The sequence below is a fragment of the Lytechinus variegatus genome, chromosome 1, assembly GCF_018143015.1.
Source record: "Lytechinus variegatus isolate NC3 chromosome 1, Lvar_3.0, whole genome shotgun sequence".
NCBI classification, from domain to species: Eukaryota; Metazoa; Echinodermata; class Echinoidea; order Temnopleuroida; family Toxopneustidae; genus Lytechinus; species Lytechinus variegatus.
This window is the reverse complement of record NC_054740.1, coordinates 87067809-87211987: the sequence shown is the minus strand read 5'-3', so window position 1 is coordinate 87211987 and position 144179 is coordinate 87067809. Positions and strand designations below refer to the sequence as shown.

The following is a 144179-nucleotide window of genomic DNA, read 5'->3' as shown; positions in this document are numbered from 1 at the left end:
TCTGATAAATGCTCGTCTGTTCAATGACATTTTGGCGTTTTGCTATTTAGATCTTCTCAGGTGGGAGTAGTAAGTATGTCTCTGATCAGAATATGGTGTCTGGTGTCTCTTACCGAATGATTGTCTAACAAGATTTAGAATTGATGGCTGAGATGGACATGTTGTCTGAGTGGGTGACGCAAAGCTGAGATGGAAGAAGTCAAGTTTTGATGTACTCAAGGTTAGATGTCTGCTTCAAGGTAGATAACATTGTAGGTCATGGTCACGGATTTCAGGACAATTTACATTTCCGCAGTGTATCAAAACAATGAGATCGACCATGACAAGAGAAAATATGAAAAGATAGAGAGATTCAAGAGAGATTCAGAAAGAAAAATAGGCATGGTCTTATTTTGGAGAGGTGGGCTCTAGTAGATAGAAACGGAGAAAGAGACAGATGAGGAAAGAAGTGGAAGATAATTGGGGACATATGAAAGCCTTGGAAGAACATATGATTGGGTGTATTTGTGCTGCTGAAACGAAAAGGAAAGACAAAGTTGTACTAAGAGAAGAAAGTGTGGGAGACTAGAAGTTGAAGGGAGAGAGCTGATAAGAAATAGAACAAAATGCAGAGATGGGGGAGGTAAGGGATTTGATGATGCTCTAGACAGTAAAGAAGCGATAAACAGATAAGAATTGAGCTAGGTGCATGTTAGAAAAACAAGGTAAGGAAGTGTCAAATCAAATAATTGTGTCATTATAACCTGAGCAAACCTTCAGCCTCCAATCCCCACCCCTCTCTTTAAGAAACCCACAAAGCTCACTGACAACCAATCACTACAATCTCTTAAATCTTGTTCCAGAAAGCCATTATATGTTTCAGAGTAGCATTATGAGCACATTATCTGAGCTGACAGGAAATAGAAGAATTAGTCTTTTATCTTGTTACCGGCTCATATCTCACCTTCCTGTCTTCATTAGATTGTGACCTACTTCTTCCTTCTTCTTATCTCCCCGTCCCCTTCTTTTTTTCTATTCCCTAGGCCTATCTATCTGTTCCATCTCCATGTACAGTTAAAAAGTTGTCACATCTGGGCCCTGTACACAAAGATTTGTGATCGACTGCCATTTGTAATGGTTTGTATTCAGTTGATGATCGCATAGTAACCTATGTGATAGCCTTCGGCATTAGACAATCGCCTTTTACTCATGTTCACTCGTACTGAATATGAATTTTTTTCTTTCAATGTAGAAATAATTAACTACAATTTCTCAGATGTGCCAATTGCGTGTGATATAAGTTATCAGATCAAGCCATCAATGCCTCTGAAAAGCCATCCCCACTCTTCAAATTTGATTTTTTAATACAGACTGCAGTTTTCTCCCTCAAAAAGGCATGATCAATTTATTATTTGGCTAAAGTTTTCCCCAATTGTGTATGTAAAACAAAGGGGGGGGGGGCTTGATATGGAATTCCCTCCCTCCCTAGAGGGATCCAAGATAGCTAGTCTGTCAACATTTGAGATTGGAATAAATACCTATAATTCTTTTCATCAATGATTTGAGTATAAATATTTCGATGTTCCTTTGTTATTGTGTTTGCTCCCCTTTCACTCATGCGCCTCGAGTCTCCAACAAGATGGATATGGCACCTTATAAATTGCATTTATTGTTATTAATATCATATTTCTATAATTTATTAGAAAGTACCATTTTGAAGTGGTTACAATAAAAATGATAAGAATAAAAGGGATCCACTTTGAATTGACAATCATTGATATGATCATGGATATAGAAGAAATTCACTTTTTAAGAGAAGGTTAAAACTACTCAACCTAGAAAAAACTGTTTGAATGACATTTTAAAGGAGTATAGTATGCATCACCAGCACAATTGAAATTTTATGATTTTCTTAGAAAGGGCTTCACTTTTGTGTGACTAAATATTAGGGAATTTACTATTGGATATCAAATGTAACAAATATCCTCAAAAGGGGGAAATAGTGACAGATTATTTGTTGTTTTTGTTTTATAAGAGCAACATAGAGATAAGTTAACATTAAACAAATTCATATTTCTCACCCCATCACTGTATGTTCCCTTGTAGACAAGAAATGTATATATTGTATATTTACATTTTTATATAGTTTTCATTGTATGCAATTCCATAGATTTTCAGTTTCTCAATTAAATCTTGTTGCTTGGTATAGCTGCATTCCATTGCATGAAAAAATATCAATATTTGGGAATTAGCTTACTCTTCATTTTGCAGATCAAGTTTTATGATTTTTAGTGTTTTATCTTTTCCCTATTTGTTTTAGAAGGCAGGAATGGTTACATCATGCTATTTATACTTGCACAAGATCATCAAGTAATATTGACAGCATCTTAAAACAAAGAATATCTAAATTTCTCAAGCTTTGCATGAAGCCCCCCCCCTTAAGCAGTGTTTTTTGGTGTATTTTGTGTCATGGCTTATATTTGATCTAATGTTTTCCTGATGAAATAGTGAATGACATATTTTGACTTTCATTTATCTTAATTTTGTTAAAATGCATGTTTCGAGATCATCTTTGATAATCTCATTCAGCTGACATTTCAGATGTAAGTATTATGAAAATTGTCTATGGAAAAATAACCTCTCAGATGACATTCATCACTATACTACATGTAGCTGGATTTCAACTTCATATAATGCCTAGGGTCTACTATCGTGAATGGTTGCAACTTTCTTAGATATATCTTCTTGATATTTTTCATATTGAAAAATTCTTGGATGAACAACCCCTTGTAGCAGACATAACAAGTTTCCTGAAAATATTTGACGAGAAATGATAGGTAAACTCTCAAATGATGCACAAGTTCCAACTTCACATGATGCCTAAGGTTTCCTATTGTGAATGATCACGCACCTGTTCCTCAAACCTTGTCACAGGACACTCATACCGGAAAGTCATATAATATCGCATTTTTTTTCAAAACTGCTTACGAAAACTTCACGATTGCTGCAAGCATTTTTGGTATGATAGATTTCCAGCTATGTTATTTCCTTGGAGATATGTGATAAGTGACTGTACAAAAATATCCGGAAGGATAATGGAACCAAAGATTTCTGCCATCTTTGTCATTTTGAAAGTGACACCGTTCAGTAGCGTTCATCAAGATGTGCACTACATTTGAGACACTTGAAGACATAGACAACATACAAGAGTATAAGATGAGACAAAAAGAAAAAGAAAATAAAAGGATGAATTATAAAAAAAATGTATCCAGTTAAACTAATTTTCTTCATGAAATGATGATTTTGATATCATTAACACACCAAAAGAATGATGGCATCTTACAAGATATTCACCGATTGTCACTGGGTATATTTAAATATTGATCAATAATATAAATAAACATATATGCTTGATGATATCATACAGTACTTTTGCATTGATTATGAAAAATGATTTTCGTCAAACAATCGAGAGTATTCAGAAGAAAGAATTTGGTGGCTGAACAGATAAATTCCTCAGAGCAAGTGACATGCTCATTCATTCCATGTGATCAGAATGTGCAAGTTATGGTGGTAGTACTGTCCATGTCTTCCTATTTCATACAACAAGGCCCTGTTTGTGGATTTCTTTATCCTCCTGAGGAAATGATATGATATGAACAGTGCCATTGTGGTCATGTTACGGTGACGATACAGTTCATGCTTTTTCAACTGCACACAACTATGCACTGTTTCTTCCAACGGAAGTCTAGATTGAATTAGAGATGGATCATTTTGATTTTGGGTCAACCTGATTTTCCATAATTGTTCAAATGAATCATTTTAGATTAGTAATTATGATGAGGTTTTAGTTTTCATGAATCAGATGGGGGGGGGGGGAGTCATAGAAATACATTCATTTATAGCTGGTCATATTCATGCTCAGTGCTCAAGAGATTTGAGAATAATGGGGCACAGGATTACACGATTACATCCACAATGCACCCTTTTCATTTTGTCTGCATTCGACATCTATGTTCATAAGTCTTAATATATTTTGTCTGGTGTATTCTACTATCACATTCCCCATATCTAATTGAACAGGAAACACAAGATAATTTCTTGTCTGTGAGAATAGATTCGGCATTGTTTTAATTGTTCTTATACCATTTCCTTCTATCTTTTTCTCTCACTGGCAGTGAACATAATTACCTGTGTATTGTACTCTTTTATTTCTTTTTATCTACTTTTCATTTCTTTTTGCTACCTTTATCCTGTTTGATGAAGTCATTCCCCCTGTCTCTCTTTGTTTATGACATGAAAGTTTCATTGTTGTTTATTATCTGCCCGACTTTATTTTGCACCCTGCATCTTCAGAGTTGCTGATCAGGTGACATGTCATCAACGTCACATGACTCAGTGACCCTCAATGCCACCTGACTTGATGTCCCTGTACTGTCATATGATCATTGTTTTGATTGATAAATGGATAGATGGATCTTAGTTTGAGAGTCAGAAGGATCTTAGCATGGTTATCAACAAGTATCAATAACACCCATTTGGGTACTATTGCAGTTTATTCTCAGGGTCACTGTTAATATTGTATCTTATCTTGTGATGTAAACAAATAAAATAGCAACATATTGTTAACTGAAAAATTCAAGAAGAAATAGTAGTGTGTTTGCCTATATTTATGATTTCATGCTAGATATGTTTTTTCATGCAATGAGTTTGATTGGTTTACTAGTTTGATTGTGTAAGATTTGTTTTTCCGGGGCCAGCTAATTCTGTGAGTTTTTGTTGTTATTTGTTGTTGTTTTATTTTCAGGACAAGCAAAGATGAGTGAAGCAGAGCAAGAGATAGGTTGAAATAGAGGCACATTGAGAAGAAAATAGATCAGAAAGTAGAAATGTCTTCTAACACAATTACAATGGATTCTATTTCAATCTCCAACAAAAAGGAATCAATCAAGGTAAGTAATGAAAAGAGGGTGGAATGTGATTAATTGCATTGTTATTGTCAGTGGATAATGACCAATTTTGACATTTTGAATCTCTGGAAAGAAACTGGTTTTATTTTTAATGGAAAGAATGCTTTTAGATGGATTTGAGAAGATACCCAATGATATGAAATCTTTTGCTACCAGGATTCACCTATATCTTAAACAAAAAAAATCATTTTATTGCTTGCATTAATATTTATACATGGGGGAGGGGAACACGGGGAGAGATTTGGCTCTTGAAGACTAATTTAAACTATTATCAGTTTCTTTAAAACCTTAAAAAGGAAATTGATGATAATCCAACGCATAATGAAATCCATGTTAAAAAAAATCGCAATGAAATTGATACAGTAAATAAAATTAGGAAGCAAAGCAAAGAAACTAATCAACTCTTTAATGTATGTAATGTATGTAAAAACTGAAAAGAAGTTAGTTAGATAGAGAGAAGGATAGAGAAAGAGAAATAAAGAGCAATAAATGGGGGAGAGAATGTATTATCAAGGTATTGTTTAACTTTGTGAGCAGCCAATTTAAAAAATTCTCAAACCAAGATGAAACATTTGTACAAGTGCATGTATTAATTAGGACTAATGAACCCAGAAAACAACCATTATTAAGAATGAAAAGCTAAAACTACAACGCAAACCCCAATTTTGTAAATAGGTGTCTTCTAGATGCCTAAATAGTACACATAAGTGTATGGGATGAAATTAAGATGGTGTTTCCAGTAAACTTTATATTTCAATTTTTGAAGCACTAAATAATTATTTTCAAATGCAATTTTTTCTGGGCTTTATTTTTGTAACATATCACAGACACAAGTGACAAGTGTGACCTTCTAGCTCAGATTTTTTAAAAGTCAAACCATTACGAAAATTTCCCGTTTGATTGTCGACCTCACTTCGGACTGCAAACTGCGGTCGGATACCCCGTTTTTCGTTTGGAAACTCTCAAACAACTTGTTCAAACCCCGATAAACCCATCTTGGCCAGGTAATCCCCTTGTCTCAATTTCGCCACCACGGGCCAGCCAAACGAGCGTTGAGCCAAGGACGAAATGATAAACAACAGCTGTGCTATTACGTAAGACTTGTCTGCCTGTAGAAGGATCTTCGGAATGAAATTATTGTATTCGATATTAATCACGTTTTCAAAGGCACATTACATTCAGACATCCAATACTAGTCCATTTTTAATTTCGAACGAGGAAAATCGACCTCGAAATAAGGAAAGTAAGAGAATAAAAATGACGGCATGTTTTGCAGAAACCGAGCTCAGCGCTGCGCATGCATCCCGTCGTGTGTGGCCCCCTACTGTGACTGTATATGCCGGGCTCTTGTGTTATCTTCGGACCGACGTCAAGAAACAGGTGTTTTGAAACTTAAATTGCTTGCTTGGGGCATGTTAGGGTTTGTCGTATTTGGAGAAGAGAATTGATGAGAAGGGAAACCAGGGTATAGTGATCTCAAATGGAAGTTTTTCGTCATGCCAATGTTAACCAATCACTTTGAAGGGGTACAGGAGTTTGGTAGGTGAATCAGAGACCCATATTGAAGTGGATTCCTTGGGAGGACTTTTCCGAATGGAGTCATTACAATTTCTACCAGTATGGCTTTTTTCTATGTCATGAAATTCCTTAGTCTATTTTACTCTTCTATCACCAGAAGTGAGTTAAGGGGATCTCTTATCCTGTAATTGCTGCAATCAAGTACCCTAATCCATTTAATAGAACTCAATGCTCTTTTCATGATCTATCCCAAGGGTTATCAACTTTACAGGCTGTAATGACTGTTGATTTATCAAACATTTGAAGGAGATTGCTTACTTGGTTTGAGAAATGTTACATTTCACTTTTACTTTTCTTTTTCTCTTTTTTTTAGAGAGAGAGGGTGAGAGAGAAGAGAGAGAGAGAGAGAGAGAAGAAAGAGAAAAGGAGCATACAAGAATTTGGGGATTATGTATTTTTTTGCAGTCTTTAAGTCTGTAATTTTTCCTGCAAACATTAACCCTTCTGTTGTTTTTTAAAAACTTATTTTTTTAATTTATTATAGAATAAATTTAGGTTTAAAGCTGAAATCTAATCGTGTATACATATCACTATTAATCATCATTCATTGTCAAGCTATCTAACTTTTTTTCTGTGTTCATCTTTCAATCATAATCTTTTGAAGGAAATCAAGAAATTGAGGATGAGTGTCTAGATATTACCATCAAACTGCTTGGTCTTGCCAAACAAAATCCACCCAATCATACATGAAAACTAGAATGACTTTATTGGAGAGTGAATTCTTCCACTGCAAAGGTAGACTGTACTTTGAAATACAGAAGCATTGTGCTCTAAATTACCACCAAATTTACTGATAAATGACAGCCGCGGATGCAATTGTCTGGTAATTGTACCATTAGCATTGTATTCAAAACCAGGCTTTATTATGTGAATCAATGCATTGTGTAATGGTTGATCTTTATGTAGTATTTTTATTGGATTTAAAGGTAATTTGAAGTTGCAAATTATCTGAAGAGTAAAGTATCACCTATCTTCTACGTTCTGTATTTTCCAACTTTGCATTACATGTATGATATGAAAACTGTAACAGTTACCATGCATTTTATTCAAATCCTTTAGCTTTATAAGCTATCCTAAGATTATATTAAATGAAATATGCTCATGTAAGCATCGGAAAAACTTTTTTGTAATCTCAAGTAGATAGCAAAATGCTACCATCTATAATGATCATGTAAGAAAGAATAGTATATCAAAACACTAGTTTCGTAAAGGTAATACTCTTGCCTAAAATCAATAAAAAGAATTAAAACAAGCAAAATGATGGAATCAGATGTATATCCAATGAAAAAGGACAAAGTCAATCTCTAATATGTTTTGCTTTTTAAAAAAAATGAAAAAGCAATCAGTGAGTGAGCTTATTGTGTCATGTCCCATTTTCTATTTTATATGTCATTTTATGACAATCAGTTTGCCTCAGATAAATGAAATTTTAACCGAATTGTATTTTCAAGTATACCCAGAATCAATTGACTGTATTTCTCGAAGTACTGCACAATATCAACAAAAAACATACAAGTAGAGTGACCTACATGTACTAACTAACAAGGGGTTTTAACACCTACTTGATCAAAAAATATCTGAAAATAATAAAATACCTTATTATGTGCATTCGTATCTACTTGAACCAGATAAAGCCATGAGCCTGCAACAAGAATCATGTATTCCTTTATATTCTATAGTAAGTGATGTTCATTCTTCCTGCCTTGCATCAAAAGTTCTCATAATTTTGCCTTCTATATCCCAGTGAGAAGTGACCTGCAAAAGTTCTCATTATATTGAAAATTCAACCAAAATATACAATTTTTATCTTTTTTTTTTGGAGATATTAGTACTACTTGGCAAAAAAACCCTATTTTTTGATTGGGTAGATACTAGATATGATTATGAAGACAACTATCCTTATTATGTTGCCCAACCTTAACCTACATTTACAAGTAGAGTGCACTACTTTTACTCTTAACCAGCTGCAGGGAGAGGCAGCATTGTTGCATTTTGAAGTCTTGAGTTTGTTTTACTAGATTAAATACTTGAGGTACCTTTAGTCGATTATTTGCAAGAAGGATGTTGTAGCAACCAATCTGTGAAGCCCTTTCAATCCATTAAGAGTAGACTCACACTGATCATTTGCAGAGTAAATTGGAATGTTTGCATATAGAGGAGGATGACTTTCTTTGAGGGAAAAGGGGGAAGTGTGTTTTGAGTTGAAACGGAATATCAAATCAGGCTCTGGTTTCATGAATGCACAGTGAGGTTGCATGAAGGGGGGAGAACATCGAACCTGATTTCTGGCGGTAGCCCAGTACGTAAGATGTAGATTAATTTTCTTATAAATATTTTAGATAAACTATAAACAGTATTTGAAATAATTAAATTGCATGTAGAGGAAGAAGTTGAAGCAAAACATTAAAAATTACTTTACTCTGCAAGATTCCATTCTAAAAGAAAAAAATATACGGTGATGGGAAATTATTTTGTAAATTTGGAAATGTCCAGTTTAAGGCTTAAGTCATGCTTAGTTTGGTCGTTAATTAACAATTTTAATTTTCAATGTAAATTTAAATTCATATTCTAGCATGAAATTTCTAAAACATGAAAACTGTCCAAAGTATTACGTGAACCATTGGTTTAATCTAGTTCATTGGATTATTTTCTTATTAAAGTTCAGGAAATGTAGATGAAAACTCATTACATTGTACCTGTGTGGCACAATCTATAGCTGGGAGTAAAATTCCGAAATTTTTAATGTCATTCCTGGAGGAGAGATAAAGAGAGAGAGTGAGAGGGGAGGTGTCTTTTTGAAGTTCTAATAATTTAAAAGAAAAATTGCCATTTTGTTATTACATGCTCGATCTCAGGTGACAGGAAAAGTGCATTATCATTACCAAGCGATCTGGAATGTCAAAATGCTTCAAATATAGTCATCAAACACATTTGACATCACAATCCAATCTCACCATGACCATGTAAAATTGCAGCTGGGTGATCTTGATTGGTTTAGACATCAGGGACAGGGGTTGTATCCCGACAGGACAGAATTAATAGTCGGAAACCGTTAGCAGTCCCAACTTCTTTTTAAACAATATTTTCACACCGAGACACAGAATTGTGTTCCGCTGGGTCATTTATCCTGAGTTATGAAGAGGTTTGCCATATATGGACAGTCTACACGTAAAAATAGCAGTTGTCTGTCTTTGGTTCAATCTTTGATGTTACACAATTTTTGTCTCAACTGCGAAGAAGAGTGAAACTATAGGCGCCGCTTTCTAACGATGGCACAGCGTCAACACCAGATCTTAACCCAGGGTTAAGTTTTTGAAATGACATCATAACTTAGAAAGTATATGGACCTAGTTCATAAAAATTGAACATAAGGTCAATCAAGTATTACTGAACAGTTTGCCTGAGTTTTAGGTCACATGACCAAGGTCAAAGCTCATTTTAATAGGGTCAATGAACTTAGACCATGTTGGGGGAAGCAACATAAAAATCTTAACCTACATGTAAGGTTAAGTTTTTGAAATGTCATCATAACTTAAAAAAATATATGGACCTGGTCCATGAAACTTGGACATAAGGTTAATCAAGTATTACTGAAATCTTGCCAGTGTTTCAAGTCATATGACCAAGGTCAAAGTTCATTTAGGGTCAATGAACTTTTGCCAAGTTGGAGGAATCTGTTGAATTACCATCATAACTTTGAAAGTTTATGGATCTGATTCATGAAACTTAGACATAAGAGTAATCAAGCATCACTTAACGTCCTGTTTGAGTTTCAAGTCACATGTTCAAGGTCAAAGTTCATTTAGGGTCAATGAACTTTGGCCAAGTTGGGGGAATGTATTGAATTACCATCATAACTTCGAAATTTTATTGGTCTAGTTCATAAAACTTGGACATAAGAGTAATCAAGTATCACTGAATATCCTGTGCAAATATCAGGTCACATGACCAAGGTCAATGAACTTTGGCCACATTGGGGGTATCGATCTGTTGAATTACCATTATAACTTTGAAAGTTTATTGGTCTAGTTCATAACACTTGGACATAAGCGTAATCAAGTATCACTGAACATCCTGTGTGAATTTCAGGTCACATGACCTGGTCACATGACCACTGTCAAAGGTTAATGAACTTTGGCCATGTTGGGGGTATCTGTTCAATTACCATCATAACTTTGATAGTTTATGGATCTGATTCATGAAACTGTGTCATAAGAGTGATCAAGTATCACTAAACATCCTGTGCGAGTTTCAGGTCACATGAACAAGGTCAAAGGTGACACACAATTTCCATTATGAAAAATACAAGACATTTGGCTTCCTCCTGCTCGTACGCACGGGCGTCCGTCGATATAACACATGATATTTTTATGAAAATATGCACCCTTTTTCTTAAAAGTTGATGGAGAGGGGGAAAAATTAATCGTATCAAGTCGGGGTATTCAGTAATGAGTACAGGAGAAACTATATTTCACTGATTTTCAGGATTCATTCCATTTGATTAACTCATCTATTCGTGTTTTGGGGCTAATCTTTCCCTTACGCATTGCTTTTTGGCAGAAGTTCTATGGAAAATGCACCTTTTTTCACACAAACTTTGAGACACTCTGTATTCATTCCCCATTGCTCGAGAATGAATGGGCAGTTAACGACGGGGTTAAAGATTTATTGAGGAACGGAATGTATATTTCATGAAAATGAAAGCCATTTTCCCATTGGATATCTTCAATACGTGTTTTTTACTAGATGAAGTTAGTTGTCGAATAGGCTGTCCTGGCATTTGAGGTCTCTATCGGTGACGTCACTCAGGATCGTCATGCCTGAACCATCGGCCGGGCAGGGGTCGCAATGGTAGTATGATTTATGGATAATGCACTCGATATATACAATAATCTTGTCCTCCCGTTCAAATGAATGTGAAACTCATATAATTTTCATCAGAGCATTCAACAGGAGTACTCAGTACACATTTCTTTGTTATAAGTGAATTAAAGTCCCTCCAGTGAGTTTGATCACACCTATTGCGAAAATGTATCACCCCTACGTTGTAACACAGCTGTTTGCACTCAGGGTCACTCCGTGACCTGTGTGTGCGTTCAAGAGTTGTACACGATTTTCTGTCTCATTTAGGCAGAAATCTTTCATAATGGGTAAATGAACTTGGCCATGTTAATAATAATAATAATAGGCATTTATATAGCGCCATCTATCTAGAAATATTCTATTCCGAGGAATATTCTATTCCGTTGGGGGTATTTGTTGAATTACCATCATACATGTAACTCTGTAAGTGTATTGGTCTAGTTCATAGAACTTGGACACAAGAGTAATCAAGTATCACTGAACATCCTGTGCGAGTTTCAGGTCACATGACCAAGGTCAAAGGTCAATGGACTTTGGCTATGTTGGGGATATTTGTTGAATAACCATCATAACTCTGAAAGTGTGTTGATCTAGGTCATAAAACTTGGACATAAGAATTATCAAGTATCACTATACATCTCATGCGAGTTTCAGGTCACATGACCGAAGTCAGAGGTCATGACTTCGGTCATGTGACCTGAAACTTGCATGAAATGTATAGTGATACTTGATTATTCTTATGTTGAACCTTGGCCATTTTGGAGGTAATTATTAGATTGCTGTCATTACTTTCAATATTTAAAGATACCATTTATAAAATGTGCATATAGGGGTAATCAAGTATCCCTGACAAGTCTATAGGTGCCGCTTTTCAAACAGCGGCGGCAGCATCGTCAACACTGAAATCTTGACCAAGGTTAATAGTTTTTTTTAATATCACCATAACTTAGAAAGTATATGGACCTAATTTCATGAAACTTTGACATACTGGTAACCAAGTATCACTGTTCAGGTCACATTTCCAAGGTCAAATGTCATTCAGGGTCCATGAACTGAGACCATGTTTTGGGGATAAACATCAAAATTTTGACCAAGGTTACGTTTATATTGAAATATCATAACTTCGAAAGTATATGGATCGCTTTATGAAAGATTTCTGCCTAAATGAGACAGAAAATCGTGTACAACTCTTGAACGCACACACAGGTCACGGAGTGACCCTGAGTGCAAACAGCTGTGTTACAACGTAGGGGTGATACATTTTCGCAATAGGTGTGATCAAACTCACTTGAGGGACTTTAATTCACTTATAACAAAGAAATGTGTACTACAGTACTCCTGTTGAATGCTCTGATGAAAATTATATGAGTTTCACATTCATTTGAACGGGAGGACAAGATTATTGTATATATCGAGTGCATTATCCATAAATCATACTACCATTGCGACCCCTGCCCGGCCGATGGTTCAGGCATGACGATCCTGAGTGACGTCACCGATAGAGACCTCAAATGCCAGGACAGCCTATTCGACAACTAACTTCATCTAGTAAAAAACACGTATTGAAGATATCCAATGGGAAAATGGCTTTCATTTTCATGAAATATACATTCCGTTCCTCAATAAATCTTTAACCCCGTCGTTAACTGCCCATTCATTCTCGAGCAATGGGGGAATGAATACAGAGTGTCTCAAAGTTTGTGTGAAAAAAGGTGCATTTTCCATAGAACTTCTGCCAAAAAGCAATGCGTAAGGGAAAGATTAGCCCCAAAACACGAATAGATGAGTTAATCAAATGGAATGAATCCTGAAAATCAGTGAAATATAGTTTCTCCTGTACTCATTACTGAATACCCCGACTTGATACGATTAATTTTTCCCCCTCTCCATCAACTTTTAAGAAAAAGGGTGCATATTTTCATAAAAATATCATGTGTTATATCGACGGACGCCCGTGCGTACGAGCAGGAGGAAGCCAAATGTCTCGTATTTTTCATAATGGTTTATGAAACTTGGACATAAGTGTAATCAAATATCATTGATCACCTTGCCTGAGTTTCAACCCGTCTATGGATCCTTCATGCCTTCATAAATTTCAAAGTTTATAGAAGTCGTTCATGAAACTTGGACATAAGGGTAATTGAATATAAAGTTGATTTTTCTTTCAGTTGTGTGGGTTTTCATGTGAAGTATCTTTAACTGAGGTAAAAGACAGATTTGAAGTCAGAAATAGCTCCTGTGCAATGTGACTTATTGGAGTAGCAAGTCTCTTCCTTTCTTTCTCCCTCCCTCTCTTTATTACCTCGATCAGTTACTGAGACTTGCTTTGCTAACATGAAGGTTCAGGAAAAAATTAAGCAGATGGAATGGGCATGTAGTATTGTGAATTACGAGTGTATATTTTGAGTCTGAGAGTGAAGTGGATTTCAATTCATTAAAATATGTTTACCTTTAATCGGTTACAGATTCTCAAGTTTGCTTTGCAAACATCAAGGCTCAGAAAAGAAACAATTGAATGGAAGTAAATTGTTTCCTGAATTCCAAACATTTTAAATGTATTTTAGTCTGCAAGTGAAATGGATTTTGTGAAGTATCTTTAACTGAGGTAAAAGACTGACTTTAAAGTCAGCAATAGCTCCTATGCAATGTGATTTATTGGAGTGGCCAGTCTCTTTTCTTATCCCTTCCCTGTCTTTTTCTCTCTATATCTCTTTACTACCCCGATCAGTTACAGATGCTGAGAATAGCTTTGCTAACTCAAAGGTTCAGGAAAGCAATAAGTACATGGAAATGATTTGTTTTGTGAATTCCGAACATATATTTTTGGTCTGAGAGTGAAGTGGGTTTTAACTCATAAAATTATGTATTTCATATTTGTGAAGTATCTTTGACTGAGGTAAAATTAGACTGACTTTGAAATCAGCAATAGCTCCTGTGCAATGTGACTTATTGGAGTGGCACGTCTCTTCCCTTCTTTCTCCTTCCCTCTCTTTTTCTCTCTATTTCTTTCTCTCTATTACCTCGTTCAGTTACAGATACTGAGAAAAGCTTTGCTAACTCAAAGGTTCAGGAAAGAAATAAACATGGAAATAATTTTGTTTTGTGAATGCCGAACATGTACTTTTGTTCTGAGAGTGAAGTGGGTTTTAACTCAAAATTATGTATTTCATATTTGTGAAGTATCTTTAACTGAGGTGAAAGACTGACTTTGAAGTCAGCAATAGCTCCTATGCAGTATGACTTTAATTGGAATAGCCATTCTCGTCCTTTCTTTCTCTCTTTTTCTCTTTCTTTAATTACCTCGATCGGTTTACAGATACTGAGAAAACCTTTGCTACATGTAACTCAAAGGTTCAGGAAAAAAGTACATGGAATCGGAATATTGTTGTGTGAATTCTGAAAGCATATTTTTAGACTGAGAGTAAATTTGATTTTAAATCATGTGAAGTGTCTTTAACTGAGGTAAAAGACTGACTTGAAGTCAGCAATAGCTCCTATGCAATATGACTTATTGGAGTGGCCAGTCTCTTCCCTTCTTTCTCCTTCCCTCTCTTTTTCTCTCTATTTCTTTCACTCTATTACCTCGTTCAATTACAGATACTGAGAAAAGCTTCGCTAACTCAAAGGTTCAGGAAAGAAATAAACATGGAAATGATTTTGTTTTGTGAATTCCGAACATGTATTTTTGTTCTGAAAGTGAAGTAGGTTTTAACTCATAAAATTATGTATTTCATATTTGTGAAGTATCTTTAACTGATACCCTTTTCATAAACCTATCCTCCAATTAGCCGCCTTAGAGTAATGCGGATAATTCAATAAAAATTGCGTTCACAAACTCCGAAAATAAGCCGCATTAATTTTACGAGCGCCCGTCCTGAAAAAGGTGGATAATCATCATGACAACTGGACACGCCCCCTCTGATGCGGTTGTGTTGGAAAAGGGTGACCTTGTGACCGCACCATGGCAATTATCCGCATTATTTGGAAATGAGTTCATAACCTCAAAATCTTGTCCCGATGCTGCTATTATGCGGATAATAGCAGCATCAAAATAATGCGGATAACTCTTGTCCTCCTCCAATTTTACGACCAAATTATGCTGCTATTAGCCGCATAATTGGGTTTATGAAAGGGGTATGAGGTAAAAGACTGACTTTGAAGTCAGCAATAACTCCTATGCAATGTGAATTACTGGAGTGGCCAGTCTCTTCACTTCTTTCTATTTCTCACTCTTTATTACCTTGATTGGTTACAGATACTGAGAAAAGCTTCGCTAACTCAAAGGTTCAGGAAAGAAATAAACATGGAAATTATTTTGTTTTGTGAATTCCGAACATATTTTTAGTCTGAGAATGAAGTGTATTTTACCTCATTAAATCATGTTTTTATGTGAAGTTCTTTAGCTTAGATAAACGATTGACTTGAAGTGGGCATTGAGCACCTTCGCAACTTGACTTTGTGGGAGTAGCCAGTCTCTTCTTTTCTCTCTTTCTATTTCTTCTCTCTTTCTCTCTATTACCTTTAATCAGTTACAGATTCTCAAGTTTGCTTTGCAAACATCAAGACTCAGAAAAGAAACAATTGAATGGAAGTGAATTGTTTCCTGAAGTGGAGTGGATTTTAACTCATAAAATTATGTATTTCATATTTGTGAAGTATCTTTAACTGAGGTAAAAGACTGACTTTGAAGTCAGCAATAGCTCCTATGCAATATGACTTTAATTGGAGTAGCCAATCTCTTCATTTCTTTCTATTTCTCACTCTTTATTACCTCGATCGGTTACAGATACAGAGAAAAGCTTCGCTAACTCAAAGGTTCAGGAAAGAAATAAACATGGAAATGATTTTTTTTTGTGAATTCCGAACATGTATTTTTGTTCTGAGAGTGAAGTGGGTTTTAATTCATAAAATTATGTATTTCATATTTGTGAACTGTGAAGTATCTTTAACTGAGGTAAAAGACTGACTTTGAAGTCAGCAATAGCTCCTATGCAATGTGACTTATTGGAGTGGCCAGTGTCTTCCCTTCGTTCTCCTTCCCTCTCTTTTTCTCTCTATTACCTCGTTCAGTTACAGATACTGAGAAAAGTTTTGCTGACTCAAAGGTTCAGGAAAGAAATAAACATGGAAATGATTTTGTTTTGTGAATTCCGAACATGTATTTCTGTTCTGAGAGTGAAGTAGGTTTTAACTCATAAAATTATGTATTTCATATTTGTGAAGTATCTTTAATTGAGGTAAAAGACTGACTTTGAAGTCAGCAACAGCTCCTATGCAATGTGACTTACTGGAGTGGCCAGTCTTTTCATTTCTTTCTATTTCTCACTCTTTATTACCTCGATCGGTTACAGATACTGAGAAAAGCTTCGCTAACTCAAAGGTTCAGAAAAGAAATAAACATGGAAATTATTTTGTTTTGTGAATTCCGAACATATTTTTAGTCTGAGAATGAAGTGTATTTTATCTCATTAAATCATGTTTTTATGTGAAGTTTCTTTAGCTGAGATAAACGATTGACTTGAAGTGGGCATTGAGCTCCTTTGCAACTTGACTTTGTGGGAGTAGCCAGTCTCTTCTTTTCTCTCTTTCTATTTCTTCGCTATTTCTCTCTATTACCTTCAATCAGTTACAGATTCTCAAGTTTGCTTTGCAAACATCAAGACTCAGAAAAGAAACAATTGAATGGAAGTGAATTGTTTCCTTAAGTGAAGTGGATTTTAACTCATAAAATTATGTATTTCATATTTGTGAAGTATCTTTAATTGAGGTAAAAGACTGACTTTGAAGTCAGCAACAGCTCCTATGCAATGTGACTTACTGGAGTGGCCAGTCTTTTCATTTCTTTCTATTTCTCACTCTTTATTACCTCGATCGGTTACAGATACTGAGAAAAGCTTCGCTAACTCAAAGGTTCAGGAAAGAAATAAACATGGAAATGATTTTGTTTTGTGAATTCCGAACATGTATTTTTGTTCTGAGAGTGAAGTAGGTTTTAACTCATAAAATTATGTATTTCATATTTGTGAAGTATCTTTAATTGAGGTAAAAGACTGACTTTGAAGTCAGCAACAGCTCCTATGCAATGTGACTTACTGGAGTGGCCAGTCTTTTCATTTCTTTCTATTTCTCACTCTTTATTACCTCGATCGGTTACAGATACTGAGAAAAGCTTCGCTAACTCAAAGGTTCAGAAAAGAAATAAACATGGAAATTATTTTGTTTTGTGAATTCCGAACATATTTTTAGTCTGAGAATGAAGTGTATTTTACCTCATTAAATCATGTTTTTATGTGAAGTTCTTTAGCTGAGATAAACGATTGACTTGAAGTGGGCATTGAGCACCTTCGCAACTTGACTTTGTGGGAGTAGCCAGTCTCTTCTTTTCTCTCTTTCTATTTCTTCTCTATTTCTCTCTATTACCTTTAATCAGTTACAGATTCTCAAGTTTGCTTTGCAAACATGAAGACTCAGAAAAGAAACAATTGAATGGAAGTGAATTGTTTCCTGAAGTGGAGTGGATTTTAACTCATAAAATTATGTATTTCATATTTGTGAAGTATCTTTAACTGAGGTAAAAGACTGACTTTGAAGTCAGCAATAGCTCCTATGCAATATGACTTTAATTGGAGTAGCCAATCTCTTCATTTCTTTCTATTTCTCACTCTTTATTACCTCGATCGGTTACAGATACAGAGAAAAGCTTCGCTAACTCAAAGGTTCAGGAAAGAAATAAACATGGAAATGATTTTGTTTTGTGAATTCCGAACATGTATTTTTGTTCTGAGAGTGTAGTGGGTTTTAATTCATAAAATTATGTATTTCATATTTGTGAACTGTGAAGTATCTTTAACTGAGGTAAAAGACTGACTTTGAAGTCAGCAATAGCTCCTATGCAATGTGACTTATTGGAGTGGCCAGTGTCTTCCCTTCGTTCTCCTTCCCTCTCTTTTTCTCTCTATTACCTCGTTCAGTTACAGATACTGAGAAAAGTTTTGCTGACTCAAAGGTTCAGGAAAGAAATAAACATGGAAATGATTTTGTTTTGTGAATTCCGAACATGTATTTCTGTTCTGAGAGTGAAGTAGGTTTTAACTCATAAAATTATGTATTTCATATTTGTGAAGTATCTTTAATTGAGGTAAAAGACTGACTTTGAAGTCAGCAACAGCTCCTATGCAATGTGACTTACTGGAGTGGCCAGTCTTTTCATTTCTTTCTATTTCTCACTCTTTATTACCTCGATCGGTTACAGATACTGAGAAAAGCTTCGCTAACTCAAAGGTTCAGAAAAGAAATAAATATGGAAATTATTTTGTTTTGTGAATTCTGAACATATTTTTAGTCCGAGAATGAAGTGTATTTTATCTCATTAAATCATGTTTTTATGTGAAGTTTCTTTAGCTGAGATAAACGATTGACTTGAAGTGGGCATTGAGCTCCTTTGCAACTTGACTTTGTGGGAGTAGCCAGTCTCTTCTTTTCTCTCTTTCTATTTCTTCGCTATTTCTCTCTATTACCTTCAATCAGTTACAGATTCTCAAGTTTGCTTTGCAAACATCAAGACTCAGAAAAGAAACAATTGAATGGAAGTGAATTGTTTCCTTAAGTGAAGTGGATTTTAACTCATAAAATTAAGTATTTCATATTTGTGAAGTATCTTTAATTGAGGTAAAAGACTGACTTTGAAGTCAGCAACAGCTCCTATGCAATGTGACTTACTGGAGTGGCCAGTCTTTTCATTTCTTTCTATTTCTCACTCTTTATTACCTCGATCGGTTACAGATACTGAGAAAAGCTTCGCTAACTCAAAGGTTCAGGAAAGAAATAAACATGGAAATGATTTTGTTTTGTGAATTCCGAACATGTATTTCTGTTCTGAGAGTGAAGTAGGTTTTAACTCATAAAATTATGTATTTCATATTTGTGAAGTATCTTTAATTGAGGTAAAAGACTGACTTTGAAGTCAGCAACAGCTCCTATGCAATGTGACTTACTGGAGTGGCCAGTCTTTTCATTTCTTTCTATTTCTCACTCTTTATTACCTCGATCGGTTACAGATACTGAGAAAAGCTTCGCTAACTCAAAGGTTCAGAAAAGAAATAAACATGGAAATTATTTTGTTTTGTGAATTCCGAACATATTTTTAGTCTGAGAATGAAGTGTATTTTATCTCATTAAATCATGTTTTTATGTGAAGTTTCTTTAGCTGAGATAAACGATTGACTTGAAGTGGGCATTGAGCTCCTTTGCAACTTGACTTTGTGGGAGTAGCCAGTCTCTTCTTTTCTCTCTTTCTATTTCTTCTCTATTTCTCTCTATTACCTTTAATCAGTTACAGATTCTCAAGTTTGCTTTGCAAACATGAAGACTCAGAAAAGAAACAATTGAATGGAAGTGAATTGTTTCCTGAAGTGGAGTGGATTTTAACTCATAAAATTATGTATTTCATATTTGTGAAGTATCTTTAACTAAGGTAAAAGACTGACTTTGAAGTCAGCAATAGCTCCTATGCAATATGACTTTAATTGGAGTAGCCAGTCTCTTCATTTCTTTCTATTTCTCACTCTTTATTACCTCGATCGGTTACAGATACAGAGAAAAGCTTCGCTAACTCAAAGGTTCAGGAAAGAAATAAACATGGAAATGATTTTGTTTTGTGAATTCCGAACATGTATTTTTGTTCTGAGAGTGAAGTGGGTTTTAATTCATAAAATTATGTATTTCATATTTGTGAACTGTGAAGTATCTTTAACTGAGGTAAAAGACTGACTTTGAAGTCAGCAATAGCTCCTATGCAATGTGACTTATTGGAGTGGCCAGTGTCTTCCCTTCGTTCTCCTTCCCTCTCTTTTTCTCTCTATTACCTCGTTCAGTTACAGATACTGAGAAAAGTTTCGCTGACTCAAAGGTTCAGGAAAGAAATAAACATGGAAATGATTTTGTTTTGTGAATTCCGAACATGTATTTCTGTTCTGAGAGTGAAGTAGGTTTTAACTCATAAAATTATGTATTTCATATTTGTGAAGTATCTTTAATTGAGGTAAAAGACTGACTTTGAAGTCAGCAACAGCTCCTATGCAATGTGACTTACTGGAGTGGCCAGTCTTTTCATTTCTTTCTATTTCTCACTCTTTATTACCTCGATCGGTTACAGATACTGAGAAAAGCTTCGCTAACTCAAAGGTTCAGAAAAGAAATAAACATGGAAATTATTTTGTTTTGTGAATTCCGAACATATTTTTAGTCTGAGAATGAAGTGTATTTTATCTCATTAAATCATGTTTTTATGTGAAGTTTCTTTAGCTGAGATAAACGATTGACTTGAAGTGGGCATTGAGCTCCTTTGCAACTTGACTTTGTGGGAGTAGCCAGTCTCTTCTTTTCTCTCTTTCTATTTCTTCTCTATTTCTCTCTATTACCTTCAATCAGTTACAGATTCTCAAGTTTGCTTTGCAAACATCAAGACTCAGAAAAGAAACAATTGAATGGAAGTGAATTGTTTCCTTAAGTGAAGTGGATTTTAACTCATAAAATTATGTATTTCATATTTGTGAAGTATCTTTAATTGAGGTAAAAGACTGACTTTGAAGTCAGCAACAGCTCCTATGCAATGTGACTTACTGGAGTGGCCAGTCTTTTCATTTCTTTCTATTTCTCACTCTTTATTACCTCGAACGGTTACAGATACTGAGAAAAGCTTCGCTAACTCAAAGGTTCAGGAAAGAAATAAACATGGAAATGATTTTGTTTTGTGAATTCCGAACATGTATTTTTGTTCTGAGAGTGAAGTAGGTTTTAACTCATAAAATTATGTATTTCATATTTGTGAAGTATCTTTAATTGAGGTAAAAGACTGACTTTGAAGTCAGCAACAGCTCCTATGCAATGTGACTTACTGGAGTGGCCAGTCTTTTCATTTCTTTCTATTTCTCACTCTTTATTACCTCGATCGGTTACAGATACTGAGAAAAGCTTCGCTAACTCAAAGGTTCAGAAAAGAAATAAACATGGAAATTATTTTGTTTTGTGAATTCCGAACATATTTTTAGTCTGAGAATGAAGTGTATTTTATCTCATTAAATCATGTTTTTATGTGAAGTTTCTTTAGCTGAGATAAACGATTGACTTGAAGTGGGCATTGAGCTCCCCTCGCAACTTGACTTTGTGGGAGTAGCCAGTCTCTTCTTTTCTCTCTTTCTATTTCTTCGCTATTTCTCTCTATTACCTTCAATCAGTTACAGATTCTCAAGTTTGCTTTGCAAACATCAAGACTCAGAAAAGAAACAATTGAATGGAAGTGAATTGTTTCCTTAAGTGAAGTGGATTTTAACTCATAAAATTATGTATTTCATATTTGTGAAGTATCTTTAATTGAGGTAAAAGACTGACTTTGAAGTCAGCAACAGCTCCTATGCAATGTGACTTACTGGAGTGGCCAGTCTTTTCATTTCTTTCTATTTCTCACTCTTTATTACCTCGATCGGTTACAGATACTGAGAAAAGCTTCGCTAACTCAAAGGTTCAGGAAAGAAATAAACATGGAAATGATTTTGTTTTGTGAATTCCGAACATGTATTTTTGTTCTGAGAGTGAAGTAGGTTTTAACTCATAAAATTATGTATTTCATATTTGTGAAGTATCTTTAATTGAGGTAAAAGACTGACTTTGAAGTCAGCAACAGCTCCTATGCAATGTGACTTACTGGAGTGGCCAGTCTTTTCATTTCTTTCTATTTCTCACTCTTTATTACCTCGATCGGTTACAGATACTGAGAAAAGCTTCGCTAACTCAAAGGTTCAGAAAAGAAATAAACATGGAAATTATTTTGTTTTGTGAATTCCGAACATATTTTTAGTCTGAGAATGAAGTGTATTTTATCTCATTAAATCATGTTTTTATGTGAAGTTTCTTTAGCTGAGATAAACGATTGACTTGAAGTGGGCATTGAGCTCCCTTCGCAACTTGACTTTGTGGGAGTAGCCAGTCTCTTCTTTTCTCTCTTTCTATTTCTTCTCTATTTCTCTCTATTACCTTTAATCAGTTACAGATTCTCAAGTTTGCTTTGCAAACATCAAGACTCAGAAAAGAAACAATTGAATGGAAGTGAATTGTTTCCTTAAGTGAAGTGGATTTTAACTCATAAAATTATGTATTTCATATTTGTGAAGTATCTTTAACTGAGGTAAAAGACTGACTTTGAAGTCAGCAATAGCTCCTATGCAATATGACTTTAATTGGAGTAGCCAGTCTCTTCATTTCTTTCTATTTCTCACTCTTTATTACCTCGATCGGTTACAGATACTGAGAAAAGCTTTGCTAACTCAAAGGTTCAGGAAAGAAATAAACATGGAAACGATTTTGTTTTGTGAATTCCAAACATGTATTTTTGTTCTGAGAGTGAAATGGGTTTTAACTCATAAAATTATGTATTTCATATTTGTTAACTGTAAAGTATCTTTAACTCAGGTAAAAGACTGACTTTGAAGTCAGCAATAGCTCCTATGCCATGTGACTTATTGGAGTAGCCATTTTCGTCCTTTCTTTCTCTCTTTTTCTCTCTGTTTCTCTTTCTTTAATTACCTCGATCGGTTTACAGATACTGAGAAAACCTTTGCTACATGTAACTCAAAGGTTCAGGAAGGAAGTACATGGAATCTGAATATTGTTGTGTGAATTCTGGACGCATATTTTTAGACTGAGAGTGAATTTGATTTTAAATCATGTGAAGTGTCTTTAACTGAGGTAAAAGACTGACTTGAAGTCAACAATAGCTTCTATGCAATATGACTTATTGGATTGGCCAGTCTCTTCAATTCTTTCTCCTTCCCTCTCCTTTTCTCTCTATTTCTTTCTCTCTATTACCTCGTTCAGTTCCAGATACTGAGAAAAGCTTTGCTAACTCAAAGGTTCAGGAAAGAAATAAACATGGAAATGATTTTGTTTTGTGAGTTCCCAACATGTATTTTCGGTCTGAGAGTGAAGTGGGTTTTAACTCATAAAATAATGTATTTCATATTTGTAAAGTATCTTTAACTGTGGTAAAAGACTGACTTTGAAGTCAGCAATAGCTCCTATGCAATGTGATTTATTGGAGTAGCCAGTCTCTTTCTTTTTTTTCACTCTTTCTATTTTATCTCAATCAGTTAGGGATATGAGAAGGTTCAGGAAAGAAATAAGTTTGTGGAAATGGAATGTTATTTGAATTGCAAATTATTTATATTTTTAGTCTAAGAATGAAGTGGATCTTAAATCGTAAATTATGTTTTCATGTGAAGTATCTTTAACTGAGGTAAAAGACTGACTTTGAAGTCAGCAATAGCTCCGATTCAATGTGACTTAGACCCCTGTTACATCTGAGAGATTCCCTACCTCGGGCCGGCCCGGGGCCTACCTCGGGTCGGAAAGAAATCAGATGTAAACATCCCAAACCTACCTCGGGCCACCTTTTAGCGAACCTACCCGAGACCACATCCAGAGGTAGTCTCGGGTAGGTATCGGGCCGGCCCCGGTCCACCGATTGGTAGATGTAAACGCACACAAGCTTTCGAACCTATCTCGGTCCGTTCGCCAGCTGTCAAATTACGTCATATAGTGCGTGCTATCCCCTCCCCAGCCCCGTCGTTCTTCGAATGTTTTTGCGGCATGCGACATGTGAATTGTGATTAATAAAGTCTTTGATTTGAGTGAAAAGAAGCATTTCAAACGTATCCTTTTCAAGTCGACCATATCTTCCACGACTGCTGGCATCATCAGCATTCTTTCAGAATCTCGGGTAACTTCAATTAGCGCGCGCGAATTATTCGGAGATAGATCGAGAGCGCCTTTTAAAGGTGTCAGCAATCGGATGCCGCTCGAAACAGTACAGATAGGGTGATAGGGGAGGGAATGAACACTGTGATGTAAACAGACCACATTTCGGACTCGGTCCGTTCGCGAAGCTAATCCACCAATAATCCAGTCAAGGTTGCAAGTGGACTCGGTCGGGTCTCGGGTAGGATACTTTCAGATGTAACAGGGGTCTTACTGGGTAGCCATTCTCTTCTTTTCTTTCTCTCCTTTTATCTCTCTCTCTGTCTATTACCTCAAACAGCTATACTGAAAAGAGCATTGATAACATAAAGGTTCAGGAAAGAAATAAGTACATGGAAAAGGAATGTTGTTTTGTGAATTGCAAATGTATATTTTTAGTCTAATAGTGAAGTTGATCTTAACATATAAAACTGTTTTTTGTGAAGTATCTTTAACTGAGGTAAGAGACTGACTTTGAGATCAGCGATACCTCAAAGGTATAACAAGACATATAGCCAGGTTCTTCCTTTCTTTTATCTCCCTTTATTACCTTGATCGGTTACAGATACTGAAGTCTGCTTTGCTAGCTTAAATGTTCAGGAAAGAAATAAGTTAATGGAATTGAATGTTGTAACAAGACTGTATATGCCTGTTTTCCAACGGTGGCGGCGACAAGTGAGGTGGAGTCATCAACATTGAAATCTTAACCAAAATTAAGTTCTTGAAATATCATAACTTAGAAAGAACATGGAGTTATTTAGGCCTAATGAAACTTGTGCTCTTTTTACACAGGATTTTCTTCACCCCGGACTATCGCTAACCCCGTACTATCCTTAACCCCGTACTATTTTTTTTCCTTTTCACACATGCCAAATTGTTATTGCTAACCCCGGATAAGGAATGCTTGCTTTTTACACACGAAACTCGCTAACCCCGGACTAGTGGTTTTTGTCGATCATTCGTAGTACAAGTGCTTCACTCGTACACTTTTTACACACGCTACAATTTCCTTAACCCCGTACTATAGGTAGGGCCAAATTGCCATTTAGCCCCACCTATAGTACGGGGTTAAGCTTAGCCCACTTTCGTTTTACACATGCGATCTTAACCCCGTACTATTGCTCTTAGCACCGCAATTGGTGGGATAACCCTGCTTTTTTGCAGGGCCAAATAATCCCGTACTATAGGTGGGGTTAGCCCACTTTGCAAAAACGCTGTGTAAAACGAAAGTGGGCTAAGCTTAACCCCGTACTATAGGTGGGGCTAAATTGCCATTTAGCCCCACCAATAGTACGGGGTTAAGGAAATTTTAGCCTGTCTAAAAAGGGTATTGGACATAAGGGTATTCGAGTATCACTGACCATCCTGCCTGAGTTTTAGGCCAATGACCAAGGCCATAGGTCATAGGGTCAATGAATTTGATAGTACGATGTTGGAGGAATCAAAATTGAAATCTTACCCAAGGTTAAGTATTTGAAATGTTATCATATTATATGGGTCTAGTTCATGAACTTTGACATTAAAGTAATTATCAGTGAATATCCTGCGTGAGTTTCAGGTTACATGAGCAAGGTTTTTTGGGACAATCATGTTTGGAAATATTTATTCAATTGTTATAATAACTTTAACTTTATGGATATCATCTACAGTGTAGTTCATGAAACATTGACTTGTGGGTAATTAATACCGTGTTTACACAGTGACACGGCTCGGGGGTTCGACACGCGAGCCGTGCTCAACACGGCAATTTTATGCTGTGTAAACGCGATCAGTGTGATCCGCGAGCCGTGTCGAACACGGCTTTTTGATCCGCCAAAATCGTAGGTTTCAACCCGCGAGCCGAGTCAGACTCGGCAATTTTTTCGTGTGTAAACAGAAAGCCGTGTCGAACTCTCTTGACCAGGTCACTGCGCGCGCTTTCACTTTTGGCATTGTTGTTGTTCGCACGGACAAGATTCGATTCCGGCGGTGAATTTCCCGCGTTTAATTTACGACGTCATAATTCTTCTTCCGTTTGAGATCCGCGAGCCGTGTTGAACTCGCCTTTTTATATGTACGTATAAACGCGATCTCTGATCCCTTCTTCGCAGTGTTCAACCCGGCTCGCGGAGTCAATGTGTAAACACGGTATCAGTATCACTGATCATCTTACACAGTCTTAGGTCAAATGATCAAGGTTATAGGTTATTTAGGGTCAATGGACAGTATTTTATTATCATACAACTGGTGTTGTTTAAACATAATTTTAGTTGTTTTCATAGTCAGCACTGCTGCAATATTGAATCATGTACATGTATTGCAGGTTAAGTTTTAAGGTTAAGTTTTTGAAATGTCATCGTAACTTAAAAAATATATATGGACCTAGTTCATGAAACTTGGACATAAGGTTAATCGAGTATTTCTGAACATCTTGCCTGAGTTTCAAGTCACATGACAAAGGTCAAAGGTCATTTAGGGTCAATGAATTTTGGCCAAGTTGGGGTATCTGTTGAATTGCCATCATAACTTTGAAAGTTTATGGATCTGATTCATGAAACATGGACTTAAGATTAATCAAGTATCACTGAACATTCTGTGCAAGTTTTAGGTCACATGATCAAGGTCAAAAGTCATTTAAGGTCAGTGAACTTTGACCAAGTTGGGGGTATTTGTTGAATTACCATCATAACTTTAAAAGTTTATGGACCTGATATATGAAACTTGGACATAAGAGTAATCAAGTATCACTGCATGAACATCTCATGCGAGTTTCAGGTCACATGACTAAAGTCAAAGGTCATTTAAGGTCATTGAACTTTGGTCATTTTGGAGATAGTTATTAGATTGCTGTCATAACTTTCAAAGTTTATAGATATAGTTAAAATGTGGATAAAGGGGTAATCAAGTACATGTATCACTGACAAGTCTTGGTCGCATGATCAAGGTCAAATGTCGATTTATTGTCAATGAACGTAGTATGGTATCATTATTTGAATGGTGTTTTTTGTGAATAATTATTTGATAGTAGTTTTCAAAGTATATTGAATCGCGCGATGCAGGTGAGACTGCCATAGGTTCTCCACTTGTTGTTTTGCAAACTTATCAGAAAAAATAGAACTGTGAAGATGGCACATTTCCTAAGTTAAAAATGAAATTAACGATTGAAATACTAGAAAAAAGTAACTGTGGAGTGTGTTGATTGCAATAGAACAGTCTGAATTTCATTTTAATGAATGTTATTTTCATCATCTTATTAGATTTTAGAAAAGAAGTTTGTTGATTTTTTTATGCTCCTCCATGTATTCCTTTGGCTTCTTCATATTTTTTTAGTTGTAAGATTTGAAAGGATTTGGGGAATGATTAAGATTAAATATTGATTTGTTGAACAATAATAGGAGTGGGCTATACATGGGTCAAAAATACTTTTTTTGTAATTTCAATATGGGAACAGTTTTTTTTTATTCCTTGTAATGTATCTCAACATGAAATGACAATATTTTTTGTCTCGGGTCCGAGAAAAAAGTGTGCCGGGCCAAAATCCAAAATGGCCGCCAAAACCACCCAAAATCACAGTTTTATCCACAACTTCTTTATTTGGTGGTCTTTTTCTTTGGTTTTGGTGTCTATTCATATGTATTTGGGGGCAGGCAATTTGTTTTTCCTATAATTAGTACTTTTAAACCATTATTTGTAGAGTTAAAAGGTAATTATACCTAAATTTTTCAATTTTTATAGCCTTTTTTCAGCCAAAAAGTAGATTTTATCGTCATGGGGTTCTTGGATATTAGATGGTACGAGGTCAACAATAGCAAGCAGCTTCATAGAGCTATATCGCTTTTATTCCTCTACTATGGGTTTTACGGATATTTGTGAAATATATCTTAAATTTTAAAAAATGTTAATTATCCATAGGGGCTATACAGTATACAATGTACTGTACATACTGCACTGCATACATGCATTGGCCACCATGACAAGGCATGTATAAACTATAGTGTTAAACATGTAGAAATGAGCTCTTAGGTTTAGAATTAGATGCCTCAGGAATTGAAGATATGTTTTGTCTCAGAAACTGAGGACATGTTTTGTCAAATATGCTAATTCAGGGGGCGGAGAAAGCTAATTAACCCCACATCATGGCATTTAAACTGTAGATATTCTGGGCCCTGTTGCATAAATTTACCATTATGTTAACTTAATGGTAACTTGGTTCTGATTGGCTGTTGATCAACGTTATCATGATTATATAGTTGCCTGACCCCATAAACATAGGCCAGTTAGACACAACCAGGTAAAAAAAAGCCTCCAAATGAAGAAGATATAGCTACATGTAGATATGTGATGTACGTATATGATACATGTATGTGATATTTTATGTGCAATTTACGTTGTTAGTTTCATCATGTACATCAGCTGACAAGCAATCAAATTCACAATTCACAATCTAATTTTAAACCTTACGAGCTTATTTCTATGACACTATAGTTTATATACAGGCCTTGTCATATGTCATGGTGGTCAATGCATGGAAATATGCAGTGTAGTGTGTACAGTAACAGTACATTGTATACTGTATTGCCCCTATGGATAATTAACATTTTTATTTAATAAGATATATTTCACAATTATATCCGTGAAACCCATAGTAGAGGAATAAAAGCAATATAGCTCTATAAAGCTGCTTCTTATTGTTGACCTCGTACCATCTAATATCCAAGAACTCTGGGACGATAAAACCTACATTTGGCTGAAAAAAGGCTATAAAAATTGGAAAATTTAGGTATAATTACCTTTTAACTCTACAAATAATGGTTTAAAAGTGCTAATTATAGGAAAAACAAATTGCCTGCCCCCTAAAACATATGAATAGACACCAAAACCACAGAAAAAGACCACCAAATAAAGAAGTTGTGGCCAAAACTGTGATTTTGGGGGGTTTTGGCGGCCATTTTGGATTTTGGCCCGGCACACTTTTTTCTCGGATCCGAGACAAAAAATATTGTCATTTCATGTTGAGATAAGGTAAAAGGAACACAAAAAAACTGTTCCCACGGTAAAACAAAAAATCACCCATTTATAGCCCACTCCTAACAATAATGAATGAAAAAATGACAAAAAAGTTTCACTTGTTTCAAATTTGGCTCAGGGTATAGGGGTGTTAATCTTCAGGCAGTTTAAAATGACTAATCCCATGAGAACTATTAAAAAGGGGGAATTGTGTAAATTTGTTTTTTTTTTAAAGCATCGTATCAATTTTAAAGTAAGTTTTTAAAAGATTTATGTAAATGTGGCTTACATCTATTGAGATAATGCTATTATTTCAATAAGTGAATGTAAACATGTAAACAATGATTTAAACAATGCCTTGATATTCGTAAATCCAATCCATTGTACATCATCACAATTATCTCTCTATTGTTAGGATTTTTTGTAATCAAACTATATCATAGTGTGAATGAAATTCTTCATGTGAATGCAGTTTAGGGAAACTCATTCTCTTGAATATAGAAGAAAAGAAAATACATAGGAGAAATTCTGGAAATTTCGACAACAAATGATTTAAATTCTAAATTTGACATTTCCTTTTCCAAATGATCCTACACTTTTTTTTTACAATTCAATATTTTGCAACAGACTATCTACACTGCATTTAAGCACCTTTTAAATATATTTTTTCTTTTGCGTCACAATATTTTCACAAATTAATGTGTAGGCGTGACTAGATGTAAATATTGGCTGCAAAATCTCTCTTGGGTCCAAGTTTGAGAGACCAGGATAAACTAATATTCCATGAAATGCCATCATAAAATCATCGAATGTCATATCAATTTTGATCTGAGGAGTGGAATGGCACGTCACAGCATAATAAGTGTGGTCGGACAAAAGTGTATGTGAACCTCAGAAATTGGTTTCTGCAGTATGATTTATGGATGCTTTAGTGGTTAGTTAAGGCTTTGGTCAGCAATTGAAATGTGTCATAGGTCAAATTGATACAAACATCCTGTGGTCATCTGATACATTGATCCTACTGTATTATTTTAATGCACCGTTAAAGAAATGAAGATTTATGGCATAATACCTTTTAGAAAAACAAGCTACTATTTTTATATTTCCAGTGTTTTCAAGTCTCAGTAATTTGCGTTGCATAACGGTTGCTTAATATTTGTAAATTATTCATCAATAATGTTTATCTTGATGTAGAATGTAAAGTCCAAAAATCAACTCAATGTTGTCATAAATTTTCACCACATGTGACATATTTGTTAAAAATTATTGGATCTAGATTTGAATTATAGCAGCATATTCATATTCAATTTTACATTTTATATTAACATATTCACCCTGAAATATTTATATTAGCATTTACATAACTGTACAAATTAAGCAAAATGATTGTCATACTCAGATCTTTATCAATCTTTTATCTGCTGAAATCGATTGGTCCCTGTCCAAATTGTGACCAACAGGTAAAAGATGTATTACAGTCAGCTATTCTCATTGAACCTAGAAAATCTTGCTCTGTTCCAAGACTACTCTCTATCCTGTCCATTCAAGATTTACCAAAATATATCTTTCCTCCAAGAAATGAACTTTTCTTTAATAATCTTCTGCATGTTCTTTGGCCAAATATACAACCTTAAATGGACACTTCCTCGGGGTAAATCACCAACATCAGTCCCACGTATTAAGAATCTTGGCAGGGAAATTGCGGCTTCCGAGTTTATGTACTTGCTATACCCCCAATCAGATTCCTAGGTGATTTTGCCAATTAGGGATTGGAGAATCAAGACATCATCAGAGATCAAAGTCACGTCTTGCATCCTGTGACTTTCACGTCTGTCCACCTTGGAGGTCATTGCTATAGCAAAGGACTATATTTAACTTAGATTGTTTACTTCTGCCTTCAAAACAATTTACTGGTCTTAATTTGGACAGTGACTTCTCATTTGTAGGGAGTTATATGTCCATGGTGGTTGTTAGGTGATATGATAGGTCTGACTATATGGTATAGTTTAGCAAGGGGTGAGTTTCAAAAATAGTTCCTGAAACTAAATTTAGGATATAATTCAAGTATTTGATAGATAGATGATCAACAGAGATTTTCATTAATGTATTTAGGAAAGATAGATGTAGGATGATAGATACATGAAGATTCAGATGATTGATTTGGTTGTATGAAATGATAAATGATAAAGAAATGATGACATCCTTAATTCTGATTGGTTGAAATTGAGCATTAGTAATGAAGCTGGACTCTGGACTTTTTTGGTGCTGTAAACCTGGAACCATGGATGTACCTCCACCGTACATGCCCCCTTCACTGTACATTTCCCTGCTGAAATATATTATTAACTCTGCATAGGACTGCAACCAGTTTTAATTTTACAAAATTTTTAATTTTTATGACAAACCACAAACTTCGCCTGTGGTACAAGACAAGAACACCTCGAGGCATTGATACATTCTTATTTTTCTGACCCAGTTGTTGGTTGGTGCCTTCATAACAAGTCAGCAACTTGTCTAATAAAATGTTCATTTTCATGTGTCAGGTTTCAGTCATTCCCTCTTGTTAGCCAATCTCTCAACAATGGCCTCCAGCTATTTCAATGCCAACCAATGTCTTTTTAAAGTGGCTTAACTTTGAACATTTCCCTTGCCCTTCTCTCTGGGGGATGTCTCTGTTTAACCTCAGATCAGATAGAATCAAAATCAAATTATCCAAAGTACCCGCGAGTTTTCGATGCATTCAGCTTGATAACTCTCTCCCATCCCAGTGGGAGTCTACTTCAAGAAATTATACCCAAGAGGTGTTTCGGGAGAGAAAATTAGCAATTTTGACTGAAAGTGCATATTGTAGTGCCTTCTATCCATCAGTTTAACTTTTTTTTTCTTTAGAGAGTGAGAAGATTGCCTGCTGAGATGCCCATTTTGGTTTGTGTCTCATCTGTGCCCCTGAAGACTTCCTACTTTTATCCTTGAGGCCATGGCTAACTTAAAGGATATCTTGTTTTGAGAAGTGTCTTTAGTCTGATTGTTGATTAATACTGCACTTTGATTCAGTTCAGCTCACCTTGTTAGTAGTTATCAAATATATGCCTAGTTATATGTTAATCTCAAATCAATTTATCTTCTAGTAAATATGAAAGGAGTATATCTGTGGATTGCACTGACCTTGCATATGTATCACTACATTTGAAGGCTTGTGTACATTCTGTAGTTACAACGTTGGTTCATTAATTTCAATGATTTTAGAATAGAGTGAGAAGATAGATAAATATATACTGTAATCTTTATGTCATCATATTTAAAACATTATAATGAGAAGTAAAAACAAACAAAACAAAATACTTTGTAGGCTTCTATAACTGGTACATTTTTTTCTTTCCTTCTGCAAGTTCTGGTCTTGAGCAAAAAGTTTGTTTTTTCCATTTTAGTGTGACTGTTATTTTCACAATTTAAGATGAGCTTGCACAAGTTCAGTGGTGGTTGTAGAATCATCTTTGAATGCAATTTGTCATACTATTTGTTATTAAGAATATGTATGCATAGTGATTACTGAAATACCCACTAACCAAAATATATCAGGTCGGACCAAGTCTCCTCAAGAATGGCTGAGTGCAAAACAATTATTTCCGAATCTACATCTCCAGCAAAGTCATGGAGCCTTGAATTTGATGGTGATCTCCAAGAACTTCACTAGCAGGCCTTGCCATTGATGGAGGGTCTATCTGATGGACGTCTGGTTTATCAGATCATGACTGTCAAAGTGAAGAGAAACCCTAAGCTATTGGATTGATGTATAGAGATCGGCAGTCTTGCTCCTCAATTTCCTGTCATAGTAGAGTTTCTATAATGTTATGTGATTTCCGTCACATCTCATTTCTGCGGTGATGTCCCTTTCATGGGTGTCCCTATGAAGCCTATTGGTTTATGTTTGCCCTATTTCTTCAGCTTCTTTGATGTATGTATCATAATGGACATGCCCAACAGGCGCGTAGCCGGGGGGGGGGGGGTGGTGGGGGCGGTCGCCCCCCCAAAAAAAAAAACGTCCCAAAAAAAGAAAAAAAAAGAAGGGAAAAGGAGAGGAGAAAAGGAAAAGGGAAGGGAGAAAAGGGAAGAAAGGTAGCTTTGTGTTTTTTTTTTCTTTTTATTCCTTTTTTTTCTCAAAAGAGAAACTCCTTCATTCTCGCTCTGTATTTTTATATGAATTTTGCTTCCGCGCTGCGCGCGGTTAAATGACAATATTGAATTTCTCCATTGTTTCCCCCACCCTTTCTCTAACCCTACTTTCCACCTCAGCTATATGTGTTTCTTGCCAGTTAAAGTTCAAATGTATATAGGGCATGGATTTAAAGTAAGGTTAGGCCGAAGTATATGAAGTTATCCTTTTTTTATTGATCACGCAAATTCTGGTCGGGTCGGCTCCGGGCGGGTAAAATCTTTATATCAGTTTCTGCCGTCACCTCCATAAAGTCAACTTCTCCTGCTTTTCAGCTCATTACTAAACAACCATAATTTTGTGGCAAACAGGTTCCTAATTTAAAAAAGAGGAAGGTATAAAATTCGTGTCGTTTGAATAAAAAAAGTATACAATATTTTTTTATCAAATTCTATTAAATTTCATGTCATTTCCCTGCACATTCATTTCCTGTCCTGTTTTGCGACCTCAGTTTTAAATTTTGAATGACACGTTTCTTTGATTCAAAATGAAGCGCTTCAGGATAAGTCAAAGAAATTAGGCATCCTTTTTTATATAATTTCAATAAATCACAGAAGTTTCAACTTTTTGCGCACTATTTTCCTTGTAATGAAGTTCAATAATCGTAGAAAATCAATTGAAATAGAGCCGATGGGGTACAAGATACCTGCATTTGATGAAACGTCCGCCCTTTGAAATTTCAGAGTTTCATTGCTCTGCGCGGGAAGGAATATCTTCCTCCCGACAAATACATTTCTTTTCTTCTGTTTTGCGAGTTAAAGATATGCGCTGTCGCTAAATTGTTTGTAATCAATTCTGATCTTTCCAAGAGAAGTATTCAATATATCTTTGAGAATACCATTTTCTCGGGACACTTTCCATGGAAAAATGATAAAACGCTTTAGCTTCCGCGCTTCACGCGGAGTTATTAGTATTTTAATTTCCTCCATTGTATTCCTTTTTTGTGCGTTCATAATCACTTTGAAAACAAGGTTCAAAATCGTCAACTGAATTGGAACTGATATAGGTACTAGAGACAAGAGAGATGGCTCCTTTTCATTTTAATTTATGAATCACCAAAAGCTTCGCGCTACGCGCGGGAGGGGGAGATTCCCCCTCCCTGCACCCACCCCCTAGGGAGCGCGCTTCGCGCGCTCTGTAAGTGTTGGCACGCTTCGCGTGCATTTACCGCCCCCTCCAAAAAGAAATCCTGGCTACGCGGTTGATGCCCAAGGAGTTAGTAGTTGTAGGAAAGGGGGAGGCAGACAAGATAAAATGAGGGTGGATATTCTACACAGCAAAAAAAAAAATAGCACATTGTTTAAGACTGTCATTCTAACAAAAAGTTGTTTGAATTTTATGTAATTTTTAAAACTTTTTAAACAACTTGTTTAAAAAGTTTTAACATTTTGTTGAAATTTTAATTCATGTTTGTTAGAGTGACAGACTTAGGCAACGTGCTTAAAATTTAAACAGTGTTTATACAGTGTAATGTTTTATTATAGTGCTCTTTTTATGCTGCTTTAATGTAGTTTGTCTTCATGATACTTCAAAACTAAGACAAAGGCAATTGTAAGGTGATAAAAACAAAATAATAACAAAAGTTTCTGTCTACCTACCTCAGAATTAGATGTAGAATGTATAAATCTATTTGTTTAATTTTGAACTTTTTCACTTCTTGATAGCCTAAATCTTATTGTTGTTCTTTTTTTTATCCTTGAGGACCATGACTTTAGTTATAAATTACCTATGAACTATCGTGATTTTAATGTACTTTTTCCAAAGCTTTAGACAGTCTTTAATGGACAATTTTGATCCGACAATTTGCGAGATGCCACTATCTATTTTTATGACCTTGTTTCGTGCTGGTTGAATATTAATTGACCATTTTGATATGTCTGTTTTGGAGGAAGGATGGTAGTTTAATCTATTTTATGAGATGGGTTTGATAAAATATCAGATCGTATATTTCCTGTGTGGTAAGCAAAATAGAATAATAAAAATCAATGCCTCCTGTACGTGTCATAAATTCCAATTCAATTTACGGTGTTGTGGTTAGTTTGGTTTTCAACTTGACTTAAGCTTCCAAAGGTTCAATTAATGCAATTCATTTTTGTGTTTGTACTCAGGTTTTTGCTTATTAAGAAAATGTATGAAGTTCTGTCTTTGATATAGAAGCATATGCTTCTATTTTGTGTATATCTAATGATCAATAATTTTCAAAGTTTTGATTCATTGACAGACAAATAAATGATTATTTTATGAAAATGTCAACTAAAATATTTTTCTTATGGTTAAATTTACAATTTCAATGTCTGATATGAGTATAATAAATGCATTTGTAATGAATTTAATAGGGCAAAAGTTCTTTTTGGCTTTCTAAATTTGTAAGAAAATTGTTTGAAAGGCCTTTATTTAGAAAAAAATATAAACATTATGAGAAAGGGGGCCAACTTTATTCATCTGTAAAATTCAATTTTCATAAAGAAACGAATTGGTATATTTATTTGATACTCAAACATGATTCACATTATTGAATCTTTACCAAGGAATAAGACAGGCTTTAGTGTCTACTTAAAATCTATAGAGTTCCTTGGAGTTAAATGGAGTGGGAGTGGTGTTATGGAATACATAACACAAATGAACAAAATAGTAATAAATCATCTTTCAACATTGGTATCTTTTATTTGAATTCATCTTGAAAATACCACATTTTCTTCAAATGTATTTTTTTGCTAGGATTGAAAGATAGTGATTACAGATGTTTGTATGTGTAAAGGGTGATGGGGAGAATAAGAATTGAGATCTAATTGATTTGGAATGAATAGCAATGTGTGGCATGATTGTATATGTTTGCCAAGTGATATATGTCAATCTCTTGAGGTTTGTCAAAGAAATTTTGATCCTGATTGAACAGACACTGTCTTGATGGCAGAAAGAGACAAAGACAAGAAAAATAAAGGAAAGGTCTGATAAATAATACACAATCGGAGAATGAGGAATGTAAATGTCAGAGAAATAACTTCCCTGATTACCTGTAGATGTTAAATAGGAAATAAACATTGGGTCCACAACATAACAGTTTAGCTAATTGTTTTCAATTTTCCGTTTGTTAAATTCTACTGAAATTTAATTACCATAATGTTTCTGGTTAAACATGATAATGGGGCTAGTTAAACCGTATAGTACAACGATTCTATGGATTGTTTGTTATGGTCCAATTGGCTAACAGTACTGACAGATGTTTGTCTAAAAGTTTCCATTTGACGGCGCCAGGACTAAGCCCTACTTCAAAGACCGGATGAGTGTGGAGTGAGTATGGATTATGAAGAAGAGGTTTGGATTTATTTATCTGTGGTCCTTAATGGACAACTCCAAGTGTAAATATGGGGACCATTGTTTCTATTGTGGAGTTTGAGTGGTAGGTCTTTAAAAAAAAATCAGAGACATGGGGAAAGGGGAGTGAATGAAAGAGAAAAGCTAACAAATAGTAAGGCATAAATGGCATGTCTACAGCACAGTTGCAACAGGTTAACTGATACAACTTTTTACAACCATGAGACACTGGCCTCACTCTCGGAAATGTGAACATCTTAAATGTCGCAAAGATTTTGGCAGGATAAAACAACCTATTGGCAGGACAAAATTTTAGCTACCGTAGAAAAGGGACAATATTTATCATATTTTCTTCCTCTGGACAGACATGAAATAATGAAACTACAAATAAAATTTGAATCAGGAATGGGAAAGTACAAAATGAAGTTTTGATTTAATTAACTTGTGTATTTTGTTATAATTTGTGAGGCTACCACTGTCCCTATACTTCACAGTGTATAATCAGCATAAATAGTGATAAAGCAGTGCATGGCCTTCAAAATGACCGAATCCTGGTTCAAAATTATGTCGTCACCAAACAATTGCCCCTGTGTTAGAATTGCTTCATCATTGTTGTGTATTAAAGAATTGATTCCCCATTACTGCAAAAACTTAAGAAAATGTGTTCCTTGGTTACTCACTAAACAAACACTCATGCTTTAGCACTCACATGAGCAAACAAGCTAGAAAATAATGTGCTTGAAATATGATGGATGTAAAAATACATTACTATCTATTTGGGGAAAATCATGAAAGTAATGCCAACTCAAAAGTGCATATATGGTCCATATGAGGCAAATAATAGCTTGTTTTCTTTCTACTTGTATAACTGCTCTGACTAAAATGAAACACATTGAGTAGTGATTCACATTTGATGATTGTGAAGTGAAACGCTTGTTGATCTAAAAGAAAAGATAAATGAACAGGAAGTGGACATTGAGGAATATGAATGGGTCCGTACATCTATCATGCCACCTTCCCCCCAAAAGTGAAACAAAACAAAAATGAAACAAATAAAACATAAAAGAAGAGTAGTGGACACCTTTACATAATGAATATGAAAAAAAACATATCTTTCTCTGAAACAAACAAAAAATGATGTAAGAGTGAACCTCGTTATTAAGTTAATATTTTTGTCCTTTTATTGAAAAAAATATAAAAAGAAAAGAAATAGAGAAGGAATGAACACCTCTCCATGATAATGTGAACAGGACCCATAATACATTATTTTTTTCTCGATGAATGTGAACAGGACCTTAGTACATCAGCCATCTATCCAGGACCCTTTCTAAAGGTGGTGTCACACCTTGGCGTTTTAGACAGCGTATGCCCGACGTATCAAAATTTCTCTAAAACGTCGGCATACGCTGAACTTTGATTTTTTTTCAACTCTGGGCGTATACTTAGCGTATTCATAACGAGTTCGACGTATACATAACGTATTAGTAACTTATATCGAACGCTTCGTTAATTTATAAGTAACGTATTCCAACGAATGCTTAGCGTATTGCTGGTGTACACAACTTATGCCCTACGATAGCCTAACTTACGCATAGCGCGCGGCAGCGTATTGCTGACGAACACGTGTCGTAGCCTATAAAAAGGCTGCCGCTCGACTATTCAAATCATAACCGCACGATACATCACCGTATCAACACCACCGCCATGCCGAAGAAAACTCCTGTGAACCCCACCTTTATATACCAATTCCTATAAACATGATAAACGTTGTCAATACGCCATTATACGGTAGCTGTAAGTTATAAACAGTAAGTTTTGTGGTCGTCCGGAGCACGTCTTCATACGTCAATATACATTGGAGTTAAGTTACACATACGTTCAAAGCATGTTACTCATAGGTTAAAAGTAAGTTTTAGGGTACGCTGGACATTATCTCGACGTACATCGACTTATGAGTAACTTACGAGTAACGTGTGTCAACGTGTATCAACGATCGCGTAACTTGCCTATAACTTATGGCCCGCGTATGCGGGACGTATGAGCCATACGCTGGCATACGTCGAAAAATTTTGTGCTTGCACAAAGTTTTCGATGACCTCGCCGTATGACGACGTATACCAGCGTGTTTTAGCGTACTCTTAACGTAAGCAAAACTTACCCGTAACGTATTCGACGTACGCCAGCGTATTCGCCAAATTCCTCATACGTCGGGCATACGCTGTCTAAAACGCCAAGGTGTGACAGCGCCTTTACCTGGGTCCTTCTCCTCATAACAACATGACACATCGGTTCCTGGCCTAGATACTAGAATCCTCATCACTCTTCACCTTATTAACATCACCCCCTACACACCAAAACATGACTCTATCTTCAAAATCGCACTATTTTTGAAAAACACATTGCCGGTTTGTGTGATTTACTAATTTGCAGGAACACTGCGACTTGCGTGCGAACATTTAGTGACTTGAGATGCCTTGTGATATGGTTAAGGAAATTATATCCCTGGATAGGCTACTATTTAGGGCTAAAAGGTGTGTATTTTTAGATTTTTTTTAGCATATCATGTCATGAAACTATGTTATTGGTGATTTCATAAACTTATAAGCTTATTAGCAAGGTGAATGTATAGACAGGCTCTTTTTTTAGACCTTAACCAGTCAGAGAAAGAAATGCAATGAAGTGCAACTCCATAAATCTAACGCAACTTTGACTTTCAACCATTTAAAAGTGTGCATTTAGGACTTGCGCTTGATTTTTTGAGTTGTGTTCTCAATGCAATCCATTCTGCAACATTCTGTTTGCAGTAAAGCAACAGCCCCAGTCAAATATATTGCTGTACACATGCATGACCAAATTATTTCCAAACACCCCCTAAACAAGATTTTCTCTGTGTGCAAAATAATCCCCTCAGTTTTTCTTGGGCTTCATTTACACATTTTGACCCCTAAAAAAGTTGTCACGGGGAATATGACCCCTAAAAAAAGCTTTGGAAAAAAATACCCTTAATACGTCTGACCTCCAATTGACCATTGACCAGTCTTTCAAAACCCCCCTTTTTAAAAAAAAATCTGTATTTTTGATACCCATAACGAGTGCACGTGTGGCCTGCGTCCAAAACTGAAAAAAAAACACCCCTTTAAACATGTTTTTGGGTCAGTGTATTTGATGGCCCCCTTGGGCAGCAGCCCCTGTCAATTTGTTCTTGTCTCAAAAATGATTGGAAAATGAACCATGCCATATTATAGTTGGGTAACAATCACAATGATATTGAATCATCAAAATAATGAGAAAAGATAATTTCCATTTAATGCTACTTCATACCAGCATTTTTTTTTATTGGTATAGGAGTCTATTCACTGCACATATTCATCAATGAGTGTGGATGGAAATATAAAGAATATGAAAAAAATATTTTATTGTTTTGAGCAGTGTAGGCAATATTACATGAGGGCAACAGGTGATTTTGCCCGTATCACAGCCTATCTCACCCCTTCCATCTTTTCTAGAGTCTCCTTAAGATCTGTCACAAACAATATTCAAGAAATTTTGAAAATCAATGTTCTACATATGACAGAATAATGATATCTTGCATTAAGTGCATTATTATGCATTTTGCAATAAATTGTCCTTGAAATGAAATATATAACCAAAAAAATTCAGTAATGGCCCTAAATTGACAGGAAAGATAGTCCCTAAAAGTAAGAATGATTTCTTACCCTGGTTTTAAGTAACAATTTAAATCAAAATTTGACATTCAGACAAGCTTTTGTAACCTGACATATCTACTCCAGAAATTGAATTAAAATGAATTGTTTATTTACTTTTATTGAAAGGGTTTTGATTATAAAAAATGTCTTATGCAAATCCATTTATCTGCTGTAGAGCCAAACAGGTTTTATACTGACAGCATCATGCAGAACTTACACCATTTTATTCTACTCCTTGAACATCCATGAGTTTTATCAAATTGGTTCTGAAATTTGCACTTTCGTGTTTCCTAAAATACTAATTCTAAATTTGTTGACTTGTATATTTCCTTATTACATATACTCTCATGACATTTTTATATGATACGGAAGACCTTGTATGTTCTTGACAGATAGACTAATTACATTAAAACTATTTTGAATGTCAAGAATAATCATGGATATTGTCAGTTATTTTCAAAATCTTTCACATAGTTAATCCATTTCTTCTTTCTTCATGAATTTTTCACAAAAATACACTGACCCATGTTCAGAAAAATAGAGAAATGGAATACAAATTTATATACTATTTTATGTTAAATGTTTTCAGATCTTTGGCCTTTTACAAGTATCCCAGATTATTTAGTAAAGATATCACATGCCATTATTTTTTAAAATACATTTCACATTTTTATCATGATAAATACTTACTGCTCTTTGCCATGCATATAAAGTAGTATCTTTTCAGCAAAAATATTGGTGTTAAAAGTTAACATACACCAAGTCAGTTGATATAGGACAACAACAAGCATTTTACAATGGTGTTAAAATTATGGTGTTCAACTGCCTTTGGTGTTATTTTGTATGTTATATTGACACTATTTGGTGTAATTATATTTCAAATTCCATTTCCTCTTTGTATTTTTAATGCAGTCCTCTCATAACACCATGGTAGGTCCATGATATCACCAACTGGTTCTGATCCAAACACCTTTATCAGTTTTAACAGTGTTGATTTTTGACATTTTCTCAGTGTCACTTTTTTGGGGGGGGAAGGGGGGGGGGGGGTGATGGTCAGTAGCAAGACAATTGCAATACTAAATTGTTATGAAGTTTATTTCTATATCAATATATCTGATAGATATTGATCAAGCAAGAGGCAAAATACAAGGTCTGTGATTATTTTTCTTTATGACAATGAGACAGAGTCCGTGATAAAGATTCACACAGTTTGAAAACCTTCACATATCCAAAACCCAGAATTGAATCAATGCTTTAAAATGACCGATTTGTATGAAAATTGAAGTCACTGAAACCATTGTTTAGTAATATTATTGCATGATTGGATTTTATAACAAGTCATTGTTATAGTAAGGATTTGATTCTGGAAAAAGCCAGAAGTATAAATATTTTTGCAAAATTGCCTGAGTGAGTGATTTGATTCTGGAAAAGGCCAAAAGTAGAAATATTTTCTCCAAATCATCCTACTTCACAATGATATCACTCATGGTTTAGATTGCATTTACGCATAAACACAATTATCACATTTACGTTGGAAATGAAAGAGGAAATCATTTTAAATGGATACTTCTGCATTAATAGATTACCATCTTTATTAGATCAATGCAAAAAATGTTGATAATGCAGAAAAGCCCATAACTTGCAAGTTCACTGGTTTAATATAAAACATCACCCCAAAACAAATAAAGATATGAGATGCCACTTTCCCTTTATGGCATTGTATTTGGACTGTGTTGTTTTAAGGAAATTGAGATATGAAGAAATATCTGTTAAATAGAATGATAAAGTTTATACTTTCGTAAAGACATTTACATCTCTTTCATAGAGAAATTAGACCTGCCTTGGTCATGTCAGTGGGCCTGAAGAAGCTCTTGCCCAGTTTTTTTTTTTTTTTTTTTTTGGGGGGGGGTGAGAGGACTGTACCAAACATTTTCACCATGCAGTATTCAGTTCAAGGTGTTGGTTTAAACACTAAATGGTGCTAATTTGTTTGTTCAACTCTGTTTGGTGTTATATTCAAACTCCATATTGCATGTTTAACCTGCAGGTGAAGTCCTACAACACTGATTGGTGTACATTATTTAATTTAACACCATAGTGTTAAATTTAGTGCTTTCACATCAAGGCTGAGACAGGCCCAGGTCAGACATGGATATATAATGTATATTGTTGAAAATAATAACAAATGGGTAGATCACTGTAATAAATGCTTCAGTAATTCTCACTTCAGTGCGTGAAACAGGATTTGGAATGAAATATGTTTTTTTGCGATAAAGATCTTATTTTTTTCTGTTTATTCATCCTCTTGATGCCTCATCTGTGCTGAAATGTACCTTGGGAATAAATGTGACAAAAACATATTGACATACAAAATTGTGTTACTATAATCAGGAAGGACTCTGCTTTAATGGAAATGTACATTCATGTGCAACAAACACTGTCATGTGAGATGAGGTCATTCATGTGGAATATTAATGGGGTGGGGTGGTGGTTGGAGCAGCTGATAGAGGAAAGGGAGAAAATGCGCTGTAATAAGAATGGTGAGAAGTAAGTATAAAATATCTTGTTGAAATATACATTTTAAAACTTACAAACAAAATGCATGATTTATATAAAAGTTGCATTCCATATAATTTGCTCATGTCTTCATTTTGGTATATAAAAACATGTCTTGATTATGGAATGGGACAAAAATTCCAAGATATGCTCTTTGTCAATAACTTTTTTGACAGAGTTATTGAGAGACGAATGTCCAAAGGGCTTTTTAAAAATGAAATTATGATAACAGAATCTTTTCAGTTGTAAATTTCACATTTTCACAATGAATCAGGAGATGAAAATAATTTATTGGTCAAAGTAGTTTGTAAGACTGGAATGTTAGAACATTTATTTATTTCATATGTAAATTATTGAATCAGAATTGATCATTATTAGTAAAAAAAAGTATATTTAGAATTGAAAATATAATTAAGATAAATGAGAAGTTTAACTCTTTTATATTTCTATCACTTTAAAACATCTCCCAATTTTGCAGGTATGATAAATGTTTACAGTAATTATAAAGTTATAGTGAAATTAAAAGAAAATATTTGTTTCACTACTTGTTTACCAATATCTGCCCCATGCGGCAATGATCCCCTAAATGCCTACCTGACAGGAACTTTGAGTAAAATGGCATGAAGGCATTGCATATCCATGATCAATTGAGGTTTAAAAGTTAATCCAGTTTTTCCTAGTAGAAGATCATAATCTTGATCCACGTATAAATACGCTATCCCAGATTACTTTAATCCACATCATTCTTTACTGTCTTCTCCCATACCTGTTCCACAGGATAGTCTGATCATAAGCTATCTGAGATTGTTTTTCATGAGGAAAATATGTTATGATGATGTGAATGAAGGGGATGTTCACTTTTTTTTATCAAGTTCGTTTTGTTAAAAGAAGAAAAATGATAGAAACATGTCAATACAAAATCCATCAAAGCATTTAAATATTGTAACAATATCAGGTGAGCCACAGCTCTGTCATACATATTATGTCATAAAATATTATTCATTAATATATCTGTTTATGATAATAAAGCTTTTTTTTTCTTTGAAGGTATGGAACAATGTGCAAAATGAGCAAACAGGTCAAATCATTTTTATATTTCTGAGAAAATGGTACTGAATGTAACTTTTACATGACACATTTTGCGGAAGCTATTTGAAGGTGATGTGATGCAACAGAAGTGTAACTTTAAAAAGCTGGAACTCTATTATTTATGGATTTTATCAAACCTTCATCAATATGTACTCTGCATTCGCTGCAACTTTAAAAAACCAACTTGACTGAAAAAGCAAAACACTTGATTTCCATAATAGACATCCTTTTAATATAGTTTTGACTAACATAGCATATTATTGAGATATTTAAAAAGATGGTTTTAAGAAATTAACATTCATTATAACATATTTGTAACTATATAAACGTACTGTAACTCATCCAGAGTACAGTATCACAAAGTTATAGGGTGAAGAAATGCCCTTTTTACACAGGATTTTCTTAACCCCGGACTATCGCTAACCCCGTACTATCCTTAACCCCATACTATTTTTTTTCCTTTTCACACATGCCAAATTGTTATTGCTAACCCCGGATAAGGAATGCTTGCTTTTTACACACGAAACTCGCTAACCCCGGACTAATGGTTTTTGTCGATCATTCGTAGTACAAGTGCTTCACTATAACACTTTTTACACACGCTACAATTTCCTTAACCCCGTACTATAGGTTGGGCCAAATTGCCATTTAGCCCCACCTATAGTACGGGGTTAAGCTTAGCCCACTTTCGTTTTACACATGCGATCTTAACCCCGTACTATTGCTCTTAGCACCGCAATTGGTGGGATAACCCTGCTTTTTTGCAGGGCCAAATAATCCCGTACTATAGGTGGGGTTATTAGCCCACTTTGCAAAAATGCTGTGTAAAACGAAAGTGGGCTAAGCTTAACCCCGTACTATAGGTGGGGCTAAATGGCAATTTGGCCCCACCTATAGTACGGGCTTAAGGAAATTGTAGCGTGTGTAAAAAGTGTAAAAGTTACTATTACCGTGTTTACACAGTGACACGGCTCGGGGGTTTGACACGCGAGCCGTGCTCAACACGGCAATTTTATGCTGTGTAAACGCGATCAGTGTGATCCGCGAGCCGTGTCGAACACGGCTTTTTTGATCCGCCAAAATCGTAGGTTTCAACCCACGAGCCGAGTCAGACTCGGCAATTTTTTCGTGTGTAAACAGAAAGCCGTGTCGAACTCTCTTGAACAGGTCACTGCGCGCGCTTTCACTTTTGGCATTGTTGTTGTTCGCACGGACAAGATTCGATTCCGGCGGTGAATTTCCCGCGTTTAATTTGCGACGTCATAATTCTTCTTCCGTTCGAGATCCGCGAGCCGTGTTGAACTCGCCTTTTTATATGTACGTATAAACGCGATCTCTGATCCCTTCTTCGCAGTGTTCAACCCGGCTCGCGGATTCAACACCCGAGCCGAGTCAATGTGTAAACTCGGTATATATGATCTTGAAGTAAGTCTATCACTAACCAGGTCCCTGGGAAGACCTGTTTTGAGGGGGAAGAGTTCACCTTTAGCCAGCGGGTGTCTAGGATCATGACTCTTCCTCACTGACAGACGTTTGTAAAAAGAATGTGAGTGACTATACCCTATCAAAACAAAACTTCTCATTTATGCCAAAAGATGTGTTTCTAAAATCCACAGGTTCAAATGTCAATTTACTGGTGAGAGAGATTTTCCTCTGATTTTATAATAAACAAGCATAGAGATCTTGTATGGAGAGTAAACAAGAGATGGGGAAGATAACATTCCTTGTTGGATCATGAACTTGAGTAAACTGTCACTCAAAACATGTCTTGGTCACTTTTGGAACAGCAGTTCTGTATAGATCAAAACAATAGTTTTGACTTTCGGCCATGGAGTTTAAGCTTTGAAACCTGTCTATAAGTTTTGTACTTAAATTCATTGATGCAAATGTTAATAGATTATTATTCTAGAATCTTAAGAATAGAAAATCTTCACTTGAAGAAATACGAAAAAAAATCAAATTTGAAAGTGGTAGATACACATGATCATAATAATGGAGGAAGATCCATAGTGTTGGGAAGGGAATAAAACGATGAAGACAGTTGGAAATATGGATTGAGGTTATAAAACGAACGATCGGTAAAAAGTGGGATAAAATTAACATGCGATAATGGCGGGATAAAGATGGAAAGAAAAGTTTGAAACTACATGATTTTGAACAAAAACAATCTGCCTGACAATGACTCAACAGATCTTCGCAGAATATTGCATTACACCTCTGGCTTCAGAAGCTGGGTTCACAGTCATACAAACAAAGCACTGAACTCAAATTAGATTTGAGTTGGGGAAGAGAAGGGGGAAATATGATCACGTAATCTTCAACAAGCTTTGACTAGATAGAAATTTAGGGGGAGGGGAAGATCATATCATTTAGAAAAAGTCCGCCCCAAACGAGCGTTTCCTGTGATGCGACGCAAGGAGATAATGCTTGATTGAGAATCTGTAGCAGGGAAAATGGACAGATGCATCTTCTCTTTCTTCATTTAAGGTTAGGAAATGGACAATTACTATCTCCTTGATGAAATATTTGTTATCTGTCTTAGAAATTCTGTTTGTCTATACTGAGCATAATTTGTAAAGCAGATTGAAAAACATTGAGCATTATGTATTACTTACTCTCCTAACCATAATGCTTATAATTCTCAGCTTAATTGTCTCTGCTCAGTATTTCATGTATCAACTTTTCTTCATATTTTTTTTCATTTCTGTATATTATATTTTTGTGTTTTGCCTTACATTGTAACTTGTTGAATTTTGGAATGAAAAAGAATAAATGCCATCAATCAATTAATATTTGTTAAATTGTTTTTCTTAAGCATTAACAGGTTTTTATTATCTGATAATTCAAGAGGAGGTTTATAGACTTTCTACATAGGTTTTAAAATTCCAATACCCTTTATCAAATGTGCACCTTTTTTTGTTGTACTATTCAATCAGGAATTTCAAATGCAAGTATTCCAATTCAAACAAAAAACAGTAATCATGTAATCTGATTGTGATAGAATGCAAATGTAATAATAATTGAAGGGCATAGTAATCAATCTGATGATTATAGCCCTTGCATACCATTACATATACTTAGCTACATGTTTGAGACACAAACACCTGTAAGTGCTTTCTTGTAGTACTGTAAGCTACAGATGAAATAATTTGATTAATACAAATACAGAATTTTTTATTAAATGTGGAATACTTTCATTTGGTAAAAACATTTTTTTTGCATTTTGGAAATAGGAAAATCATAACATATCACTTTTTGGTAGTTAATTCTTTAAAAATGGAATCCCTGTTATAGAGATGACGAAAAAGTGCTTGAGGGATGCTGAAAATTGTAACTAACCATGTTTGTTACTACTCTAGGGAGAATGAACCAAATAGCCAGGAAATAGGAGCTAACACCAAGTCTAACCATGAAGCGTCAGAAAAAATTAAACACATGCAGAGAGTCAAACCGCAAGATTGGACGAGATGGGGGGAAAAGGGTGAGGAAAGGGGCAAAAAGGGCATCTGGAAGTCTCAAACCATCCCTCGCAACTCAACTAGCAGTAATTGCATGAACTGATGAATATTAAGAAGGTCGTATGCAGAATTTTTTCTGGGGGGGGGCAGGACGTGTGAAAAATTTTGAAGAAAATTGAAAGCAAGGGAGCGATTCAACTGAGCTTGTCATTGGAGTGCTTTTGCAGTTTTCAAAGTTAAATCGAAGGATTTGGGTGAATTTTGTGACAATTTTAAGTAAAAAGATGTAGTTTTTCCAGATTTTCTAGGAGGGGCAACTGCCACACCTGCCCCTCCCCCTTGCTGCACAGGTTTATTTCGAATTCATCTATTACATATTCATCCAATTGCCATCTTGTCTACTATCATGTGGTCTACCAACACTTCGACCACTATCCACATGGTCTAATTGCCAATCCGTGCACTCGCCATTTCATCTATATGTAATAACCAGTTGGTCCAATAACCATATACCATTTGGTCTATTGTTAATTGTGCAAAATGAATGAAAATGAATTGGATATGAGACCAACTGATTATGAGACAAAATGGTCATAGACAAAATAGTGATTAGAAGAAGTGATTGATTGGACCAAATGGTTGTTCGATGATATGTAAATGGGCGGAATGGCATTAGACTAACTGAAATTAGACCATGTGGTGAGTGGACGAGTTGGCAGTAGACAAATTGGCAATTTACCGCTGCATACAGCCATGAATATGAGTGGATAGAACTGACTTCTGAATAGAGTCCCAGCATGGTAAATCTCAGACATTTCTCTGCAGATATTGGGAGAACTGTTGATTTCGCTGTCAATATTATTAATCTTTCCTCTAATTTATAGTTAGGTATTTATAACTTTGACCCTAATCCACACAAAATGAAAAATAAGGCCAACATGTATAATCTTGACCAGAGGTGTGTTAGTGGATAAGTCTCTGGATGTCTGATCATCAAGTCCAGGGTTTGGCTCCAATACCTCAGCACTAACATCCTTTGACAAAGTCTATTGGAGTGATGCAAGAAACTTGCGATCAATTGCAAGTCTATTTTCGTTCCGGAAATCAAGCATATGCCATGCAATTAATTTGCAAATTTGCGATTGATTGCTAATCTGCTCCATAAAACAATCTGATTTGCTGTAGCTAAAAGTGATCAATCAATTGTAAAATTGCAAAAGAATATTTGCGATTGATTGCAAATATTTTCTTGCAACACCCCCTTAATCTGAATTTGCTACTTTCCAATGGGTGCCTTATCACTGGCTCATGCTAGTCCCCGAGTATTAATATTGCCATCATTTATAAACATTTGTAGGCCTATTATGTTGCAGCATATACAAGGTATAGTCATAATTTTATGTATCTTTAACCCCTGTATCCTGAAAGGTGCATTGTGTTACTACTGGTTAATTAATACCCCAAAAGAATACAGTATTATTCAGATCAAACCTTGTCTGTCATTTCCATTTTCTGTTTCAAAATCAGAATCAACTTGTGCAGGGATTATGATAAAATCTTGCATTTTCATCATGAGACGAGATATTATTCCTAACTTTGACCATGGAGTTGTAGCTCTATGGTTGACAACAGTAATATCAAATCAAATATCCTGATGATTTGTTAGCCCATGAGAAGGGCATTAAAGGGAATACCTTAAACCTTTCTGAAATTCCCTGCCCTAATATGCCCATTAGCTGGGATTACTTGCTGGTCTGATCACAGATACAAGATCAAAGGATTGCAAAGAGTCCAAAGCCAGGTGTAAAAGAAGATCTACATATCCAACCATGTTTCATTCTGAATACCCTTGTTCTACATTTATCCCAAAATACTTATAATGATAAAAACTCATATTGCAAGTGGCTTTAAAAGTTGCATTTAATGTAAAATCTGCCTTCAAGGTCATTATTTCAATTAAGTTGCACAAAGAACTTAGAGCACAGTTTCATTACATGCTAAAAAGGAATGATATTTTGTGTAAATTGATCTCATTAAAATTTTGATTAGCATTGGAATTTTGTAACCTTGGGTTGAACCCCTGGGAGTGGATGACTTTTTTTTCTTCAAAAGTCTGGAATTAGGCCTAGTTATATGGACACTAAGAAATGCGATATAGATTTTGGTTTGCCATTAAATGTTGATATCAATTTCAAAGAGCAGGGAGTTTATGAATATGATGGGTTTATAGGGTGATGATGTGCCTCAGTGTCATTGTCCTTTGACTTTGAAAATAAATAATCTACTCCCATTTTTTGTATGTAATGGCTAATTAGATGAGTAATAATCGTGTTGATGCTGATGATACCTCAATTGACACTATGTGGAAAGTTTTCTTGACTTTTATACATCCATTCTTTTCATAATTCTATATAAGATGATGCAAAACACCCTTTATAGTATTAGAAGATAATTCAAAAGATATATATGAGGAAAAAACTAAAATAAGAAGAGTAAACAGAGTATTAACCCATGGGAAATAAATAGAAATTAACATACAGAATTAAGGACAAGAAAAGGGAAGGAGCAGTTGGTCTATATGGTGAGAAGAGTGAGTTTATAGTGGGGGGGATAGATAGGGAGAAAGAGAGAAAGATGGAGAATGAGAGGGACAGAATGAAATGGAACTGTAGGGGAAATGGGCAGGGTGGAGCGAGGAGAGATAGAGGGTGGGGGAAGGGCAAAGAAGTAGGCCCAAAATATAAAAAGAAAAAATACAGAAAATGAAGATGAGGGGGGAGGAAAGAGAGAAAATAAAACATAAGAGATTGACAGAGAGAGAGAGAGAGAGAATGGGAGAAATTTGAAAAGAAAAGCTAAGAAAAAAAAAGAATTGAAGGGTTTGCTGGTATTTGTTAAGCTTAGGTTAGTAAGCCATGGGGTCAATGTTGGGTTGACACTGTATTATCAGTAAATCTTATCTTATTGTATTTGTGGGTCTATCTAAATATTTACTTGAATAGAATTGTTTGTCAGAAAAGGTTAACAGTTTGATCCAGTTTGAAAAAAAAGAGATCCCTATATTCCCTCCCATTTTTGCATTGTCCCTTAATTTGTCATTCATTCAAGAAAAGCCATTTTTGAAAATACCAAGGAAATAGCATTCATGAATGGCTGTTTTGATTGTTTTTCCAACAAGGACTTATTATTTTGACTTATCCTGATTAAAAGAAAATAAAATGAAGAAAATGCCCATCACTGAGATAGAGATGAGGGTGTGTATGTGGGGTGGGCAATAAAGATAATAAGAGAAGTGGTATGAGAGCTACTTCTACTTAAGTGTTTACTTGTAAAGATGAATAAGAAAGAAAAAAATAGAAAATGTTCATTTGTTTGGGGATGATGCAATTGAATAAGAAAAGAGGGGAATGTTTAGCCAAGCATGTATCTTAAAAAATAAACAATACCTACCACTTTACTTTCTGATGTTTGTGATGTAATCACTTCAACAACAATGAAAGCAAGGTCATGTGGTTGGTTGGTAGTTTTCTAGGATCAGCCAATCAAATGCTGTGTTTCCAAGGCCACACCCCCATCCTCCCTTCAACCACACACAATCAGTTGTATTGAGAGTACACATTGATTTGGGGGAATGTGCTGTGTGTGTGTTCGTAGTTTGCACTCAGCTACACAAACACAGTTTGCAAGTGGACACCAAACCATGCGCCTGTATTTTGTCTTTGCAGAAATAATCATTTAAATTTTACATTTTTATCCATAGTGTGCTGTGTTTTTGTTTTTTATCTCTTATAATCTGATTGTTGAAGAGAATAGTACAAGATTCAGATCAGGAGTTGGACCACAGGCATTCTATTCCATCTTGGATCAAATATCATTACACTAAGTTGGACTATTATTTTGGATCCTAGAAGCTGGAGCTGTCATCAATGACACTTTATCTGGTGAGCATATCTTCATCTAATATTAGTATCAGCCTAAACTCAACATTTGTAGTTTGTTACATTGCATGTCTATCAACAGTTCATTCAACATGGGATACTAAAGATATTTTGTTTAATTATGTACACTTATTTCAAGAATATCTGAGTGGAAATTGATGATCTATTACTAGATTTGATGATGCATTACTAGTCTGTAAATAGTAATTATTCATATTTTGTATTAAAAGCAAATCGATTTTAATGTTGATGATCTGTGAATGATAGTTTAATTTAAGAATGAAATGGTTTGTAGCATCCAATAGGATTTGAGATCTGTCATTTTGTTTTGTGTGACCATAGAATAATTTTTTTAGAAAGGGACTGTGACTTTTTTAGATTTGATATTAATAATATATAAAGAATATATCCAAACTACCGCTTCTGAATAAGCTTCCTGCCATATATCTGCAGACCTGTTCTAAAATCTTTGATCAAATGAAAAGCAGACCCCAAACTAAAGGGAAATTTATCATTTATGAAAAATGATTATATAGACAAGTAGGGCAATGATTTATTTTGAGCTTGAGGGGCAGATTTATATGAAAAAATGTGGTTATGTATCTTTATTTGTATAGATCCTTTATTCTGCAGTTCAAGAAATGTTAGGTCTAAATAATGCATCTCTGTTGTATCAGACAGATGTAGATTAATGAGCATTCATTTGATTTGTGATTAGTTCCTCATTGCAGAAGAATGCTCTCAGTATAAATGAATAGTGCATAGATCATTCACAATAATGATAAAAAGTAACAAACTATCCAGTGTCTGAGATAACGGGTGCAGACATGTCCCCCTTTGAGCCCATTTTTGACAGGTGAACACTGAAGCCGGAAACCTTGGAATAATCGCTTGGTATTTAGAGATCATCTTTTATTGTTGTTAGTGTGGTATAGGTTGAAGTTTGAATAGGAATCCTGTTGGCTGTGGAATATATATCATCAGAGAGAAAACTAGTTTATGAATGCAGATTGATTTGTATGATGCTCAATTACAGGAGGTAGTTAATGAAATGAAGTTCAATATGGATTTCTGAAATTTTATGTATTTTTAACTGGAAGGAAAAAAATAGTGGTAAAGGCTGAAAACAAATTATATCATATTTATAAAGGACATTAGAGTTTCACATTTTATTTGATTTAGTGGAGTACTTACCTTTACCAATGAGAAAATTTAATATGAATTTCTGCAATGTAGAAGAAAGAACTGGAAGAAAAATGTGAAGTACAGATAAAGTATCAAAATGACTAGATTTTAATTTCTCTTTGGTTTAATGCAAGCTCTACCTGGATGGATTCTTATAAGTTCATTGACCCTCATCTCCTTACTGAATCCCACATCTCTTTTTGTTGTAATGTACCACAGGTCAATACAACATGATTCACACCCCTTTGATACAAGACTGTGATAAAAATCAATATTATCTTGTCTGAACAGTAATTGCCTTGGTTGAACAAATCCACCATTGTGAAGGAGTGAAGGAGAAGAAGTAATTTCCAAAGACTTGACAACCTCTAGGTTGACAATTGTACACACATAATTTGCATCATTATAAATATGTGCCTAAAACACTTGAGATGATTTGGCAAAAGGCCTACATGTACATCATTGAATTATTCTACATTAGTATTTTTTTTGGGGGGAGGATATCAGATCATAATTTGCTATGTAAGAAAGTTCTGAAGTTTGTTGAAAATTAAAAAAAAAGAAAATCTTTCCCAGAACACTAACGGTAAACCAGCATGCCTGAATGTTGTTTATTTAAGCTTTTTAAGAATTTCTAAAATTCACTTTTTTCCTTCATTATTTTTTCTACTTGTAAAAAATTGTTGGTAAGATTTCAGCCTCCAAACATGGTATGGATGGTCAGTCACACGTCCATCTAAAGATTACCTTCTAATGAGAATATAATCCCTATCTTAATACCATTTATTGGTAAATTCCTAGTAGCTCATCAGCCTTCAACAAAGCATATCCTTCCATACTCTAGCATTATCCCATTTTTAGCAGATTTCATGGTCTTTTGAACACTTTGTTGCGTCTTCAATCAACCCTGTCATCCACTAGGCTTCTTGGGGGATTCCTGTTACCACATCTTTAAAGTTGTATGGTCTTGGTAAGCACACAGAGATTGGATAGGTTCAATATTTTGTGTCAGTGACTCTACTTCAGAATACTTTCAGCAGAAGTGAAAATACTAGCCATTTCCTATCTTGATGCACGCTAAAGCCTAAGCCCTGTAATTGTTTTGTAAATAAGGTTTAATTTGCAGTCTACAGTGTAGGCACTGCCGGCATAGAGTTATGTTGTTAACCCACTGAAAACTGAAGGATATTGCTACAGCACATATTTCCCATAGACTAAACCCCATGTGTATTCAGGCTCTGTCTCCAAAGGGGTTTAAAGTATGAAAAGAATCACATTTCGGGATTATTAAGAAAAGAACACAATCTTAATGAAGATTTAAAAAATTGCAGACTCAGCCAATATGATTAAGTTGCTGGCGACATATTTGATGTACCCCTCAAGGCCAGTCAATATTATATAAATATTATCCACCCAATATGACTATTGTACATTTGTTATGACTGCTTGTACATTTGTTATGATTTGTTAGGACAGCAATACAAACTCAAGTCCTGTATTGCTGTGGTTTGTTGCCCATTTGTTATGAAGACAGAGAAACTCCTTAAATACCTGTTCCTTTCAGAAGGGCATGCCATTTATCACAACTCCTCATACTTCATAGCCATATGGTAAAATAGTGTACACATGCAGGTTGATGACTTTATTATGTGAAGAGATATGACTGTGAGCTGTTACCTATGTGTTATGATGGTTTGTGTTTATAGTAAGAACATTAGATGGTAAAAAAAAAAACAGACAGGCGGTCCCTACATGTCACCATGGAGCTAGCACATGATGTCACTGTATCAAATATTTAGGATCGAGTAAAATCAGAGTGTAATGATATAAAGCAATACTTAACTTGAACCAAGACTTACAGTAGTATCATGAATGAAAAAAAAACAAAGACAATTGCTTTTAACCTAACACATCTAGCTCCATCTTTCATATTTTTTATTATGATCTCAACAGCAGATGGAAATTAGGAGTATGCCTGATTTTGTAGCACAATTTTGTTACAAAAATGTTGAATGACAAAAGAATTGGAGTGAATGTCTTTTTTTATAGTGAATATGAGACTACATTTATGTTCTTAACTTCTTATAATAAAAACTTCTCTATTTCTTTAAATGCTGTATGTAGCAAGTCGCTTACTTTTGAGACTTACTTTATTATCTGTCAATTTTGATTGATTTCATCATAAAAAAGCAAATTTATATTAAATACATCGTCAATTCATATTCAATTCATGTTGAAAACTTCAAGCACATTTCAGCAAGTTTTCTATGTAATATGTACCTTACTAATTTCCCTAAATTATTTTGCAAAGGTCAAGTGCTCATCTGCGGGAATTTATTTCATCAGCGTCATTTGCAGTTACCTGGTATTTGCATTCTGCACTCGCAATTTTTTATTCCCGATAATTTGCTAAGTAGGGCAAAATTGGAGAAGAGGTCAACAAAGTGTAGCCCATGTGCTTTACTAATCTTTCCAAACCAGTCTGATAATTCAATATTCACTCGGAGTCAAAGCTGTGTACTTTTAAAAAAATTATGGAGTAATAAGTAAAGAGCTTTGGAATTAGTAGTAATAGCATGGATGGTACTATCTAGATTATGTTATTTTTTTAGATCATATGTTTAAAGCGCAGTGTATAGAATCAAGAAGTTTATCAGGTGTAATTTTACTTCTCTTGAAATTCCCCAAATTTCTGTATGAGCCTTATTATAGTGTAAACAAAAATAAAATGAATGAGCGAAGTAATTTTAGCTATAATTAAAAGGTCTGGGATATCATTGTATATAAATAAAAACCCAAGAGATGGGGTCTTTGTCAGCCCAAGTTTGCTCAATCTTGAGATTCTCTGCTGACCAGCCCTCAAAGGGAGGTGGGGTTAAACACTACCTTTCTGATTACGAGATTGCAAGCCACTGAGGCAAGGGGCGCTCCCTCTACTTTAAGAAGAGTGTGATCCTGGGCAATAGATGATAGTATAGAGAAGGATGCCTCTGGCTTGAAGACTCATGTTACAAGAAATACAAGAGAAGCCAAGATCAGTTACAGTGTCTTTTGATGTCGGTTCATGATGTCATCATGTTCATCTTTCAGCATAACAAACTTCAAGTTCTTTGCAGTGAAGATGGCAAATCTCATGTGTACAAAGAATAGCCACCTTAAAAACATTACTGCTCAAGTAAGATTAATTTTGGTCCAGGATTTAGGTTAACCATATATGTCATCTGATTGAAATTTGGTCTCATTTATTGACCAAGTTAGTATATATCAAAGTGTTTTGTTTTACAAAGTAATGCATGATGGACATGTGAAACAGCTAGGGGATAAAACATATTTGTGTAAGATGTGATATGCTTACATTAAAAAAAGGTATTGTTGAGTATTGAGTTCCCTACCTTCAGATGTTTTACACATTCTTGTTTTCCCTCATGTTTGTAAAGTTTGGTCATGCCCTGGTTTTTGGAGTGCGATGAACTCCAGCATTTTTTTTGACATCTGGAAGAGTGTGAATGACATTGGGTTATTATAGAGATGTAAAGAGGAAGGAATATCATGTTCACACTTTGATTTATATTCCCTTCCCTAAGTTCTAAAACCTTTCTACCTACTTTGTTAGAAGGCCCATAGCCAACTAGGTCTCAGGAAAATGGTCTGCAAAAACTCCTATGCTGAGACCATTACCAGCATGTTTTAAGAGCTTGAAATAAGATGTCAAGGTGGTACTAACAATTCAGATTTTTTTTCATTAGAGTTCTGCTTTTTGTCAACAAAGTACAAAATGTTTTCATTTTCCAAATATGATGATGATATACTTTAGATGGTCAGAATGCTACTCAGAAAATACTCTATGCCCTAATCTTCATTCTACTTTCTTCAATTAAGAAAAGTCAGTATTTATAGAAAAGAAATTTTGTTTAGAAAAGATCACCGATTATATTTTCAATATCTAAATAATTTTGCAGTCTTCCTGTTTCTTGTTTACTTTTAAGCTTTTTCTTTGTCGTTATTTCAAATGCATTGTTTCTAGCAGCCCTCAGTACTTAGCGTGGCTCTTGTTTACATAAGTGCAGTTAATGGTGCAGCCAGACGAACAAAAGGTATTACGTTATTTCCAATCACATACCATGGTCCAGCGTAGAGTTAGTTCTTAGTAGGGTCCATGATCTGACTGTGGCATTATACTTGATATGAATTATGAGATTGGAGACAGATGCCAAGCTTGAACAGGGTATCATGTTGTTTCTTGAAGACTGGAGAATCACTTGAGCACCCAAGACATCTGGTTCCTTTCTCATGCACCTTTACCTGTATGTAATCCCGTTTTACACAGTCACACTGGCAAAAACCAACCCCAGACCATTCTAAACTACTGCATTCTTTCCAATGACATTCCATTGGTCAGTTTGGAGTGCGTTTCATTGGTGTGACTGAGGCAAAAGAAAGAAGCGTAACAGTCAACAAACTTTGCTCACTCAAAACATCTTCTAATATATTCACACAAGGACTTTGGTAAAGGTCAATTCTACTATTAAATGTTGTTAGCCTGTCTAGGATGGATGCGATCAAGTCTTGATGGTTCGAGGTTGGGGGCGGTTTCAAGATAATTTTGGTTAGAATACATTGAAACCATAATCCAGAAAAAATAGGCCTACATATGAAAATATTTGTCTTTATTTCATTGTTATACTTTCAAAATATAGTGTGAATTTGCGAAATGGGTTTAAAATGCTTGTATTTTTATCATCTCTTGACTACAAAAATTTTTCATTTAAATAGTATATTTTGCAGCTTGACCATCTCTCCTTCAATGCAGTACTGACGTTGTGATTGTGAATAGAATGTAGAGACAATCCGCAATGATAATGAGCACTGTAGAATTCCATATTGCTCATGAACATGATGGTGACGATTGGTTAACATATAGTCATTGATTTCATCAAGTTGATATACTGCATGACAACCATTTACAATGATGCAAATGACTCGTGTGAAATGTGCTCTTTGCTCACCAGTCAGTTTCTTTGTATTGGAAGAGTTTTATGATAATAATAATAATAATATGAACATTTGTAATGCGCCGGTATCCATCATAAAAAGATGCTCATGGCGCAATAAAGAAAAGAAAAGTAAAGAAAAGGAAAGGAAGGAAGAAAGAAAGAAAACCTACTAAAAAGAGGGGTAGAGTAACAATTACCTTAAAGCTTGCGTGAATAACCAGGTTTTAAGAGAACTTTTGAAAGTGATGATAAAAGAAATAATAATAAAATCATAGGAATTCCATATTTCTTTTTGTTGCACTCTTGTGACTGATTGGTCTTTGACCCATTATAACATTGTTTTCTGTGCATGATCCAGCTGTTGAAGATTGCCTAGAAATGAATAAAATAAATCTTACAGACTTTCAGGGAAGGCATACACCAAAGGAATCCAGTTAGTTGTTGATTGAATATACAGACATATATCTTTAGGTATAGACAGTCAACATTTTTCATAATAATAATAATAATAATAATAATAATATAGAGCATTTCTAAAGCGCCAAATCCACATTGATTATGTGCTCAAGGCGCTGAAATATACTTGGTATATATCATTATTACCCCGGCTGTAGCTGAGCGGCCATATAGGCGCTAAAGCATTCAAGGAATAAATCCTACCGGGTTCCCATTCACCTCACCTGGGTCGAGTGCAGCACAATGTGGATTAATTTCTTGCCGAAGGAAATTACGCCATGGCTGGGATTTGAACCCACGACCCTCTGTTTCAAAGTCCGAAGACTAATCCACTGGGCCACAACGCTCCACTCATACTGTAGGATAATCATACTGACTTGTATGGTTTTCCATAGAGAGGAACTATCACTATTCTTATTTAGGCCTATTCTTGTTAATACTTGATATAAGATAAAAATAAATGATGGATATATCCATTGTAGGGCTAAATGTAGGTCTGTCTGCAGGGCCACACAGCTTTAGTAATTTTCGTAAGTTGTCAAATAATCTCCCAACACTTGCAAAAGTTTTGGCAACTACTGCCTTGTCAGTTGTCAAAATTCAATTTTGAATTCCAACTTGTCCAAATAATCACTAATGGCAGCTATATATTTGCTCAGGTGCTCTTTAGCTGTTTGTAGAAATCACTAGAAAGCCAATCGACAAGAGAACAAACCTTCACATTCTGTCTCCATTCTGACTGTTGCCCCCAGGTAAATGGGATTCTTTTGAAGTCAGGTACTAAAGTGTCTGGTATTTGGTGACGCTTGTCAATAAAGTGGCACTTAATCTATGTAATTTGCACTTCTTATGACAGTGTGACATACTTATGTGTCCCATGATGGTGTAAAATCAATTGAAAGCAGTGATTATAGCAGCATAATGGGCTCAGTAGAGGATGGAAAGCCTCTTTTTCTTCCTTGGCTGAGGAATCTGTGGAGGAAACATTGCTTCAAGAATCCAATCTAGTTTGCTGGCAGTGTTGGCTGGCACAAACCTAAACTAAATACTGTTTATGGAAGATGGTCCGACTTTGTATCCTGAAGTCCCAGGCTAGGCCTTGTGCACTGAAGGAAAGAACAAGTTGCATTTCGGCTTTACTTCTCTCTAGACCCTCTTGTAATACAGTTTCATTCAATGAATCTGCTGGGGTCTGCTACCAGTAGACTAAATTCAATCTAAGGCCAATACCAAGTTCAACCACATTTTGTAAACTGAAACCCTGCACATGGGAGATCGCATGTGTAGCAATGACTGCAGGTATAAACGTCATACTGCAACAGTTTCCAAGAAATGTATTATCCATTTTAAGTAGTCTGGAAATCAATCTCATTATGTGAAGGCACAGGAAGTTAGATGAGGTGCTGGTAACAAGATTTGCTTCAAGAATTGTTTATGGGTCAAAAAAACGGTCATAGTAATTATGTAAAGATCATCAACACTTTACCTCAAACTTTGGATCATTACTACAAGAACTTAGGTACAAATGAAACATGTAGGCCTTACCTCATACCAATTCTAAGGTCTTGGCTTGCATCATCATTAGAAAACAATTATCTATTTCAAAACTTATCCTCAGTTTATTGTCTTTCCCATTAAAAATGCAAAACATATTTTGGCATGTATACTGCATTTGATAGATATTGCGTGATATAAAGTATTCTTCAATTAAAAAGAATTTTAATGAAAGCTTAAAGATTGATGTATTGAACAAGTACCATTTTTAAAATGTTTTTGTCTCACCTGCGAAGCAAAGTGAGACTATACTCTATAGGCGCCGCTTTTCCGACGGCGGCGGCGGCGGCGGCGTCAACATCAAATCTTAACCTGAGGTTAAGTTTTTGAAATGACGTCATAACTTAGAAAGTATATGGACCTAGTTAATAAAACTTGGCCATAAGGTTAATCAAGTATTACTGAACATCCTTTTAGAGTTTCATGTCACATGACCAAGGTCAAAGGTCATTTAGGGTCAATGAACTTAGACCATGTTGGAGGAATCAACATCGAAATCTTAACCTGAGGTTAAGTTTTTGAAATGTCATCATAACTTAGAAAATATATGGACCTAGTTCATGAAACTTGGACATAAGGTTAATAAAGTATCACTGAACATCCTGCATGAGTTTCACATCACATGACCAAGGTCAAAGGTCATTTAGGGTCAATGAACTTTGGCCGAATTGGGGATATCTGTTGAATTCCCATCATAACTTTGAAAGTTTATGGATCTGATTCATGAAACTTGGACATAATAGTAATCAAGCATCGCTGAACATTTTGTGCAAGTTTCAGGTCTCATGATTAAGGTCAAAGGTCATTTAGGGTCAATGAACTTTGGCCGAATCGGGGGTATCTGTTGAATTACCATCATAACTTTGAAAGTTTATTGGTCTAGTTCATTAAACTTGGACATTAGAGTAATTATCACTGAACATCCTGTGCGCGTTTCAGGTCACATGACCAAGGTCAAAGGTCAATGAACTTTGGCCGAATTGGGTGTATCTGTTGAATTACCATCATAACTTTGAAAGTTTATGGATCTGATTCATGAAACTTGTACATAAGAGTAATCAAGTATCACTGAACATCCTGTGCGAGTTTCAGGTCACATGATCAAGGTCAAAGGTCATGTAAGGTCAATGAACTTTGGCCATGTTGGTTTTTTTGTTGAATAACCATCATATCTCTGTAAGTTTATTGGTCTAGTTCATAAAAAGTGGACATAAGAGTAACCATGTATCACTGAACATCTTGTGCGAGTTAGAGTAGTATTCAAAGTCAGCACTGCTGCTATATTGAACCGCGTGATGCAGGTGAGACGGCCAGAGGCATTCCACTTGTTGTTTCGTTAGATTAGCTTTTGATTATTAGAATGAGTAGAAGTACCAGTGATTTATGAGTATTGCTGGTAATACATCTCTGTCAGATTTCCTTGTACATATTACCTGTTGGTATTTTCTGGACCATTTAACCTGCAAATCACAACTGTTGCCCATTTTGGTGGAGTAAAAAACAGTAACAATTCTTCTCAAAATCTCTTTCCGCATAGTTGGTTTGTCTTTCTGCGATGGCAAAAGGTTCATCGGAGTATATGAAGGGAAGTTCATTGGTCATGAATGAATGAATTTCATTGGGAGTTATTCACCTGTGCTCTTTAAAATTGTGAACTTGAAAAACAAAATGAAGTGATTTTGCCCTAAGTACGAGTATGGAATAGAGCTAATTTGTCATTGCTTTTTTCCTTTATGTAGGAATTCATTATCATAAGGAACCACTGATGATTTATTGTAAGAATAGTGCCATAGTTGGTGTTAACCTCTCGTTAGCAATGGGTTAATAAAATACATTTTTTAGGCAGTTTGTACTAATTTCCTTGGCATTTGTAACTGTTGTTATGATGTGGATTGCTAAAATTGATATTGTATCATTAATTTTAAACTTCACAGAATTTCTTTTTTTAGCCTTTGGTATATTTCTAGTGTATTGAGTACATGCAGTTTTATAATTAATGTGACAATATACACCCACGTGAATGTGTAGGATTAGATCTGTTTACTGGGAATGAACAAATCTATCGTCTGAAGTTCATTGAGTCTGGCATGCTGGTAGGCGAGAACAAAGACAAAAGTTATTTCCGGACTTTTTAAAGTTGTTTTTTTCAGTTATAGAGTCTTTGTTGTCCTTCTGTTCTTTAGAAGATTTTCTCTTTAGTTCTATTTTTACTTGAACTTTGTTATTGTGAGGAAAAAATTCTTTGATGATGATACGATATTTGTATTGTTTTGACGGAAGTTGCAAAGAAAATTGTTTAGTACTGCAGCTTTTTGACATGCGGATTCATGTATTGATTTCTAATCCATTCAATTTGGGAATGTCTGCATATGATATGTTTGAGGATTACCAATAGTTTGGAAAACAAAATGATTTAATGATGATTATCAACTAGTTCTTGTAATGAAAGAAGAATGAAACAAACCAATTTAATTAAATTATGTGGCAGAAAGGTTATGATTAATCAAGCTTTCATCATCTGATTAAGTAGCAATTGATTGTAGCAATTTTGTATTGGAACATTTTAAGTACCAATTTGTTGTATTCCTTCCTGATTAGTGACAGATAATCATCTTGTATTTAGGATAGGGCAGTCATTAGACCAATTAACATCAATGTTTATGACAAGATTAAAGATGCTACATGTTCGCACCAAGATGGTTTTAAGTGATCATGAGTGATTCGTTTAAACAGAGTAAAAATGGTAGAAACAAAACATTTCAGTATCAAAGGGAACATTTTACTTCAGTGTGCCATGCCCTCTGATATAGGATAAATCCGGGGATCAATCCACTGATTTCGTAGCTACAACAGGGTTCAGTAGAATAGTTCATGTTGCAATAGGAACACCATTGCATTTGAAGAACGGGGAAGATTTGTGCATGAATTTGAAATTGTCGGTTCAACAAATTAATCTCAAATATGCAGTTTTTGTTTAGCACTCCGAGTAAATATCAATATTCTTTAAGATATTATAGATCAGAGGATCGCTTTTGATCGCTTCCTAGATCTTTTAGATCAAATTAACCATGCCGATATTGATAGGAAAAAATCTTTCCTAACATGTCTTATGAGGGTGCGGATCCTTTAGGGGAAATTAGAAAGTATGTTTAGTCTTATACCCCTTTTATCAACCCAATTATGCGGATAATATCCACATGATTTGGTCGTAAAATCGGAGCGGGACCAGAGTTATCCGCATTATTTTGATGCTGCAATTATCCGCATAATAGCAGCATCGGGACCAGATTTTGACTTTATGAACGCATTTCCAAAGTAATGTGGATAATTGCCATGGTGCGGTCACAAGGTCACCCTTTTCCAACACAACCCCATCGGAGGGGGTGTGTGCAGTTGCCATGACAATTATCCGCCTTTTTCAGGTCGGGCGCTCGTAAAAAATAGTGCGGATTATTTTCGGAGTTTGTGAATGCAATTTTTATTGAATTATCCGCATTAATCTTAGGCGGATAATTGGAGGATGGGTTTGTGAAAGGGGTATTATTTGTATCCCCCTATGAAAAGCCACCATGATTTAAATTTGATACTTCGATGATAGCAAGGAACCATGGGAACTCAGTACTCAAACTTTGTTAAACTTGATATGACTTTTAGGCTATGCAGTCATGGGATTTTTATATCATATACAGTATATCAGGTTTTTATGTGAGATGTGTATTGCTTACATATCCTACCCCTGACATCAATAATTCCTTGTCACACTCTGTCACACTATTGCAGTTTCATATCACTTTAAAGCTGTCATCACCATTCTAACTTTATGTCCTTGTATAATGAGAATATTAACCTATACACTGACAGAAATGGCATATAGAACTTTATATATGCCAGTACAAACATTTTATCCCCCTTGGTATCATAACAAACAGTAAGGATTGTTTTTTATGTAGTACTACAATAATATCACAGATCACAGAGACATTAAACTTGACCCACCTTTTAAAGTTTACACACAAGTGCAGAAGTTTACAATAAAAGTTCACTGTAATATCTAGGGAATAGGCTTTCTTTCATAGTGATACAACACCAAATATTTTGATGGGATATGCAGTCTTTGAGAATCCAATGAACCACATTTATAGCACAACTTGTGCTGCGGTTCTTCATTGCAATATCTTGCTGATGACCAAGTTTGCTGATTTTTTTTCCTTAGCTGAACAGGGCAATACATATCCCTATAGAGACCGGTCCATGCAGTCCATGAGAGTGATCACAAGAGTCAGTATCAAAGCTATCAATTGTGTAATTCTAACAACTTAGAGACAGATTTGTCCATTTATTTACAAACCCACGTCCCCTGATAGTTTCCCAGGAATTTAAACATCTGAAAAATCCATTTCATCGATTGGACTTTGAGAAAAGTCAAGCATCACCTCGATCTAATGCAGTTTTGCTCTTATGAGAATGGGGTCATCCAACAGCGCAGTATGGTCAGTATCTCAGGTGTAGTGCCAAGTTCAGACCAATATTGGATTACCTCTCCCCAGCAACTCCAGAGCTGAAAATCACACACAGAGTCCCCGGAGGGCGAGATACCAATGGGTCATCGGATCCCGTTCTTAAACTTGGAATCATGACCCAATTTGTTGCTGAGAGATGGACTGTCCGCAGAGCCCTGAAATGGGGGCCGAAAATTGATCGTGGGGTGGAGTTGAACAATTTTCGCCCTTCTTCTTGAATTAGGGTTGATGAGGGAGTGGATTAGTAATGGAGAAACTGGTCAAAGGGACTTTTAAAGATCTCTTGAACTTCTTCCAGTCGGTGGATAAAGGGCGGGCAGGGTTCATGCCTCTGGCCAAGTGCGGTCGGTCGGCTTGATGAACTTTTAACCTGTTTAACCAGAATGAAATTAATAGAAATCTGAAGTATTTTGTTGAAATCAATTGAGAACAATATCTGGCTAAAATTATTGGAGGAGGGCCTTCAACACCAGTATCATTTTGATCAATTTACTTCTGTAGTTGGATTTGATAATTTTTATTTAGCTAGGTGTGAGATTTTGAATCCCCCAGTCATTTGCCATTGAGAGTAGAATCTCTCAACACTAAATCACGGTTTCCATAGATATTGAAATTGCTTTGATTGGTTTTACAGCATCTGCAGCCCTTACAAGATTGACCATAGAGGTGTTTTTTTCTCCATGGGTTGACCATCAGGTTTTATTTTCCAATTTGAGGAATAATCAGGTATTGCCACAACTGTGTCATCACAGAAATCTTCTATTTCTATCCACTTGGAAAATCAATGTCAGCAGTTTGGAAGAAATATATGTTGTAAAAAAATCCCCCAAGTAATTCTTACTTTTGAATGTGCTGCACGTGCCTGACGTGCTTTACAGCTGCAAACAAATACCACAACAATTTATTTTCTAAGAATTTGGAAACTTCTTTGAGTCTGAAACCAGGTGAGCTGTTTTCTTATTTGACCTCTCTGTAGCTGTGGACGTGAGATGAAAAGCATTTTCGGTTGTGAGATACCGAAATGTTGTGGATTTGAATCCTTGTATCCTGTTGTTCAGACTCTAATGCCTCTTCAGGGAAATACACATTCTGTCTGCTGCAGACTTTCAGTTCTGAAGAGTTCTTTTGAAGAGAAAAAATCTTTTAAGGTAAAAAGGTAAATTGGAGTCTTAATCATTGGGTCATTGACTGTTTGACATTATATAAAGTCAAGATTCCATCTACACGTAGTCATCCAATTTCCTCTTATAGTGCATGATGCTTTGTTTTTCAGTTCATACTGATTCACTTCTGCTACCAGGACACTACATTCTGATCTGCATTGTCATGATGGCTGATTTTAAAGTTATTCGGTCTTTCTTTGTGATTTTTAATTTATATTTTTCTCAAATGCAGTTGAACAAATTTAAATAATGGGTTGCAGTTGAACAAATTTAATAATGAGTTTCTTTTGAAATAATTTCTTGTTCTGAATCTGACCTATTTCAACTTGCTTGTCAAGTCGGATGTAATAATTTGTATTGGTAATGCTTCTCTGAAATGCATTTTTGCTATGCTAAATTTGAAATGTTTTGCATCCACAGGTCTCCAAAACGAAAAGTAGGAATTTAGGTTTGAAGAAGAAAATTATGGTTTATATGTGAAGTGTGTGCTAGTTTGTAAAAAGAGCATGAATGTACCTTTTATTTACATTTGATAAAAAGTAATTGTTATTGCCGATTCAGAGCTACACACCTTTACATGTATCAACCTTTATATTTTTTCTTGATTTCATTGTTTTGCTCATAACACAACACAAAACTGTATGTATAAAAAGATTTGTAGGCCTATTTGTACACTTTTGTAAGCTTGGATGATATTCCAATATTCCACTTTATAGATTCTTAAGAAAAAAAAGTAAGATGAATGCACTAGCAGGGTTTTAGGTTCAGTTTTGTGTGTCTGGATTTGAGCCAGCTTTAATAATCAATGAATATGAAAGGGACTTTGGGTTCTGTTTTGACAAGATCCCTATTAGGGAGAGAATTGAGAAGGCTTTATCATTGTCACTTCATGACAAAATGCTCTTAGGAGGTAGGAAATAACAAGGCAGCGAAACGAAAACATTTCATTACCACCGAAGTTTGCCTTCAGAAGCCCTCCCAACACAAAATACCAATTTAGACTGTACAGTATTTTGAATCTACCTGTTTGTAAAAACAACATTAAGCAGTTGGGAAAAGCAATATTTGAATAGGAATAAAATGGAAGCTACACAGACATCAATGTTTATGATAAGCCACACCTTGTTTCGTGATAATAATTTGGGGGCTTTAATGACCATAGAAATGATGGGATCTCAAGTCTAAATTATTCATATTATTTACCACTCCTAGTTAGAGCTATACATAATATTTTAGTAAGCTAAATGGGGACAAGATGCACTTTTAGTCCTCTTTTCCAAAGAGCAGAAAAAAGATCTCTAACAATAATCCTCACAGCGGGCCTTCCTTATCCTGCCATTCCGGATTTGATTCCTGCAGGCGACAGCCCCATTTCTCACACCGAAATCGCTGTATTTTCATTTCTATTCAATCCCTTTTCATTCCAGAAATCGCTTTTTTCCTTTGCCGCCCTCAAACAATCTAAATTCTCTATGAAGAAAAGAGAACACTTGCTCAGATTTGTAGTTGGTCCGATTGTTGTTTGTCAATCCATTCCTGCAGCTGACAATGTCCTTTTGAAAATTGAATTTTGCCAAGTGAAAGGAGCTAGAAGTCAACTAGTGAGGAGTAAATTGGCTTACAGCAACCAACACCTTGGTGAATTAACTTTGTTATTCCACTGTTGGCGTTTTAACACTTGATTATGCCTTTTCTACTCTATAACACAAATGTGAAGTGACAAAATATGTTTCACAGTAAACTTTAAGGCAATCAAATAGCAACTTTTTGTTGCTTTCTTCCATACAGATGGAATTATCAATATAGGCCTGTTTGTTCTAAAAAAAATATAACAGTAATAGCCATAAAATGTTGTGATAATACATTTGGAAAAATGTAGATCCATTGACCCAAGTGCATAAGCCTACAAGTTATGAAATTCATCTCAATTTTTTTTTTTAACCTAAAAAAAGACTAATTTAGCTCAAAACAATTCAAATTTAAAAAGCATATTGTATCCTAGGTATTATGTCTCTGAAATATAAAAATTCCTAAATTTACTTTCAGATGTGCACAAGACTAGTCTACAAATGTAGACCCACATCTGCAGTGTGTGTACCTCAGCTGATTCAACGAGTCTGCATAGCAGACTAGGTCTACTGAGGCTGCAGAAATGGCTCGCTTCGCTCGCCCTTTCAGGCTGGTTTGCTTCGCAAACCAGCAGATCCCACCTCACGAGCCATTCAGAGTATGCATAGCAGACTAGCACGAGACTATGTAGGCCCACTGCTTGGTCGTTCAGTGGGTCTAAGGAGTGAAAAAGTGATAAAATCAAATCAGTTTCTAACCAATCAAAACCATGTGAACTAGCAACCTGTGGAACTTTTGAGGATGTTATGATTATGTGACGTGACATTCACGTAGGTAACAACACCAATGTACTCTCTCTTTCAGGATATGCGATATGTCACTTGAAAATGGCACAAATCTAGATAAATCCTCCTTTTGACGTGAAGAAATTTTCTGGATATACTCTCCATCATTCCCCATAGATAAACTCTAAAATTTACCCATTTTGCATTTTGAAACATGATGCATAATTCTTAAACCACTGCAGCTCACTGTAATACAGTAAAATCTTCTAGACTTTATACAACCTTGAACTTGATAGGGGAAACTAAAAAGGATATTTGTTTGAACACTTGATCTCATGTTATGTTTTTATTGTTTGAAAATAAGTTTAAAGGTTTTGGTGAATACCTATATTTTCATAGGTTTGTGGAAATATCAGCGTAGCATAATGATTGTTTTAAGAAATTAATTCCTGTTTTCTTCAATCGCTGGCAAAAGTATAGCAGTATACGGACGCTTGCTCTTCATTATAGATAGTCCTGTGTGATAACTTACAATTCCATTCAAGGTTTTGGAAGATGATTTGGTGGTATTCAAAAGTTATACTGGTATGCAAAGATTTCCATATGTGTGCTGTATAATAAATCAGGTATGGGTGAATATGAAATGAAGTTTTTTCTCCGACCTTGTATATTGCATTCACAGATATTTTCAGTATATATCCGTGTGTGTGCGTGAAAACATGATGGAATGTAGTTTTTAATATTATACAAATCTCCTGAGGCCTTGCATGGAATACGATATTCAGAGAGAATTGAACATTGTGTGTATTGGTGATGGATGTCCTCTTTTGTATTTGAGTATCCCCTGTGGGAAAAGTGCAAAGATCTAATACTTCGTATTGCAGTTGAAAATAAGGGGCTCTAACTGGTATAATTGATATTTTTCTTGGTATTTTGAACCAGGTGTAGTTTGGTAAAAGATATTATCCATAAACTTGCTGCAAGAAAGTTATAGGAAATTTGCTCTTAACCAATCAAATAACACCATTTGGATAACTTATAACAAGGAGAGATTGTAACTTGGCATTGTACAGGGTCTGTATGTGAGGAGCCATCCAAATAGCTCATGAAATGAGATACTCTTATACCCCTTTCATAGTGAGAGCCGAAGTGGAGTTAGTCCGGAGTCCAGGAGGAGTTACTCCACTTTGGAGGGCAATATGAAAATTCTGAGATTAGTTCGATCCGGATTCAAAGCGGAGTACTCAACCCACATCGAGAAGAGGGTTACAAACGGAGTTACTCCGCACCGGAAATGCGGTATGCGCTTATCGCTGTGATCTCGCCACACGTATGGCGCAAACTCGCTTGGAAACCATGGCAACGACTGCGGATACACCGCTGCAGTGCTTGCCAATATGAAAGGGGGTTTAAAGTTGGTCCGCAGTACAAGCGGATCAACTCAACCCGGAGTTACTCCGGAGTAACTCCACTTCGCCTTCACTATGAAAGCGGTATTGGTTGACGAGATTAAATGTATTTGCTCCTCTCATTCCATGTTTTTCTATGCTATTGATGCGGATGGAATGTGAAGCGTAGATACAGATAACGTTGATCATTCAACATGGAGTCAATGACCTTATTGATGTCTGTGTAGTTGATACTTAACTGGATACTGGTCTTGACAATGATACATACATTTGTAACATTTTTTATTTGATTGTGAATGTTCAGACTGAACAGACTGCATTCTGTGAGCAGGATGTAATATATAGGCCTGAGGAATGTAAATTGGATTTAACTCGAAAGGAATGAGAAGGCAAGGAGAAATATATGAAGGAATATAACTCATATGGATTTTAAAAAAATGAAAATGATGAAAAGTACTCAAAATTTTTCAAGAGCAACTGCAACACTTTTTGTCTAATTCTAGCATTTTTTAATTAGTGGATCACAGTAACGGAAGGGTGTATGAAGAAAAATAATAACACTTTCAATAAATTAAGCAATGTGCAAGGTGTGTTGCTATGTCAGTACATGAATATTCCTTTGTTACGCATACTTGAAATCCTACAATTATAGCGAAACAGCACCAAAACTTAATTGGTTTATTGGGGCAGTTAGAGAAGAGAGGGCTACTGAAAATGCCTGGAACTAATATTGGTGGCAGTGGTGGGATTTAAACTTCATCATGAAATTGACTAGTACCTCAACCAGTATTTGGGGTGGTTGGTGATGTTTTATTTATTATCATTTGAATTGGAAACTCAATTAAAGTCAAATAATATAACATAACAAGTATGAAAGGAGTCAATTTCCAATAATTGAATTAATTGTATATATTTTTGATCCAAAGATTTTCTTATTCTTTTCAAACTGTAAAGAGTTAATGTGTGTACAAAGTTAGTGTGCAAAATTAAGAATTTAAGTTAAAAAAGGAAAACAAACTAAATGAGGAATGTTTGTGCATCTGGGACTGAAAAGTAAGTTTTTTTTTGTAATTCATGTTTTATTTTTTTTGTAATTCATGTTTTATTTTTTGTAATTCATGTTTTAAACTAGTTAAACAGAAAGGTAAATTGGTAGTGCTTGAAGTGTTTCATCAGTACATTATAACAGGGGATAGGAAAGGAAATTTGAAACTAAAGATGGTTTGTAAAAACAAATGTAATGTGTTGATCAATGTTGAAATATGAACTAGAGATGATGTGATGACTGGATGTTAAAAGAATGTAATGATTTCATAAGTACTGGAAAGAAGGGAAGTGAGACAAATTAAGATAAATCTTAGGAAGTCATAATGGTCATGTCAAATCTTATCTGTATGATTTCTGCACACATCCACACTTCCTTTCTACACTTATTGCTTCAAGGCTCATTAAATGTCAGCCAAACAACGTCAATGATTAATGACACGTAAATGTGATTAACATTTTCTGTTTACGCCCAGTACTTATGTGACACATTGCTAATTTTGGTTTAACTTTTTACTGTAAGTTATGTAGGCCCATATGCCATCAAATGGCAGCTTTCATGAAATCCTTGATATTGGTTGGCTGTTGGTACCATGGTACTGTTACATTACATTGGTTGCCAATAAGGCAGAGAATTGCATTTAAGATACTTTTGCTTGTTTACAAAGCACTGAATGGTCAAGCTCCGAATTACTTGTCTGAATTAATATCATTTAGGTCACATTCATATGCACATAACTTACGAAGTACACAGGATAAGCTGCTTCTAAAGCTACCTCACTTGAGAACAAAAGTAACTCTTGGGGATCGTGCTTTCAGTTGTGCTGCTCCAAAGCTTTGGAACAAATTACCCCTGGAAATACGAAAAGCACCAACTGTTACCATCTTCAAACATTTATTGAAGACCCATCTTTTTCAGAAGTTTTTGGTTAATTGTATATATGCATAATTGTTTAATTTGTTTGAGCAGTAGCATTGTTGGGAGCTCTGTTACACTACAGCGCAGTAGAGTATATTTACATAGTGACTGCGCTATATAAATGGTCTAATTATTATTATTATTACCATAGTTAGCACATTTGTTATACAATGGTACCCAGGATCTAGAATACGATAACACTATGTCTTCACTGGTGTACTCCAATTTCACTTTGATCCAGAATAAGTCGGTCTTGTAATTGAGATCAGATGAAAATAAAAGTAGCTAGAAAGCTGAGGTATCAGGTAGGCCTGTGGCTTGAACTAAAATACTTTAATATTGATTATGTTTTGAATTGTACCTGGTTAATTCCTGCACAACTGGATTAACCTCCTTAGGAGTCATTGCAACAAATGCCCCCCCCCCCCCCCCCCCTGATGCCAGAGGTTGCATGGAAAGTGCCAAAGATTGTGCTACATTTGTTCAATCCAGCTGATTGATCAGCTTTAAGATGAGCACATTTGATCTGCGGTTTCCCTCTATTGCCAATTTCATCATGTTCCCAACTAATACCGGGTGATTCATCCTTAAAACCAAGAGCTTAAAAGTTGACATTTAAACTGGCTTACACCATCTTTTTTCATATCCAGACATCTTGTTCCAGGGGCTTTTTTCCCTGAGAGTAGGGGTGCTCTTTTATTAGCCCAAAATGAGATATGAGATGAAGTTTAAAGGTAGGACTGGGGTCTCTTAATAGTAAACAAAGTTTAAATATCCCTATTTGTTGTAGCCTAGCGAGTGAGAACAATACATGTATTCTTAGTGAAGGATGATTCAGTGATTCAGGAGACCCCCCCCCCAGCTCCAAAGTGTGCAGTTCGCCCATGACCTTTCCCAAATGATACCCTGGTTCCTGGAGAGTTTTCCTTGAATCGTCATTATGAAATGACTTGGATTAATGTCATCTGATTAATAAAATTGTTGGTATGGAGAGGGATAATAGTTCAAAGAAAAAAAAAGCGAGTAACATCCATAAAATATGTATGTCCGACCCCCTATATGTGGGACCTTCATGACATGTTCTGTCTCTGATTTTTGGTTCATTGGACAGTCTGTAAATTTTCTCAAAGGACCATGACTTGATCAGTTTACAAAGAGAAGTAAGACATGAGAAAAATGTGGGTCTGATGTACAAAAAGGTTAATCATGATATGTAATTGCCCACTCATAAAGATTTGCCTCTCATACTACATCTAGAAGACTAGAAACCAAGTGAAAAGCAATATAGAGATATCTGTCCCTTTAATATAGGTTTTAGGCACACTGAGGATCACATCTCATTAAAATAAATGATATCTATTAAAAGGTTCTTGGTAAAATGATCTACAAGAAACCAAAGAGGTATTTAACTTTAAAGAGTCCTGTATGTCAAGGACAGATCATTGCTTCCACATTCATGTAGGTGTATGGTAAGCTGATAAGCCCTTGTGCTCCACCCATCTAGAGCAGCTGTCTGGGGGAAGAAAAAAAAAACACCTGTCATATATTCATCAAAACCCACACGTGTATCATCTAGCACCTCATAATTCATATGGGTGTGGTCCGCGTTGGATAAAGATACGTTTCAGATGTTCAGCCATGTTTTATGTGGCATGAAAGAAGATAACATACAGTACTTCGGTCTTGATCAGCCATTCATCGTTCACCATTATATTTGATATTGTATTGGATGAATAGTTAATTATGAATGAATGTTTAAAAATAATCTTCTGGTGTTATGAGGTGTCAACAATTCCACCTTATTTATAGGTATTTTCATGAGGGTTCGGGTGTGAATGTGCCAAACGTGTGCTATTTCTAGACAAGTTATTGAGCCTGGATTTTCATTTTTTTTGCCCAGCTGGATAGTGATATTGATATCTTGTCCTTTCCCTCACACAGTCTGCCTAGGGGTCATGCCAGGTCATGTAATAGGGGGTTAATTGAGGTGATAATTACTGGTCAAAGGTCAAGGAACTTTCTCTGTTTGTTTTTGTCGTGACACTGGTGGATGGCCAAATCAAACGATAGTGAGTGGCATGAGGGTAAATCTTTGTGATAAAAGTAATGGTTGTATCAAAATTTCATTCAGATATTTGCCTTTGGAGGAAATGGTGTGACCAATGTGAAATTATGTGCCAATCAGGGAATTACCGATGGTAGAAATAGTATATATATATATTTTTTGTGTGTAAAATAACCATTACTACTACTAGTCTTTATTACTTTCAATGCAATATTTATTCACAGCTTCAACATTTGCCTTCATTTCTGGAGGGAGATACACCATTTTCTGGATGTTATATTTTCTTTTTTTTCTGAATGTTAACTCAAGAGTAAAGAAATCAAGGTGTTTTAACCACTTAGTTGTTAGGTATAAATCTTTTTGAATATTGACAACTTTCAAAAGACTTATGCAAAATGCTTGAGTCGAAGATTTTATGTAAAATCTTTCAAAGTGAGGTAGATTTTTTTATTTTCAAATACTTCCTTGCTTACTAGTACAAGAACAATAACAATGTCATCAAGATGCATTCTGTTTTTTTTAACTCTTGTATTCATTGTATTTCTGAGAGTAAAAGAATTTGCTTTATAATAATGCCTATTTTAAAGCAGTGCATTCTAGATGGATGGAGGGGGTGCGCATTTTAATGTAGGGCCAATGCAATTCCATGAACCTGTAAATGTTTGTTCTTACTATCATTGTATCATTAAGTACCTTTACACACATTCACATTGAAGATTAAATCCAGAAGAGCCAGTATGAACAATAGAGATGTCATTAGACTTCATTCATCTCGTGTCAATTTAATGCCCTAATGGTATTTTGCAGATCTATAACTGCATAGAGGTCTAAGATTGTATTTGAATTTTCAGATGGAGTCAAATTTTTCCATGTGGAATTATATCTTTTGCCTGGCCTTTGAAATAATGCTGGGAAAATTATACAAGGTGTTTGCCAATATTATGTTGGTGGATATTATTTGGATGGAATATATGTACATGTAGTTGGCAGATTATAGAGTCCATATCTTTTTCTAAGAAATGCTGGTGAACAATTAATTGGAATATATTTACTTCAACGTGAAATGGATGTGGTAGGCCTAGTAGCCAAGGATAGTGGGGTAGAAAGATCATGATATTGTGTAGGTCATGAAACGGGTCAATAAAATGACACTGACCCCATCTACAAAGAAATTCAAACACAAAATAAAATTGAAAGGGGACCATGAAACAAGATGACATTCATTGCATACTTGACCTTCTCACTAACTTGTGTTTTTTGTTGAAGAATTCTTTTTATTTGTGTATCTGAATAATTCATCACAATGTCATGTTTATTTGTGTATATATTTTTCAATTTCTTGTACAGTCATAAAAAAATGAGAGAGACTTAGCTGAAGAAGGCTTGAACAAGTTCAACCATCTTGAAAGTCAAGAGAACAGAAGAGAAATTAGAGAGAATCAACTACGAAGAACCAAAAATAATCTTCACAGGTAGGTTTGGTAAACCCACACCGTTTTACGGTAACTCTTCTTCCATAACCCCTCTGTTGTCTTCTTCAGTCTTTACCACAAATTTCTGCACACCTTGTTTTATTATTTTTCTGCATAGTAAAATTGGGAGGAATATGTGTTTGAAATTTTAATGAGGGGGTTTTCTGTTATTGAATGCAGCTTTCACAAAACTTCAGAGTTTTCTTTTAGAAAAAGTGTTATAACTTATAGGGGAAATGTCTTTTTCCTTGCACTGAAATTAAAAAACCTTGGAGATAAAACAATGGAGTAATGATTTAGACTTAGAGAGAATAAGTCCGTGTTTACACAGTGACACGGCTCGGGGGTTCGACACGCGAGCCGTGCTCAACACGGCAATTTTATGCTGTGTAAACGCGATCAGTGTGATCCGCGAGCCGTGTCGAACACGGCTTTTTTGATCCGCCAAAATCGTAGGTTTCAACCTGCGAGCCGAGTCAGACTCGGCAATTTTTTCGTGTGTAAACAGAAAGCCGTGTCGAACTCTCTTGACCAGGTCACTGCGCGCGCTTTCACTTTTGGCATTGTTGTTGTTCGCACGGACAAGATTCGATTCCGGCGGTGAATTTCCCGCGTTTAATTTGCGACGTCATAATTCTTCTTCCGTTCGAGATCCGCGAGCCGTGTTGAACTCGCCTTTTTATATGTACGTATAAACGCGATCTCTGATCCCTTCTTCGCAGTGTTCAACCCGGCTCGCGGATTCAACACCCGAGCCGAGTCAATGTGTAAACACGGTATTTAAGAGCTTTCAAAAGGGTGGGGGAGAGGGCTGAATAGATCCCAGTATAAAAAGGAAGGGATGCTGGAAAAGTGTGAAAAAAAAGCAATTATAGAATGGATGACACCAAGAAAGGAAGAGAACAAGAGAGACACCAGACAGAGTGTTGCCGCTTCCTTTAAGACATGGCAATGGCATCTTTGAAGATGACAACATCAATGATTTCACATCTACGAAACAGGTGCTCTGCAGGGACCTCAGATCAGTCTAGACAACCACTTCTCTTTTTTGAGTCCCTGTTATAAATACAAACTTATACTTTAACAAGACAACAATGACAAGCTTAGCAAATAAGGTTAAAGGGCAAGTGTAACGGCAAAGTCACTTTCCAGGCATTTACTTGGACTCTGGCCCAGGTATACCTTGATTTCAGCAAGAAGTTCAGGTTTTTTGTACAAAATTACCATCTATAGATCTATATGAGAGAGGATCTTTGCAGAAGGTTTTTTTTTTAATATTTTGAATGCAATACTTGTAAAATCCAACCAAATGCAAGTTTTATTTGCTTATTGAATATCAAGGTGCATTTGAATTTTTCGATTTTTTTTTAAAGTGTTTGATGATTGCAGCTTTATTTCTAACAAGCTCCATCCCAATTTTTAGAGTCATCAATGATGTCAGGGAATAATTTTGCTTTACAAATTTGAATTGCATTTTTGGTCATAAGAGAATAGCTCTCAACTAAGTAATGTACAGTCCTATGTAAAAATATGCTATACAAAAGACTTTATGCATAGCAGTCTTTCAAAAATGTGGAGCAAATTGCAATGCAATACCAGGAAAATTATTCCATGGATATAGAGTGAAAAAGTTTGTTTTATGTGTGTGTGTGGGGGGGGATGAAGTACCTAGGGATGTTCCATTTTGAAGAGTTTATGTTCTGTCTTCTTGACCATACAAGCTGAACCTGTGGAAAAATTATGGGTACATCACACAGGTGATATGCCCAGTTTAGAGATGTATGGGGTATATGAGATCATGGGGAGTATTTCATGAAAGATCTTGTCAGTGAGTTTCACTGACAAATTTACTTTGGGCCAATCAGATACAAGGATTTTAGTAGCTTATAACAAAATAGTCTCTGAAAGTCAATGGTTATTTGCTTCATGAAAAACATGCCAGATTAAGATTTCATCAAATTAAATGTGTATGGTTTTTTTTCTCTCTCTCTGTTGAGTCCTATCTGTCATCCTGTTTTTGTTTAGAACTTTTATGTTGAGAATTCATTTAATGTGATACAAGAAAATTCACATATTGTGTTTTGGATCTGCTCATCAAAGATTTGGATTGCTTCGGTGATGCAGTGTGTCAGTTTTTATGTTATCTTAAATCAGGAAAGCTGTTTGTATAGTCTCTGGATTTCGTGCTTTCCCCCTTTCTTCGTTTGTTTGTCCACCCTCTGTCTGAAGCTGAAGGTTGATTTTTTGTAATTTGAAAGACATCTTGGCACAGTAATGTTAAGGAAGATCATGTCAAACATACAAACATTTATCAAAACAGAAGAGATCGATGGAGCCCCCTCCCCCGCCATGATGCTATCAGGAATAAAAAGGTTGGGAAATCATTTTTTTTTAGAAAAGTTTATCAAAGACCTACTTATCACAGTGGAGTACAGGTTGGATTGTACTCTGTCTGGGCCACTCCAGCCCAACTGTTTGCCTTAAAAGAATCAATGAGATTTTCAAATTTTGAACTCCTCATACAGATTGGGGACGCAGTTAAGACAGGTATACATTTTTAAAATTATAGAAATAAAAAAATTTTGAAAAGGAGTTTGATCAAATAAAGTGGCACAGCAATGTTCCTTGAAAATGCACTTCTTGATACAGGCTTGCTTTCGAAGCCCGATTTATGATATTTCAAGTGCAATGATATTTTGAGTGGTATCATTCAAACTCTTCGGCATGCAAGCACATGCATGCTTTTGCTCAGATCAAATTATATCTAAGCAAACAGATCCACAACATGGAAATAATCTTGAGAAAACACCCTGAGCTCAGAGATATATTAACCCTGGGAAATCATCAGCTTAGATAGTGAAATTCGATCAAGAAGCAATGTATGAGAAAGACATGATCGGGAGTGGTTGTCAATGTTATGTTTGATCAACTATTCAGCCCATGGGGCCATCGGGTTTGATAAAGGACAAGGAGCTTGAAATTGAATTGTCAGACAAAGTGTGGGAGGACAAATCAAATTTGGCAAAGACGGACCCCAGATGTTCTAACTTTGTCCCCCTCTGTCTGCCAAGGAACTGCATCTAACCCTCTGAACCTCACCGTTGGGCATCCCACATGCAATAGGAATGGAATTCGTTATCATGGGAGGCCTGGGGTTAATTCAAACTTGACCGTATTCAGACGTCCCCCACATACTGAAAGGGTTAGCCCATCTTTCCTTGACCATGGCTATGAGACGGCTTCAATATCTGTAGGATGGTGTGCACTGTCATCTTTTGAAAGTCATTTGAAGGTCAGTGAAATTAGTGAAATAAGTGCTGCTTCCAAGTATACTCATCAAGGTGGCTTTTCAAGTCTAAGGTGTTTTCAGCTGTCAGTTTTTGTTTAGATTTCAGGCACGATGATAGCAAGCTTGAGAATAAGTTTCTCCTTAGGGAAGTAAAAAGATTTAAAGTTATGAAATTTTATTTGGGCCAACAGACTGAATTTTGTAAGGTGAACTTGCAAGATATATCACAGAGTTGCCAATTTCAATTTTAAGTGACCTGTGGCTCATTTCAGAAAGAGTTGCAATCAAACTGGGCTCAAAAATTCAAAAGCAATTTTATTTTCAACTCATGAAATGCATACATATATGTTGGACTTGTGCTTGATATTTTAAGTAGCATTTTTTATTAGTAGACCCAAGGGCCTTGTTAAAAAGAGTTGAATAATTATGTGCATGACACTCCGTTTATACAAGTTTAACATTTGAGTACCAAAATCTTTATAAAACAGAGGCAAAGTTTGACTACAAGTCATTGTTGTGATGGTTTGAATTATATAATGCTCAATTTTTTACACATTACGCGAATCCTGTGTTTAAAAAATACCCCACCAGCTTATAACACAGGAACTCCATTGCCCTGCGTGTTGTGTCAATGGGAGATCAGGTGGGGTATTTGAAACCCCAATTTCAGATTTTGGGAGAGCTCTCGTTTAAACTGGGGTGGGGTTCATCTGACTGCTGATAATGCCTTGCGTGTTAGTCAATGGGATCTCAAGTGGGGTATTGACACCCCAATTTCAGTTTTTTGGGAAAGTTGCATTTCTCGCGTTTAAACTGGGGTGGGGTCGATTTAGTGACTGCTGCTGCTGATAAGAGCCGATAACACCAATGCCTGCCACCACAACAGGCTGATGAACAGCATGGAGTGGGATTACAGCTGTCCTTGTTACGTAATAGTATAAACAAACTCTTCAGAGCTTCCTGGCTGACATTAATCTTGAAAGAATGAATTTGTATTCTATTTGTTTTAGGACATTAGCATATCTAAAAACGATTCGGAATTTAGATGAAGATCGACATGAAATTTTGAACGATGCAAAATGACCCACAATTGCCGAAATAAAAATAAGTTTAAAAAATCACCCTCTCTCTCTCTTGCTCTCTCTCTCTCTCTCTCTGCCAGGCCTTATGAAGGTCACTTCTCCTTGGGGGAAGGTGGATTATCTGGGAGAGTGCGTGGTTGTTTACTTAAGGATAACCATTCCTTGCTGATATTGGGATGGGGGGGGGGGGCGAGTTAAAGTAGCTTGGAATTTGAAATTGGGGTGTCAGGTGAGATCCATTTTTAAACACAAATTTTCGTAATGCAGATTTGACAATAAAGACTAATTTGACTGAATTGTGAAGTGTTATAACATTGGTAATACCAAATTTTCAAGGATGACAATGAAGAGAAAATTAGAATATTTCATTTAATAGAATACAAAAGAAATAGTGCATGGGTGACATCATTTGTCCCCTATCAGTTGCATACTGTTTTGAGAAATTAAGCGGAAATTTAAAAATGTCATAACTTTTTTTTATTTTACACTTGATTTTGATAAAGTTTTTGATGTTATGATTGTTGGAATTATCTCTTTTTATTCACATCAACTTTTTATTGGGGTGGACTTGTCCTGTAAATATTTCTTTAATTTTCAATAATATCTTCTATTGTCTTTAGAAAAAGTGGTTGACCCAAACTGGTGTCTCTATAAAGAAATAAAGTGCCCCATTTGCTTGCTCTCTATCCCTCTCCAGTTTCTTTTCAAGCTTTGATTATTGGCTTGGATCCAGAGAGCATCTTGATGAGATATGTACTTGTTGAATTGTCTTGTCATGTGTCGTGGGTCAGAGGAGAATCCCAATGTGCTGATCTGATCACGTCTTCTTTAACAGTATTGTTCTTTGCCAACTTTCCATCTACTATTAATCACCTTTGGAGGATTCATAACTTCTCTTTGGATTTCAATGTGAGGAGTCAATTTGACAAATTAAAAGATAAAGGGTTCAATTTAGCTGCATATTTATTTCAAGTTGAGAGTTTAAAGTAACTTTTATTTAAGAAAACCATGAGTAGATATAGCTAGTAGGGCCAAAATTAATGATAAGCTTTTATATTATTTTTTGGAAGATTGCCTTCAAGACAATATTACAAAATTTGTTGTTCATATAGACACCGTTCTCATTATACTTTCTAAAACTAGTTTACTGGAAACTGGGTCAAGAAACCAGTTTGGAAGATCGCTTTGATAACGTTCCCATTTGATCACCCAAAAGTGTTTTTTCAAAATCACCTCACATAAAACGATCTTGTTGCTAGGAACGCTCACAGTGGAATGACCTGTTTCGCGCGAAATTTGAAACTGCAGCATAGGCATTCTACACACAGTGTGTGGAGTAGCAAAATGTGTGAGGATCGTTTCCCAAAGAATGGTTGTGTCCTCATATATGCTAAGACCAGTTTAACGTAGCAAAGTGATCTTGAAAATTAAATCACGCAGTGGTTTTCTGAAGTGGTTTGGACTTTGGAAGATTGCTTCCAAGACCGTTTCGACCGTTCTCACTACACATTAAACTAGTTTCCACTAAACTAGTTATAAGAATGTATTGAGAACGGAACCATGTCTAAGACACCGTTCTCTCTGCATTCCTAAAACTATTTAGACACCATTCTCACTACATTCCTAAAACTAGTTTAATGGAAACTAGATTAACTCGTATTGTGAATGGTCGAAGCAGTCTTGGAAAAAAACCACCTCGCGATGTAGTATTCAAAATCGCTTCGCCTCGGTAAACTGGTTTTAGCGCAAGTGAGGACACAACGTACTGTTCTTTGTGAAGCGATCTTCGCACATGTTGAGTGCGTTACTCCACACAACAGGTACAGAATGCCTATGCTGCAGTTTGAAATTTCTCAAGAAACGTGTCACCCCACTGAGAGCGTTTGCATAGCAACAAGATCGCTTTACGTGAAGTGATTTTTAAAACCACTTTCGTGTGATCAAGTGTGAACGCTAGCAAAGCGATCTTCCAAACTGGTTTCCTGAACCGGTTTCCAGTAAACTAGTTTTAGGAAGGTAGTGAGAACGGTGTCTAAGGGTCTTCTCTTATGGGCAGCTACTTGTCGTGTAGTATAAAGAAAAAAGTGGGAAAAGTAGTTTGAAATTCATCAATCCTAATAAAAAGGCACCCGGTATGAAGTAGAGAGAAAGAGAGAGGGAGATGGCAGGAGAAAGAGCAAGAGAGTGGTATTCTGGCATATTTTGACCATGAAATCGGTCAATATTTTCAGTCTTTTACCCAGTGAAATGAGACTTTAATGAATTCCTGTTAAAAGAGTGGATCTGTTTTGAGACGACTTTGGATAAAGCCTAATGAACTACTGCAAACTACAGGTCATCGATCTTCCATAGACCTCATATCTCCTTGAAAATGGGTTAACTGGAAAAAGTGATGTTGAAATTATATTTATCTGTACTCACGCACACATTGAATATCACTTGTGAATTCTCATCTGAATTTTTGTTTGATTATTTCAGAAAGCTTGCTTCATATTTGCACCTAAAGTCTGATGATGATTGACACATTTCTATTGGTTTATTATTGATCTTTTAGAATTGTGAAAAATCAAATTGGCTGACAGATTGATTGATTTCATTGAGCATGTAAATTGCCTGCTCAAGCACATTAATTGCCTTTATGAATGGTTGATAAAAGCATTTTCTGCATACAATATAAATACTATAGAATATAAAATAATTTTTATGGCTGCATTGTGATATATAAGTTTCTTACATGTTATCCCCCTAACCTTGTCAGTCTGAGCCTCACATTGTCTTGAAATCCTATTACCTGACTGTTTATACATCTCAGACAGATATATCCCAAAATAACCTCGTCACGTAACCTGCGTCATTGCACAGGAAGTAAGGTGCGCTCATAGACCCATCACTCGCTGCTCATTTCTCTTCTCAAATCAGATCTCCTTACAGCTGACAAACACTCCCCTCTTTCAATTTTTGGCACAAAGCAACATAAAATTGGCAAAAATTTGGGCAAATTTACCAAGGAAATATTACTTTCCTGTAAAATCAAGAATATACATGTAGATGAAACAAAGTAGCTGGAATCATGCATGATGCACATTCGTGCATGATTCTGAAACGGCGGATGCTTCGATTTTGCGTTCGTAAACAAAACAGCTGTTCAACTCATTTGATAAGACAGTTGCTAATTATGATTTTGGATATACCTATTCTCCCAGTTTTGTCTCTTACAACCTGTGCCAACATCCATTATCTGTGGTAACATTTTTGGAGAACATCTTCTATTTTGGTATTTGAGCGACTGGGAACAACTGTCTTTTTTGCTGACATGATTGCTGTAGTGAACTTGAGGGTGTGCTAATACTGTTGGTTGCAAGCCAAAAATTAATGATGAAACCACTTCTGGAAGATGTTTATAGAATGTTCAAGGACTCATTCTATAAGATCATTGTAAGCATACAAGTTAACCAAGGGAAGTTTTAGATTAAGTGGATTACAGTTGTCTCCAGACTGCAAATAATGATATACCAGGTTCTAATCCTCTACCATGACACAAAGACCTATGGAATGACGTTGACATACATTTGATGTGCTTTTACACAGGTGTAAAAAATGGGCACCTGTAGGATATTCCTTCAATATTATACAATACAATGAAGCTGGAGCCATGACTTTTGTTTTTATATCCATCCTAGACGGGACGTATTATGGTATCACGCTCGGGGTTCATCCGTCCATCGGTCCGTTAACTTTTCCTTGGAAATGCGTTAACTTCAGTTTGACTTAACCTAGGCTCATATAATTTGGTGTGTATGATACAGCATGGATCCCAGGAAGCCTGCTAGTAATTTTTAGGTCAAAAGGTGAAAGATCAAGGTCACAGTGAAATGTTTTCATCTTACCCTTCCCCAGTCCTTGTGATAATTTCAGTTTAACTTAACCTAGGCTCTTATAATTTGGTTTGTATGATACTAGTATAGATCCCAGGAAATCTATTGATTTTTAGGTCAAAAGGTCAAAGGTCAAGTCGCCACCTTTCACTTTTTCTGCTTGACCAATAATTCCATTTTCCACGTTACAGGTGGGCGTATTATGTGCTTGCCCTATAGTGACACTCTTGTTCCAAGTCAAATCGAAGATTAAGAAGGTGAAAAGAAAGATGTCTATTTAGCTGGTCTGTCTATGACAGATCACCTATTGATTTCGTCAGAATTTTCTTTATTTCTTTCTTCCTATCTTTATTCATTGTACCTATTTTTTGTCGCCAACTTTTCTCGAAATTGGCTGAATCAATTTTGCTGATTTTTTTGTCATATATAGAATCTATCATAGAGACGGCAAAATAAGCTTTTCAAGGTCATATGGTCATGATGACGTCATCTACGCGCCATTTTGTAAAATTCTTCATTTGATCATATCTTCATTATCAATTATCAAAAATTAACAATATTTACATGACATTAACTTCATGTCAGGGGTCAAATGCCAATGTCATCAAAGGTCATGTAGAGGTCATGACGCGCGCGTACGCGCGCGTCAAAGGTAAAAAAATCGTCCAAATGACCTATAAAATTTTTTGGGTACGTTTCAGGTCATTTTAAGCATTTCAAAAATTTGCGCGCGCGCACATATGCGCGCGCGTTTCCGCGCGTTACACCTTAACGCAACGCAGAAAAACCGTTTCTTTTAATATCATTGCATTGCTAATAAAATTCTGAGCAATTTGATACCTTGATCAACCTTCTACAACCATTAATAACGAAATTAACACCCGTTAAACTTTGCAGCACGTGTGCGCGCGAGCTCTCACTATAGGCCATATATGGGCAAAAACATGCCTATTGCAAATTCACTGTAGCTCTTTAAATAGTCCGTTGACCCCCAATTTTTTTTTCATATATCGATAGATTATGAGTTGTAAATTTGATTTCATGTCACCATTGTCCCTAAATTATCTCGTGACGTCATCAAATAGGCGCCCAAACGTAAAATACCCAACATATTGATGGAATTCGTTGCTTATTCTGCTCATTTCTCAGCAATCATGCATTTTCTTCCAGAGCTTTTTGGTTTTATTTATACGTACAAACACTTTGGTGGTAATTTTGTTGGATTCCATTCGAATTCATTTATCTTTTAAGGCTTGTCTGTGCCCTTCATTCTCCGCTTGATCAGTGATGCATAGTCAGTTTGGTGTTACAGTTTATAAAGTATGTCTTAGCCTACTCTTCATTAGCCTAGGTTAACTTGATCTCTTGATTCTTGCCAGATTTGCCATTTTCAGGATTAAACTTACACTGTTAAAAAAACCCTGATTTTACAGAAAAATAAAAGAAGATTTTGCAGAAAGCAATACCAGAATCATTCTTTAAATTCATGAAACAGGAATTTTTCTGCAATTTAACAGAACAGGTCTGTTAGAAAAAGGGGAAAAGAGTGTTTTATTTAAGGAAATTTGTAAGATTACACACACCAAATACCAATTTCCTGTAAGATTACGCAATCTGGTAAGATTACAGGTGTTCTCGAGACTCTGCTGCAGGAACTTCTTTTAGTTTAAGGATAAATTTTCTAACAGTGTAAGATTCAATAATGTCCCATTTCCATCGGTCCTATTCAATTTAGTGTGAAATGTTATCTGGGGATATGGTGAATGTTCTCTTTTTGCTCTGAATTTGAATCTTGTGTGATAGTGTGCTCTCATTCCGTAGATGTAAATTAAATCCTGATTGTCTGTCCTGGTTGAAACTGAAATCTGGAGTCAGTATCTTTAAGTTGTTTCAATTGAGAAAATTTCCCTGATCAGAAACAGCATGATAATTTGAAATTTGGGCTGATGGAGATGGGGCTTTTCGAGGATCTTTGTTAGAATGTTTTCTAGCAACCAAGATATTTTTGAGGTTTCACCTATATTGACATATATCGTAGGTGCGAGTTGTTGCAGTCAGGTGTCATGCCACTTGAGGAAACTTTGTATTTTTTGACAATGTAATTTTTGTAGTGTGACCTTTTCTTACTAGTATATAGTCAGTGTACTAAAATATGCACTGGGAAGTGTCTTCCCCTTAATAACTCATTTCACCCTGGCTTTATTCATAAATGAAACATATAGTAGATTTGCATTTGATCAACACTGACAAATTTTTTTCGATACCCATGTTGATGGTAATTTTGCTATTAGACTGCCTGTCAATACCATTTCCTTGGATGTTGTGTGAACACACCTAGTTCCACTGTGTAAACTGCTTTATCACGAAAGATGACATTGGTCCAGTACAATGCCCTTTCCACTCGCAAGCAGGAATAACTAAAAATCTGACACCTAGATGAAAGAACCACTTTTGAGGGGAAGAATCGCTCTTATTTCCATGAAAGAGACCCACAACCCTATTCTTAGATGGTGTACCATTGGACAATAGCATTTGAAAAAAAATGATTGTAAGAGTTTCTTTTGTACCATTGGAAGGACAACTTGTGAGGAATGTGAAGTTAGTGTGAAAAATGAACGACCTTTGAAATTAAGTAGTGAATGACCAATTCATTCATCCAGTGTGCATACATAGAGAGAAGTGCACTTGTAATTTGGAGTTTGGACTGACTGACAGAACAATTTGATGAAGAAAAGGTACATCCATTGTTAGATATTAAAGTCAATTACAAATCTTGTCAGCAAACATTACTTGTGTTGATTGTCTAACTTCTGTATACAGGTGAGCTGAAGCCGGCATTGACTCCTTCATTTTTTATTACTTTGTTAAACTGTTTTCTTTCTTTTACAATCAAGCATTTCATAGCAGATAGTTCAGGGATGGTTTAACAATGCAAAGGTGTAAATGGATACTAATTAGGCCTCTGTAGAACACCATCATGCTTACACAGACATATTGTTTTATGGTACTTCGTAGAGAAGAATGATGCTGGATCGTTCAGATTTACTGAAAATCATACAAAACCATATAATACCCCATGTATTTGTATGATAAATTGGGCATCTTTTATTTCATTTTAAATTAAACACTTGAGGGGAAAACAAGCAATGTAAACTGGCTGTTAGAACCATGATTGCAGTTTAATATTCGTTTAATGTGAGGAAATAAGAGAAAACTGATTTTTTTTTAAAATCATGATAGTCACAGTGAGATATTAAAGGAAAAGAAATAATTGCAGTGCAGATATGGAATAAGCATACCCTTTTCCTTATACAGGAGAAAAATACATTGTGATTAAAATCTTGTGTGTATATCATTTTAAGTCCATGGACAGTGAAATGTCTGAGAAACAGACACCATTAGTTTGATGTGACTTTCACACATGTACAACTCGATGATAAAGCATTTAATTGTAATTCCGGTCCTATTTGACCTTTCTTGCACAGGAATTTGATGAAGTTTTGACGATATCTGTCCGAGATTCAGGTCAGGATAGAGAATACTGTCCTTGACAGCATCATATGCTATCATTTGGAAGAGAAGTCATTAGCGAATGTAAAATTGTGAGTGAAATGGAATACACATCCGATTGGCAAAGTGAGAATTACATTTCATTCCGCCCTCTCACATTGCACTTTGGTTGCCCTTGTACTGAAACCATACTGAAACATTGAGGGTTTGTTGCCCATCCAGCCCAGTTGAGGTTATGCCGTGGGGTGGCATCCATTGTCCGTCCACAATTTCAAAATGCTTCTTCTTCATCATTTCAAGTCCGATTTCGATTCTGTATGCTTTATATAATAGCACTAGGTGGGGATTAAAAAAATTCTACATAGAATTTTGAAACTCATTAAATATGCTAATTTGCGTGCATTTTTCAAAACTTACAAAAAATGCTTCTCCTTTATTTGTCGACCAATCAGATTTTGATTTTTTGCTTTCATTTGGAAGAGCTTCATATGGGGTTCACTAAACTTCTACACATGATTTCAAAATTTTTACTAGAAAAAAAATTAATGCTAATTTATGCAAAATTAATTCATGTGTATTCTTCTAAATTCACATAAAATGCTTCTTTATTTGTTTACTGATTTTGATTTTTTTTTCTTCCATCTGATAGAGCTTCATGAGGTTCACCGAACTTTAACACTGAATTTTGAAATTTTTAGTAGAAAATTACTTACAAAATTTATTCCTAAATTACAGAAAATGCCTCTTCTGTATTTGTTGACTGATTTTGATTTTTTGTTCTCCATCTGATAGAGCTAGCTGCATATTTCCATTTGTATTGTGTGTAAGTATTCTCTGAATGGAGTATTAACTTTCCTCTATTCTATACACCATATCCCAGCAGGTTTTCCCCTCTGTATTGCTAACTAGGATGTTTTTACTTTTTAGGAAGTCATTCCAGTGAATATTGCTTCCTCTTTTGTTCAGATGGTGAATAAATCAAGAAAGCAATAGTTGACTTCTGTCTTTGGTTTGATAGACAAAGAATGTGTTTGCTTGAATGACTGTTGAATATTTACAGACTTGTACCAAAAAGAGATTCTTCACTGGTCAAGCAGATTTTTTTTTTGATAGTGGGCCATAACACTAGGTGGTTTCAAACCGCCTCGATCACAAGAATCCCCGTTAAATTACGAGAACTTTTTAAGGCTAAAAAATACCCGTTAATTATTCCTGCATTCACACCGCCCCGAAACACATCCTTCGGGATAAGTTCCCGAAGTTACGAGCATGCGCAGTGTGGTCTGATGAGCAGGCAAGGCGGGAGATTCAAAATCACTAGCCCAGCAGCCACCCACGCCGCCGCGCCCAACGACATGCTGGGATAAAAGTTCCCGTAATTTGCTTTCACATCGCCAAAATACCTGCGACCTTGGAAAAATCCCCACGAAAGTTCTCGTAATTTCGCCAAGTACCTACTATTTAGCGGGTATTTTCTTTCGGGGAGATTACGCGTAGTTTGCTTTCACATTACCAAAATACCTGGTATTTTCGGATCGGGGTATATTTCCCGATCAGAGAATACCTGGAACTGGCGAACTTCGAGGCGGTCTGAAACCGCCTAATGTCAGGGCAAGGGGCTCCTTGGTCTGGGAATTGATGATTTATGGTCCACAGAATTCCTCGATATTCATGCAATATCCTTATTCTTTATCATTGTTAATATTTCATTTCAACATTTTTTTTCAGGGGGGGGGGGAACGTAGGATGTATTTCCAGTATGCATTGAAAAACAAGTATAGGGATTTATTTTTATCTAAAGTAAAAAGCTATTGAAATTCAAAATCCTTCATTTAGTATGTTGTGAAATGTGGATATTGATTTTCCGGAAAAGGTTACTGTGCCATCGTTTTGTTTATCTTTGCATAGTTGAGAAAGATGATTATAACCACAATTTCCTTCACTTTCTATTAATCCTGAAGTGTTTGATTTCATCATATTTTAGATTCTTGAAATTACCTTTGATGCAACACTGATACTACATGTATGGTAATTTGAGACTGGGGTGGATATGAAAGCTGATTAAGTTATTTTTGTTTGTGTGTTTGTTATATTAATTAATGTTGTGGGTGGATCCTGTCATTTCAGTAATCAGGGAACATCCTGTTTCCATTTATTCAAATTACATATGTGCTGACGTAGGCCTATATTCTCTAGAATTTAGGATTGCTCTATCTTTCTGTTTCTTTTGTTTCATTTCATGAACATATATGGATATAACAACGTTTTCATACCTCAGCATAGTTCTTCTTGTATTTTGAAACTATTTCTTATTTACAGAAGTTTCTTCTATTCTATCTGTCCCTCGGCCTTCCAAATCTAGTGAATATCACATGGATTCAATTTTTAGTTGAAAATTGATTTGAACTCTGGATGTATAGATTTTGTGAAATTTGGGTGTTTGATACATATTTGAAGTTTAGATTGAAGCAATTAGAGTTGGTAATTAAAATTTGTTTTGTGTTCATGATGAAACTTCTTCATAGTGCTTGATAGATGGCATGCAGAAAATGTATTCTTGGATTTAAACCTCTGATTCTCTTTTACTTTTTCCTTTATTTGAAGACAATACACTATTTAAGTTTACTATTGTATTGATTTATATAAAATTGTTGTTGATTTTCAGTCTCAGGTAGGTCCTAAATCTTCTATCATTATTCTTTATTTAATCAATATTTGATCAATAAGTATGAAAGCAAAGAAGATTATTTCACTGCAATTGAAGATTAACATCTTGAATTGGGAAATTATCGTACCTTAATGCAGTACTTAATGAAGTGTACAACAGGTTTACTGATCTAAATCTCCTCTCTGAAATGAACCCATTTCACAGGATTGTTCTTCTATTATCACATACCGCTTTGAATTTATAGAAATCATGTGAACAACCCAATTGCACATGTATTGAAAGTAAATGCCCCATGAAATGGGCTCAAAGCTATTTTCTTTTAGCTGTTCAATGACCTCTAGTACAAATCGTTTACATTTACTGTACATTGTGTTTTACTCTTGTTTTGTTCCCCCATGGGAAAGAAACCCAACAAAGCAATACATGTTTTCACAACAAAAGAAATTAATGAGCATATTTGTTGTTTTTAGATTGGATCTATTCATAGAAAACAAATTATATAAAAAATGTCTGAGATTAAGATACTAGTATTATATTGAAAAATCATTGAGGAAAAGACCCTTAAAAACCTGAACCACATCACAATGCGTGATGCAAGTACATTTACCGAAATTCTGAGATGCAAAGTAGAAAGATTCAATCTGTGTCTTTATATTTTTAGCTCAATAGAATATTCTTTGGGAAAAAACAGTTTTATGTAGCACACAATTATGTTGCAAAATTGACAGTGTGCACTATGTTTTCAGAAATTAAAGATACATTCAAAATTCAAATTTTTCAATATTTTGTTTCCTTTTTGTTGTTGCAGGTAACCATCTGCATAGAATAGTAAACTTCCTTTGCCTTGGTGTATTACGTCACTGTCAGCGCGGGACTAGTAACATGGTAGTTCCTGGTTCATCATAAAAACACAATCAGGCTGACGTCATACCAAGGATCATATCGTTAGCCACCGCAAGGCCAGTGATCTGCATCCTAGCCAGGCTCATTACGATTCTCTCACTCCATGACCTGACTGTCCATCACGCATCAGAGTGACAGCTAACCGTTGAATCGTCTACGAGGTATGTACTCCTACTGAATCGGTTCTGCCTATCCGTCATTGACAGCGCACGCCTTGTTGATGATTTGTTGGCTGACTTTGCCCAAGACTAGTAGTAACACACACCTTGATGGTCACATGATCAATTACCTCACTGTTTAACGCTTGATAGCATCCTATCTGAACAGTGGGTCCCAAAGGTGAGTGCAGGTATCCGCTTGCCTATATTTGAACTTGACGTCCCGAGCATCTTCCTGTCACCCGATCACTAATTGTGTCCTCCTCAGAAAATATCAGGAGACATTGATAGCACTTAAAAGATCTATATTTTAATACAAGGCTGCCCCTTTGCTTCTTGTAAGCTATCTCGTTATAATGGCTGTTAATCATTTGAGCTCTTGAAAGGGGGAAGATCAAAACAAATTGCCGTAAACCATTGACGGCATTGTACATTCATATAGTATCTTCTGTAACTGAACCTACGTAACCTTCTCAGTTTACAAGCCAGTACGGCTTTGCCAAAACCCTGTCCATGTAATTGCTCTCTTTACATTCCTGGTGGCTTGGGAGCAATCATTTGACTGTCCAGAGGCCCGTGCTGTTAATGACACTTGCAGACTCCACCCTAAAGAACGAGTTCAGTTCTCCTTCTCCATCTACTAGTCTTGGACTAACAGATGTTTTTATTGTTTATACCCATTGCAGTGCGTGTACAAACTGGGAACATGTGCGGAGTGCCGAGTAGCCGGTGAACTCATCACAGATATCTCGCATGGAAAGTACACACAACGTGCCAGCATTGCAGATGCTATTTCGACTGACTTCTTGAAGCACCAAGTAAGGTACACTTCATCATTGGTGTAGGAGTTTCTACTATCATCTCATCTGATAGATTTTAATATTCAAAAGGCACTGCGGAAACATAACCATGGAATATCCAGAGGAGAAGTCGTTCAACAATAACAGTAATATCATGGATGGTCTACATGTTGGAAACGGTCATTCAAACCATGTGCATACTATCAACTCTAGCAACAATGCCAGTCCAGGTATTCGAACAATTAGCACCATTTCGCCAGGGGACCTTGATGTCATTGGTGTTGAGCATCAGAAGCCATCATCAAATGGATACAGTTCGGTCAAAACTCGTGTTGCGTACGAGGATGAAAGTGTCGACAATGTCATTGAAGAGGAGCATATGTGCGGATGGGGGAAGATACATCCCAAATCATTACAGTGCTGTTCCAAGATTCCCTGGTTTCTTGTATTTCTTTGTATATTCGCCATTACGCAGGGTATCACTGTTAACGGACTTGTCTACGTCATCACTACAACGTTAGAGAGGCGTTTCAAACTTCCCTCCGTGCGGAGCGGTTTCATCTCCAGCTCTTACGACTTCTCAGTCATGGTCGTCATCGTCTTTGTCACGTATTTCGGCGAGCGTCGCCACAAACCGAGAATCCTTGCCTTTGGAGCGTTCATCTTCGCCGTGGGTTCTTTTATATTCATGCTTCCCCAATTCACAACACCAAACTATGAATTCCGATCATCGGATTACGAGTACTGCGATGAGGGCCGTAACGGGACGGACCCTTGTGACTCTGTAGAGGAGACCAGTGGGCTTTCATTATATTTTTGGGTATTTGTTGGGGCGCAATTTCTTCATGGCTTGGGGGCAGCACCCCTCTACACACTCGGAATTACATACATTGATGAAAATGTGAAGCCCAAGATGACTTCTCTTTATATTGGTAAGTACACATATTTTTAATGACCTCATAAAACCAGTTGAACATGCTTTGATTTCACAGTATAATACACATTTTCCACTTATCCCAGCCGTTAGTCTTGATGATACTATTCAGTGCATTGATTATTAACTGCCTGAAACAGTGTTACTGCAGATTCAAATTCAGTTTCATACTCTCAAAGTGGGATAAAGATGTTAGTTGATCAAGTGATTAAAATAGCCACTTCACAAGTAAGAAGTTTTTGCTGAAAATGGCTTCTTCGTTAAAATTGGTATCACTAACAAGATTTACTTAAAGTACAATAAGAAAAAACAAACTACCTATGTGATATTATCCAATCTGGTAGCAATGTGTAGAAGTTTTGCTGTTAGTTTCCTATGCTTCATGATAAATAAAAAAGAGAATTAAAATATTTGTTGTATTTGATTTGCATCAAAATAGATCTTTCTAAATAAGGAGACATTTTAGATTAATGTGACACTCTAATTTCTGCTGTTTTTCCACACTCCCATTCTCTACTTCAATAACGTGACATTTAACATCAACAAAACATCTCTGCAAATTACATACACATATCACTCTGAATCTTTTTAATGTATTAAGTGTAATTTTTTGAATAAGTGTCCTCCAAAGAAACTTGTTAGTTCTCCATGAAAAGTTTGTGAAAATGCTTATAAAAATAAATGAAGGATAGAGTTCTGAGATGGTACTGAAAATCTTGGAAGGTTAACACACTATCCTTTTGACTTGAGAGCAGTGAACTCTTTCATCAGTTGTCAGTAATTAATGTCTCGTTCATTTTAAAGCAACATCAACCACAGCACCAGAGCAAATTAGATTTATTTATCCAAAGTTTATTGGATGTGAGTTTTATGGGCGTGCATGCCATTCATTGTTATTGGCATTTACATGGAAGCTAGAAATAACTTTTCTTGAATGTGTAATATCTCTGCGGCAAATGTAGCGACAGTAACAAAGTGACTCAGAACAATTCATTGACACAAAAGGCTTTCTTGGGTTGAAGGGAGTGATCGCTGACAAATTAGCTGACCGCAAGAAGGAAATTGGAGCTTCCACCCCTCATTCTGTTTCTTCATCTTAGATGGTTGTCTTAGAAATAACAATTGGAGGGGACTAGGAGGGCACAGTGGTGCCATGCTTGTGACAATATAAGCGTATGACAGGTTGTATAGTCTCAAAGGAAAAGTCAGGAAGTTAAGGTAACGCACAGTGTCAAGGGAAAGACTTTATGTAAGCAGAACTTTAGTTGGGTCCAACTTGATAACCTAGAAAGATTCCAAGACCCCAGGCTGTAACAACACTGGACAATTTGAATAGCTTGTTTGCAAAACCTTTTGAGAAAAGTTGTTTAACAAATCAATGATGGAGATTTGTGAAAGGGTATTACAAGAGTATCAACACATTTAAGTTTTTCTTTCAAAATCTATGTTTATATTTTAGTTCAACTTGGGGTTTCAAAGAAAAATATTTGATAATTTATTCTTTAAAAGTCCATTAGCTCATATTAGGAACTTGATACAATTTAATGCAAGAATAGTTGCAAATGTATATCCTATTCAAGCTCTACAATATTTCTTTTGAAATTTGGCATCCGAGCTCTACAGTATTTCGTTTTTTAATTTTTATTTTAATTGCTTTGGATACATGACATAATTGAGTTTTCTATTGCTTTTCAGAAGCACACCAGCTTTCACCATAAATATGGCTTTCGCCTCTTATAAGCCTGTCTATAATGGGTAGCAGCTTTTCTTGTATAATTACAAGTAAACCATAATCATGAGTATGCATCTCAATTTTCAGGGCATTATTGGGATTTGATGAGAGTATAAAGATGAATCCCAATGGAGAGGGTGCTTCCCCATTCGACCTGATTCCTTCATCACCTATTTACTGGAGATTGAAACGCAATCAGGGACCCGTTTCATAAAGGACTTGCAACTGTTGTAACTTTGCCATTATGGCAACTACCATGGAAACCTTGATTAAGATTGGCTGCTGAGCCCTGTTACCATGGTAGTAGCCATTATGGCAAAGTTACAACAGTTGCAAGTCCTTTATGAAACAGGGCCCCAGAGCTAAATAGATGCTTGGGTCTGGGTTTAGTTTGATACATGGCTCAAAGCTGTTTAAAACTAGGAGGAGGGGAGGGGGGGGGGGAGGTAAGGATTCATATTGCTTGGTTAGTACATCATCCTCTGCAGGGGTACTTACCCAGACCTATATAGACCTATGTGATTTCCAACCACCAAAACCAATAAATATCCCATAATAATTTTTGAGAAATTGTTCAATCCCCAAAATAATTGATGATTATTTTCTGTGAAAATAATACCAGCCTGAAACATTTAAGATTCCTGTAATTGTGAGGATACGTACAAGTCATACAACTAAAATTTCATATCCCTGACATGTATAATGCATTCTACGCTAAGGTTCTGAAAATTTACTTTCACACAGCAAAATTTCGCAATCTTAGAGAGATTTCTGCTGTAGGTCTTGGAATTTCAAGAGTAGTAAGCTGTTACTAACTTTAAGAGTATTTACTTTCAGGGATGTTGCTAAGACTTTGCTTCCAATACCTGTTTTTTATGATCGAGTTGATGTGACAGCACCTTTTTGGTCTATGAGCGTCCATTGTAGTTGGATAGTAAAAGTATCGGGGGGGGGGGGAGTATAAAAGTGTGCATATTAACCTATTGATATAGCAAAGGAATATGAAGATTGTTCAAGTAACAGAAATGTATTTCAGAGAGGGGGGGGGGTTAGTGCAGGAAGGGGCACAAATGGCTGTAATACAGTTTTGTAGAGCCGTTAGATATGCGCAGCTCAAGGGCCAGTGAGTTGTAGGGGAGGGGGTAATGTAGGGATGCAAAACTACCTGTTTCAACTTTTTTTATTTATATGTGGAGCAGGATCTTATGAAATTGATAGAGAATGTTTGCTTGTCTTCTGAAGCTGCCAATACAGAAAGCATTCTAAGATAATGCAAAAGAGCTCCAGGTCAATATTGTAAAAAACTTTGCTATAATCCAATCAAGACTCCAGTTTCTGAATAGTTGCCCCAGTTGGAAAATGTCAATTTGCCCAAATACATAAAAAAAATTTATGACTTATGCTTTCAAAATGAGTAATGAAAATGACTGATGTGCCAATAGCCTAATAGAAGTCTCAAGAGAAAATCATATTTAACCCATTTGTTCAAAACAAATTGTGCCGCCAGAAGTCTACAGTCATTTAGTAGGAAGAGGTGGAGTTTGCGGAAACTATGACAATAGTTTTTGGTCTGTATACATTTTCAACATATATGATGTATTGTAGCCTATAGGCTTGTTTTGACTAAAAGATGATGATACTCAGGAAAAGAGAGGAGACAACAAATTTATGTCTTTTGAACAATATGATTGTGAAAAGCATTCCTCATTCCATGCGAAATAAACCTTCGAGGTAAAGACGAGACTGTTTCCTGAAAGGAAAAGGTGGAGTATGTTTGTGAAACTTTGAAAAATTGGCTTTTATCTGTACCAGTACATTGTCTTCATTCTTGCATCTTTTTGCCCTCAGGCTTATCCAGACTAAATATTTTAATAAAGGAAACATAAAGGGTTCTTTTATATTTTTTATTTGATATCCTCCAAACTTTGGAGGATATCAAATGGGACTGTTTTCTGTCTTTCAAAAAGATGCACAAAATATTTACAATTTGAGTGCATTTGATATCATGTGATAATGTGATTCTTTGATGAGTAGCACTCTGCATTTATAATATTATTGGAAATCTGATTAAATACATAGAGGCCTTTATATAAAATTAATATAAACTGAAAATATATTTTTATTGTATTGTATGCTAAAATCTATTTTGTAATTCTTATTCAAAGGAAAAAAAATCATCCTGACATCAGATTGATTGTAACAAAAGCAGAAAAATGAGGGAAAGAGAAATGACTGACTTTCAGAAAATCCATCAAAGAATATTTTTTGGTTTTTCTTTAGTACTTATATGGCATAGCTACTTCAATAACTTGATGTCACAAAAACAAATCTTCCTAAAAGTTCATAGCTCTCTTATTCTTTGATGATTGTTTGTCAAACTTGGATATGTTTCTCTCATTGAAACCAATTTGACATCAGGGTTGACATCCCCTTTAACAGGTTCCTTGACCTATTTTTCAGAGACAGTATCTCCACACTTATTGTCATCATAATATAACACCTAGCATGATTTAGCAGTGAAGCAATGCGTAATTGAACATTGCCATATTGTTTTTTAGAGCTGAGGAAACAACACTGCCTGTGATGAAGATATCATTCATGCATTTTTATCAAGCTAGAAACATTAAACGCAGAATTCCTTCATGAATATTGCAGTTTTGCACTTCAAATTTCTATCTGTCACTTTTAAAGTGTCTTTACATGCACATCATAACACCTATCCAAAAAAGTTTATTTTAATTGCTTCTCAAGCACCTGCTATCTCGTTAAAGTCTACTTGGTGTTGCAGTTATTAAAAATCAAGGATGTTAAATGTCAATATCTATCCAGTTAATCTAATTTCTGCCTGCCTTTTTAATTCAAGGTGAAAGTACCTTGTTGTAATGTCAAATTAGAAATGTGATCATTTAACACCTTGTATAGATACAGGTATGTGATGCAACAATCAAAAGTGCAAACTCTGTTCTTGAATACAAAACTGGTAATGTGCACCAGTCAATGTGGATGAGTGTTGATGCATGTGCATGACTGCAGAAAATTCAAGTATGCAGTTTGCTAAGAGTGATGATAGATTGATATCATTGTCCTAGTGTACAGAATACTTTGGATAAGAGATAGAGAAAGATATACATTAGAATAGTTCTTTAAAAAAAAACTATATCTATTTTATAGAGCATGTCTCTTACACACCAAGGATTAGAGTCAGTTATGTGTGCCCCCCCTGTACATGTATCAATGATCTTGAATTACTTACAAATGGAAAAGCAAATGACCATGATGGATATGGAATCTCATGGGCAATCCAAGTTAGCCAATTAAGAAGTGGGTTCTACCCCATTCCTCTACAAACCACATTGACATTAATTGCACGTGTCACAGACCTCCCTTGAATTAATCCCAGCTTTAAAGGGGCTCAAATCTAATCGCTGAAACCATGCACAATTTGTCCTGGTGGGGTTTCCCAAATTCCCAACGTCAATGTTGTCACTCAGCAGAGAATTAAAAGCATTTAGGATTTTCTTTTGGGGGCTCTGATTACGCCTGTTAATGAAGGGAGCTGGTGATGGGCGGGGTCGGTTGAATTCAGCGCTTCCATGGCCCTCTACAGCTAGTTGGCTTCAAGGTGCTGGCCATAGATAAGAGCAGGAGAGAAAGTTTTATGCGTTTGTTTACCATCGGATAGATTGGCAGTGAGAGAAAGCCAGCAATTGGTTTGCCAACTTTTGTCCTACAAAGGGTATAATTCAATTATTTTTGGGTTGAATCAGACCAAATTTGATTTAAGAGAATTAATATGTTTGATAATGATGTGATATTTTTCGTTGACAGAAAGATGTAGGCCTACAGTCGTGGACTATCGAACTTTGATCTTTATTCATTTCATTATAGTTTTATTTTCTTGATAAATTCATCATTTTATGAAGGTGTGGTCATGCTAAAATGTTAATGTCAGAATGGGGAAGGGTTGTTTGATATATTTATTTCTGGGGGTGGGGGTGGGAAAGGGGGGGTGAGAAGGTACTAAGGGAGATGCAGCTACAAGGTTCATAAACTTGTCATGTCAAGAGAGAACAATTATCTTTTTTTAAACAAACGTTTATGTTTATAAAAATATGTAGGAGTGCAAAGTCCTAAAATTCATTTTTGCAAGTATTCTTGTAACACTGCTGTAGTTCAATGACTTGAAAGGCATATAGATGTGCAGAAGTGCCTTGAAAGTTTTAGTTTAGGTTGTCAATTTCATGTAATGAAGAAGGTAATTGGAGAGTGTTTGAGAGGATGTATTTAAAGTTTGGAGCCCCTGAAGAGAGAAAGGAATTATGTATGGGTGGTAAGAGAGACAAATTGAAAATGGAATGAAACAGAAGAGATGGGGAGAGAGAGGGGGGGGGGGGGTAGAATAAGACAAAATGAGAAGAGTCATGTTAATGAGGTGTTGAAGAATCTATTAAAGTCAGAAAATTACCCAGTTCCTTACTTCCTACCAAAACAAACTCTCGGAGCTTGAAACCACAACACGGGAATTAAAGAAACAAATAGACAATTCTGAATATTCTACACATTTTCAAAACAAACTAGTTGCAGCAGTCAGATACAATTATTAATTAGTTGTTTTTCTCACTATTTTCTTTTCACAATTGGTTAGTTTGCAATATTATCTGACTCTAATAAAAAAAACATAACTATTTGCTCCTTGTTGACCCCTATAATCTCGGTAATTTTAAGTGTAGTGCGTGAATGTGCTCTTGTGCGCCTATAAAGTTGTGCAAAATAGGATAATTTTTTTTTTTTCATTCTGAAGACGTTTTTGAAGAATTGAAAAGGAACCCTTTTTTGTGCTTTTACCATATTACAACTAGATAAGAAGCAAATACATAGACAGCTTACTCCATAAATCTGTGATTTTGAAAAATTAAAGAATAATGAAAAAAGTTTTTTTCTTTGCTTTTAATTAAATGCGAAGATAAAAAGCAAATATCAAGATAGTAAACAGTTTACTCTATTTAACTGATTTGTTTCAGCTGTATAATTTTGGCCACCTACATTAATTGATTTCATTAACGAGAATTGGAAGCAGGCCATATCTAAGCAAGTTTGACAAGTTCAGCGCACTCTAAATTTTGTTGTGGCAAAGGGGCTTCAACCTCAGAAAAGACTACTGGGATTTGTTAATTGAGCTGTTTTCCAAATATTATTTTTTTGTCATAAAACATGAATTCCTCATGCTCTTCAAAGATGAAGTTATTACGTTATAATAATAATAAACAGTTCTTGTATAGCACCTATCACAATTATGAATGTCTCTAAATAAATATTGCGCTTCCAAAGGACTTGGATATTATTACCCCAGCTGTAGCTTGACAGCCGTGATTACTAAGATTACTGTGCACATGCATTTCAAGGAATAAATTCCTGCCAGGTACCCATTCACCTCACCTGGGTTGAGTGCAGCACAATGTGGATAAATTTCTGGGATTCTGGGATTCGAACCCATGACCCTCTGTTTCAAAGTCCGAAGACTAATCCACTGGGCCATAATGCTCCAAACTGTTATGAAAATTACCAGGCAACCAATATTGAAATGCTTAATTTATCAGCTTAGAAATAACATCAATTCAATTGTAAAGGCCAGGAAATAGACTGATTCTTGACTACCCGGTACAAGAAATTTTATGGTTCTCAATATTAGAATATTGGACTTATTATTGTGAATTGTTTATGATAATACATTCATCAGACTTTGCATGAGTAGATAGAATGATTAAATATAGGTCAAATGCCAGTGAAAAATCCCTGGTAATTATGGAAGAGATGCTGAGAGAGAGAGAGAAAGAGAGAAATATGCCAAAAAGTTGACAACACCACCCTTCAAAATGTTACATGTCGCATATATAACAATCCCTTAAAAAAATTCTTTGATCATTCTTACTTCAATCAAATCATATTCATCCTTGAAATATTTTTTTGATAGAAATCCAAGGTATTAGGGTCACCATTGTCCAAACAAATTAGAGCTTTTCTAAGTGTGACAATAGTTTGATGGAAGTGCTTGTAAACTACAACTGAAAATCCATTAGAATCCTTTGAACTTACTTTGTAGAAGACAATGACAATGCTATGATCCAATTCAGAAGAATTGCCATGATGAATGATGAATTGAAAGAGTATGAATGTGATTGATGTATGGGTGGTAAGAGAGACAAATTGAAAATGGAAAACTGATGGAGGATGAAATTGATGGATAATCTGTCAGATGATTTAAAAGCGAGTGATAATACTCTTACAATGATTGGATTACAATTTTCTGAATTGCATTATTCAGTGCATATTTGTTCTGGTCTCCTTGCACCCTATGAAAGAAGGAAGGATTGTAGAAATTTTTGGGAGAGTATTTGCTGAGGAAATTTAAATGATGTACAGAGAAATGTTGGTAAGTTATTGTAAACAGTATTACGTACAAAGTATGTGTATTGAGTGAAGAAATTGATTATGAAAAAGATAGATTTAGAGAAGCAAACATGTGGAGTTATGAAATTTGATATGGGGAAGAGGAGGAAGAGTGGGGGAAGATGAGGAAGAAGGAGGAAGAAGATGTGTTGGGGAAGATAAGGAGAGGAAGATAAAGAGGAGAAGCAAGAAGAGGAGCAAGAAAGACATGGAAGAGAAGAAGGAGGAGGAAGATTTTGAGGATAAAGAAGAGGAGGATAGTTGGAAGAAGAGGAGGGAGATGAGGGTGACAAAGAGAAGGAGAAGGAAGAGGAAAGGGAAGAGGAAGATTAGGAAGATAAAGAAGAGGAGAAGAAGGGAGAGGAGTAGATGAAAGGTGAGAGGTGATGATGAGGAGGAAGGACCAGAAGAGAAGGGGAAGGTAGAGAAGGATGAGAGGATACAGAGGAACAAGGACAGGATTACAAAGTGCAAGGATGAAAAGAAAATTGAAGAATAAATGGTAAGAATTCTCATGGAGAAGAATCTTCAGGGGTATCATTAAAGAAGATGGTTGTACTTGATACTGGTATTTGTAGGTCATGACCATCCGAATGATTTGTGGACAGTTTATTTGACAGATTGGATTCACAGTTGGAGTTGACGTTGATTGCTTCTCGAAATGGTCATCTTTGACACGAACTGGCCATGAGAAAAAAGTTCTCCAGACCTCTCTTTGACTTTGTGTGGTTTGTATGGCATCAATATTTTTGCTGAACTGGGAATGAATATGCATATGATATTTGAACTTTATTGTTTTTCATTTATGTACATAAAGTCTCTTTGCTAAGTGATATTCACCATTAAATACTCCTGTATTGATTTGTGAATTTGAACTTTGTAGGAGTAATATTCTTTGGTGAAAGAGAAATGGTTTAACTTGTATCCTGGTCATTGTCATCATCCTCACTGTCACCATTATCCTCACATCATCATCATCCCTATCATCACCATCGTTGTCGTTATCATCATCATTACCATCATCATTGTGATAATAATTTTTATTATTGGATTCATCTTTACAAAACACAAATCATTACCATTAGTACCATCATTAATCATCATCCCCACCATCTTCATTGCCACCATCATCTTCATCCTGGTCATCATCATGATGATATAGATGAATGATTCATTGACTGCAACAGTTCGTACTGACATTGATTGCTTCCCCATATCACCCTCTCTGACAGGGTTTGACCATGATAACACAGTGGGGATGCCAGACCAAGGCTAGACATGGTGGATGATCTGTCCTCTGACAGGGATGATCAGATACCCTGATGGACAGTCATGTCCACCCATCCATATGACGGAAATGATCTGGAACTGTTATTGTGCTAGTTACCTTGACTTTACTCCATGAAGACAATGTTTACAACTCATTTTTCGTACTCAAGCACGATTTGCCCTTCCCTCCCGCCATTTCGGATCTGACAAGTTATCCCGATCAGAACAATGCCAGGATGATTTGTAATGAAGATGTAAATTAGCCGGCTATTTTGTATGTTTATGATCCTTAGATGACTTCGGACTTCAGTGAATTACCCACAAAATTTGCCAGTTAAAGAGCTATTGTGGCTCAGAATAGGGGGGGGGGGGGGTAATTCATTCATGATGTATCATCTCAGCTAGCCTGAACAGAAGTGATTCTCTGTAGATCAAGGTCACATTCCATACTCAAGCAACTTGGGCTGAAAAGTGATACAAAACCAAGACGTTCCTTTGTTTTAGACATTAGAGCATGGAATAACTCAAAATCATGAAAAAAAATTCAAATTATTTTCTCATGCATTGCTATTAAATTTTCAACATAATGTATTGGAAAGATTTGTTTTTCCATATTGAATAACCATTCAATGTATAGCATGATAAAATTGTTGAATGTATAATGAATTAAATTTTCCTTACATCGAAAATCTCTATAACTTTTGTCATAATCTATTCATGAATTTGAGAATATGCAATAAAATGTAAGTAAACAGTCTGATTTCTAACAGCATCAATAAAAAAATAACTCATCCGCACTGTAAATACATACATTTATATGTCACATTGGAATACATTTAAAGTTCTACAAAGTGGATCTGTGCTCAAGGCCTGACAGAAAGTTATCTAAAAGAAGATTCTTTCCAATTTGCGAAAATGTGACATTTCCTCCTGCAAAACTTGATATCTCAACATATTTTCTTTCAAACTAGGCCAAATGTTTACACCCTTCCTGTAATTACGTAAAATCACGAACATCTTTGATCAAGGTTGCATATTTTGATATTTAAATGCCAAAATATTATGGCAGTCTGGGGGTGTACATCAGAGGGTGGGGGCACTTTCATGAGATGGGGTAACAATTTTAGTGGGATAAGATGGGGCAGGGGATTGAGGATTTTAAATTGGAATGAAAAACCTGTCACTCTCCACAAGTTCAAATGTTTTTTTGCTAGCTACCTCACATATTTTATTAATAAATCTAATGTGAAATCCGTATTAGCTATGTTGGATCTAGAATTAATTTTGCCACATACTAGCTACACCTAGTAGGATAACGATAATAATATTCCTCTTTATATAGTGCTTATTACATCAGAACGACTCATCTCTAAATGCTGTACAGATACATAGCAATGATGTTATTCAAGATACCGTCATGTTCCATTAAATCATTCAGCAAGAATGTATTTTCAAGTTGAAACATTAAGTAACATGAATTCAAGCTCTGTTCCCTATTCCTTCAACACCTCCTGAACATACAGCTCTCTGGGTTTTTTTCTTGTGAGATGGTAGATATTTATGTCATGATGGAGCTCCGAAAGAAGCCCATTTGCCTTAAACTAAGGAATATTATGATCAGTGAAACTATCGAGATACAAGCATAGTCCATGAAGAATTTTGCTTTGTTTTTGTTTTCGTTGTTATGCCATACTTTTTTTGTTTAGATTTGTCTGGGTGTCTATTTACTGAATGAATTCTTGATTAATCCTTGCACCTTAATGAAGATTATATCAAGATAGAAAGCACAATATGAATGCATATTATTATGATTATTATCTTCATTATTCTATTATTATTATTATGCATGTATATTATAGTGGCATCGACTGTAAATCCAAACAATCTTCAATTTTCCTTTCTTTCTTCAATTTTTTTTATTGCATACTGATATGCTTTTTCCATTAAATCCCCTAAACTTTTATAGTCATTAGAAATATTAGAAATGCAGTAGACATAGGGCATGCCCTTATTAGGGTTGGGCAACTATATATCACATAACAGACAAATAATTTCTCAAACTTTGTAAATAGAATTGCAAGAAATAGGGACTACCCTTTGACACAGATCATTTTCATGCTGTAATTCAAAGCTAACAAGTGAATGATTCATGTTTATCTAGCAAACTTTAGAGAGTTGATATTAGAGCTGTTTTGGTGGAATCATATGAAGGCAACGCTGGATATTTGTCATTTGATATGGATATTTGATCTTCTAGCACTCGACAAGTAAATATGTATTCTCCTTGTCAACTTTCTGGGCCAGTGACGAAGACATTCACCACATGAAGGAATGTTGTTATTCAGTTTATTCATGACTGCCTCCAAACATATTGTTTTTAATCCCCTTTCATTCCATGGGCAGATCGTTCCACCAACACACAGTGGCGTATCTACATGTAGGTAAAACAGCCCAAGTAGGCAAGCACTAATTATTCCCCCTTCCAATATCTGACTCTGAGGCTAGTATTTGTTTTCTTTTAATCCTTGCCAACTTGAACCAAGTGATACCTGTACAGAGTATATGGGAACCACAGTATTCAGTGGTGAACAGGTTAAAAGCTAGACTCTTTGAACACTTATCTTTATCAAACAAAGTTTGTGATATCTAAAAACTGTAAATAAAGATGATTTCCTAAAATTTGTAGTCTTATCTGTACTTGAAAAATATGTTTATATAGTTATTATTATATATTTTTGTATTATAATTATTTTACTTTAGTTTGGTTGGGCCCTGAACAAAGAGAATTTTCTTGTGAAAATTACATAATGCATCCACTGAAACACATTTTCTTTTCATATCATCCACACCATATCAGCTTTTAGATATACAATTTCATATTGTAAATTTGTAATAATGTATTGGAAAAGGGGCAGGTAATTTTTGCCAAAAATTTAAGAATATCATTGTATGTAAATGATTTGCTGTGAGATAGTCTTTTGCCCCAGTAAATTCACAATCTAAGCATAACTTAAATGTAACCTATGTTTACATAACTTTTGCCACAATTAGTCCTTGTTCAAGAGACATAAGAAAAACTGCGGTTGGACGGTTGGAAACCTTATACCAAATGTTTCTTCAGCACTGTCTAATATCTCGAGTTCGGTTGTTAGTGGGCACGCCCTCCCATCATACCTCAAACAATGCATAGTTGTGAAAACAGAGGTAGAACTTAGGTTAGGTTTCATGGAAGTTTTCACTCGAACAGAGGCTAACCAAAGATGCATTGTCTGCAACGGATCTAAAAGGATACCCTGTTATTTATATACAAACAAAACTTGAATGAAACTTTGATCTGCTTGATTTACTGCAATAAAGACCACAAGGACATCATTTACAATGTATTCTCCTTTCAATTTCATTGCATTCATTCATTATTAGTGTTTGTTCAGTGGCTTTTTTAAAGTGTGAGTTGACAGTTTTCTTGTAGAGTATTGAAAATAATTCATATTTCAATAACGAAATGTCCAATTTGTCAGCAATTTTATTGCAAATTGAACACCTTTTGTTGGGTTTTTTTTCCGCTTGAAATATTTATCATAATTAGACACTACCATATATATACCCAATTACATTATATTGTAGTAAATGCAATGTTATGTGTGACTACAGTTGGTGACTGTCTGGTTAAAAGATTCTTGTTCTAAGGCCTATGCAGATGAATATGCACAATATATAATTTATTCTGGGATGAATTGTCTGATTTTCTTTTTAAAAATCCTTTTTACATTTTATTATTTTCCCGTTAAAAAAAGGGGAAAGAGGTTATTAGGGGATAAGAGTCTTGATACAAGTCAAGCAAAAGTTTCAACTTGTATCAGGATTGGCAACTTGTCAGTACACGCCCAATGCAACTCTTTAGGCGACAATTTTGGAGCCCCATTGCATAAAAATTACCATTATGGTAAACTTTACCATCCATTGGTATTCATGGTATCCTTGATTTTGATTGTTGATCATTGTTACCATGCCTTTGAATGGTATATTTACCTAATAGTAACTTTACTTGTATATGCAATGGGTCCCAGAATAATTTTTGTAAACAGCCAAAATAGCATTATCATAGATGTTTATATTTGTATATTCTATGTAGGAATCTTCAATGGAGCATCATTACTTGGGCCTGCCTTTGGCTATGTGCTTGGAGGGATGTTCCTCAGCATCTACACAGATCTTGGTGTTGATCATGAAAGGTAAAGATGACACTCTGCAAGCCTTAACTTTTGATATGTGTAGGGCAAAGTCTCTTTTTTCAGAAGGGGAACACCTTTTAATTAAAGGACAAGTTAAAAGGGGCACAAGAATATCCTAGTTCAATAAATTGGGCAGTTACACCAATAGATAGGGCATCAAATTTGTTTTATTTATGTAATCCCTGGTGACAAGTTCCTATTGCTGTCAGAGCAATCAGGGTTGATCAAGCCAATATTGTGCATGGATGGTCTTGCTAAGCATGGTAATTGCTGTCAATAAGTTGATCAGGGTGACTGAAATTGATCTGGCTCGTTATTCAAATATTCTTGACATGCCCAAAATATTTGTAAATGTAAACACAGCGTTGATCAATGCAGACAACGCTGATCATGGTAGATTGACACCCCTCGCCCATTATCTTGGCCAAGCTAGACCGACCAAGCTCTCAAATAACTTGATTGGGTATGATTTTTTATCATTTAGCAGTGGGAACATAGCATGATTGTTTTTTTTTTATTTCAAGCTGTTTTCAGGAAAGAAATCTCATGAAAATGAATAAAAAATCAAATTTAGATAAATGAATTGAAACAAAAATATAATTTTGAAATCCTCACACTGTCTATTCCAGGAACCAGTCACATAAAAGTTGGTATTCAATTGCATGTTTTAATGAAAAAAAAATACTGATTGGATTACTGGTCAGTCATTTGAACAATATTATTCAATAACAAATCCTATTGGTCATATTACAATCGATTGCCAACCCTTGTGCTGTCATGATCTGTGTAAAACAGTGTCTTGATCATGTTTTTGTTTTAGAAAAAAATGGAGGAAAGACTTCTTCACGTGAATGACGTATTAAGAGTTTCAAGATCAATGTCTATAAATGGACCAGAGACTCCTGTAAATGTCATGCTGATATTTTCATGCATTTGTTTACAAACGAGACCTTCTACTTGCTCATTCTCACCACTGATCCCTTCTCCATTAGTGCATCATGCACCATCTCGTCAACCTGGGGAGTGTTTCATGGTAACTTCTGTAAGTGATTTTCACTGAAAGATGTTATAAGCTACTGGCAATCCTTTTTTTGATTGGCCGAGAGCAAATTAGTCAATGAATATCACTGTCAAAACTCTTGATGAAATGCCCTTCAGGAAACTCGCTCTCTCCAAAGCTTTCCGAGCCTGGTCACCAGTGCCTACCTGCACGGAAACACTCCACTCGGTTACCTCTGATACCGTTTGTGTCAACATGTTGTCATAGTAACATAGTACCTGGTGGTTTGTGGGATAGTGGGCTGGTGATTGGCACTGGACCAAACTCTGATTCTCATTAATGAGATTAGTACATAGCCGGAGGCAACACATAGTAAACAAGAAACATGTGTATTAAAGAAGGAATGTTACCGTTACTTGGTTGCCATGGTTTCATGGGTTGTAAACTTGTGGTGCTTCAACTAATTGTTCTTTATAGAAAGAAGAAAATAGTTTGTTTCCTTTCCTGCTTCTGTTCTACTGTACCTGCTTTTTTGTTACTTTATCTATCACTGCTCTTCCTTGATCCTATTTCTATTACTACTACTACTACTATTACTACTACTGGGCAATTCCATAAAATATTAAACATCCGACCTATATGTGGGGATTTTATGAAATTTTCTGTCTGTGATTTCTAGTTCGTTTCGCAGTCAGTAATGTTTTCAAGGGTCCATGACTTACTCAGTTTATAGAGTTAAGTAAGACTTGAGAAAAATGGGGATCGGACGTACAAAAAAGTTGTTGATTATTTTATGGAATTGCCCTACTACTACTACTACTACTACTACTACTACTACTACTACTACTACTACTGCTACTACTGCTACTACTGCTACTACTGCTACTACTGCTACTACTGCTACTACTGCTACTACTGCTACTACTGCTACTACTGCTACTACTGCTACTACTGCTACTACTGCTACTACTGCTACTACTGCTACTACTGCTACTACTGCTACTACTGCTACTACTGCTACTACTGCTACTACTGCTACTACTGCTACTACTGCTACTACTGCTACTACTGCTACTACTGCTACTACTGCTACTACTGCTACTACTGCTACTACTGCTACTACTGCTACTACTGCTACTACTGCTACTACTGCTACTACTGCTACTACTGCTACTACTGCTACTACTGCTACTACTGCTACTACTGCTACTACTGCTACTACTGCTACTACTGCTACTACTGCTACTACTGCTACTACTGCTACTACTGCTACTACTGCTACTACTGCTACTACTGCTACTTCTGCTACTACTGCTACTACTGCTACTACTGCTACTACTGCTACTACTGCTACTACTGCTACTACTGCTACTACTGCTACTACTGCTACCACTGCTAATGCTGCTGCTACTACTACTACTGCTACTACTACTACTACTACTACTACTACTACTACTACTACTGCTGCTACTACAACTGCTGCTTTAAGTAGTATTTTTAGTAGTAGTAGTAGTAGTAGCAGTAGTAGCAGCAGTCGTAGCTGTAGTAGTTGATTTGAATCACTAGAATGAATTTTTTAAAATTGTTTTAAAAATATTTTACGGTGTATTTAGATTTTTTTTTCATAGTTCTACTTCAATTCCATCAGTATTTACTAATTCATCTGCTTGAAAATTAGACTTAATGATACACAGACAGTGGAAGCTTAACTCGATGACATGAAAACAATTACAGAAAGGAAGTATTAAGATGCAAGATAAATTAAAATTGGCAACATGCAAAAACACCGCTAATGAAAGAGGTTAAGGACCTTCTATGCCAAACCCTAATTTTGCGTTGGAATGACCCCTAAAAGCTATCATTCACTGTGATTGATCAAACAGGTGAGGTTTTATTGCATTTTAGCTTAATTAGATTAAGGTGTGAAGGCTTGGTATCTATCATCATACCCATGATAAAACTAATGCCAAGAAAAATTTTAAAAGTTATCACTCCAAACTTGCATCATATCTTGTTTGGCTCTCATTTTGACATATTTCCATAATTTCCTGATTGCATCTCACCTATTCGGGTTCTTGAGTGCCTTAAACAAAATGTACTTGTGTTTGAAAAATAAAAGGATTTTGACTGAAATAATTAAAAGAAAATACTTTTAAATGGCTCATGATATCATTGATTATTATATTATATGAATTACATTAGGTTCAAGTTTATGTCAAACATTATGTTTATTTCTTACTCCTATATTGTTCTTTCTAGTTTTCTTTTACAAAGTTTGTTTTGTTTTGTTATTTTTGGAAATTATTTTTATATAAACATTGTTTTCCTTTTTGTGTCTATTTTTACTTCAATGTGGTTCTGTTTTGTTGTGCTAAATTTTACAAAGAAATAAACTTTTGGTTTGTAATTTTTGCCTGATCCCAATATATGCATTTCATTTTAATGTCTCAAATCATTTTGCGGGCTTTAATATTACCAGAGAGATGCTCAGAGAGATGCTCAGGGGGAATTGTCCTAAATTAATGATCCAATCTCTCACAATAATATTTTCCTTGGTCATTCACATGTTGAGCTGGTTCATGGACTATTTGTCCCCCTGGATGTGGTCAGAAAAGTGAGAGAGAGAGATCCTCATCTGCTTCCGCGGTCAGTTTGTAGATGTGGATAATCTTTATGATGGGTTAGTTAGAGTGAGGTGTCTCATAAGTTGTAGTCATTTCAAAAGAATTTGTTTTACCACAGTGAAATATACAATGTAGGTGTATTTTAAATGATTTTAATTTCATCTCATAGTAATAAATAAATATCATCATAAATGTTTATTTTTCTTGATCTATAAGGCATTATCCCCTCCAACTTTGCATAATTATGAAGAGCTTTTGCTTAATTCGTTTTAATTAAAATATCTTCTTTAACGAAGATGATAGATTCAATCATTTTCATTAATTCTGTCATTCTTTTGTTCTTTTAATTCTTTTTAATGATTTTATTTTCATAGGCATTATTTTGATCAAAGTAAGCACAGATTTTTTTTTCATGCACAGTGCTGTATTTACTTTCATTCTTGCACCTTTATGAGTTCTTGTCCCTCTTCTGCTCAGTTTTTCTTTTCCATTTCCTTTTTGTCATTTCCCAGACTCCATTTTAAATCCCTGATGCCCAATTTCTCTCTCTTCCTCCATCTAATAACTCAATTCTTCCTCAAGAGTTGAATACCTTCCAAGCTCCCGCTGACTAGCGGACATGTATCCAGGCAAATCATAGCTGACTGAACCACTATCTAATCAAATATTATGAATTGATTTTAAGTGGGTCAAGCGGAAGATAGTATTCCTGTTCTAAAAAAATGAAGGCATTCTCGCAAGTGCCATCAGACAAGTCTGTCTCTTATATTGCTTTTTCTCTCTCCTTTTATTTTGTCACTTTCAGTGAAGTAGTTGATGATATGTGAATTGATAAATGAAGGAAAATCAGTCTCGATGTCTCCATGACTGAATTTTGACAGAACATTGTTTTTTATTGATGTAGAAGTGCAATTAGATCATAGAAATATGTTTACGGGGCTATTTCTACAGAAACAAAAGCCGGTGTGTTGGCTCTGTTCGTAAAGCACCCATCTCACAATTAGGAGGTCAGGTGTTTAAGCCCCTCCTGCCACCCAGACCAAAAGATATTAAAAGATAGATGTTGCCGCTAACCTGTTTGGTATTCAACAGTTAAGGGGATAGAACTACGTCGATCTGGAGGTAGACAGTGGATGCCAGTCCCACAATCAATTGGGCAAAATGATTATTTAGGAGTATCTGTATTCAGATTTTAATATGAACAATAAAATACGAATCAATTTTTTTCTTTTTTCAATTCAGCTGAACTGGAACTAGAAATAATTTATTGAATGATTGTAGAAAACAATAAATAACCGTTTAATGACCTCTAAATTTAGAGTTTGAAACAGGATTGGGCCTCGATCAGAAGTCTTCACAATCTCTCACGTCTTCTTGAACTCTGGTTTCCTGAAAGGCTAGACACTATAGCTTGACTTTCTTTCTGGCTCAAGCTATCTCTTTTCCTCACCCTATGATCTAATTCTAATTTTCAGTTTCTCTCAGAATCTTCAATATATATAATGGAAGGGTGGCATGTTTCATATTAATTGAAGGAATCGTTGGGGATATTAGCTCAATTCACAGCATTTTGGTCTTTTATGTTGCAAAATCTCTGATCCCCTGTATTTCTCTTCATAATATCTCTGATTGATGCTTTCCTCAAACAAAGCTTGTATGAGGGATTTCTGTTATTTTCAATATGGATCAAAGCCTTAATTTTGGTTTTGTGTTTTGATTGGTTATTGTGATACTTCAAATTCATGTAATTCAAGAAATAAGTGGTGTTCATAATCCGTATTATACCTGTCTAATCTAATTTGAGTGAATTTGAATATTATTGATGAGGAAAAAATGAGAAGTGAAGATAGAATGAGGAAAAAGGGGTTTAAAAGGCCGTGTACAATCACTTTATACATACTGTGTCAAAATGATATGGAACACAACAGATTTGATTAAATACTTTTTGACAGGCAAATAATACCAACTTCAAATTCAATAAAATTTTTGTTTTTCAATTTTGGAAGTACACTCTGTTGCAAAATTGGTTGAAATATTCAATAGTTCATCTTTTTTTTGTTAGCAATGGCATGTTGCAAAAATAATGCAATATTGATATTGCTATGGACTTGGGGCACATTGAGAGAGAGAGAAAGAGAGGGGTGGGGTCATACTTTTTGGATGAAATATACTATTACATTATTATTACAGAGAAGTGAATAGGGGACTGATAATAGTAGTGTCCCAAGAGATAGAAATAAATGAAAGGAAGGGACAAGGGATTATTCAAAGAGGTATAGACCAATGGGGGGGGGGTTAATAGAGAAATGGTTTATTGAAGTGACAATCTTTTCTTTTTATACTTTTTGGGTGACCTTGATCCGCATCCTTAAAGATACTCTTTACAAAATATAATGCACACTTTTCATGTTTATCTCTTGAGATCGTGAAGCATGATTCCCATGTGCTTCGAATATGTTATACTTTATCTGCCTTTCTCAGCCCTGCATTCATCGCCGTTCAACATTCATAACAGATGTGCGTAGAATGAGTAATGATACCCTGAATGTAATTACACGAAAGTGCAGAGAAAACCCTAAGATAAATTTTCAGAAATACAAACTCAGATATCATATTTCTAGGGGTTTCCTCTTAAGATGCATTCATAGATATTGGATCAGAAGCCCAGATGATGGTGTTGGGCTTGGATTCTTTTTTTCACTCTTCTTGCTTTACTTGAAATGGATTGTGATTTAGTTTTGTTTTTTTATTTATTTCAAGTCCATATAGCTGGAAAATTTAGCTTCTAGATGTTGTTTTCTTTCTTGGGATTTATATTAAAAAGAATCTTCGGAATCCTGCTTTAAAAATATATCTTTTGTATTGTGATTAAAAAGGATAATTACTTATAGTATTTGTTCATATAGTTTGTTAATATGTGGGTATTTCCATCCAATAATTTATCTGAAAATTGGTTTTCGTCAAAATCTAAGGAATGTCATAGATTTTTGGTATTATTTGATAAGCTGCAAGCCCTTGATTTTGTTGAGTGAATTTTGCTACTTGTATTTTTTTTTTTTGGGGGGGTCTTCATATTTTCCATATTCACCAAATATCCCTCCATAAATGTGCTCACAATATTTCTCTTAAAACTTCCTTTGTGTTTCTGTATATTTTCTTTCCCTTTGCAACTGCCTCTTTTTTGCCCCACTGATGACAAAATGCATTTTTGGGGAAAGAAATTAATTATTTCTACCGTACATGAAGCACTTCCCCTCTTCCCTGTAGTCAATACCACATATTCAATACACAAATTGCCTACTGTAATCTGACAAGTTCCCCAGTCTCAAATATTTTTATAGCTTATTCCTTTACCACAAATCAAAATTAAAACAGAGCTAGAACATAGCCCAGGTTCACTGCCCTATCTCTGCCGTTGCCATGGGGTAATAACTGATTTTAGTAATGAACCCAAACGAGAGTCTCTAGATAGTCATATAAGAAGTTGAGGAAGGATCGGTGTGACAAAAAAAAATTACTAAGGATGTCAGAGACAATGAGAAAATTTCCTCTTATTTTGGAGATGTGATGAAAGTATGAAGCTTTAGAGACATTTACACTTCTTAAATTTTTAGATTTCCATAGTCATTCAACAAAGCGCCCCAAACATAATATATTTTTTTAGAAATATTTTTTAAAATTCAATTGCTCTAAGTTTATTGTCTATATGGATATCTTGAGAAATATTTGATCCTACAAATGAGGTGTGAGACTGTCTGACCCTTCTAAAAACAGGGTTAACACACCCATTGCGGTAGAAGCAAACCTGTTGCAGAAGATTGTCCAGGGCCAAGAATAGTAAGGGTGAAAAGCAAAATAGATAGTCTAGGATTAATAGGATAATGTGGAGTTAAGAAAAGGAGGTCGGTGACAAAAGAAAGTGTGAAAAGTAAACCAGTGTGCTATCAGAAAATGGAAGTGTCAGATGAGACAACCTTTGATGAATGAATGGACCTTGGTATATTCACACCTGCCATATTTGCAAAAAACAGCAACATGAATTGATATAAAAAAAAATGTTTGGGGCTCAAATTACTGATGAAGTTCTCTCTGGTATAAAAATCCACATCAAGACTCTTACATTAATATACAATTAATGAACATATTCACTTTGTCTTCAATAAAGGATCTCGTTGTTTACCTTCACACTGGAATATCACCCATGCCTCTTTTTTTTGCTCATTTGGGGAGATCACTGCAAAAATTCTCATAATTTCAAATAGTACCTACTAATTTGCCATTATCTTTCTTCTATGGGAATACTTTCATGCCACTCTGGCAAAATGCCTGGTAATTTGTGAAATGGGTGGAGTCCCCATTAAGAAAATACCAGGTATTTTTCCATGGTTGGGTGGGTGTGAAATCACCTCATTGGATGGGAAGGGATCTAACAAAGCTGTATCCTTCAATCCAATCATCTCAATGAGATAATTCTTGTCATATTCAGGATTCATTCTTACAGTGTCTGTCCACTCACTCCTTTTGTGTCTACAAGGAAGGAAAGAATGATGAAATTTTGGTTTGTGGACTCGGAGAGCTTTCACACGGGTCTCTTAACCAGTCCCCTGCTATGCTCAACCGTCATCACTAATGCTGACTTGTTTCTGTGACTCTGGTCAGCACATCATGTGAAAATGCAACATATAGCTCATATCATTGTATAGACCTATATTCTGCATTCATACCTCTCAAAGATTTGTCCTCAACTGGTAGTACATGAAGAAGAGTATATGATAAACACTAAAGACAAATGAATAGGACAATATTTGAACTTTGAAATGAGTATAGTAAACATTTATTGCAATACAATACAATATGAAAAGAAATTGGCAAATAAGTCACTCATAAAAGGCAAATAGTGAAAAAGTTGACATACTAATATAAAAATGATATTAAATTTTAAAAATAATAATTCTAAAAAAATCTTGTAGTATGACAAACCTGATTTTAGAATAATGCAAGTTGCATTTGTCTGAAAATGCTTTAGTATTGTTGGCTTGATTCAGAGATGGTTTTCTCAAACTTGCATGTGACCTAAAAAAGGAGAGAGATTTTTCAAGATGAGTAGGCACTTACCAGTAATGTGAGCAATCCAAAGACTTATAAAAGTGAATGATTTATGTGTTAACCTTTACAAAGGAAGGAAATAAAGGCCCAAGTCTGGATTTTTTATTCATAAGATCTTTTGGCTTGTCCAGTAAAATAATTCCTAAAATTATTTCAATTGCCATCTTAATGTTCACAAAAGACACTTCAACTCATGGTGCAATTGATTTGTAACTGTTCCAATTAAATTAAATAAAAGGAAATGAAATCTGTAGCTGTTATGAATTTACTTAGTAAATACTGCTGAAAAATGTGTTTTTTAGATTGATATTTGTTTTTATATTTGAAAAATATGGAAATTGTTACCACTTTCTTAAGTACTTTCTTACATTTGGCTGTTTTATTTTAGCAAGTGTAAGTGCATGAAATAAACCCTGCCAATTGCAGGAAGTATGGAAATTCCATCTGACATAAAAATCAACAACATGTAGTACCAGGGGTGTTTGTCAATCCATGGAATTGTTGCCATGAATCTCTGGTCTATCTTAACATGATGACAGTAAATTGGGCACAATATCATTTATTCCTGAAGAAAATTTGTGAATTTAGAAAATATGTGAAGATGTTACTTTTCCTCTTCACTATATGTTGCTCATATCATCCAACTTAGTCATCCCATAAAAATCTATACCTAATCGCTAACCATCTCTTAACATCCTTATTCTTATTTCCTTTATAAAGTACAAATGTATCTAAGAAAAAATAAATAAATAAAACACTGAAGAACAAGCTGTGGGAATGTTGTGAATTTCCACCACTCACCCGACAGTTCAAGATCTCTTCCAATCTCTCTTCCAAGGTTACAAGGAGAAAAGAGTTCTTGATCAATCTGGATCCCAGATGTAGAGCTCTCTCCTCCATGTTTTACTAATAAGATGTTCATCAAAGCTGAGAACTTACTATCCCAGTTCAAGGTTAGGTGTCTTTAATTGTATTGTGCTGCTTTCAATCAGCTCCTTTTTTTTCATCCAAGAAAGCATGTTTTTCAAAGATGTTTATTTTAAACCATGGTTACACTAAAGGGAAATGTTTGTCACAAAATAAGCATGTTACATTTCATAAATTTTCTAAAAAATGAAAGAAAAAATACCAAAAATTGGAAGATGATTCTGTAGAACTGCACATTTGTAAAAAAAAATACAATAAGAAATAAAAGAATAAATGAGGGAGATATCCTTCATAATTCTAAATGTCACTGTAGTGCCCTGCTTTCTAATTCAGACATGCATTGTGTCCAGTTAAAGTTGGCCAGCATAATTATGTAGGTCTATAATTCCTGGGTCACACAGAATGGTTAGCTGTCAGTGGGTGGGCTTGAAGTAGGGAACTGGAGTAACTTTAAAGAAAAGGTTAGTTGATCACTTTGTCACAAAATAAAAATTTTGAAAATGGAAAGTTTCTTTCTTCTTTGACAGATTGTTATCAAACCTCCATTCAAATTTTATTAAAACTAATTTCACATCAGTTTGGACTACCTCCGTAGTGTAAATCTGTCTTGTTTACCAAAAAATATTCTTTTCATTCACAGCAACTACAAGTCACACCTTTCTATCATGTCATTCTTATCAGCTTACCTTCAGAAGGTTGTGACATTTGAGATTGACATTTGTATTTCCTGGTGGTAATTACCGGCATCATTAAGGGTCTGTCAGACTTTGTCTAATTACTGCAAAGGTCAATCCGGTCACTCAGTCATGCCCTCTCCGTACTGTCTAATGAAGATATCTTGAAAGGGCAACAGTCCAGCTTGGTACACTCAACAGGAATTTTGAATAAATACAGATCAGCTGTGGTTGTGACCATTGAAAATCTTTATTTAATTTGACTCCTTAAGATTTTATTAACTTTATAATAATATATATATATATATTTATATCTTCAAGATTTAAATTTAAATCTTTTAGGTTTTTATCTGAGTCCAGTGCTTATCAGTTACGAACCGCAGCTGATACATAGATTTGTTTTGAGTTTGTACAATTTAGACTGTGCACTCGTGTTTAATTCTTTGCTGAAAGTCTTATCAAGATTTGGTAAATCACATTTTCAAAGTTTAAAGTCAATCGGTAATTCAAAATCATGAATATCATAGTTGGGTCGGGAATTTCCAAATTACATTCATCTTTGGGGGTAAATGTAGCATCCTCAATTTCAAAATGGCATTTTCTTGTTTCTTAGAAATATTTTCTTTGACATTTACAAAAAAAAAGAAATAGAACATTGAAGTAGACAATGTGGTAAAAAAAGCGCACATGAGGGAACAATTATCTTTTTATGATCCTTTTCCTTGTAATTTATTTTTGAGATACTGGGTTAAAGTTAAGTGTCTTCCTTGGTGCAATTTGTAATACATACCTTATTTGAGGAAGCTTTATTATATTTCATCTATGCCATCCTGTTATGTCATAGTATAATATGGATGTGGTTGGATCATGATACTTGTGTTTGTGAAATGTATCATGCCAATGTACAGAAAATGGGTTTCTATTCCCTAGGCAAGCAAACTTACTCTATATTTGTTTTTATTCCATGAGTGAATATTTTTTATAAATCATAATAACATTTTCAAGTGAATATTCCTATCATCTTATCAGCAAAAAATGTGCACCTAAAATGAACTTCCTTGCTCCCAAAATGCTTTAGAGACAGAAGAGTTGGCTCTGGTATTAATTATCTCAGAAATGGGTCATGATTACCCTGTGGAAAACATTCTCTGATTTGAATGGAAATGAAATTATAAGACCCCATTGGGTAATTCTAAAATGGCGAGAGTAAAACATGATATGAGATAATTTCCTAAATTTGTTTGATGATGAACTCAAGAACATCTTTTTTTTATTAAATTTGGCTCAATTTTTTTCTTTTTCTTTGTCTTTGGGATGCACATTGGGATGTATTTCCTGAAAATGATTTTGTCTTTCATTTCTTTGTCTCCAGATGTCCGTACGTCTCCACTTAAGCATAAAAAAATGTTTTGTCTTCCATATTAAGCAGATTGTCTGGTGCAAAACAACCTGAAATTTTTAAGGTTTGCCCCCCCCCCACCCTAATTTTCATAAATTTGTATTCATGTTTTAAATTTAAAGAATACAATAAAAACTAGCAATGTAAGGACACTTTTCATAACGAAGGACATTCATGTCTCACAGAGCCTTGATTTTTATTGTATGATATGCAAGGAGTTTCCACTGCATGCAAACGAAAAAAAAAAGTCTCGAAGCTCTCATTGTAGACCTCTCAAACTGTTCTGACTTTTGAGGAAATAATCTGTATGTTGACAATTTTTTTACTTTTTGTCGGTAGTTTCTTCCTATTTTTTTTAGTAATTTATATACAAACTAGTATGTTGGGTGCTATTTTTTCCTCATTCATTCCTAATATTTTGTGGACAGGCATCAAGGTCTGCATTATGTATTTCTGTTTGTTTAACAGTGATAAATCACTTGTGGTAGCAGCACAGTATACTGAACATGCTTATGTCATTAGCGGGTCATTAAATGGCAATTACTTCCTATATCTTGAAGGAAGATAAAATGTAATAAAGTGTATCCCACCTGTCCAATTAGGAACAGCTACGTCTTCTTGAGGTGATGAGTACACATGAGCTCGTTAGGTGTTCTTTTAATTAACACCAATCCGTTCAGAAAATAATGCAGGGGCTGTTTTGTAAAGCACGTCTGCTTACCCTTGCTTTTGGTAAGTGATATACCCCAATTTTGAAATGGTGTTGATTTTGCTCCCCAAGAAAGGATCACCAGTCATTCTTAAAATGGATTGTAACTTATGAAACATCCACCATGTGGCATTTTGCAAGTATGAAAGCAGAGTACTCTGAAGTACTATAAAATACAATTTGTACTTGCTTCTGCTGCGCTATTGTAACTACTACTGCAGCTGCTACTAGTACTTCAATTTCTCTACTTCTATTGCACCACCCCCCCCCCCCCCCACTTCCTTACATATTCCACTCTTCTCTGTTTCCCCTCTGGCCGTCTTATTTGTAACCTCCCCTCCTCTCATTATATCCTTACCCCATCACTGTCACATCAAATTTACCAAAATGACATATATCTATTGCTCACTTTCCCACCCTAATCTCTGGGAAAGTATTAAAGAATGGTCAATAGTACACCAAACTCTTAATGACCCTGTGTAAAAAGGGGTCAAGAGGCTCAAGTTGGTGATTAAGTGAGTGTATACTTTAGGGGAATGTGGTATTTGTTTAAATGGTAGATCTAAGTTAGATATTGAAAGAATGAAATATGGAAAACATTAATTTCAATAAACTATTCACAGATAGAGCATTTTTGTTAACTCTGATTCGCTTTCTTGGATACATGTATTGGCATTAGATTCTCCAGTATCATTTATTCCTCTTTGGGTTGCCATTGATAGAATCATTTTCCTTTTAATGATTCAACCAGAATTTTGTACTCCTGAATCAATAACAGATTATTGAACTTGCCAAATTCCCTTGTGTTAATTCAAAAGAAGTACCAGTAGCCCCCCCCCCCTCCTTAAGTATGATCGATTTGTTGTGTTATTGGTACTACTTTATAAATTGAACATTTAAGGTTTGTATTTCAAAATGACATGGTTATGAAATGACTTCTTTCACAACAAATTGCCAAAGTAAAATGGAAATAGTATCATCATAGAGAAAGCACTCTAGCTGATATGAAGACTGGTTGCCAATGACAGCTGTCAATATGACACCACACATCAGCGGTTGTACTCATTGTTGATCCACAACGTGAAAGAGGTTCACCACTCTCTCAGGAAACTAATGCTCTGGTGAATCCCCCTTATGTCATGATGTCCATTCACACCTCGCATTGAAAGTCTCTCATAAGTGCTGTTCACATATGTTGCGTTTAAACTGCTCAGCATCATAGCAATGCCAGGTCAATGCCAAGTTGATGGAAGATCAAACATGGCTTAGTATTCAAGAGCCTACTATATATTTATTATGTTAAATACTTATTATGACTATAGCCTAAACTTTTGAAGAAACAAAATTCTTAAATTTCTTAAAAGCATATGTGTGAACTGACCTCTGGAAAGGTGAGAGAGAAACCCTCAAAAGATGGGCCATCTGCACCAAATTTGCGGTGATTATCGGCTAATGCCAAAGACATCAGCAAAGATTGGTAGTGGATTTATAATTGCAACGCATCTGTTTTTTATAGTTGGCCCACCAGATGTATGACGTTCTTTGTACGGGTAAAAATTACAGTGAACTCTGAATGGGAGAAATGGTCTGTAGAATATGACGAAGAGAGAGAGAGAGAGAGTGGGAGTGAGAGACAGTGAAAGTTTAATGTTGACATTAATTTCACCTTGTGCATATTATTTTGAAATAAACGTGACTTTTCCTGTGTTTGCATTTGTTTTTTCCCTTTATAACAGTTTTCTTAGCTTTCCAGCACTGTCTTTTTTATAGTTCATATTCATTTACAAGCATATTTCTCTCAACGATCTTTGCACCTATACAATGTGGCCTGTTGCGATAGACATTATCTTGATTTTTGTATCATATCCTCTTAATATTAACAGATAAACAAAACGTGGAACTATGTAATCACTAACTCGCAGAAATGGATAATGAAATTTTTGCATTTGTGAAAAAGCTACTATCATGATGCTTCAAACCATCCATCATCTATTGTCTCATCCATTGTTTCTTTAATTCTATTTAACACCCTTCCTTCCTGGGCAGTGTCTGTCACCTCTTTGCGGTTAACTCAGACTCTTGATTAGTCCTCCGACAAGATACAGATGTAGTATAGGACAGTTATGAATTACAAAGCTTTCCACTACATCTGCATCTTCATATCTAAGAAAATTGATTGGGTTTGTTATGCACATATTTCAAATAGGTTCATGCTTTGATGATAGGTTCGAAAATTGTATCTGAATAATTGCATTGTGATTATTATTTCTCAAATATAATATTGCTGATTTCCAAATAACATTACAGACCATCTATTCCCTGGGGATCATTCCAACAAGGCACCCTTTCATAATGTAGGGCTACTGTTTTATTACATAGGGTTCAACTTCAAAATCAAGTAATTTTGCTACTGCACTTTTCTTCTTTACCATGGAAACCTTCCCTTTGGAAAGGCATTTATCCTTGCTACCAGGTTCCTTGAATAGGACCTAAAAGCTGTTGGTCGTCCGGTTGCTAACTCACAAGCAGCATTTGTGTTTGCAACCTACTGGGTACCAATTTACTGATGTGATGCAGAGAAGCATTGTGGATTATTATGCCTTGTGTAAGGATTTTAGTGCAATGTTGGTATTGAACCCATGACCTTTGTATCTCAAGGCAAGTGTACTACAAATCACTTGACCATGGCACCTCTTGCATGGAGATCAACACCAGAGCATTGAATCTTGTTGCACAGTTTTTTCACCCCACTCTGAATGCACCCTGACTCATTTCCAGGGCAGTTTAGCTCAAGCTTTGCTTGGGGGAAGTTCTAGTCTGGACCTACAACGGTGGATTTCACATGTGATTAGAGTGATAGCCAAATCTATAGGAGCCCTGTCACATTGGACAAAACTTTACATGATAATATGATTGCCTAAGAAACCACTGTGATACATGCACACCCGTATATTCACTAAATGATATATTTGCTTGCCAAAGGACACTGGTGCCATGTTGGGTTTGAAACCCATGTTCTTTGAAATGGTATCATTGCTGAGCGAGATGAATGTGTTGCCAGATATTGGCAAGTCCATGTCCAGGAGGTCTCCATTGAACCAAAATATAGCACCTCTTGTTAACCCATTAGATCCTGAATTTTACCATTCCACTTCCCCCAAAGGCTTGTAAAGTTCAGGGTAGAGTCTTTTTCAGAGAAGACTTGATTGTTCTGTTTGATGAACTTCCAATTACTGGAGATATTTCTTTTATTTTTACTGCATCTGAAGACATTGTACTGCTTATGAATCTTCAATGATCGTAGTCATTCTATGCCATTCTTTCATTAAAAACTTTTCTTGGTCTAAAAGGGGTGTTGGAAGGTTTGTAGTTGATAGGTAAGATGCAAAGAAGCGGACAAAATACACTCTCTTAGTCTCACATGTGGCCTCCAGTGTCTAGTTTTGTCCCCAACTTCACTTCTCCGTGTTGAATTGCAAACTAATTTGAATCACACGGATGCGTGAGTTCCTGGCCTTGGGGAATTTAAAGTCTAGATTCCGATTGATTAATGGAAAATTATGTATAGCAAAGTTTTTCAAAATGTTGGTAGTTAAATGAGCATGACAGAGAGATGGTTAAGATTATTACGCAGACTTCCTTGGTGAATTTGTAGGGTCAGCCTCTTAACAGATGTTTCCATTTGACCATGTCCATTGCTTCAGGCCTGATTTGGAATCTTAATCGAAAGTATGTTTGCAAAGTTCACTGATCAAGTGTTTGATTTCTGTTTTGTTTTATTTCCTCCTTTAAAATACATTCAATATATGCTGGTATTTGCGGTCATGCTTGTGATGATAAGTAGTTAACCTGTTGGTGATAAAAAATAATAATATCTTTTATTACAGATGCAGCTATTTTAGGAAATCTCATTAACTATTACTAGAGCTGATAGATGTCTTAAGTGTATCAAGATCATTAAAGACCTGATATGATTTTAAAATGTTTTACTGACTTTGTTGAAAGCATTATCTCTATGCACACTACATGTATATGTGGTGCCAGTTTAATTACAATGTACATTGAATGATATGCAGCATGTTCAAAAACCCAAGTGTACCCCAATTTAAGTTGACAATATTGTAGACTGTTTCTAACACTACTAGTCAGCCCATGTCCCACTGATTTCCCATTTTTCTTCACCTAGCTGTCTCCATCCTTTTACATGTATCTACTTTCAATCTTTGAACCGCTAAGCATTTTCTTTGCCTTCAAATACCAAAGATGTCATTGATTTGAACTTATCACATTCAATTTCCCTCTTTGTCTCAGGATGGAGTCTGAGAGTAAAAATGTAGTCTGAGAAATAAAAATTTTATTCCTCCCTAATGTTCTGTGACCCTCTAAAGCCCCTCTATAAATTTCAGGAATTATTTTTATAAATCTCATAACATATTATTTTTTTCTTTTAAATCAAGAAAACATAAGCAACTGTAAGAATTGAATGATTCGGATAATTAAGTGCATAAATTAGAAAGTGGATTAAATACATGAATAAATGAATAAGCGGATGAATGAATGAATCGATCAATCAATCAGTTTCTAAAAGAATGGACGAATCAGTTCATTAATTTAATAATATGAACAACTTAGCAGAACATGCTTTAAATTAAACAGTCATAATTCATAAACATAAATTTAAAAAAAACAATCAGAAGCCTTTTTTTTCACACTCAGAGTGCTCTGACTGAAACTTGTAAACCAGAACGATTAATCAAACCTAGATTTGTCTAACATCTCATTCTGTTTTGTGTCCTATACACAGCCTTGGTCTAGATCCAGATAGCCCCCTTTTTGTCGGAGCCTGGTGGATGGGTTTTATTCTTACTGCTTTCCTGGCTCTTAGTATCATCATTCCATTTCTTGCATTCCCAAAGTCTCTTCCAGGTGAGTGAATAAGGACAGGTCTATGATGTCCCTTGGTACTGGGTAGTGTTTCAAGAAGCATCTTGTCAGTGTTCTGAGCCAATCAGATGCAAGGATTTCAGTAGCTTATAACAATAGTCAATGTAAATATCACTATTTGTTACGTGAAATGCTCCCCTGAAATTTTACTTCAAATGATGATGGGGGGAGGGGGTGATTACCAATGATAGAAATTCACGATAAAATTGACATCATTAGTTGCAATTTGAGACATTTGGTCGATACAGCAATATCACTTTGCATTGAGAGTGATTCAAGGTCACCATTTATATATTCTTGTGTTTAGTGTGGTAACAAGGAAATGGTATTTTTTTAATGTTTCATGCTGAATCAATTATATGGCAGAAGGAATGTCCAATCCCTATATGAATTAAGCCATAGGGAACTGCAGACATTGAGGAGCATTCTATGAAAAGTTTTACCAGAGATTTTCACTGACTAATTTGCTCTTGACTAATCAGATACAAGGATTTCAGTAGTTTATAACAAAAGTCAGTGAAAATTACCAACCTCTTGCTTTATGAAACACTCCGGAGGCCTTTCTCCAACGGTCAGTCAGAGAAAAATTAGGTCAAAGATCATTGATAATGACTTCACATCTTCATAAGATCCCCAGGGGCGATTTTACATTGTGGTCAGTTCAAATCGAACTCAAACTGTGATCGGCCTCCAATTGTGTAATTGAAACAAAGGAATTGAGATCAGCTGAATAAGAATAGTTTTTTGGGGGTAATATGAGGCCCTTGTTAGATAATGTCTGTAAACTTGAAGTTGAATGTTGGTGTATGTATTTGTTTGACAAAAAACATCTTATTAGACTATTTACAAATTAATTAAGTCTTAAAAATAACATTAAAGAATACGGAAATTAAACCAGCATAGCATTATAATATATTTCCTTCATAAATTGAACAGTTTCCATCTTAGTAAGAAAGGAAGCCTAAGATTCTCCTTTCATTCCCAGTCAGACAGGCCTTGATGGGTATGAATTGTGTCTATAAAAAATAGATTGATTTGAAAGGTCCTCTATCAACCCTAAATCTATAGATTTTGAACATTTTTAATGTAACAGTAAGTTCTTTCAAATGCCTGACTTAGACGTACACATTACCGATCTTCCTACAGGTCAACATCATCTGGCCAAAGAGCGGGTCAACGAAGCCCACAAGGGAGCTGATTTCTCTACCAGAGAGGGCTTTGGCAACAGCCTCAGGGACTTCCCAAAGGCTACCCTTGTCCTAGTGAAGAATGTCCCTTTCATGTGCATCTGTGGTGCCGCTGCCACCGAATGGTTCCTACTGGCAGGGTTCGCAGTCTTTGCACCCAAGTTCCTAGAATCGCAGTTTAGTCTGTCATCCAGCTGGGCAGCTCTGTTAGTTGGTGAGTTCTTGGATCTTTTGGGGGCTAAAGTGTTCATTATAAAGCTACGAAGGGACCTGGATGACTGGTGATCCTCTTTGGTGGTAGTTGATGTACACCAAATTTTCATTAATGTTAATTTAATAAGCACATAAAAAATTATAACCAGTCGACAGCTTTATGGAACTTATGGAACGTTTACCTAGGGGTGATTCACTAAGAGTTTAATGTGATTTAATTTTACTCTTATATAAGATCTCAATTGCCTGTGTTATGTTTTGCATCATCACATTGGTCAGATCATGCTAAAGGGATGCTCCATACCACATATTAATCAAAGAGATTATTCATTAAATATTGTATGCGTTGATGCTAAAAATTTTTATTAAATACCCCCTGGATCCCCCCCCCCACCGCCTTCTGAACTTGACTTGTAATTTTCTGTTGCCATGGAAGAGACAGAACGATCTTCTGGGCACCAAAGAAATAGCTCTACATTAGAATTTGCTGTACAAGATAAAAATTAACCCACTCTCAGATAAATAATTACATACATGAAAACTTTTTATTTATGTCATACATGATTGAAAACAACTACATAAAATAAATATTGGCAATGATAATAATGACAACGAAAATATCAATGAAATGCATTCATAAATTTTAGGAAGATCCTTCTGGTAGAGATGATTAATATTCAGGAAGAGAGAATTATAATTGTTGTAACTTTCTAAAACAAATGCTGACCTGATTTTTAACCCGTGGTTATTAATTCTGACAAGTCAAAGCTTCCATTTAAAGCAACAGCGTAATGACGCTTCACCATTATCAGCCGAGTCTCTTATAACTTTACATGCCTTGGATTTGTTGGGAAGATTACATATATCTTCTGGAAAGACTTTACAATGAATCAGTTGTCCCGATGACAACCGCTCTCCTGCGTTACTCATAGCAGTCCTAGATTATCAGCTTCTACAGTTGTTTAGTAAAATCCAACAGCTGTTGCAGAATGCCATCATGCCCCCGTTGTTTTGTGTACTTCCCTGGTGACGCTTTGAATTAGAACGTGAACCTACTCAAGTTTGTTCCTGATTAATCCGTGGAGTTGTTTAAGATGATGATTATTCTGCATCATTAATAGCAAAATACCTCTCCATCAATGATCTGTGCCTGTAAATAATGGATTCACATCTGGCCAATCCTGAACCCGATCATTATTTGGGGTTCATAGGATATTACATGGGGAGCAGTTGTTCAGGGAATTGGACCAACCAATCTTTTATAACAATTCACCACCCATTAAAATGACATCACGCCTGGTGTTAGCGACCCCTTTTGTTCTGTTTGTCTATTTTTGGTAGAATGAATCGTTTGTGATATCTGATAACAGATGGGGAAGCAAAGAGAAAATTTCCGAAGGCAGTTGTGGTGCCGTTTATTCTCGTTGAGTAATAGCAATTTTTACAAATTACGGTCTCCCACCACCAAGCACCATCGAGATAAAAATGAAAATATGAAAGATGTTTGGAATAATTCCAAACTCAGGGACACAGGTGTACTGGAATCTATATTTGGAAATTCTAGTAATGGATGGGTTTGTGATGTATTGAGGCCTTGACACAGGGGAAGTCATCTTTTCCTTGATTACCCTTCCAAATATTCTTTTGTTTTAATTGATAAGTCAAGAGCGTTGTCACAGCCGTATCCCTGGGCCCTGTCTTTTGGTTAGGTAACATTATTTATGTAATTGCGTAGGTGTTTCTAATTTTCAATGTAAAAAGACAGATTTAGTCTGTTGTTGAGAAGCCAATCTTTGCTGAAACGATTACAGCAGGTTTGATGAATTTTCAAATGATAAGGTAAGTATGGTAATATGAGCTTCATGACTGCTTGTAGTGGGGTAATTCTATAAAATGATCAACCTTTTTGTACGTCCGACTGCCATTTTTCTCAAGTTTTACTTCACTTCATAAACTAACCAAAAATGGTCTTTTGAGAGCATTACAGACTGTCAAAAGAACCAGAAATCAGAGAGAGAAAATTTTATGAAGGTCCCACAAAGAGGGGGTCGACGTAAATATTTTATGGAATTGCCCAGTATGAGATGTTCATATTACATCAAGTCCCGGGGGGGCCACTTCCATTCACAAGTGGATACCATGCGCGACCAAGGGGTCTCGAAAAGCACCCTAAACACGTAATTTCCATATTCTGAAAATGAACCCCTTAACAAGTATTGGCGTGTGAAACCCTACCCTTAACAAGTATTGGAAACAAAAACGATACTCTTGGCAAACATTCCCTGAAATGAATTACCCCTAAACAAGTACAGGAATTGTTACGGTTCCTTCGGTCGTCGGCTTTACCTTATTTGGTTTAGTACGACCCAACTTCTACACCTCGCGCAAATCGGACTCTAAACACGAAGTGTTGGGGCAAAAATGACATCCTTTATAAAACATTTTAATTTTGTTTTATCATCCCCGCAAATTAGACCCTAAACACGTAATTTTCCTAGCGAAATAGATACCCTTTTTTCATTATTTTTGTGTTTTTGGCACCCTTATCACGTTACGTACGTAACGTGACCTATCGTGAAAAAGACATCCTTTTTACGTGTTTTTTTGGTCGCGCATGGTATCCACTCGTCAATGTAAGTGGCCCCTCCGGGCATCAAGTTCAACCTGTGTGAAAGAAGGAGACCAATCATGGCTCAGCTGGTGTTTCTTGTATAGTTTCACCTACACATGCCCTTGTCAGCTTTACACACGGTCCTATTAAATCACGTAACCTTCAGAGTCAGAGAAAGATTTATGAAACACTCAAGCACCTTCAGCTCTATAGTTGCATTCCCATTAGACTTATTTATGAGAGCTTCTCAAGTATTAACAGTTCAAGTTTAAACATCTTTGAACCATCCTAGTTCAATTTGCCCAGTTCAGTCTCCCTTAGGAGGGATCTGAAGCATCTGCATTTTAGTGATAGTTCCAGTTTTTTGTCTCACCTGCGAAGCAAAGTGAGACTATAGGCGCCGCTTTTCCGACGGCGGCGGCGACGGCGGCGGCGGCGGCGACGGCGGCGGCGGCGTCAACATCAAATCTTAACCTGAGGTTAAGTTTTTGAAATGACATCATAACTTAGAAAGTATATGGACCTAGTTCATGAAACTTGGCCATAAGGTTAATCAAGTATTACTGAACATCCTATTAGAGTTTCATGTCACATGACCAAGGTCAAAGGTCATTTAGGGTCAATGAACTTAGACCATGTTGGAGGAATCAACCTCGAAATCTTAACCTGTGGTTAAGTTTTTGAAATGTCATCATAACTTAGAAAATATATGGACCTAGTTCATGAAACTTGGACATAAGGTTAATCAAGTATCACTGAACATCCTGCATGAGTTTCACGTCACATGACCAAGGTAAAAGGTCATTTAGGGTCAATGAACTTTGGCCGAATTGGGGATATCTGTTGAATTCCCATCATAACTTTGAAAATTTATGGATCTGATTCATGAAACTTGGACATAATAGTAATCAAGCATCACTGAAAATTTTGTGCAAGTTTCAGGTCTCATGATTAAGGTCAAAGGTCATTAGGGTCAATGAACTTTGGCCGAATCGGGGGTATCTGTTGAATTACCATCATAACTTTGGAAGTTTATTGGGCTAGTTCATTAAACTTGGACATTAGAGTAATCAAGTATCACTGAACATCCTGTGCACATTTCAGGTCACATGACCAAGGTCAAAGGTCAATGAACTTTGGCCGAATTGGGTGTATCTGTTGAATTACCATCATAACTTTGAAAGTTTATGGATCTGATTCATGAAACTTGTACATAAGAGTAATCAAGTATCACTGAATATCCTGTTTGAGTTTCACGTCACATGATCATGGTCAAAGGTCATGTAAGGTCAATGAACTCTGGCCATGTTGGGGTTTTTTGGTGAATAACCATCATATCTCTGTAAGTTTATTGGTCTAGTTCATAAAAAGTGGACATAAGAGTAACCATGTATCACTGAACATCTTGTGCGAGTTAGAGTAGTATTCAAAGTCAGCACTGCTGCTATATTGAACCGCGTGATGCAGGTGAGACGGCCAGAGGCATTCCACTTGTATAGTCTGCTTACTCTTCTGATGACAAATAACCCAATTATCCAGTAACAGTTGTCTGATAGCATTCTCTTGTAATTTGATTTTCAGTATTTTATAGCTAAACTAAAGGAAAATATTTAAACCCAAATAACAAACTTCTCATTGCTCACTCAAGGAAATTCTCTTTCTCTCTCTCTCTCTTCATTGTCCTTTTTGTTCCATGAAGTGTGATTGTTCAGCCTTCTATTATCCCTAAATTCCATCATCCCCCCTCCTTTTGTCTGCTTATATGACCCCATGTTTTATTTTCCTTATTCTTATCTTCCCACCCCACTCCTGGACTATTCAATGGATATAAACAACACAATATTTCATTTTTATCAAGTTGGCATCAAGTTAACTAGAGTTCTAGTTCTCTGGCATAATTGCCTTTTTAAATCACTTTCAACCTTGTAAGGCCAATGCACCTGTATCCATTTTCTTGTTTTCTATATTTCAAATCCAAAAATATATTTTCTTGTATAAAGGTTTGACAGAGTATCTAATCACGATTACACATGTGTCATCCAGATAAAACATGGGACTGTTTGTTATTATGAATTTAGAAATTGGAATTCGATTAGAGAACAAATGCTTGAAATATGATAACAAATAAATAAAGAAAAGGAGAGGCTGTTTTAAGGTGATGAATCTGTTCTGTTGAACTCCTAATTGAATTTAGCAGCTGTACGCTTTTGATTGTGTCATTTGTCAAATATGATAACTCGAGAAGAAATGTTTTTCAAGTCCACTCCCCTGATGACCATAGCAATTGTATGTCACCTTCAGTTGTATTAGATTGCATTGGGAATATTGCACACTTCTCCATCAGCCTGACTTGTGAATTATAGACCGTTCTCACTACCTTCCTTAAACTAGTTTAGTGGAAACTAGATTAACAAGTAGTGAGAACGGTCAAAGCGATCTTGGAAGTGATCTTCCAAAAAACAAGTGCACCTTGCGATGTAGTTTTCAAGATCGCTTTGCCTCGTTAAACTGGTTTTAGCGTGAGGACACAGCCGTTCTTTTGGAAGCGATCTTCGCACATCTTGAGCGCGCTACTCCACACGGCAGGTGTAGAATGCCTACGCTGCGGTTTCAAATTTCGCGCAAAATTTGTCACCCCACTGAGAGGTTTCCATAGCAACAAGATCGCTTTATGCGAAGTGATTTTGAAAACCACTTTCGTGTGATCAAGTGGGAACACTAGCAAAGCGATCTTCCAAACTGGTTGCTTGAATCGGTTTCCAGTAAACTAGTTTTAGAAGCGTAATGAGAATGGCCTCTTATTCTACAGGTCTCAGCTGGCAAATATGTCCTGCTCAAATCTCTCTTGATTTAGTGGAAGATTAAGACATTCAAAGATCATAGTGTATAGGCTTGTACATATAGTATTGATATAGATATTGTAACATTACTCACTGTCAATTGACAATTCTGTGATGATTTTGGTTGATTAATGGTCTGATTTTCCAATCATTGCTGTCTGTATTTCGATCCCCTTTCAATTTGTAATGTAGATTTTACTAAAAATTACAATTGTACACCAACCTCTGATTTTTATGGTGAGATTTCATGCAATTTGGTAAACTTTTCACTTAATTTGCAACTTCAAAACATGATTGGGTTTATCTTGGGATGGTATCCATAGTATCATAATAGACTCTCAAACGTGGAGCCCGACGTGTGCATACTTTATATAAGTTCACATCATACTCTAAAATGATGGGGTTTCTTGCGTATCAAAACGTATTCTTGAGGAGGGAATGTCGGGTTAGTATCTTGAGGAATGAGGAAAACTCAGGCTGATGAAGACCTTCCTATTGTTGGCAACTGAGAACATGGTCACTGGTGACCTAGTCTAGGTAGAAAGCAATAATATACAAGTATTCCTTGAAACCAATTTCTGTGGAAATTCCGGTACAAATCACACAGCAGATAACTTAAAGTTAGGAGGACCCTAGGAATAGAAGAAAGCCTCATAAATCATGGTGAAAGGCTGTAAATATGACTTTCATGTAGGTGAAGTGAGTGATGAGAAACAGGCAGAATCATAGGTAGACTTGTCAAGGTTTAGAAGGCATCCTTTATGCTTCTGATTCCATTCCTCCTTTGAAAGTTCAATTCAATGGACCTGACAATGTTGTGCCAAGCATTTTTAAAGTCTTACCAGAGTTTATATTCCATACTCTTTTCATTCCAGTATACTTTTTTTTTCATTCATCTTGTTTGAATTGTTGAATTGCCCACTTGTTCACCATGTACCTGTGCACTGCCAAGGAATTAAGAAAAAGTAACAAGAAGACACAATTCTCAGAATGACAGAAGACTTCTTTTATTTTGTTTATTCCTGAGTTTATATGAAATTAAATAGGAGAAGCATGCCCTGCTTTTATGTGATCAGAAGAATGTTAAGATGATGTAGTTTAGCAATGAGTTGATATCCAGCTATCAGCAGTTCATTTCAGAGAAAATAGGCAATCGCAATTTCCAAGTCCATTTTCTCATCAAAGCTTTAGTACTTTGAGGGAGAGATGTTCCGGCTTCCCTCATCTCCGCTGATAGCAGCACTTTTTTCTCATGAAAAGTGCATTAGAATGATGTGAATACCATTCCTCTTCCTCTGATAACCGACTAAAGACCACTAATGGAGCGCTGTAAAGTTCCATAAAGGAAAAGCTCTCATGTGCAGTATGTTTCTAAGTATTCATAATTACGCCTGCAAATGGTTGAAGAGGCAGATGAATAGCTTTACATTTTTGCAGGGTAATTTCCATATTAAGACATAATTGCCAATTAAGTAGAGATTGAAATACGGGTGATTATTCAAGATTTATGAGAAGCCCAATTTGGGGGATTGGAATGTTTGTATTGATCCTTCTTCTTTTCCCATGGAAGAATTATAAATCTGCCAGGCAGTGCCAGCCAGCATCATTATGACTTCTGTCAAAAGAACATGAACATTTTGGTAATATAAATGTATTTTCCTGAGATATGCAGACTTTGGATAGTGCCTCAAGCATTAAGAAAGAATGACATTTTATTGTGAAATAGGTCCAATTATCTGTGATCAGAGGTGGTCAGAGCCTTAAAAGTTTTTTCACCTTTTTTATATTCTGCTCATTAATCACAAAATGCTTACATGGTTGAGGAACTATGAGATCCTTGCGCTCAATATATATATATATATATATTTTACAGAATTCAGTCCTTGACAAGTAAAAAAGAACCACCTGAGTAAACACGGGATGTAGCAGGGGCTGAGAAAGCTGTCTCACATTTGTATATAATATGAACTTTTATATTGGAAATTCATATCCAGACCACCATTTCTGATGAAATTTGAAATTAAAAAGACTTTGCAGTGTTGCCCTAAAACCCAATGTATAAAGATTGCATTTAAAATAAAGAGAAAAGAAGTAATATGTGTTTGATAACTTTAATAAACTTTAAGCTGCAAGAACTTTCGAATAATCATTGCAAACATGTTAAATAGTGAATAAAAGATGAAAGCTGAAAGTCCTTTGCTTTCTGGTTTTATCTTAACATAAATCAATGCCACAAACAGATTGATTTATTATTTTCACATCATTTTTCACAAAATAAACTCAGAATGCAGTGGATCCCCTGCCATAACCTTGTGTACATGAGGACAGACTTACTTGTAGAAATATATTATTATTATTAATCTAGCATACTGGATAAGAATGCAGGTTAGGTCTTGAGATGGCGCTGTTTAAATTGACTCTGACAAAATGGCTTTAGTGTGTCAAAAGGATTTTAATATTAGTATGCCATCAAAGAAATTTTTCCCTTTCATATAATAGAGATAACTGTCTTGTGAAAATGATTAAAATCATAAAATCGGACTTAACTCCTACTTATTTTACCTATTAACAATATAATCTCTTTTTTTTACTGTCTCCTCTAAGGTTTTACCGTCATCCCAGCAGCCGTAGGGGGCTCCATCATCGGTGGATATGTGGTCAAGAAGTTCAATCTTAAATTCCAAGGGATGATCAAGTGGTGTCTTCTAGTTCTGACCATCTCTTTCTTCTTCCTTGGAGCATTCATCATCAGCTGCCCAAACCCTAATATTGCTGGAGTCACTGTCGAGTATGGAGAAATGTAAGACTTTTTTCATATTTAGCTGATATTTGTAAAGATATTAAAACCATCAAATATCAATGAAATGCTTATCGTGGTGATGATAAAGTTGGTACATGCTCTGAAGAATCCATTGACTTTGTTTTTCTATATTTGCAAATGAGATGTTATCTCTTCTTTGGTACTTAGTATGCCACAGTTTCCAGGACGAAAAATATCACACAATGCACTTACTCATTTCAATCCCAAAGATGTTAATTTTTCTGACACATTAAAAATAAAAATGACAACTAAGAACTACGAATACAAAGAAAGAATTGGACTATAAGGGAGCATTGTTACAAAAAAAAGGTTTCATTATTTGTTCGACATTGAGCTAATAAAGGTTGAATTCAAATATTTGCATGGAGCAGTAATTTTTTAGACAATGACTTCAAAACCAAGTAAGCCAATTTAGTATTTTAAAGATCTTACTTTCAGTGTAGTTTAAGCTGACTAAATAGTACAGAATTATAAAAATCAACAAAAAAAGTCTTAAGTTTTTGGAGCATTACCACTACTGGAATTAATGTTAATGGTTTCTTTTTCAGAGATGTTGATGTGACGTCAAGAGGAACTGAATTGGAGCACACTTGTAATGGGGATTGCTTCTGTGATAGTATGTTTCAACCAATATGTGGAGTCGATAACATCATCTATTACTCGGCCTGTCATGCTGGTTGTGTGGATAGCTGGGAAGAAGAGGTAAGAAGTACTCTTAAACCTGGGGCCCATAACACAAAGCTTAGCAATGATCGTAGAACATTTTTCCACGATTGATTCAATTGACTACAATGTAAAATCACTCATGAAAATCGAGTATGATTATTCGCTAAATCATCAATAGAAATCAGCCTATGATCAATCACTTACCAAATGTGTTACTGTTAACACTCATGTATGTAGTAGATAACATCCACTATTCAGCCTGTCATGCTAGATAGTTCGAAGGATTTGGTGAGAAGTAACTATTCTAAGCCTTTATTGATTTCTCATTGCTGCGATGGCTGTGGGACACTTTCCAACCTCTGTCGTTGATCTTTAAGGGTTTATGAATTGTAGTAAAATACTTTCAGGATATAGCTTGAGTTCAGCTGAAAGTAAGGAAGCATCACATGGTAAATGGTTCACTTATCACGTTTACTGTAGATAGGGAAAACATTAAGGATAGATTGCAAGCAAATGATCCTTTGGAACTCCCAATGGAAATTCCTGAACATTCATAACCAATATCAAAGCATCACAAAATTACAGAACCCCCCCCAAAAAACAACTTTAAAAGCCAAGACAGAAACTAATAATGCATATCTTCTCTCTCATGTCCATGCCACCAACATAAAGACATTCCTTGCTAAGTTGGCTCTTAAACTTGGTAATTGGGTAGTACCCTAGAAGAAGAACTTATTCTGAATCGCTTCACTTTCTTTCTCATATCATCAGGGGTATGGCAACTGCAGCTGCATCGCAGTTCCCGATAACTTCACATCAGACTTGCCAATGGCCACGTTGGGAAAGTGTGACTCGTCCTGCGGCTGGACCAATGTCTTTCTTGCACTCCTCTTCTGTATTGAATTCTTCACTATCCTTGCCGTAGTACCTTCCACTACAGCCACATTGAGGTAAACAAAACTCCATGGTAAAAGCAATCACTGAGTTACGCATGATATTTACGCCCGATTTTACTATCTCCTGGAATATGGAGCATGATTTTGTTGTCGGTTGATCTTAAAAAATATGGCCGTCCTCATGATCTCACTGTTGCAAATTGTATTTATTGCTGTAGCAAGATGTGTAGATATTATAAAGTTGTGCAATCAGTAAATGTATGTAAACGAGTTATGTAAAATAATTTAATTCGTTACTGTCTTTGTTTATATTATGAAATAAAGGTTCTATTCTCTGGAATAGAAAGAAAAGAAAGAAAAAAAAAAGTTGTGCAATCAGCATCAGCATATTATAAATCCAGGTATGGATTCAGGATTAATCCAAAATAAAGAACAAAAAAATAAGGTTATCACAACTCACAGAGATTAGTGCTCCCTGTGCTTCTCCAGCCCTGGTTCCCATTTCATAAAGCAATTTTAATGACAGTGGTTGTGCATAATTGCCTTTGAAATGTGATTACGTTTTAAAAGACAAAATATCCCTTGACGCAACTGTGGCTTGAATTAAACATCTTTGAAAATTGATAATTTGAGTGATAAAGTATCAGTTAGACCAGTACTGCTATGTGCTGTCATGTGATTCCTTTTTCTCTGCCAATGCATCTTCTTATCTGTATGTTAATGTCATTGCATAAGTGTGATATTTTGTATCTTTTGATGGATTTAAAATCAATCACTGGAACGGAGCCCAAATCTTATTTCACTTTTGTCTTCTTTTTTTCCAGATGTGTTCCACATTCACAGAGGTCATTTGCTCTTGGTTTGCAGTCATTAATCTACCGAGCTTTAGGTATGTTGTGTGGGTCTAGTTTGTTATCAGTCATTTATTTCAGAATATTACAAGATTTTTTTATTCCTACAAAGTCACTTGTACTTGTACTCTGTTTGTGAAGATGATGTGTGTGTGCTTACTATTTGGACAAACATATATGTGATAGCTAGTGCACTAACACAGACACTGGATACTAAAGAGCACTTATTCCATATTGGTAATATGTTGATATTGTTTTGGGGTCTCATGATACTGCATTAATCAGTCATGAACCAGATTTGAATAATAATCAAATATGATACCTCCAGCTAAAGGAGATAATGTTGAAGTAATCTTTTCAAAACCAAAATATTGACTCATTCTTGTGCTCAGATGATCATAACCATGGACAGACACTGCTATTTCATGCATTACTTGTACTACTACTACTACTACTACTATGACTAATACTGCTGCTGCTACTATTACTTCTTCTACCTCTCCTATTTCTCCTCCTCCACTTCTTCTACCAGGGGGAAAATTATGGGGGTGAATTGACCCCGAGAGAGCCCTGGAAAATAAACAATATCCCTAAAATATCTTGAGGGTCCAATATAAACTTAAATACAATGTAGAGAAATTGGGGTGGTGAGCTCCAAAAGTTGCCCCAGAGGAAAAAAAATTCCCTGATATCTACTAAATTGTCTACTGTTAACGCTACTACTATTCTTTCTACTGATATTGTTACCACTTCTACTATAACTATGACTCCTAGTTCTTCTATTTGATTATTTGTATATTATATTTTTGTACTACCCCAGGTACTGTACCCGGTCCTGTAGTCTTTGGAGCTATCATAGACAAGGCCTGTCTGCTGTGGGAGAACTCGTGCGACGGTCAAGGAACATGCTGGCTCTACAACAATGCTACCTTCAGCAAATCAATGCTCATCTTGGCTGCATGCATTAAAGTAGGCTCCCTCCTCTTCTTCCTGGGGGCGCTCTTCTCTTACAGACCACCTCCGCCCCCTCCCGTAGGGTCACCAAGGGTCGCTGCCAGGCACGCCGAAGGAATGAGGAAAAACGGAGCCGTTCCAAACGGGATATATCGTCAGATCCCTCCACATTCAAGCATGGACGATATACATAATAATTCAAGACAGACCACAGTTTAAGTGGTGTATTTTTTCATTCTCAAGTCCATTACTAAATAGGGAGTACTGTCATTTTTATGAAAGAATTATTTGAAGTTTTATTGAGCTATAAAAGTTTTGATTTTGGTATTTTTTCAGCTTGAAGAGCAAAGACAATTTGATAAGCATTCTGCCAATTTTCTTACACAAAAGTTTTAAATATTCATCTATTATTATTGTTTAACATTCTTTTAATGCTACCTTTTATGGAATGTTGAAATATAATAAATAAACCTAGAATGGCTGCTTAAATTGGTGATATTTGATACAGCTGAGCAAAATATCTTCCAGAGAGAAAGTATTTATATACTTGAAAGGTGTTTCCTCCAACTAAAAGTCTTCCAATAATCTTGATAACTTTGCTGCTACGTAATCAAAAGAGTTACCCACATTTATCATAAAGGGTAGTGTATATTTTTTTTAATGTTCGTCATCAGTCTTCTAATTTTAACTTTGGAAATTGAATTCCAATTCATAATTAACAAGTACTGTTAAAAACACATTTAATTCATGTTTGGAAGATTAGACTGACTTTCAATACAACTGTGTTAATTTTACTAATAAAATTAAAAACTGAAATTATTTTGATTTTGGCTGTGCCACTAATACTTAAACGGCATCTCACCGAGAGTTTGTGCTACATGCACATCTTTTAGAAGGCACTCTACTCAGTGTGTTTTAATGTATTCCCCATTCTTTGTCACCATGCTACAATGGTAGCATTAACAGCAAACAAATGCTCATTGGAATTTTCGCCAAAACACATGGCATGCATATATGTTGAGATGCCTTACTATTGTGATGAAATTGGCATGACAAATTTTTAGCTTGATGGTAAACTGATTCTTTTTTTTTCCTTTAAAAGAAATCATTTGCGAAGGTTTTTTTGAAGCTGAGTACCTCTAATCACATTGTCATCATTTTCTGTTAATCTAGGTTAGTGTACGTGATTGAAAATTTCAAAAATATTCTATTCTTATACTTTGTCACAGATCATTCCTACTATTAAATGCTATTTCTTTTACCTATATTATAAAAATGTTTGCAGATTATAGTTGTCAAGAGCATATTTGTATATTTTGGCTAAATTGATTTAGATTATTCTGTATTATTATGGCATTATAAAATAAAGCTATTGCATGAAATGAGAGGATGTTTGATTTCAAGCATTTTACTTAATTGAGGAAATAAAAATTGGTCTGAATTCACAATGGAAGATAAACCCCAACCTAGGTTTTTTTTTTTTTTTTTAACTTAATATGATCCAATTATGTAATTACTGTAGGTTTGTACATGGGCAATACACACTTATTTGCACTTCTTAGAAATTCTCTTGTGAATCCTGGATTATCTATTTTGTTTTTGAAAAATCAAGACATATGTTGATGTGATTTTGTATAAAAAGAATCTTAATGAATTTTTAATAAAGTAAAAATTAGTTAGAACACATGCAATTTATTTGATTATTTAGGTGTGTCAAGAAAGGAGGGACGGGGGAAGAGGATGGGGGTATTCCATTTCACATTTTACTAAGAATATAATAGAATTTAGGTGAATTTATAGGCAGTTATCGTAACTGCTGGTTATGAATATATTCATGCTATATGTTCATTGAGTTATGTTGCGTTACTTTGACCATGAATAATCAATACATATTGATTTGTTTTTATTACTAAGGTATATATTCCTGTCATATTGAAATTGCAATAGTGCTAACAATTTGTGTATTTGGGAAATGTTTCGGATTTGTTTCACTTAATGAAATGGAGGTTATCTTTGAAATTTGGAAATTATGATATTATTTACAATTTGACTTTAACAAATGTATTCTTGTAACCCTATATATCAATTATTTAAGTTATTTATTTTGAGTTCCTGTGCTTATGGCCCTTAAAATGGGTAAATATACTTTAGTTTTGCTGTACATGTTAGATCAATTTTATGTGAAAGATTGATTTTAATATTCCTGTGCTAATAGCTATGCATTCAGCATGTCATGTATTCACTGTGGTGCATTTGATACTTATATGTACAGCATTATATAAGCTAAACAAATGCTATGCAATTCATATTCTCTCTCTCTCTCTCTCCCTCTCTCTTTATCTCTGCCTATCTTTGTAAATCTCGCTTTCCTTCTCTTGCTCTCTGTCTGTTTTCTTTCTGTCTCTCTCTGGTTCAAAAGATTGCAATATGAAAAGAAGTTCTTTTGTTGCCAATGGTTTCATAGACTGAATTTAACAATAAAATCACAAATCGAACTATACAGTGCGTATCAAAAAAAAGTTTACACTTTGAAAACGCCCTGGGAATTTAGAAATATGCAACATGTGGGTAATTTTTTCACATATAATTATGGGTTTGGGTCTCATCTATCAAATGAAAGTAAAAGTTTTGACAGAATGTTACACTTGAGTGAGCACTGTCCATTTTTGTAAAGCTCGCAGAAATTTGTTTGCGCAGAAATGCTTGTTTTCACGCTGTGTCAAGGGGAAAGGGCGAAATCAAACTTACCCTGCGAAGCATTTCTCATAAATTTCCCTAGCACTTTTAGCCAATTGAAATAAAACAGATACATTCAAGCATTTTGTAACAATTTTGCCGCCCAAATTTGAAATTTTAACACTTAGTAAGCACAACCTCTACCCTTTTTGTGACAGCTGGATCTGAGGACATACCTGAATCTGAACAAAAGTTTATATCAGCCATCTCCAGCACTTTTCACTAAGTTTTTATCATTTAAAGTGGCTTTACATTTCATTTTTCATTTAATACTTGTTTCTCCACACTTTTCCCAAGCTTGGCAATGATTAACAATATGAAAATCAAGCCTAAGCCATTTCATGTAAATCACAGCTCAGTGTAAAGCAAATATCGTCACGATGGACTCGGTGTGTGGGGGAGTGGGGTGGGGCGCAATGCACTCTTCGAAGTGTTTTGGGCAAGGAAACAAGTTTAAAAAGGTTAAAGATATCTTCAAATCAATTTTAATAGCTAAATTCCACGTGTTCTTCATGATTAAGGTCTACTTTTATTCGCATAACTATTTCAAAGTTCTGCGCAAATCATTTTTCACCAACTTTTCAAAAGTAAGTGGTGCTCACTCAAGCGGAAATATTTTTCGACAGTTATATCGTCATTTGCTTAACTGGATCTGTACCAATGCTAAAATGTGGAAAAATCATTAGGATATTACAAATATATAATTTTACAGGATTTTTTCTAAGTGTAAACTTTTTTTTGATACGCACTGTATAATTAAAATAAATAGATTTCTAGAAATCTATAAGCTTTTTTTTTTCTCAGTAGGTATCCTTTATGTAGGTAGAGGATGAAGGCTCATTAAGCATTCATTTGAATACAAGACTTTTTTTTTCTTTTTTTTACTTGAATGCATATCAATTTACAATGTTACCACAACAGAGCATTCGGTTCATTTTATATAACGTTGATATATTTTTGGACAATATATATATACATATTATATTGCTGTAATGCTGTAATTTTCATCTTCCATTATGTCTACATCATTGAGAAATTAATGTCTTTGTAAATGTTGTATCTATCTATGAATTAATTTATTCTAATATTATTTATTTTGGTTGTGTGTAGGAAATGTTAGTCTGTCTGTTTCTCCTTTATGGCACCTTAACAAAAGAGCTTTGACTGAGAAGACTGCTCAGTGTTTTTTTAATTCATAATAATCTTATTTTAGCAAACAACAGCTGGGGAATGGAAGGATACTATTGTGAAAAGCGCTGTGCAGGACTCCTTATTAAAGACATGGCATGCACTTTTCCAAAGCGAGCAGTGTAAAGTGATTAGATTGTCTTCCAAAATAGAATTGCACTCTCTCCTTATCTCTCTATGAGTGCCATATACAGCACTGCTTCTTGCCAGAGCCATTAAGAAAGAGAGGAGTTGGGCCAACCTGGTTTCAATGGGTTATGTACTGTTACATGGCACATAATGCTTTGTTAGGCAAGCCCGATTGCGCCGTATTTTACCAAAGAAACCTTGTTGGCCAAACCCTAAGGCCTGAATTCACAAAGGTGGTTTTTGCAAAAAACATGGTTTAAAACGTTGGTTTTACTGATTTTGCGACTCACACAGGTGGATTCAAATGACACCACCTTTGTGAATTTGGGCCTTAATTGTTCTGCTCCTTGTGTCTGTATAGCTCCCTCTGTATTTCAAACATATACAGGTATCTCATACTGATTCTGTTGGTGATTCTTTTATTTTCTTGTCTTTTGCCATCATCTCCCAACCAATCACAATGTACTCTCCTACTTTGATCCTACTGTATTTCCTCCATCTTACCTCTTTCCTTCTCCATCCCTGCTCCTCTACATGTTCTTCTTCACCCCCATCATTCTCACATCTTCACTCTTCCACCCCTCCTCCCTTCACCCACCTCTCCCACAAGTCTCACCTTTTCTTTCTCTCTTTTCCACTCTCTTCTTTTCTTCCCTCTTCCTCCCCCCATCCATCTCTCCCATGCACTCTCCCATCAAATCTTTTCCTTCATTCCTCCATCTTCACCACTCTCATCCTCCTTCCTCCCTGACATTCTTATTGATCCTTCCGTCTTCCCTTTATCCCCTCACCCCCATGTCTTTCTAACCCTCTGTTCTTTTCCTCCCTTGCCTCTTCCCTCTCATTTCTTACCCTTCCTTTCTTTTCTTCATGCATCAAAAACAGGACCATCTTTACATCATTTTTATTATATTTATGATACATTAGTAAGATGACAAAGCAAGTAATCTATCCTCTATTGAATTTATTTGTTTATTGTTGCAGACTTACACCCAAGAATCTGCATGTGCTTGCTGGATAATCCCATCAATTTCCTCTTAGTGGTAAAATTGTCTTCATGAACCGGATTGTCTCTATGTACAAAGCTGCCAGGAATGATAGAGTTCAATAGCTAACATAGTAACTAGTGGAAACTATGTGTTGAATTCTTGAAAGAACATTTTTGAGACTATTATCTTTATTGTGGAGTTTAGAAGTTGAAGCAATTCAGTGTATTTTATGTATAACATCTATCTTTGATTGTTAACAGTTGTATATGTGCATGCTCATTGCATGTGTTTACCATACATACATGTTTACCTTTGCATAATGTCAAGCTTTAGCAAATTCATTGTTATTGTTTTTTTTTAACCAGCACTTTCCTGGTCTGATTGAGTGGTTAAATAAAAACTGACCTACCTGTATTGAAAAGTCCTTGGCTTTATAAAACACTGGATTTTGAAATTTGGCTATTAAAAACTGAACTAATATATTTTGGTGTAATCCAGCTGCATGCTGATGCTGAAGATAAAATCCACTCAAGGGGTCAAGTGTTCCCTGGATAGGATTGCATCTGGTCAGTCCCCAAATGTAAGTTAATACACATAATAAAAGAACCTAACTACACAAACAAAATTAAGATGTTGCATCATTGAGATTTCTTGAAACTTACATTGCCATTCGTGCTACATATTGTTGCTTAGAAATTTAAAAACCGTTTCCTCTATGTTCTTTAAGATGTGCCTTGAATGTTTCAATTACTAGATATTACATTTGTGATTAATTCTTTGTGCAGATGCAATATATGTTTCTAGATTAAAAGATGATGTAGAAATATGTTTTAATCGCAAGTTTATAAAGTTGTTTTCTTTGTTTAAAGAAATAATTATTAAGGTCAAATTTAAAAAAAGTAAAGAGAAATTTGCTGAAAGTAAAAGTAAAGGAACGAGTGGAGAAGGATGAGATGAAAAAGGAGGGGGTTGCTGAATGGGAGAGAGAGGGGGGGATTGGTCCTTATTACCTGAGTGGACGTAGGGGACGAGGTGGGGAGGAGAAGAATGAAAAGAAAGGGAAAGAAAGAGAAAAATCAATGAGGGGATGGGGGCGATCTTGAAAGGAAAAAAATGATATCTGATTGCAGAAAGGGAAAGTAGTGGGTGCCGGATTGGAAGGAAGGAGACAGGGATGTCCGGGAAGCGTATTTTGTCTGACAAGTTGTCAGATCTGACATCTATCCTTGATTCTGATTGGCTGAGAGGTTCTGTTACTTCTGTCGGATAAAACGTCTGACACGTCCTTTCATGAAACGCTCCACTGGATTAGAAGAGGTAGAAAGAATGACAAGACAGAAGGAAACTGGGAAATAACAACAGAGAAAGTTGGAAAAGGGAGAAGATAAAAAAGCGTCAAGGGGGTAAAATGCAGCAAATAAAGGGCGAGGTGTATTTCTTGAAATTGAAGCTAATACATCGCATTTAATCGAGATTATTCTCGCCAAAGATGGTCTAGATTTAGTTTCAACTAGAAAATTCACTTACACTTGCTTGGACGGTCTATTCCATGAATTATGCAAAATTGATGAAATGAAGAGGCTCCTTCATTTCTATTCTCATCTTGCACATTAACTATTGCCAACGAAATTTGTTTTATTGTCTTAAATAGTAGTTTCCACTTTAAGCTATCGTATTTCCAGATATCTCAATCTGTTTTATCGTCTTACCTGTATAGCTGAGTGAGACTAAAGACGCCGCTTTTCCGGCGGCGGCGTCAGCATCAAATCTAAGTTACCGATGGTTAAGTTTTTAAAAATGACAGTATATTTTAGAAGTATATGGACCCAGTTCATGAAACTCAGACATAGTGTTAATCAATTATTACTGAACATCCTGCCCGAGCTTTAGGTCACATGTTTAAGGTCAAAGGTCATTTAGGGTTGATGAACGTAGTATTATAACTTTATAAATGGTGCTTTTTGGTATTTTTGTGAATAATCATTTTACAGTACTTTTCAAAGTCAGCACTGCTGCTATATTGAATCGCGTAATGTAGGTGAGACTGCCAGAGGCGCTCCACTCGTTTCTTTTTGTATCTGAGCAATAAAAAAGATGAACCTTCCCTTTTAGTGTGGTTTATATTGAGCTGGCAAAGCAACGAAAGATACCCAAATTGGTTGTTGTATAAATGGCGATTCCTTACACAGAATGTAAAAAAAAATATTTGAGGTATTATTTCCCAGTGATTTTTTTTTTCACGTGACACGTGAGTGAATGGGAGATAGGATTACTCGTATATGATTAGAGGAAAGAGAAGGTAGGTCTATATCAAGAAGAAAAAAATAAATAAAAGGTGGAAGTATGTCAAGTAACTTGAAACAGGGACGTGAGAGCTTGAAACAAGGTCATTATTCGGATCATTCTGTCCATTGAACTTGAGGTAACACTATTGATCTGAATTTGATGAAATTAAGTATGCCTACATTAAAAGGGTGACATAAGTGTAAGAAAGACATTCGTAAAATTACAAATCATTAATGACATAATACAGTAAGTCAAAATGTATGTGGTTAAAATAGGTAAAATTAAAACAAAACCTGTAGAAAAAAAAGTAGAAGTGCAGGTATAGCACTGATATCACATTTTACATCAGGTAACGCGAAACAAGGTCATCATTCGGACCATTCCGCCCATTGAGCAAGAGCTTCTTTTGCATAATTGAACTCAATTTGATAAATTTAAATAGGCCCATATTATTAATTTTGCCAAGGAATGGCATAAAATAATGCAAGTTAGACCTTCATAAAATTACGAATCTTCAATGACACAATACAATATCTTTTTGTGATTATTTTACTTTAAATAGAGACATTCAAAGCTATCCAGCTAGACATTCATGTTATTTTCATCTGTTCACTCCGAGGAGTGCTTTAGCTCATAGATCTATAAGATATGTAGGACTTACTATTTGATATTCATTACCTTTATGTATACGACTTTGTAACAAAGTTTTATCATTCAAGAAGAATATGAAGGATTTAACTGTAAATTATATTTTTTCCAAACACTTTCCATAACTGAGGTCAAATATGATTTTTTTTCATCAAAGTATAAGTGATGACTATAATAAGGCATCATATGAGTTTATTCTAATTGAGTTTTATTATTTTTGTATGAATACACATTTCGAGCCGTGTTTTATTTCAAACGAATTACTTAGCTATGATGTTATTTACGAGACTCTGCGCTTCAAACATA

The 144179-nt window shown here is 35.5% G+C and overlaps 1 protein-coding gene across 4 annotated transcripts; it reads left to right on the top strand.

The window, feature by feature from the left end:
* Positions 1 to 51126: 51126 nt before the first annotated feature.
* LOC121426623 (solute carrier organic anion transporter family member 4A1-like) lies at positions 51127 to 138393 on the top strand. Of its 4 annotated transcripts, none has more exons than XM_041622986.1 (12): positions 51127 to 51444; positions 74452 to 74576; positions 89809 to 90064; positions 90748 to 91793; positions 105376 to 105475; positions 122719 to 122840; positions 124005 to 124259; positions 132314 to 132509; positions 133079 to 133232; positions 133968 to 134146; positions 134917 to 134981; positions 135764 to 138393. In XM_041622986.1, the coding sequence occupies exons 4-12, from the start codon at positions 90971 to 90973 to the stop codon at positions 136114 to 136116; spliced, it is 2247 nt and encodes a 748-aa protein (XP_041478920.1). In that variant the 5' UTR covers positions 51127 to 51444; positions 74452 to 74576; positions 89809 to 90064; positions 90748 to 90970; the 3' UTR covers positions 136117 to 138393. The 4 variants fall into 4 exon arrangements, with proteins under 4 accessions (XP_041478920.1, XP_041478928.1, XP_041478937.1 ...); XM_041622994.1 differs by lacking the exon at positions 51127 to 51444 and adding an exon at positions 58731 to 59324; XM_041623003.1 differs by lacking the exons at positions 51127 to 51444; positions 74452 to 74576 and adding an exon at positions 85569 to 85642.
* The last annotated feature ends 5786 nt before the right edge of the window (positions 138394 to 144179 follow it).

What these genes read in the sequence shown, in the direction of transcription:
- LOC121426623 (XM_041622986.1), top strand. Translation starts at nt 90,971, where the DNA reads ATGGAATATCCAGAGGAGAAGTCGTTCAACAATAACAGTAATATCATG. An exon ending in CTGGGCAGCTCTGTTAGTTG is followed by an intron (nt 124,260 to 132,313) that starts GTGAGTTCTTGG and finishes GTCTCCTCTAAG; the next exon opens with GTTTTACCGTCATCCCAGCA. An exon ending in ACTGTCGAGTATGGAGAAAT is followed by an intron (nt 132,510 to 133,078) that starts GTAAGACTTTTT and finishes TTTCTTTTTCAG; the next exon opens with AGATGTTGATGTGACGTCAA.